This window comes from Microtus pennsylvanicus, chromosome 7 (assembly GCF_037038515.1).
Source record: "Microtus pennsylvanicus isolate mMicPen1 chromosome 7, mMicPen1.hap1, whole genome shotgun sequence".
Lineage (NCBI taxonomy): Eukaryota > Metazoa > Chordata > Mammalia > Rodentia > Cricetidae > Microtus > Microtus pennsylvanicus.
The window spans coordinates 119,864,809-120,005,620 of NC_134585.1; the positions used below are offsets into that span (position 1 = coordinate 119,864,809).

A 140,812-nucleotide genomic window follows, 5' to 3' on the forward strand; every position below is an offset into this window, starting at 1 on the left:
GGCCAGTCTGGTCTAAAGAATGAGTTCCAGGACAGCCAGGGCTACACAAAGAGATCCTGTCCCCCAAAACTGAGAGATAGATAGATAAGATATAGAGAAATATAAGATAGATAGATATAGATATGTAGGTAGGTAGATAGATAGGTATAGATAGATAGGTACAGACAGGTATAGAGAAATAGATATTGATTGAACGCCTCACCTTAGGGAAACCAGAGAGCTTAGCCAGCACTGTACCATGTGCAGGCTGGGAATGGAAAGAGGAGAGTTGGGTGTGGAAGCCGGGGACACAGGACTGAGGAGAGCAGGGTTATACCATCTGTAACTAGTAAGTCAGCAAGTAGCCTTCCTCCACGGTTTCTGCTTGAGTTACTCCCGACCTCCCTCAAAGATAGACTGTTTGCTGCATAAGCCATTTCCTCCCTGACGTTGCCTTTGGTCGGCAACAGGGAGGGAACTAGAAGAGCATGCCAGAGAACACCACCAATGGTTATACTCCCTTAGGGAAGCCCTAAGACATCTTTTAAAAATAGATTTTATTCTTGTGTGCATTGCTGTTTTGCCCACATGTGCGTCAGTGTGAAGGTGCCAGAGTCACTGGAATTGGAGCTGCCGTGTGGGTGCTGGGAATTGAACCCAGGTCCTCTGGAAGAGCAGCCAGTGCTCTTAACCGCTGAGCGTTCTCTCCAGCCCCCCCAAAGACATCTTTACTGGTGTGATAAATGTCTCTCCATTTAGGTTTTGAGACCTTTGACTGACATCCTATAGTTTTCCTTTGTGTGTGCATATGTGCATGCGGGTACATGTTCGTGTGTGTGTGTGTACACGCAGAACCACAGGTCAGTGTGGTTCTTTGCCTCATTGATTCTCTACCTTATTTTTTGATCAGGGTTTCTGACCGAATCTAGGATTCACCTGTCAGCGAGACTGGTTGGCCAGTAACCCTGGGAATCTACAGGTTTGCATTTAGATAGTTTTCCCATACAGCCCAGAAGCACCTGCCCAGAGAATGGTGCTGCCCAGAGAGGGCTAGACCCTCCTGCATCCACTAGCAACCAAGACAATGCCCACAGGCCAAGCTGACCCAACAATCCCTCAACCGAGATCCCCTTCTCAGAAGACTCTAGGCTGTGTTGACAATTAAAGCTAATAGTACATATGCCCACATTTATTTGTTTAGTTATTGAGCAGGGTTTCTCTGTGTAGCCCTGGCTGTCCTGGAACTCACTTTGTAGACCAGGCTGGCCTCAAACTTGGAGATCCACCTGATATTCGCCTGCCTCTGCCTACTGAGTGCTAGGATCAAAGGCATACGGCACCATGCTCGGCCCTTTCCTTTTTGGAGAGAGCCTCAATATGTAGCCTAGGCTATTCTCAAACTTCCAACCCTCCTGCCCTAGTCTCCTGAATATTAAGCTTACAGACATCCACCGCAGCTAGCCCACTTCCCTCAGAAGTCCTACCATTTCCATGACACTTAATGTGAGTGCTGGCTTTCCTCACGCTTCCCAGAGCCGTCCCATAGAAAATAACACCAAGTGGGACCCATTTGCCTTCTGGAGACCCTGGAAAGATAGTGTGTAATTCAGGGAGGCTTCGGCTTAGGCTCAGGAGAGCTGACAGTGTAGCTTTCAGTTCAACAGACACACAGGGAAGCCTCGGCTCAAGCAGGTGGGAAGCCAAATGGAAAACATTTCTTTTCCCGCCGGCTTTATTAAGGTCAGTTTTTCCACCAGCGGGTAGAAGGTGGGTTGGTTTACTTTGCTCCTCCCACACTGGCTTTACTGGGTTGCCTGTTTCTGCTTCAGAATTTCAGAAATTCTGTGGCAAGGTCACTTGAAGACGTTTTAAAAGTTTTGGGCAATTTTATACACGGATACCATGAATTTTGATTGTATTTAATCCCCCTTACCATTTTGTCTCTCTCCCACTACTAACCCCTTATTTCCCCCAACCAATCATGTCTACTTCCATGTCTTTTATTTTTAAGAAAATAACCATGCAAAGTGTTTTGCTTACATGTATGTATGGGCATCATATGCATGCCTTGTGTGACCAGAGACAGAAGAGGGCATCGGATCCCCTGAAGCTGGAGCTATGGGTGGTTGTGAGCTGCCATGTGGGTGCTGGGAACTGAACCTGGGTCCTCTGCAAGAACAAGTGCTCTAACCAGTAAGCCACCTCCCAGCCCCGTCTTTTAAAAAATGCTGCCATGTAGAGGTGCCTACAGGCGCCTGCAGTGCCTGGAAGGCAGAAAAGGGCAGTGCAGGAGCAGCACTCTCAGCTGCTGAGCCACCTCTCCAGCCCTTCATGCTTTCTTGCTGTTTTGAGACATGGTCTAACTGTACAGCCCTGGCTGACCCGCAACTGCTTCCGTAGACCAAGCTGGCTCCAAAGTCAGCGAGATCTCCTGCCTCTGCCTCGGGTGCTGGGGTTAAACGTGTGTGCAGGTTTTGTGCAGGTAACAGGAGTCACTGCTACTCACTACAGCTATGCCATGTCTGTAGTTTCTAGCACTCCTCCCGCCCACCTGCTCCCAGTCTTACAATCATCCTGTCTTATTCCTTGATATTCCCTAGTCTTACATGAAGTGATAGGAATACCCGATTCAGGGATGAGCATTCAACAGTCATTTCACACTTAAAACAAGTATTTTTTTTTTTTTGGTGTCTGATTTTTTAAAAAGGATTTGTTCATTTTTATGTGCATTGGTGTTTTGCCTATATGCATGTCTGTGTGAGGGTGTCAGATATCCTGGAGCTGGAGTTAGACTGTTGTGAGCCACCATGTGGTTGCTGGGCATTTAACTCAGGACCTCTGGAAGAGCAGCCAGTGCTCTTAAGATCGCCAAGCCATCTCTCCAGCCCCTCACAATTACGTTTAAGTCCTTAAACTCATGCTGCTCTGAGCTTTGGACAGGCAAACTTTTTGTCGTGGGCAAAGGTTAATGCAGAGACTAGTAACTGAAAATAAGTGCTTTTAAAAAACGTGTGTGGGGCTGGGTGGTGGCGCAGGCCTTTAATGCCAGCACTGAAGAGACAGAGGCAGAGGCAGGCAGATCTCTGAGTTCAAGGCCAGCCTGGTCTAGACAACGAGCTCTAAGACAGTTCTACACAGAGAAACCCTGTCCAAACCAAACCAAACCAAACCAAACCATAATTGCGCACTTGGGGGGCAGAAGCAGGTGGGCTCTATTATTGAGTGACCTTAGGCTTATCTTTGGTCTGGAAGTCAGGGCTTCTTTATGAAATGTCAGAAGCTGGTTAAGAAATTTATACAGAAGTTCTTTCTTCTTTTAAGCTTCTTTAATCCAACTCCACTTTCCCCACCAACCATCCTTAGGCCTGATTCAGATCTTCATGAAATTCACTGCCTCACTCACACGGAGACAGAAAGTTCTAAGAGCAAACATGATTGGCTACGGCAGTCTGCTCAGGGCAACCACAGGACACAGTGACCGCGCTTTCCTCCATGGTGCAGGACACCTCACCTGGATATCCTGCTCACACCAACTCAAGTCCAGTTAAACGACTCTTTATTTCTGCATGAGACACAGTCTGGATGAGAACACAGCCATTTTAGGCACAATGGCTCAGCCCTTCACTGGTTCCCAAAGACTCTCCAACGGAAGGAAGGGCAAAGAAGACTGTTGCAGTTCACTGATACTCATTTATGACATCTACTGCCTGCAGAGATGGCCGTGGTGACCGCCGACGGCAGAGGTGACAAGCACAGCGAGCCTTACATGTCCAGTCTGCTGAGTCCACGTTCTCTAGGATCCATGCTTGCTCAGGGCTGGGACAGCCTCATGTGCTGGCCTGCTTCGCTCCAATGCTCCTCTGACTGCTTCATCTTGGAGGCAGAGGACATTCAGGCTGCCTGGGAGCTGGTGGTGGCCACGCTCTTGGCAGCCTGCTGGGCTAACCACCGCTTGTATCTTTTGGTTTTGGGCTTCTGAAAGAGCACTACGGACATAGGAACCCTTACAGTGTCGAGTCCATTTACCTGAACACACATTAAAAAGAGGAATAGCCAGAGATCAGTCAGGCAGAATCGACACCACCCGATCAGCTTCTCATGCTGACTCTTCTCCCAACCAAAAGAAGAGAATCCCTGAAACTCACGGTCACGTCACACCAGTACTCGCCCCACCGCGTGATAGGCTCCTCGGGTAACTTCAGAGCATGCGGGGCAACCACAACACCAAGCTGGAAAACAGAACAACCACCAGATAAACCAGCGGTTCTCAACCTTCCTAATGCTGCGACCTTCTAATAAAGTCCCTCACATTGCGGTGACCCCAACCATAACATTATTCTGTTGCTATTCATAGCTGTAATTTTGCTACTGTTATGAATCGTAATGTAAATATTTGATATGCAGGGTATCCTCTGGAGGTCACGACTCTCAGGCTGAGAACCGCTGAGATAAACCCTTCAACTTCAGCCTTCAGGTAACCTGCACAGTTCCCCACATCTGGGGAAATGATTCTGGCTGACCTTGGGAGGGAACAAAAGCCCACAGATGAAGATGACAGCAGACAGGCTCAGTCTTTCTCAGCAAAGGTGGCAAGTTTATAAACATTACAAACAGAACAGGTCTTGAGACTAACACTGCTTTCTACACAAAAGTAACAATTCTTGCCGGGCGGTGGTGGCACACGCCTTTAATCCCAGCACTCGGGAGGCAGAGGCAGGCGGATCTCTGTGAGTTCGAGACCAGCCTGGTCTACAAGAGCTAGTTCCAAGACAGGCTCCAAAACCACAGAGAAACCCTGTCTCGAAAAACCAAAAAAAAAAAGAAAAAAAAAGTAACAATTCTCTAGTAAGTCACATATCCCCAGGCTCCTCCTAGCTAGAGATAAAATAAATTGCTTTTTCCTATTAGTCTTTAAATCTGTAACTACTTTACTTCCTAGCTACATTCCTCTTTTCTCCCTGCAAATCAACCAAGAGTAATGAATTCCTAACTCTAGCTGGGAAAACCATTTTATAGGAAAGGGTTCAATTCTGGGTCTGTCTAGGGGTGGCTCTGACCCAAGGGGACACTGAAGTTTGGGAGCACTCACATTCTTGAAGAAATGGCGGGCAACTATCTCAGGGTTCAGTTCCCATTTGACGTTGTTCTTCATTCCCACCTCTAGATGACAGCTTCTCAGAAATTTCACTGTCTAAAAAGAATCATAAATCAGGGCTGTGTCAGCAGAAGTCAGAGCCAGAGTCACAGCTCTGGGACTTCAGGAAAAGCTCATCATTTCTGCCCTGCAGCTAGGACAGGTGAAAACAAATAAACAAACCCGGAACATCCTTTTTTCTCAACTCTGATATAGAAAAAAGATATCTTCCAAGACTTCATAGGGGATTTCATCCATACCTTGCTGTTTTTAGGCAAAGAGAAATAGTCTGCATTAAACTAGGGCTTAGGGCTGGCAAAATGGCTCGGAGGGTAAAGGTGCCTGCTGCCAAGGACCATGACCTGAGTCTGACCCCAGGGTCCACACAGAGGAAGGAGAGAACTGACTCATGAGAGCTGTCCCCTGGACTGCACATGTGCCCTGACCCCACACACATGAACATAATAACCTTAGGGTCATCTAGGAAGGCTCCTGGTATATTTTGGTATGCAGTGACTTTTAACTTGACATTTATGGAATTTCAAGTCTTTCACACTCCATCACTGCTTTTCCTAATTATAAAATGATTATTTGTATAAACTACTTCAAGAGTCAAGCTATTTTTGTACATCTTGTCCCAACCCTCTTTCCAGTTATATATTTTCTAATATTACACTATACATATTTCTACTTCAGGCAGACTGTGCTATCCTCATTTAAAAATACACCCTAGAGCTCTTGATAGATGTGTGCCTAACATACATAGGCCCGAGTTTGATCCCAGCATCCATTTGTGGTACACGTCTGTGTAGGTGGAGTTTCTCTGTGTCCCAGCAGCTACCCAAATAACCACCCAGAGACATTACTAATGATAAATGTAAGCCCCAGTGAGCTCTTACAATTTAAACGAACCATCTCTATTAATCTGTGTGCTGCCCCAGGCTCATTTACCTCACTGTGAGCTTCCCATGCTGCTGCTTCTTTATCTGGCTCGCAAACTCCACCCTTATTCCCAGCATTCTCTCTGCCCTGAAAATCCTGCCTAGCTATCAGCCAATCAGCTTTTTATTAACCCAGTCACAAGCACACATCTGTAGCCTACCAACTGAAGGGAAGAGGAAGGAGGATTAGGTCAGGCTGCCCTTGGTCATACACAGAATTCAAGGCCAGTTTGTCTCCCACCCCAACAAATGCACCTTAAAAATTCACATATTTCCTAGTTTGTCCAAAACCTAATTTGAAAAGGCCTAATTTAATATTATGTATGGAAAAAAAAGTTTCCCTCCCCCCAGTAACTCCAGTCCCCCTAGAATCCACTTGCTGCCTGCTTTAAAGCCTGTAGTTTACGGTTTACCTTCTCATGCATCTATATTCTCTTGTCTGTACGTGCTCCCAAAAGGCCGAGTCCTCACCTTATACTTTCCCACAGATCCTGATTCCCAGACTGGTGATTCCCTCAAAAGCTACTGCACTTTTGGCAAAAAAAAAAAAAAAAAAAAAAAAAATATATATATATATATATATATATATATATATATATATATATAAAATCCCAGGACAAAGATGTCTTCAAATGTTGTACTTCTAATGCAAGAAATTAACAAATTAAAAATTTGGCACATTTTTCTAAAAAAAAAAAGAAAAGAAAAAAAAGCCTTTAATCCCAGCACTCAGGAGGGGGAGGCAGGCAGATATGAGTTTGGGGCCAGTCTGGCCTATAGAGTGAGTTCCAGGACGGCCAGGACACTCTTGCTCTCATCCCGTGTGGAACAGTGAGGAGGCTCTCAGGAGGTTGGCGACGGCTGTAAGGGCCAGTAACAACTCCCTACTCACTGCCTCTCCTGCCTTCGTCTGGATCTTCTCCAGTTTGCCTTCTTGTCGCAGCTACAAAAGACAAAACCAAGTAGAAGAAATGAGCCCACATTGAGCAGTAACAGTCCGACTATACCGGGCTTACTCCAGTTCCCCACTGGAAGAAGACATCCCCAGCAAGAACCTTCAAGTTTTATTCCTCCAAATCCTTTGAGCTCACCAATTTCTCCTCTTCAAACAACTTCTTGTTTTCAGGGGATGCATACACAGCCAGTCCCTGAGAAAGGAGTTTATTGCGACCCACAGACTTCTTCACCAAGACTAGATCACCCCGCACTCCAATTTCTGCCAATGAGAACAGGAACAGATAAAAGGTCTGCAGGAGTTCCTAGTCACACAGAGGACCTGAGTTTGGACATGGTCCGTAACCTTAGTACCAAGGGGAGGCAATGGCTCTAGCGTCTGGCCTATGCACACGCTCACACCATACATTTATTAGGAACTACACTTGTCACAAGTCTAGTTTAAAAACTGGTGTAGACTGAGTTGTTCAAAGGATTTCATTATTTGTGATGCAAACTGTTGGGTTCTCCCTTCACAGTCAACAGTGTTGGACACACGTTTTAATTTTCCGTGCTGGAGGTCACTATTTAAGTCACAGTACTTTCGTTACCCTCCCCCCCCCACCACCGGAGCCACTAAGTAGTAAACACAAGGCAAACAAACGAGAGGCGGGAAGAGCTAACGTTATACTGCAGCAATCCCGTGGGTCAGCATCCGGGTCCAGGCTTACCGTCCACGGACTGCGTGAGGATGAGCTCCAGGGGGTCTTTGGGCCGGTGTTTGGTGTCCTCCAGCAGCTTATACACGCGGTGCCGCCGGTGCAGGAGCGGCTTCCGGCCCTCCCCGGCCAGCGGCACCTTCCACCAGCGCTCCACGATGACCGTGCTCTGGCGGCCGGGGGCTGGGGTGAGCGAGCGTCCAGGAACACCCGCCACCCCGCCACCCGCATCCCAAGGAGAGCCCTCCAGCCACCCCACGGAGCGGCCCTTGCCGCTCTCAATCCGTCCCCAAGCCCCAGTCGGCCCTCACCCGGTAATGAGACAGACTGAAGTCACGTCCCGGGGTGCCCCCTTCCATTCGCGCCCGGAGTAGCTCCCCGACGCCTCGCTGCCGCAGCCAAGCAGCGCCAGCCCACAGCAGGGCCCGACCCCGGCTAGCCACGGAGGCGGCCATGACTCCGGCGCGGAGACGGGGGAAGGGCCCCGCGCAAGCGCAGTCGGGGCCTCTGGGCTGCCCGCGGCGCGCCTGAGCTGCAGGGCTGGAGGCTCTGCTGAGACCCGGGAACCCGGAATGGGACGGCGACAGGAGAGTCGGGAAACCTGCTGTTTATTTTCGTCACCTCTCTCCACAGATAATGCAATGAGCATTAAGCGGACTGACAAAAGAAAGCACCTTTTCTTGAGCTTCACCTAAAAAAGAGGCATAGGGGGCGCGGTGGTGCCTGCCTGTAATCTTCCTACAGGATAGTTTCCAGGCTAACCTGATTTACACCGAACTCTGGGCCAGCGAGATTAACAAAAATAATTTAATAATAATAATAATAATTAACGATAACAATAAGAATGGATTTAGTTCTACTTGCTGAGATCATTTGTAATTTTGACGTTATAATTTCTGAATACTAAAAGAATATGGATGCCCCTATCAATTTTCCTTTGAGTATCTAAAGGGTGGGATCATCTAAAAGCTCTGCTGACTCTCCCTAATATTGTTACATTATAGTATTTCAGCTAATATTGCAGGAGACATAAACTACAGAGAAAAAGAAACTACTGTAAGGCACACACAATTCCTTCTGTGGAGTCTTTGTTCTGGATAGATTATAAAAACGGGACGAAAGAGGGTCTATAGTCTGTGGAAAGAGACACTATGCTTCATTGCATGTACCCTTAAGCAGACTGACCTACATGCATCTCCTTGGTTTCCAGGGCAACAATCTCCCCCTCCACACACACTAAGTGTATGGTAGCACTCTTCTAAGTATCCGCTCTCTTGACGTCCCTGGTTCATCTTATGGCTGTTAATTATATATCAGTGAAGTTTAAATTTCTATCCTAGACTGCCTACGAATTTCACATAGGAATGATACCCAGCATCTTCTTACTCTCTTAGATGTCAAACAGACTTTTGTTTTGTTTTTTGAGACAAGGTTTCTCTGTAGCTTTGGAGCCTGTTCTAGAACTAGCTCTTGTAGACAAGGCTGGTCTGCCTGTCTCTGCCTCCCGAGTGCTGGGATTAAAGGCATGCGCCACCACCACCAGACTCAAACAGACATTTTAGAGTTAAGCAGTTTATACCCTTTTCTTCCCAAGCTACCCTACAGGCAGACTTTCCATTTCAGTCAATAACGCCATTTTGTTGTTTGCTTTGTTTTTCCACACATATTTTTTAGTACTGTAATGATTGTGTTGTCTCTTTAAGAGACAAGCCACGCCCACTCCCTCCTCCATCCGCTGAGGCAGACTGATTTTTAGCTTCCAGCCTGAGCTTGCTCTCTTCTGTCTTCCTCTTGGAGAGGCAGCTTCGCTTCTGCCTCTCTTCCCACTTCTCCCCTTCCCCCTTTTCTGTCTCTCTCCACTCCCCTCCCCTTCCTCCCTCCCCTCCCCTCTCCTTCCTTCTTCCCTCCTCTCCCCTCCCCTCCCCTCCCCTCTCTCCTCTCCTCCCCTCTCCCCTCTCCCCTTTCTCCTCTCTCGTCTCTCTCTCTCAGCTCTTCTCCCCTTCTCCCACCATAACCCCCCAATAAATATTCAACCTCATTCTGCATATCGTGCCTATTCATGTCTCTGTCTCCTGCCAACCTGCCGTGTGTCTCCCTGCCTGGGACCAGATACTGCTCGGGCAGCCATCTCTGCCTGGTACTGGCTGCTCTCAGGGCCCGCTGCCTGCCGCCACATGGCCCGCTACCACCATTTGGGGACCTACAGCATTTCTGCTGCCTGCTGCTGCCGGGGATCCTGCAGCATTTTTAATTTTTTCATAACATTTGGTGCTAACGGTTACATTCACCTTACTGTTTTGAGACGGTGTCGTTTCTCCCTTCTCTTCCTCCTTCTGACCCCCTCCCATGTATCTTTCCTTGCTCTTGCTTTCTCAAATTCAAGGCTTCTTTCCCCTCGTTTGTTGTTATTTATATGTGTGTGTTTATATATGTAAGTGCAGCCTTCTCAGTCTGTATAATGTTACTTGTATGTGTATGTTTTCAGAGCTGGCCATTTGGTTCTGGCTAACAACTGGTGTGCCCTTCCCCGGGGAAGACTTTCTTGTTCTTCGCCTAGGGCTGAGGCCTTGCGAGCCTTCTCCTTTCTCATGGGCACGGAAACCTTCTTCAGGTCTTGTTTAGGCAGTCCCATCAGTGAGACTTCGCGGATGGAGCTTCCCTGACATTTCTAGGAGACACTATTTTATAGCAAACTTCTTGTTCCTTTGGCTCTTATTATTTCTGCCTCTTCTTCTACAACAGAGGTTCTCAACCTCCTAATGCTGCGCTCCTTTAATACAGTTCCTCATATTGTGTGACCCCCAATCATAAAATTATTTCTTTACTGTTACGGGAGGTCCTCCCACTCCTCCAGCCTATCGCCGCTGAGATACCAGCCCCTTGGGGCGTGGTCTCTCTCCCTTTAAAAAAGCAGCCACTTCCCTCTCCTCTCTCTCTTCACTTCCTGCTCCGCCGGTGACTTGACTTCCTTCCTGGTTACGCAGAGGGCTGACAGTGATCTGTAAGTTTTTTCCCCTTTAAATAAATACCACCCTATTAATCATAATTCCAAACTGGTGTGGCATTGTTTATGACTTACGTCTTCAATTGGCACCCAACGTTTGGTTTTAGAACCTCTCCTTTCCCCGCTCGGCTGCCGGCCGCGGCTTGGCGGGAGCCCTCCCTTCCTCAGCCACCGCCTGTGCCTTGCGGCTGCGGCCTTGGCCTCCCCACGTGGGATTTAAACTCCATAGGCCCGCGTAGTCTCTGCCCGCCTGGTTTGCTCTTTTCTGAGTCGTTTTTAAATCTCCCTTGCAAGCACAGCTCTTAAGTGGCGCGAACCAGAGCACGCGGTTGCTGAAAGCTGCAACCCCTCAGGGTGACTCTGTCACGTGGAGGCATAAGCGGCTTCCAGGTTGCTCTTCTCTAACCCTGGATTCTGGTTTCTGGTTCCATCTCTGGAATTGATTTAATTACATTTACTTTGTTGAGCAACTTACATTTTCCAGTTTTTAACAAATACTAGGCGGACTCTGAAACAGGACCGTGTTTTTGTAGAGACTTGGCAACAGCGCCACCTGCTGGATAATAGGTAATATGGCAGTTCTCGTTTCCAACGCGAATTTTACTGTTCTGGTTACCAATACAATGGATTATATCATGCAAGGTTTATATGACTATGGGGATAACTTAATTTACTGGTTACTAGGTTTCAGTATTCTTTTGCATATTCTATCATTTAGGAAGATCATGGCACTCCTAAGAACCATACAATCTTTACTAGAAACTCATGCAGGTCAGGAGATTAAGGATTCAAAAGAGACAATAATAAAAAGACTTGAAATGATTGAAGAAATGATTGGAGCTGGTGAACAGAGTAATAAGGCACAAGGACAGGATACAATGCCAACACCAGCTTACCAAAGGTTTTAGCAGCATACCCTATACTTAATTCTGACAAAGCGTCAACTTCTAAAGGCTCAAAGGGAGTCAGAGAAGCTAGATGGACGCCAATAGCAATGAATGATCTAAAAGAAATTAAGCAAGCTATTGTTAATTTTGGCTTGCACTCTGCATACGTAAAGGAAATGATAAGGACTTGGGCTTCTAATGCTAGAGCTACCCCCCATGATTTCCATCAGTTAGTGTCTGCAGTTTTAGATAATGGACCTTCCTTGATGTTTGGAATTTATTTCAGAGAAGAATCCAAACATATGGAACAGCAAGGAAGAGCAAAAGGTATTGAGGTATCCCAAGATCAAATTCTTGGTGCAGGAGAATATGCTGATCCACAGGTCCAAGCTCTTTATGATGATGAAGTACTGTGTCTATGTCACCAAGCAGCTTTAAATGCTTGGAATAGGATACAAGATCCAGCAAAAAGGGTTGAATCATATACCAGAATTAGGCAGGGACAGAGAGAACCCTTTATTGACTTTTTGCAAAGATTAATTAAGGCTCTGGACATAGGGGTAACAGACCCAGAAGCTAGACGAATACTTCTTGAATCTCTAGCTTTTGAGAATGCAAACATAGAATGCAAAAAGATAATTGGGCCTTTAAAGTCTAGATCAGCACCTATGGATGAATGGATTCAGCATACGATGAATGTTGAGACGTTTAGCTATAACGATGAATCTTGGGTAGGAGAAGCGATTTCCACAGCAATGAGGAGACATCAAACTGCCAGGTGTTTTAATTGTGGTAAATTAGGATATCTGAAAAGGGATTGCAGGCACAGAATTTCTAGGAATATTATCTCCTCTGGGAATGACAAAAATAGGAGACCTAGGCCTTCAGGTATATGTAGGAGATGCGGTAAAGGCCGACATTGGTCCAATGAATGCAGGTCAACAACAGACAAACAAGGCAACCCGATACCGTCGGGAAACTCCTTGAGGGGCCTCTCGCAGGCCCCCAAGCCAACAGTGGCCCAGTCATTCCCAGTCACAGTGGAGAACGTGCCTCACCAAGAAAATTAAAAGCTCCAATTTCTGCTGTAAAAAGTAATACTGGTCTAAATGATGAAATCCATGTGGAGGATGAGTCAAAAAACCCAGTTGGACAGAGTAAACGTATATTTTGGCAGACTTCTATTAATGATCAAAGACCAAAGCTAAGAGTCTGTATAAATGGCACTTTTATTGAAGGCTTATTAGACACAGGTGCGGATGTAAGTATCCTTACCCCAGAATTTTGGCATCCGAATTGGCCTCTTCAAGAGGTAGATGTTCAGTTCCTGGGAATTGGAACCCTATCTCGTGTAAAACAAAGCACAAGATGGGTTGAATGCATAGGGCCCGAAGGGCAAATAGGAAGACTAAGGCCATATATAGCCAATATTGCCATAAATTTATGGGGCCGTGACCTGCTACAGCAATGGAATACCCAGATTAACATTCCTGTAGTTCCAGGAACTCATAATTCTGGGAAGTATATGATGAGGTATTATGGAAAAAGGTCACCAGCCATTCAGGCTGTACAAGAACATACAGCAAATACCAAACCTTTAGAGGTACCAACAGCCCTACCTTTAAAATGGCTAACTGAGAAGCCAATATGGATCAAACAGTGGCCTCTAGCTGAAGATAAACTACAGGCATTGGAACAGCTGGTGCAGGAGCAACTAGATGCTCACCACATTGAAGAATCAACCAGCCCTTGGAATTCTCCTGTGTTTGTTGTAAAAAAGAGATCTGGTAAATGGAGAATGGTGACAGATCTAAGAGCGGTCAACAAAGTAATTCAACCTATGGGCTCACTACAATCTGGAATTCCTTTGCCTTCTCTGTTACCAAAAGGATGGCCTCTTATAGTTATTGATTTGAAAGATTGTTTTTTCACTATACCGTTACAAGAAAAGGATAGAGAAAAATTTGCCTTCACAGTGCCTACTTATAATAATTCTCAGCCCAATAGGAGATATCAATGGACTGTCCTCCCACAGGGTATGCTCAATAGTCCTACACTGTGCCAATATTTTGTAAGTAAGCCATTGGAAATAATTCGTAAACAATTCCCCAAGTCCATTATTTATCATTACATGGATGACATCTTGTTATCTGATTCAAATAAAGATACTTTAGAAAGGATGTTTGAAGAAGTAAAGAAAGTCTTGCCTAGGTGGGGATTACAAATTGCCCCTGAAAAGATTCAAAGAGGAAATTCTATTAATTACCTAGGTTACAGAATAGGGTTAGAGAAAATTAAAACGCAAAAGGCACAAATTAGGAGAGACCGGTTAAAGACTCTTAATGACTTCCAAAGATTGTTAGGAGACATTTCCAGTCTACGACCAGCTGTTGGGATAACACCTGATCTAATAGTCCATTTAAACAAAACCTTAGATGGTGATAAAGATTTGAATAGTCCAAGAAAACTGACAGCTGAAGCAGAAAAGGAACTGACAATGATTGAGGAAAAATTACAGGAGGCACATGTGGATAGGGTGAACCCAAATCTTAGCTGCATCCTAGTCATATTGCCTTCCAGAATTTCTCCTACAGGGATTCTAATGCAGAGGGAAGATATTATTTTAGAGTGGATATTTATACCTAATAAACCAAGTAAAAAATTAAAAACTTATGTGGAAAAAGTCTCTGAATTAATTATAAAAGGTAAGCTGAGACTTCGTCAACTAGCAGGTATAGACCCAGTAGAAATTATAGTGCCTTTTACTACTGAAGAAATAAAAAAGTTATGGGAAGACAATGAACCGTGGCAAAGAGCTTGTGCTAATTTTTTGGGAGAAATTAATAGCAACTATCCCAAAAGTGGTAGACTTAACCTCATAAAAAGAACTTCTTGGATTCTTCCTAGAATTGTACGTGATGCTCCAATAACTGGAGCCCGTACGTTCTATACTGATGCAAATAAATCAGGGAAAGCAGGTTACAAGTCAGATGAATTGAGTAAGGTGGAACAAAGCCCTTATAATTCTGTCCAGAAGGCAGAATTATATGCCATTCTTATGGTGCTAAGGGATTTTAAAGAACCTCTTAATATAGTTACAGATTCACAATATGCAGAAAGAGTTATCTTGCATATTGAAACCGCTGAATTTATACCAGATGACACAGAGTTGACTTCATTGTTTATCCAGGTACAAGACATAATCAGGAACAGGCTTTGTCCGATGTACATAACACACATCCGTTCCCATACAGGTCTGCCTGGTCCTCTAGCCCAAGGCAACGCTGAGATTGATCAATTATTGATTGGAAGTGTGTTGCAGGCCTCAGAATTTCATAAGAAGCATCATGTCAATAGTAAAGGCCTAAAGAAAGAATTTTCCATTACTTGGCAACAAGCTAAGGACATTATAAAGAGATGTCCTACTTGTTCTTTCTATAATCAAACACCGTTGCCTGCAGGGAGTAACCCAAAGGGCACTAAGAGAAATGAAATCTGGCAGATGGATGTGTTCCACTTTATAGAATTTGGTAAATTAAAATATGTACACCACACCATAGACACGTATTCAGGTTTTCAATGGGCTACTGCCCTGAGCTCAGAAAAGGCTGATTCAGTAATCACACATTTATTGGAAGTTATGGCCATCATGGGTATACCTGCGCAAATAAAGACAGATAATGGTCCAGCATATGTATCTAAGAAAATGAAACGCTTTTTTGATTATTATAATATAAAACACATTACAGGTATACCGAATAATCCTACAGGTCAGGCAGTTATAGAAAGATCAAATCGTACTATAAAGGATATGCTGAACAAACAGAAAGGGACCGAAAATACCCCCAGAAATAGATTACATAATGCTTTATTAACCTTGAATTTTCTTAACGCTAATGAGAAAGGAACGACAGCAGCAGAAAGACATTGGATAATGGAAAAGTCTGCTGAACTAAATCAACTGATTTATTTCAAAGATGTGCTGACCTCTCAGTGGAAGCCAGGAGATGTGCTACGTTGGGGAAGGGGTTTTGCTCTTGTTTCCACAGGAGAAGAAAAATTGTGGATACCATCAAAATTAATAAAGTTTCGATTTGAAGAGGAGAAACCTCTTGGAAAGGAGAAATGACAACTCATCCACAATGATGATATTCATACAGGTGGTAAGAAAAACATATAGAATGGGGGCAGGGTTCTGTTCTTATCTCCACAGGAAAACACTCATCTTTGAGAAATTCAAGGGACCCTGGATGTTTGGATACTGACAGATGGAAAAATACCTGCCCGATAGGAAATATCAAGAAAACTGAATGGGTTGTGTAAGTAATATTAAACCATATTTCTAAATTTATAAAGCTGGTTTTGAAGTTGGACTCTGGCTCAGTCCCTCTCCAATTCCAAGCCTGTTAGTAAGAGAAAAACCCAGAGTTTCTGGAGTTTCTGTCTCATGTCAAGAGCCATGATGTGGGACAGAAAGAAATATGAGTTTAGAAAACATCTTTGCTTTTCTTCATATCTATCATACTTTTCATTGAATATATCTATCATGTCTTTCATTGAATATATATATATATATATGTCTATATGATTAATGCTTAAGTTTTTCATAATGAACAATGAGTTTTTCCTGAAGTGACATTTGAAGTTTCCAGGAAGAAGATGGGGCCCCATAACAACAACTCCACCTGGTTGATATGACGTCATGATACTGATAGCGCTACAACAAGACCTGCTTTGGGTACCAGCTGCACAAGACAGTTCCAACTTGGTTAGCTGAAATGGTGCACATCTTATACAACATTTTGGCCAGACCTGCACAAAATACTCAGAGACTATTGGCAATTTTAAAAGACATTGATCTTGAAATTTAACCATCATTTTACTTTCACAGGATCCCCCAGAAAGAACGTCGCCCCCATGACAGCTGGAAGTAATTCTAGAGGACGACGTCCCCTCTCCCAGTAAAGTTTGCCCTTGGGTTTAGGGACATCATTTAGGGGTTGATTATAATTAGTATACGATTGAGGGTTGGGGGAGGAATTTTATAAGCTTAGGGATCATTTTGAAAAAAAAAGAGGGATGATGGGATAATAGATTTGTAATTGTGAGTTACTGTTTTTAGACAAATATATTGGTATAGATTCTTGTATATTGATACAAAGTTAAATTATATTGACTATTGTATGCATGCATGTTTCTACCTTGTTTAAAACATTTTTATGTATTGACATATATTGTATTGTATATATTTACCATATTGCTGTGTACATTTCTACCTCTGATTAAGATACTTATATAATGTTTGTGTATTGATATATATTTACCTACTGCAATGTATATTTGTACATTGTTTATATTTGGAGGTCATTGTCCTCATTTGTTTCACAGTTGTTTATTGTCTTAATCTTTAAGTTAGATAGATATTGAGAATTATATAGACTAATAGTCATCTAAGTTTGTCATTTATAATTAGACTAATCAGGTTCTTTAGATATATAGAGATTATACTCATTATAGATAGATAATCTTCAACTTCTTCAAAGAGCTGTAGAAAATGGCCTTTAATCTAACTCAGAGTTTTGTGGTAGTGAGACACAATTGCTCCTGGCAACACCACTCTATTCCCGAGAGAATGTTGAGCACCAAAGACACTCCACCTGGAGCCTTTCTTTTTAGCAGAACTGGCCTTTGGGCAAAGAAATGCCCGTACCTCAACCACCGACAAAGATACAGAGCATGCATCAATGGCTAAAACAGGACTGTCTTATCCTGCCAAGACAGGGTAAGATAGTTTTGAAAAGTTGCTTGCCTTTGAAAATGGTGTGTCAGTTATGTTAGGCCTTAGCCAAAGTTGGTTGCTTCAACGCTGCTAATGTGACTTTGGGTGATTGCCTAGGTAGCTAGTTGTCTCTGTGATTTGTTGCATGTTTTGGAAGTTGTTTTATTGAACTTCCTAATTAACCAGGTAACATTATTTCCCTTCTCAGATCTTTGATGGGGTTGAAGACTATATAGATGTAGTTACTTTTCTCTCATGACTTGGCCAAGTTATTTATTATACAAGACCTAAGCTAGTTAGAATAGGATATTTGTACTTATTGTATATAATTTCATAGTAGGTTTAGAACTCTCTTATTTAAACAAAAGGGGGAGGTGTTACGGGAGGTCCTCCCACTCCTCCAGCCTATCGCCGCTGAGATACCAGCCCCTTGGGGCGTGGTCTCTCTCCCTTTAAAAAAGCGGCCACTTCCCTCTCCTCTCTCTCTTCACTTCCTGCTCCAACGGTGACTTGACTTCCTTCCTGGTTACGCAGAGGGCTGACAGTGATCTGTAAGTTTTTTCCCCTTTAAATAAATACCACCCTATTAATCATAATTCCAAACTGGTGTGGCATTGTTTATGACTTACGTCTTCACTTTACTACTGTAATGAATTGTTATGGAAATATGGTATGTGACCCTTGTGAAATGGTCATTTGACTCTGAAGGAGTTGTGACCCCTGCTCCTTCCAGGTTGAGAACTTCTACAGCACTTCTTAAACTTTAGGTGAAGTTATGTTATAGATGGATCGGTTGGAACTGGGCTTTGCATTTTGATGGTTGTGGTTTTCTGGAATGATGTCTACCTGTTACAGAGATCCTTGATGAGAACCAAGAATTACACTTCTCTGTGGATGTGAGAATAAAGTAGAATTAGAACGTAGCTAGAGATTGTGCTGATTTAGTAAGGAGGAGGATACAGGTTCTCCAAGATTCACGACCTCACTAGCCCTGGGAAGGCTGGGTTTCAGTACCAGGTATGATTTCCCTCTTGTTGAGAAGACCTTAAGTATGATTAGAGAGTTGTTGGTTACCTTCAACATATGACACGTTGGGCACTGTTATGATTCGTAGGTATCACAGTGGGTAGAATTATCAGTTATCTCCCTCCTTTGGAAGCTTGCGTGGCACCTTCCCGTACCATGAAACCTAGGAGGAGGCTTTCATTTCAGATCCACCTCTGGTCCTCTGAGTCCTGAGAACAGGGTTTTTCTTTTATGATCTCACAGGCCATCAGGAAACCCCATGTATTCTACCTTTTCTTTTATTACCCGGAGAGCCTCTTGGGAAAGGTGCTGACACATAGGCTGGCTTCCTGCTTGAGTGAGAGCTGGAGGAGAGGCTGTCATGGCTGGAACCACGCAAGCCATGGCCTCACTGACATGTCAGCGTGTTTCTTTTCCTTTGTGCTCTCTGCAGAGAAGCACATCGTTTATCTATGAAAAGCTAAAGGCAGATAGGAAGTTATGTTTTCAGTTATTAAAATCCAGGAGTAGCAGAGCCATCTCCTCCCCCAATCCATGAGAGCAATTATCAAAGCCCCACCACCACTACCTTGGTCAGCTCCTGTAATAATGTTCCATTCTGAAACCCAGACAGAAATGAGACCAAAGAAAAGGTGAGCGGAAAAAGAGAGAGGAAAAAAAGGCAAAAGGAAAGAAGAAAAGGTTTTAAAAATCTAAGTGGCAGAGCTGGAAAGGCGAGTTAGTAGGAAAGCACTGTGCCACCCTGACAGCCCAGGTTAGAGTCCCACAACACACAAAACCCAGGAGAGCTAGATGGAAGTGGGCTGTTTGTAATCCCAGCCGCAGCATTCCTATGCTGAAATGAGAGGGAGAGACAGAACTGACCAGAAGCTCAAGTTCATAGTGTGGCGGCAGAAATAACACGAGAGAGATTGTTTCAAAAGCAAGATGAAAGAAGAGACTCCTGGAAAAGCTGTGACTTCCACACACCCAGACATACACATAATTGAAAACAATCCAAGTGGTGGACCAGATGTGGTGGCACACGCCTTTAATCACACACTCGGAAGGCAGAGCGGGAGGAGCTCTGTGAGTCCCAGGGCAGCCAAGCCAGAGCTACATAGTATATAGTGAAACCATTTGAAATAAATAAATAAATAGAATTCAAGTGGTAACACATTTTGGTTTCACTTCAGGGAACAAAAAGTATTGGAATGAGGTAGGAGAGTCTATGTCTTTATATCTGTATTCTGCTTCAAAATCGTACTGAATTGGTTTGGTTGACTGTGAGCCTGTTTCAAGCCTGGCTAGGACGGTGCCCATCACACCCACTTCTTTCTCTCCTTTGCTGTCCCGGTGAAACAGCTGAGGCCTTCCTGCCACAGCTACCTGTTCCTCACCAGCCCAACAAGGGAGGAGGCCGAAGGGTGATGGCTGTCTGCCAGCGACCATACACAGCCACAGGCAGACCAGAAAGGGACTGGAGCATGTATGAGGGAGATTTGCATCAGTGAGACAGACGAGGATTCATTCTCTTCCCTTCTGGTTGGGGTTACCGAGTATGTTATTAGGGAGGGGTTGCTCTAGAGTCCCAGTGTTTCCAGGGTTTTTTTTGCATTTTGTTCAAAGAATAAAAAAAGCACAAAAACCTTATTCAGAGGTAAAGTAAAAGCCCAGATTAGCAATACTACAAGGAGCTAGGTCCTGAGCAAGAAGACAGCTCAAGAGTGCCAGTGACTGTTTAGGGCTTTCTTTCATGGGTTTCAAGAGGAAGAGCAGTTGGTTATTAAAGGGAAAAGGACTTTTTTTCTTAAGTGTGTGTGTGTGCATGCATGTATGTGAGAGGAGGGAGGGGGAGAGAGAGGGAAAGGGAGGAGAGAGTGGGAAGGTGAGAGAGAAGAGAGGAGAGAGAGAGGGGAGGAGGAGAGAAAAAGGGAGGGAGAGAGCTCACTCGCTCGCTCACTTGTGCACATACTGAATTGATTTGGTTGACTGTGAGTCTGTTTCTGTGTGAAGAGGCCGAAAGAGGAGTTCAGGCGTCCTTCTCTGCTGTATTCCCTGGAAGCAGGGTCTCCCAGGGAACCGGAAGCTGGTTGGTATTGGCAAGCCCTGCTACCTTCTATCTCTACTCCACAGCACTGCAGTTCTAGGCATGTGACCAGCTCCAGCTTTTCAAACTCAGGCCCTTACACATGTGCAGCAAGTGTCCCTACACACTGAGTCATCTGTCTGCCTCTGCCTCCTGAGTTCTGGGACTAAAGATGTGCCCCACCATGTTTGATTGCTTAACAATGTTAACTCCATCCATCTTTGATTAATCATCTTTTTTTTAAAGTATTTATTTATTTTATATGCATTGGTGTTTTGCCTGCATGTATGTCTGTGTGAGGGTGTCAGATCTTGGAGTTACAGACAGTTGTAAGCTGCCATATGGGTGCTGGGAATTGAACCTGGGTCCTTTGGAAGAGCAGCCAGTACAGTATTCTTAACCGCTGAGCCACCTCTCCAGCCCCTAATCATCTTTTTAGTGAGGCCTACTTGAACCACCTGTTCTGAAACGTTGCTGCATAGTCAATACTCCCAATTTTTTTTTTTTGGATAGGGTCTCAGAGCATAGCTGTGATTGGGAACTCAAAAGATCCTGCCCACTTCTGCTTCCCAAGTGCTGAGACTAAAGGTGTGCCAGCACACCTGGCTTGATCCTCTTGACGTTTTAAATTAGCACCTAGTCTGTGTTCTGGCACAGTAACTTAGTGCTGAGTCATGTTGGTGTGAGCTTTCTACCATTTTAATATCTACTCTGTAACTTCACCAGTTTCCATCGGCTGTGTCTCTGTGTGTGTTTGAAACAGGGTGTATGTAGCTCTGTCCAGTCAGAACGTTGCTACTGCAAACCAGGCTGATCCCAGATGTTGAGCAATCCTACCATCTCTGCCTCTTGATTGCCAGGATTAAGGATAAGCATTTGCTGGGTGGTGGTACATGCCTTTAATCCCAGAACTTGGGAGGCAGAGGCAGATCTCTGAGTTTGAGGTCAGCCTGGTCTACAAAGTCAGTTCCAGGACAGCCAGGGCTGTTACACAGGGAAACTCTTCTCAAAAAACCACCACCACCACCACCACCAACAACAAAAGGATATGTAGCATTACAGTTCCATAGAGGTATTTAATTTGGGATTCCTAACCTATAAAGACAACAGAGAAAGTTCTGCAATTTGTAGTTTTTCTGTGCTACGGAGAGTGATAATAAGAAAAAGAAAGACTTTCAAAACAACCACTACTGAGGCGAGTGTGGGAGCAGGGTCTTGGAAGCGTACTGTGGCATCAGACACCAACTCTGTAGTTGCTGAATTTAGAAATGGTCCATAGGGGGGGTCAGGGTGGAGGGAACCAGGGCTCAGGCAGGGTTATGTGTCAATTAGGACGTAAGTTTGAAAGCCTCTTTAACTCCCTATACAGCTGTCAAGTGTCCAGCATCTGAACACGAGCCCTGGCTGATGGGACAGGGCGGGCTGAAACTGAGATGACATAAGCACCGGCCTCTTGTCTATGTCATAGTGCCTGCCAGGTCACAATGACAGGGCTGCCTTAAGTCCTGCCCCTCGCCCTCTGACCCTCACTTTGCCGCAGGGAGGCACTGAACAGTGAAACTGCCTTGTAACAGGTCCCGCCCCTCTCTCTACTCCCTTTCTTATATCAAGAGGGGAAAAACACGGAACTACCTCTATCCCTTCTGGTCACCATACGCCTATTACCTCTACTGCTACAAATACCGAGTCACCCTCCGGGAGAAGATGCTGCCTTGGTGTTACAGAAGGTACTTGTTTCCATCTGTCACTGTGGTTTACATACAGTGTAAGGAAAAGAAAACAAGTCGAGAGATTCTTATAAAAGGCAGGGTAGAAGCCTCAAATGGACTTGTACAATTTTTCTTTTTGGTTGGCCTGGAAAAATAAGATGTTCCATAGGTGATCCAGGAGACAGTGTGGAAGGCTGGTCCTGTATAGCTGAAGTCAGGAAGTTACCTTCTCAGTTTATGTCTTCACCTCAGGCTCTGAGGTAAACTAATTTGGGTCTCTCTTTCCCAAACAAGCATCACTTACAAAGAACATGAGGACCTGACGCTTCGGCCCCATTACTGCCTCCAGTGCTCCTGAGTCCTTAGGAGGCCTCCAGGTGGGCAGAAGCGCTGAGCAGGAAAAAAACCACAGCCAGCTTAAAGAACTGTATTCAGTAAGTACAGTGCACCGGTGATGTGATCGCTGTAATGGCTTTGTTGAGGAGGGAACACTGATAGTCATGAAAACTAGACGTAGGTAGACCCCTGAGCACACTGTAAAATCTACTTCTTTCTAGATGGATTCCTATAGCTGGGAGCCAAGAGCAGGATGGGAAAAGAAGCAGGAACAAATGTATAGCAGATTATAGTGAGCCTTGGGACATGAAGTAGTTTAGAGAGAGGCCTGGCAGTGAAAGCTAAAATCCCAGCTTCTTGAAAGGGCTGCAGAGGACACAGAGTGAGTACAAGGCTAGCTTCAGTGACTCAGCAAGATCTTATTCCCCAACCTTACAAAAAAAAGTAAGTAAATAAAAGTGGGGCTGGAGATACAGCATGAGCAAGACAACACCCTAGATGTGACTTGAAGACTCAGTGAGCAGATTGTTACTTCAGTCTCATTTCTTTTCCAGGCTGGGAACCTGACAGTGCTATCAACTGAGCCCCTGCTTCACCAAGACCCAGTTCAGTTAGACTTCCACTTCCGCCTCACCCCCCATTCCTCTGCTCACTGGCACGGCCTTCTGTGTGACCACCGACTCTTCCTGGATATCCCACATCAGGCTTTGGATCAAGGCAACCGAGAAAGGTGAGGAACTGGATGGGTGTGGGGAAGGGATGGGGTACTCTGTTCCACCGTTCATCATGTCACAATGAGTTAGGAGCTGGATCAGACACACAGCACACAGATAAGATCTTGGGGTTTAAGGAATAATTTTAGGTTGAGGGATGGTTGCTGGACTCAGCCTCAGGAACATTAAAGTAGGATTCAAATAGTTGAATAATTTTGCTATTCAGCAGTCCTTTCCTTCATGACCCCCTTCTGTATTGGAATCCCTTGGCTTCAGAGAAAAGCCAAACTCCTTCAGCAACTTTTCCTTTTCTAGTTTCAGTAGGTAGAGAAATCCTCTTCTGCTGACTTCCCAGATAAAGTTAGCCAAGTATTAACTTTCTTTCTGGCCTCTAGCTTGACAGCAACATTGGAGTATGTGGAGGAGAAGACCAATGTGGACTCTGTGTTTGTGAACTTCCACAATGATCGAAAGGACAGAGGTGTGTTTAGGCGTCTTTGGATGAGTCTGGCGTTTCAGCACCCCCTGTCCCCACTTCTATTGCAAAGGAAATTAAGTCACACAACATTCTATTCTGTCCCATCACAAACGGACTAATAAGAAGTCCCTGGGGGTGGTATCAGGCACGAGCCTGGGAGCACTGGAGAAATTATACAGAATCCATTTAAGGAATGCGGTAGACTGACAAAGGAGGTCAAGAAAATGTTTCGAGCCTTCACAGTAGGACAGGAACATATTTAAGCAGATGTAATATATCACTGCGCATCTTTCAGAGAATTTATACTCTGTTGGGTATAAGACAAGATGGAACAAGCCTGTGATCCTAGTATTTGGAAATCTAGGACAGGAGAATTCCACATTCAAGGTCAGATTGGTTAAATGGTGAGATCTTAAAACAAAGCCAAAAACAAAACAAAAAAAGCTGTTTGCTGCCGATTGCAAGCAACAATAGTCACCATTTTAGAGCTTAGAATGCCATCATTGCACTAAGTGCTTGATAATCACATTTTAAATCTTTGAAGGTTCTCATTCCCAGTTTACAAACGGGTAAACTGGAGATCTGCAAGGTTAACTCAAATGTTAAAGTGAATACTAAGGCAGGGTAGGCCTGCATCTGTATCATGCCCAAGCACACCCAAGCCTGCACTACACTACTTTCCATGGGCTGAGCCTCAGTGGATGTTCTAATATCTTGTTCTCTTCTCTTCTACAGGTGCCCTCCTGCGAGCCTTTAGCTACATGGGCTTTGAGGTGGTCAGACCAGATCATCCTGCCCTCCCTCCCTGGGATAATGTCATCTTTATGGTGTATCCCCTTGAAAGGGACCTTGGCCAGCCTGGCTAGTGAGCCTCCCTGAAAACATGTTCATACCATCTCTGTGAGAGGCCGGAAACATCAACACACGGGACTCTGGGGCCCAGGATGTGATTTGAGACACTTCCATCCTAGGAAATAAAGGGTAGTGCAATCAAAGTGTTCGCTGTTTCTTGAGAGGGGGGATGCTGTAATGGAATATGAGCCTGATAGAAATATTCATTGTAGGACATATTTAATGACTAAAAAGATCAGTGACCTGAGTCAGACAGGGGAGGGCTCCTTTTGCTTTTTCCTTATCCCTCAACCATTTTTCCGTTCCCATTTACCGAGCACCTGCCAAGATCAATGACCAGTCAACTAGAATGTTCAGAAAGACTAAGCCTTGCTAGGATGCTTCATATATTTCAATTCAAACTAGAGACATGTGCTAATTCCCTCTTTGGATGTAGAGAAAACCAGAGAAAAGTATGTACATCCTAAGGAATAGTTATTACAACAGATAATAAGAGAACATTCTAGACAACAAGTACTATGATATACTGCAAAAATGGCAGGGGACACTCAAAACATAATGAGCACAAGAAAGGGGATATACTTTTTTTTTGAGACAATGTCTCATGCAGCCTAGGTTGGCCTATATAGTGTGGTACCTCACGTTGATCTCCAAGTGCTGAGGTGTCTGTTTGCCACAATTGTTTGATTTTTCTTTATGTGCCTGAATGTTTTGTCTACATGTATACATATATACAGTATGCATGCCTGGTGCCCACAGGGTTTAGAAAAGATCACTAGATCGCCTGGGACTGGAATTACAGGATGGTTGTGAGGCACCTGTGGGTGCTGGGAGCTGGACCTGGGTTTTCTGCAAGAAAAGCCAGTTGGTTTTGATGAGCTTTAATATGAACTGCAAGTCATGACCTCCGACCTTGAGGGAATGCAGCACTGCAGAAAACAGAAGTGAATGGGTCAGAGCCTGCTGTATAGGAATCCCACTGTCAGATCAGTGCTCTACCAGTCGGAACCTGTTTAGGTTCCTCTAGGACTCTAAAACGTGCTCAAACTTCTCCTTAATGTCTTTCTGCTACTTGGGTCCAAAAAATTTGAAGCAACAAGAGACACTAGGAGACAGGGCTCAGCAAGTTTACAATGAAGACCTATTCCTAGATCCCCGGTTTCTATAGTCCTGATCCAGGGCAGGTGGGCTTTGTGTGACTTGTGAAGTAACAGCAAGGATTATGAATGTTTGTATGGGAAGGATACATCTTTCAAGATGGGCCTCTGTATGAGGCAGCAGGCAATTACTATCAAGATTTACTCAGAAGAGACTTTACTCAGAGGCATACAAGTTGTGACGAGTATATGGTTTTAGATAATTTTATAAAGAACTTTATTTGGCAAACAATCCCAAATTATTTAAGCAGAACTACACCTTTCTCTAGGTGGCCGTACACAGAAACATGCTAGAAATTTACAGCATTTCCTGCTACCTCTCCATTTCTTCTACCTGTATTTTAAAGTTCAAAAAGAAATAGCTGAAGGACTATTTCAAAAGAACTATCTCCAGTCACCTCAGCACTGAGAGTGAGAGGTAGTACTCTCTGCGAGGCTTTTAAACATACCAATTTCCATTTGTTTCCTGACGACTCCAGTCTTGAGTCCAAACACTTCCTACTACTATAGTCACCTGGGAAGGTGAGTCAGAAATGAGGCTGGGAATTCACAGCAGCATTCAAACACGGAAAGATGGAGAGGAGCCAGGAGCGAAGGAGAAATCTATTTGTCTCCATCTATCACTTTGTGGTAGGTCCAATGGAACAGAAAACGTATTTGATCCAGAGCAAGCCACACCATTTGAAATAAAGGACTTCATGGATCTGTCACAGATTCCTCTCCTGGCACCAAATCCTGCCAAAGACAGAGAAAAAAAAGGGCTTTGAGAGCAAGTTAAGCTGCATCAAAGATGTTTCAGAGAAATACAGAGAACATAGGGAGGAGGGATTGAAGGCCCGTGTGTCCCCCTCATTACTTTCCCGCTGCTACAGCACCACTTACAGTAAAAAGCAGATGGCTGGTCCAACAGCTGCGGCCCAGACTTAATACCAGATTATGTCATCAAGGATATCAGACGACATAGAGCCTTCGCCTTCTAGTGAGGAGAAATGAGAAACGTGAGATTGTTTCCAGCAGGCATGGCCAGTGAAGCTCAGCAGAAAAATAGGTGGTTGGTGTTCAATGTCCTAAGCCATGTGTTTTTAGACATGGTTGCATGCAGTGCGGACTGGAGTTGACCCTGCTCCTCCCTCCACTTACCAATACTAGAATTGGTCTGATGCAGTCCTGGGGATCTAACCCAGGACTTTGCGCATGTCAGTCAAGTACTCTACCAGTCCCAAATCAAGCTGCAAGTAACCTCCCTGATCTGGACCCACACAGATGTGATATTAAAGTATAGCTGTACCTGTTACGTTGAGGATGGTCAGGGTATCTGCTATCTCTACTGGGCTACTTTTGGTCTCATCATCTGTTTCTGCGGCCTTATGGAAAAAGAAAAACAAAGTGCTTTGGCAATTGGAAAGGGAGAAGCCTGTCATTCTGATCACAGGTTTGGTTAAGGCAGTTGCTCAAGTTGACTAAGAGAGACACAATTTTTTTTTAAATATTTATTTATTATGTATACAATATTCTGTCTGTGTGTATGCCTGCAGGCCAGAAGAGGGCACCAGACCCCATTACAGATGGTTGTGAGCCACCATGTTGTTGCTGGGAATTGAACTCAGGACCTTTGGAAGAGCAGGCAATGCTCTTAACCTCTGAGCTATCTCTCCAGCCCCAGACACAATGTTTTTGATTGCATTTTCATTCATCCTGGAAAATATAGTCTAAAGGTTCTCATGAGGGCATAAGCTTCATCTCATTAAGTTGAAGTGGGGCTAGAGGTGACTCAGCAGTTAAGAGCACATATAACTTTTCTGGAGGGCCCAAGTCAGATTCCCAGCACCCACGTTATTAGATGGCTCACAACTTCCTGTTACTTCAGCAGATCCAATGTCTCTTTCCTTTTTGGGCATTCACACATTTAGTATGCATTATAAAGATACAAACACAAGATTAAAAAACAACTGCTATAGAGATGGCAGAGGTTAAGAGCAATGGCTGTTCTTCCAGATGACCCAGGTTCTGTGCCCAGCATGCACATGGCAGCTCACAAGTGTCTCTAAGTCCAGTTCCAGGGACACCAACACCCTCTCTTCTGGCTTCCTCATCAGGTACTACATGCATATGGTATAAAGATAAAACATGTAGGCAAAACACACATATGAAAAAAATCATTAAAATCTTAATAAAATTGGGATAAGTGTTTATGACTAGATGCCTTCATTGTGCCTCTAAGCACTCAATTTTCCTGGAAGCACCTTAAATGACTATAGTGACTCACCATGTCCTTCAACATATCTGGGGCAGTTCTGTTTTCTTCTTTGTCTTCAGGAAGTTCTATTGCATATCCTTTACGAACTAATTCTAGCCCAATATCAAGTTTCTAAAAAAGAAAAACAAGAAAGCAATAATGTTCTGTTAAGGGAGAGCAGATTTGCAATGGGGTGAGATGGTCAGCCAGATCTTTCAGAGTGACTGCAAGCAATGTATGAACCTCACCCTTACCTTCCCATTGCTGGTATCATATAAATAGATTTGTGGCCAAGTTGAGATTCCAGTCTGGGCATCGCTGGAGAGCTTGGCCACGAGAGGCTTCCAGCCAGCACAGTGAGTGAGTCTTTCAAACTCATCTAGCGCTGCCTCTTCCCACTGCTCACCTGGAAGATCATAAGGGAAAACAAGGGTGTGAGCCTCGGAGCTGTAAGAGGTGGGATACATTCTACCCCAGTATGTATGCTAGGAATGTACTACTCATATTCTTATTTGGTGTGTCTGGATCTGACTGCCAAGTAAGTTTCTGTCTTGCTTTCTAGTGCTAATAAGGAAAAGGTACCTAAGTCTCCAAAACTCAGAAAGCTTGGGAATGGGCAATTCCTTATATGTTGTATGAAAGTTACTGTTTGGAGGTAAAGTCAATAGGTGGTATAACTGGTTTACCTGAGGGGGCAATCCGTGCTAGACTGCACTCTATTGCTTGAAACGGAAGGCTTAGAAAGTCACTCCTAAAATTAGAGATTAATTTTAATGAAATTAGAATCCCAGGTATACACATTTCCTTCTAAATCTCCTTGATGATATCTGCCAATAGCTCCCCAGTTTTTTTTTATCGGCAGATATGAGCCAACAGCTCGGATCCTAACATGTCTCTGTACTCACCTGAGAGTTCTGAGAGACTCCACTGGGGAATCTCCATTATCTCCAAAGTCAACAAAGTAGAGGTCCAAATTCCCACTTTCCAAGGTACCAAGAATCTGGGCTCGATACCAGCAGCCATCTAGATTTAAATGTGCTGCTACAATGTCTCCTACATGCAGAATCAAGTCTTCAGGCTAAACGTGGGGATGGAAAGTCAGGAGAGGTTATTTCCAAGTGATAGCTAAAAGAGTATGGAAAGAAAGGAACATCTGACATTGAGAAAGGTAAGCCCCAGCCTAGCCTTCCCTCCAGCAACTCACCAGAGTACTGTTATAATGCCGGGTCATCTCACTGATAAGTTTATCCAACTGGAGGCTGTAGGAGTCAATGATTTGGATCCAGAAGTGGTTGGGGTGTTCAGAAGCAGAAACATATACTTCGCGGTACTCATCAGAACTGAAGTCAGGAACTAAACACAGGGGTAAGGATGGTGACCACATGTATGCGTGTACTCACGTGAATTACCCCCACCCCATCCCTGCATGAATACATACATACAAGCACGCACTCATACACAAAATGTGTAAAGAAACTATAATAAAAATGTAATTATTACTTAGATCTGTTTTTGTCAACATATTTCTATCTTATTTTTCTTCATTAGCTGTACTTGGAAAATTATTAATGTTTGGTATTACTCCAAGTAAATAAAATATTAGTCAAAAGGCAGTATGATAGAGATGGAAATCACAAAAACAGAATTTTCCTATTTTAGGATGGTTAATCTAATAGGCTCCTCTTCATTACATACTTTCAAACATGGACGTTTCTGGATTGCTCAGGGCATCAGAATACTGAAAGTTTTCATCGTTTGGTTTCTCCCAGGAAGCTTCTTTTGGTCCAGTAACAGCCATATCACCACCTCCTTTGCAGAGAGGAGCCTCCAGGGGTGCCGCTGGCTCCACGCTAGAGTCGGTATTCTTCCATAAAGCTGCTTCGCCAGCTCCACCTGGCTCTGCCACTTCCTCTCTTCGCACACTGATCGGCTGCTTTCGTGGGACTCTGGTTTCTGCAGAATGGGCAATTCTTTTCCGAAGCTCTTCATCCTCTGAAACTTTCTCCAGTATCAGATGCTGTGGGAATGAGAGGGGTCATTCCTGCGTAGCCAGATAATGACAGGATGGGCAGAAGGGCCACCCTCATTCTTGTATACTTGCCTTGGCTGCTGCCACTTCCTTCTGTGTTCCTGAGATTTTTATAAGTCTTGAAAGTAGTAAGGTTCCCTCCGATTCTTTGTCACAAGTGATTTTGGCTCCAGAGGCCTTACAGATAGAGCGAATAGTCTCGCCACCTCTCCCTACATTAATACAGAAGAAAAAGCTGTCCTGACCAATATCCACTATAGAGAAATCACTATTTTTTTTACATGTTACAAAAGAAATCAGTTCTCGTAATTAATTTGAATAGAATGTAAGATAGTAAATAAGGAGCTACCGAAGTGACTACTGTAGGAAAGAATATAGAACTCTATTTGAACTACTTTATCTGGAGGATTAACTTCAGGACATTTCCACTTTTCAGCTACACAGCAGCTGTACTTTACATTTCCACTGTGAGACTCATGGTCCAGAGTGTGTCAGAACCCTAAGCTGAAAACTGGACACTTCTCTCCTCTAGTGGCAGCACTAAGGAATGATCTAGGGAAAAGCTTGACAGGTAATCTCTGGATTACTGCCTTCTTCAAAGCTCTAGGACACTATGGACATCTCTAGCATCCCTGTAAAAAATTTTATTCTAAAAAATGTAAGTCTTTACTTATTGTGTGTGTACACGTGCGGTCTGTGTGGACCCGGTGTGCCACAGCACCTGTGTGGAGGTCAGAGGGCAGCTTGGTTCTTTCCCTCCACCATGTGAGGCCTGGGATGGAACTCAAGTAGTCAGGCTTGGCAGCAGTTTATCCACTGAGCCATCTTGCTGGTTCACAGAAACCTATTTGAAAGGCATCCTTATTTTTAAAATAGCAGGTCTGAAGAAAAAAAGTAAAGTCTGAATGAGGTGTGTTTTCCCTAGGGGAAGGCAGGAAAACCCTCGAGAATGTGGGAAAGACAGGCAGAGAATAAAGAAGAGGAAGCTGTCCAGTTGTACCTATGATTCTGCCCACAGATCTCTGGGGCACCGAGAGTTGCTCGGACACTGGGGTGTTCTCTGTCAGGATCTGATGGATTGCTGCCTTGGCCTTGCACACCTGCACAGGAAACCCGCTGATCAGCAGCACTCGCTCATCACCTACATCCTCTGTGTCCACATCAATCCGAGCGCCTGTCTGCTTCCGCAGCTGCAGAGAGAAGGAAGAACACTTCAATTTGGTCCTAGCTAAGGACCTCTATCAAACCCTGGAAGCAGGTAGAGTCATATGCCTCAGTTAAATTGAGAAATTACCAATAGCCCTCATTTACTTATATTCCATACAAGAAAATCAATGACAAAGGTAATCCACATAGTAGCTAATTTAAAATCATTTCTCTGTGGTTACAACCCATGTTCTTTGGCTTTGTTTGGATTTGCAATTAAGGATTCTTTTTCTGCTAGGGAGCAAACCCAGATCCTTCCTAGTGCTAGTAAACTTTACTAATACTCACATCCCCAGCAAAGATTTTGCTTTCTGGACATTTAAGCTAAACAATGATGAAAGATGGAATAGTCAGGTAGCAATTCTTTGTCATTTAATGGGAGCTCATTAACTACTCAATAAAAATATTCATGCTATCAAGTTGAGAACCACCCCAATCAAATACTATTTCAAGCTTAATCATCTACCATCTGAGGAGAAGTACTAAATTTTGGAAGGAAAACAGTGCAGTTAGTTTAATGTTCCTGTAGTTTTTCTTTTAAAAATACGTGCGGCATGGATGTTTTGTGTAATGTGGTTAGAGGAAGGAAACGAGTCAGTAGAATCGATGCCTGCTCACACTTACCTGTTTAATATTGGCTCCTTGTCGACCAATGATGAGCTTCACAGCCTCCTGGGGAACTCGCATCTCTATCTCGATGTCATCTTCTCCAACAAATGTAAATCGCTCTTCTATGTAGACCATGACAGATCAGAATTAAATACACTAAAGCTCAACTGTCCCTCCCCTGAATCAGGCTATAAGAGACATAAATCCAAGAGACAAAATGTGGATCTCAACCACATGCAATACATAGAACCTGAATAGAAATTAGAAGATCCCAGAATACCAGAGCTGGGGCTGGGTTTATAGCTGAGATAAGGGTGTCGTGTATACAAAAGGGCAAGTTTAACCCCCAGCACTCTACCTGCCCTCCTCCAAGGACCACTTGGCATTTTCTGTGGGATACTATTTCAGATGCTAAAATGGGAAAGGCAGATTCAAGAAATTGTGAGTTTTTGGGATGCTACTCTAAGACATGATTCTCGTAGAGCAATAAAGGCTAGAGTTGTCTGAGGCATTCATTAGCTGAAACATTCCTCTGGGATCTGTACTCCAGGTCCAGCTGTGTCTACTTTCGACAGCTGGAGAGAAGTAGCAGAATGAACATATATTTTCAAATCCCACGGTTGGTTTGCTAAAGGGAAGAGTCAATGACATAAGGTCCCTTCATAAATTAGCTTTCCAAGAACAAATGAAGTGACATTCTCAAACCCTTCTCACAGAAAATGTATTTTAACAGTATTGGTGTGGTGAGGACAGCTTTCAATTTAACAATAAAATATTATTGCAAGTGCACATGGGTTCACACACCTCTGCTTTCCCTATATCGGCGGTATAGGATGTAGGCGACTGTTGCACTTGCTGGGATCCCAAGGCCCAGGGCTATTTTTTGAATAGTGGACAGGCTTGTCCATGAAGTTTGTTCAGTGGCCATTTTCTGCTGCACTCTGACTTAACGTCCTGAAACAGATCAACAAGTGGTTCTCTGCCACCACTTGTCTGGTTGGCAGAGAGGCGTGAGAAAACACTGTATTCAAAACACAAAAACCCACTATCCAGCCAGACAGCTGATACATGCCTTTAAATCTGGCATTCAGGAGGCAGAGGCAGGAGGATTTCTGAGTTCAAAATCAGTCTGGTTTTCAGAGCAAGTTCCAGGAATACACAGAAAAACTGTCTCCAAAAAAACCTTACTAGCTTTGCTATGAATCTCTGATATTGTATCTTCACTTTTCTGTCAAGCAAATAACATTTCCCTCATTGTAATTCTTATTCCACATGTTTTTTTTTTAAAGATTTATTTATTTATTTATTATGTATACAATATTCTGTCTGCATGTCTGAAGGCCAGAAGAGGGCACCAGACCTCATTACAGATGGTTGTGAGCCACCATGTGGTTGCCGGGAATTGAACTCAGAACCTTGGGAAGAGCAGGCAATGCTCTTAACCACTGAGCCATCTCTCCAGCCCTCCACATGTTTTTAATTTTTATTTATTTATTTTGTTTCAAGACAGGGTTTCACTGTAGTTTTGGAGCCTGGCCTGGAACTAGCTCTTGTAGACCAGGCTGGCCTTGAACTCAAGAGATCCGCCTGCCTCTGCCTCCCGAGTGCTGGGATTAAAGGTGTGTACCACCACTGCCCAGCAAGACCACTCCCACAGGGTATCTATTCTGTCCCCCTCTCCCCCAGTAAACAGACAGGTGGTTTTCTGGTCTTTCCTGTTTCCTCTCTTGGTTAGGTGGTGGGCTGGAAAATCATCCAGGAGTGTTTTATCCATTAAACCTGGGCTTTTTCTAATTCAGTTTGACTTGGTCTGATTTGGATTGCTGCATTGGCAGAGAGAATTGGGGGTGCAGAAACTTTTCAATATCCCTGCATTTGCCATCCCTTCAGCTTATCCTAAAAAGTTGGAAAACTTCAAGTAATGTTTTCTCTCAAAACATCCCAGGTTTTTCACTATGATTAAAAGCCAACTTAATCTCTCATGTAAATTCTGGGGTTTGGGGATTTAGCTCAGTCGTAGAGCACTTGCCTAGCAAGCACAAGGCCCTGGGTTCAATCCTCAACTTGGGCGGGGGGGGGGGTGAGAGACAAAATAATAAAAGTCAAAAACGTAAATTCCAGAGGAAAGGGAGTAGAAACTGGGATTGGTACGTAAAATGAGAAGGTAGTTTGAAAAAAATATATAAATTCCTCAAGAGTACAAATTATTATTTTTTCTTCAGTGTTTAGCATACACTTAACATCTGATCAATAGTACTTTGTTGAATGAATACAATTTCTCTTTATTTTTTTAAATGAGGCTCTCAGCTGCTTACATGTAAATTCCTTAATAGGATGAAAGATACTTTGTGTCTGATTTTTGCCTGCCATTTTCACAGCCTCATTTTTGTTTTATATTTGCTAGGGGACTAGGATCTATTTACAGATCTTCCTCTGACACACATCACCTGTGTCTTTATCAAGTTCTATTCTTTCAAGTTTCATCTTTAATACTATCTTTTCTGAAGCCTCAGGGATTCCTAATGCTGACTGATGTGGGTCATGATACTCTACCACAGTACTTGTTTGTTATCCTGCATCCTCTGACCTACTGGCTTTGTTCCTGCAGTTAAAGCACATTAAACACTTCTATGTGCTAGATACAACCATGGCAGTGGAAACACAAAGATAAAAAAAAAATGCCAAGAAGCTACTATCTCGCCACTTTATATGCACTGATTATTCAATATTCACACAACCCTGTAAAGTAGGAAGAAACCATTTCATTTTATAGAGGTACACATATACCTGAAAAGTTTGTTTACCCTATCACTCAGAATTTGAATTATTATTTGTTTATGAAAAGTCTTGTTAAGTGATTTTACAAGTTTCTCTTAACTTTCCTTATTTAAACTTTCAGGGTAACAATGTTACAATTCTTTATTTTGATCAACTTCAATTCAAAAATAAACACTGGTAGAAAACATAGATGATAAAAACATATACAATGTTATTACATTATGATATAGTAGCACCAGATAATAAAATGCTGGATTGGGGCAATGCTACATGCTTGATGTATATAATAAGCCCAAGGCCCAGAATCTGGATCCCCAGGACCCATGTAAACTCAGGCACTGTGGCTATTTTTATTTCTAGCACTTGAAAGGCAGACACTAGATCCATGGAGTTAACTGGATAGCAAGACTAGCCCAAACTGGGGAGCTCGAGTGAGGTACCTTTTCTCAGTAAATAAAATAGAAAGCAACTGAAGAAGACACTTGGTGTCAACTTTAAGCTTCCATATGCACAAGTATCTACATGTACACACAAGTCCATGAACATACAGGTATGCATACAGGTATGCACACATAAAATTAGATTATCTTTATCTCAAAAACATTAGTTTTATTCTAGTGAAGCTAAAAACATATCAATGTAGAAAACCTACTTTGGAGTAAACCTTGTTTTAAGTATGCTCTCCCTGGAAGCCTAGAAGGAAAATTAAGACACTGGTGTGGAAACCTCACACCCAGGAGCAGTATCCTGGCAAAGAGATCAGAATTGCATCTGGTATATAGTCTGGGTGTAGCCTAATGGTATAGTTCCCATGCCTGTGTCTCAAAGGTCCCAAACTACAGCACCAAACAGCCACAAAAGCTTGCTTGTATAACCACTGGCCCTGGTAAGCTTTACTGACCAGGACAGAGTAAAATTCTTAAAGAATCTATCAGAGGTTTACCAAATCTTTTTTCCTAGTCAGTCGTGTTTTTTTGAATTCTCTCTGTAGATCAGGCTGCCTTAAACTTACAAGATAACTGCCTGCCTCTGCCTTGGATTAAAGACATGTGCTGCTACCACCACTTGATCCACGTCAGTAGTTTTAAATAAATTTAATCTTGACCAGATTACAGTCTGAGGAAAAAACCAAAACCTTTTATTGCCTTAGGCATTCAGGCGTCTTGTCAATTTGGGAGAGTTACTTGGTAGATTCTGTATACCACCCACCTACACTCAGTTTAAGAATGGGTAACCATGGAAGCATTCACTACTGACCTATACCTTTCTTCCCTGTGTCCCGTTTCTGGAACGGCTTAAATTGCCCAGGCTGGTCAATTACACAAACACCTTGTTTTTTTTTTTTTTTTTAAAAAAAAGAAAGACAGGGTTTCTATGTAGCTCTGGCTGTCCTGGAACTTGCTCTTGTAGACCAGGCTGGCCTCGAACTCAGAGATCCGCTTGCCTCTGCCTCCCGAGTGCTGGAATTAAAGTTCATACAAACTTTCACAGTATCCCAAACACATTTTCATAGCACATGCCAGGCTGGCCTTGAACACAGAGAACAGCCTCTGCCTCCCAAGTGCTGCAATTAAAGGTGTGCACCACCACTGCCCAGCCTGGAACTAGCTCTTGTAGAACAGGCTAGGCTGGCCTCAAACTCAGAGATCCACCTGCTTCTACCTCCCCGAGTGCTGGGATTAAAGGGGTGCACCACCACCGCCGTCCACAACAAGTTCAAGGCCACCCTGGGTGATGTGAAATCCTCTCTAGTGAGAGGTGGTGGTGAGGAAGCCAGGTGTCTAGTCCCCAGAATATCAGGACCTGAAAGGTGGAGGATAAGGTTGGCTACTGGGCAAGTTCTCGGCCAGTCCGGGTAGACCACAAGAGACTGTCTCAAAAACACAAAAACAGAAGAAACAAAAGCAAAGAGAGAAAAGAAGACGACCAGAAAAACAATCCAAAGCAGAGTGCTGTGGCGCTTGCCCGTACTTCCAACTCTCTAGAGGCAAAGGCTGGAGGAGCTTGAGTTCCAAGCCATCTTGACACAGGCCCTGTCACTAGATAAATAATGAAGCATCCCAAAAGCTGCAACTAGATGCCGGACTAACTTGGGGAGGTAAAAGGCAAATTAAACAAAAGGCCCCTCGTTTCACCAGGAGCCAGCCTAGGAGCGCAAGCACAGCTGTGGCGAGTTTCCTGCAGTTAGTAGCTCTCCGCACAACCACCCCAAACGGCGACCCGGCCCCACGTGCCCCACGCCTCCCGACGCTCAGACCGGCACTTCTGCCCCCCAGATGCCGGGCTGCCCACCGCCCAGCCTCTCCCAAGCCCCAAACTCCTCTCCCGGGCCCCGCCTTTACCGCTTCTCCAAGACACGCGCTGCACGCTTCGCCTCGCACCTCACCCGCGCCGGCGCCTCGTCGCTCCCGTCGGCGAAGTCGCCCAGCGCGCGGCTTTTCAGCAGTCTTCTGCCCCACCCGCGGCGCTCCCGCACCAATCAACGCTCGCCTTGGAGTCCGACCAATCGCGCTTCCCCGTGGCAGCCAATCCTGCCGCGGGCTGCCGTGAGTGACGGGCGCCGCTGCGCGCTGCAGTACAATTACCCGGATGGAAAGTCCAAGCCCGCCCGCCTCGCTAGCCAGTTGGAGCGGCGGGAAGGCGGCGGGAAGCAGAAGCTGGTGATGGAGCGTGCAGCTGCTGAGCGTTCCCGAGCCACTTGCAGGCTCCTGCAGTCCCGGGTCCTTCTCCGAGAGGAGGAGGTCGCGCGGCCTCAGTCCGCGAGGGACTGCAGTGCTCCGCGGCTCCGGAGGCTGGAGTCACTCCTGGGTATCCCCGGCTCTACTGAATCACCTCTGCGGCCTTGGGGCAAGCCGCCTCGAGATGGGCGGTGCGGCGGCACTGATCTGTTAAGAATTTCTCCCTGGATCGTTCCCCACCCCCTTCATGGGCTGCTAATCTGTTAAAGCAACTATGGTAAAGGAGTGACATGGGGCGGACGCTTCACCACGGCGGCCGAGCCCCGGACACTCCATGTGGACAGAAAGTGACCACCCGGGGAAAGGGGCTGCGGGTGGAGCGTGGCCCCCCTGCCCCGACTCCGGCTCCGGCTCCGGCTCCGGCTCCGGCTCCGGCCCCGGCCCCGCAGAAGGGGAGGCTTTGGTAGGCAGCAGTTTGCTTGGAAAACTGAATTCCAGACGCCGCCTGGGTAGTTCCCGTACCGTTAGGAACGGTTGGTCCTGCCACCGCCTTCGCACTGTGGCGAGGGCTTAGTTGCTCCGAGTCTCCGAAAGATGGTTTGTGCTATCACCTGGCATGCCTGGAGCGTGATGAGCACTCAATAAACAATAGCTGAGTGGATACAAAATTGTGTCTGGTCATTCATAAGTCGTTGGGTCAGTTTCCCCGTTATTGTTATCACTGTTATTTTAGAGATCGGTGCTTGGTATGTTGCCCAGGTTGTCCTCAAATTCTGTTTGTTCAGGTTCTTGAGTAGCTGGGGCTTAGACGTGCTCGACCTCTAGTCATACAAAAAATATATATTTGGATAAATAATACATTCACCTAGAAGAGTCACAAATAACAGTTATTGGAGAAAATGTTTCTTCAGAGGTAACCAATGCAACCAGTTTCTTGGGAAAGTTTTCATAAGACAGGCCATAGTTAAAACACATATAAATGTTGAAAACATGCTGCACATATAAATTAGTAAATTTTGGGGGGGGGTGTTTGTCTTTTTGTTTTTGTTTTTTGAGACAGGGTTTCTCAGTAGCTTTGGAGCCTGTCTTGGAACTTGTTCTGTAGACCAGGCTGGCCTCAAACTCACAGAGATCCATCTGCCTCTGCCTCCCCAGTGCTGGGATTAAAGACATGAGCCACCACTGCCTGGTTTAGAAAGCTTTTCATAGCAACATACCTCTCTGCCTCATAGTTAAATCTCCAGATATGACATGGATGTAAAACATGTATTTAGCCAGAACTTTAACACGTTTTTTTTCAAGCATACTTCACTTTGTACTTTTAATATGTTTTATTTTTAAGACAAGGCATCTTTTAGGCAGTGGTGGGCCACGCCTTTAATCCCAGCACTAGGGAGGCAGAGGCAGGTAGATCTCTGTGAGTTCAAGTTCAACCTGATCTACAGATCTAGTTCCAGGACAGGCTCCAAAGCTACTGGGAAACCCTGTCTCAAAAAAATAAAAACCAAAAACAATGAAAAAAGACAAGGTATCTCTATGCAGTCCTTGCTGACTTGGAACTCCCTACGTAGACCAGTTTTCTTTCTTTCTTTCTTTCTTTCTTTCTTTCTTTCTTTCTTTCTTTCTTTCTTTCTTTCTTTCTTTTTTTTGGTTTTGGACTACATCTCCCTGGACATACCAGCTCAAAGAAGTGTGCCTTGTCATTTCATTTGGATGTACAAAGCTTTGCAAAGATTTTTCTGTTCAGATTTTTCCAAATTTTGAAAAGGATTTGACTTAGTATTGCCAGAGTGCCTTCCACAGAAGTTAAAAAGTTCTTGCACCTATCAGGCATCTATGAAAAGGACCTATTCGATAGCATACTTAAGCTGTATGTGGTCACACACCTTAATTGTTTAGACAATCTGACATTGGAAATTATCATTGCATTGCAATTTTTCATTTTCTTTATTGTAAGTAGGGTTGTATGTAATATGTTTACATGCACTGTATTTTCATTTTCTTTATTGTAAGTAGGGTTGTATGTAATATGCTTACGTGCACTGTATTTTTTGTAAATTGTTTGCATGCCTTGTTAATATTTTATTCGTTATTGAAGCTTAATATTTGTTCATTGTCCATTAAATTTGAAATACTTTCCCCTTCTCCGGTTTATTCTCTTTTGTTTTTATTTAAATCATTTTTATGTTTATGATTATGAGTGTTTTGCCTGCATGCATGTCTGTGCACCATGTGTGCCTGGTGCCCATGGAGGCCAGAAGAAGGCTTTGGATTCCCCAGAACTGATGACAGGTGGTTGTGAACTGCCATGTAGGTGCTGGGAACTGAACCAGGGTCCCCTGGAAGAACAGCCAGTGCTCCTAACTGATAAGCAATCTCTCCAGCGCCTAATCTATGTAATTCAAACTGTTTATGGTTTTGCTGTACTATAGCTATTTGTGTGTAGGTGTGATATTTGTGTGGGGTGCATATGTGTCTGCGCAGGTGCACCACACTTTTGTGGGTGGGGCAGAGGTCAGACACAGAATCCAGACGTCTTCCTCACCCATTTCCCGCCTTTTTCTTTTCTTTTTTCTTTTTTTTAAAGACAGTGTTTCACCTGTTTCACCCTGAACCTGGAGTTGGTGTTTAGGGTAGGCTAGCTGGTCAGCAAGGTGCAGAGACCAAGCTGTCCCTTAGCTTCCCAGATTCATTACTACATCCTGCTTTTTCTGTGGGTGCTGGGGACCCCTACCTTAGAGCCTAATGCTTTCAGAGCACTGTCAGGGGCCAGCCTCGACACAAATACCTTTCTCCAGAGTAGAGGCATGGGAATAGAAATATAGTAAAGAATATGAAGACGTGAACGAAAATAATAAAATGCAGAAACATATAGGATAGTATCGGGAGGGAATTTTCCAGTGAGTACTGAAAATTCGCCCATGTTTAATTTCCAACTGGTTAATATACCGCTGGCCTCAAAAGGTGGGAGTAAAACATAAGACTGCACTGACACAAATTGAAAGTCACGGGGCTCCATTCATCATTCTCACTTCTTTTTTTTTTGTTTGTTTGTTTGATTTTTGTTTTTCGAGACAGGGTTTCTCTGTGGCTTTGGAGCCTGTCCTGGAACTAGCTCTTGTAGACCAGGCTGGTCTCGAACTCACAGAGATCTGCCTGCCTCTGCCTCCCAAGTGCTGGGATTAAAGGCGTGCACCACCACCACCCGGCCTTTGTTTGTTTGATTTTTTGAGACAGGGTTTCTCTGTAGTTTTGGGGCCTGTCCAGGAATTACCTCCAGTAGACCAGGCTGGTTTTGAACTCACGGAGATCCAAGATCTGCCTGGCTCTGCCTCCAGAGTGTAGGGATTAGAGGCGTTCGCCACTATTGCCTGATTTCACCATTCTCACTTCTTAGACTCACGCTCCAGACCAAACAATCTGTAAGCAAAGCACTCCCTGTGTATAATCCCAAATTACTTTCATAAAGGGAATTGGAATTTAGTTGAATCCTTAGACTTTTGTTTTAGGTGGTAACCAACTTCTTCCCTATTTCAGGAGCACAAGGGCTGGCAACTAGCCACACCTGTTAACAATAGCCTTGCGCGATCAAACTCTCTGGTTTACAACTAGGTGGAACCTTTGTCTAACATAGAAGCGCAAGAATCTTGAATGAGAATGACCTAGAAACAAGCCCCAAACTTTGACCTTTGGCTTATTTGGGCCTCCACAGAGCAGGCCTTTACCTGACTGAACCGTTTCTACAGTCCCAGTAATTTTGTGTAGTTGAATTTATTAATATATTTTTATAACTTTTGGGTTTCATGTTGCATCTAGAAAAGTCTCTCACTAGTTAAAATTATTTTTAAAAACTCTTGTTTTCCTTAAAAAGGTATTTTGTATCTTTGAATGTATAAAATTCTGGAATTTATTATGGCATAAAGTTGTGAGATAGAGATACAGCTTGGTTTGTCCAACTGCATTTTCTGTATTGTTTCTTGAATATTGCTTTTATAATCCCAAACATCTTTTTTTTTAATTTTTTTGATTGTTTTTTTTTAAAGATTTATTTATTTATTATGTACACAGTGTTCAGCCTCCATGTATGCCTGAAGGCCAGAAGAGGGCGCCAGGTCTCATTACAGATGGTTGTGAGCCACCACGTGGGTTGCTGGGAATTGAACTCAGGACCTTCAGAAGAGCAGTCAGTGCTCTTAACCATTGAGCCATCTCTCCAGCCCCCAATTCCAAACATCTTTGAATCTTATGTGTCTTGAACTCAGGACCTTCAGAAGAGCAGTCAGTGCTCTTAACCATTGAGCCATCTCTCCAGCCCCCAATTCCAAACATCTTTGAATCACCCTCAAGAGTTCTTTGAATCTTATGTGTATGGGTGTTTTATCTTCATGTATGTCTGTGCACCACACGCATGCCTGGTGTCTGAAGAGGCCAGAAGAAGGTGTCAGGTCTACAGAACTGAAGTTACAGATGGTTGTGAGCCACCATGTGGGTGCTAGGAATCAAGCCCAGCTCTCAAGAGATAGCAAGTGCTCTTAATAGCTGGACCACCTCTCCATCCCTCTCTTTAAGCTCCTTTTCCCCCATTGATCTATCCTATTTTAATACCACACTATTTTAAGAATTGATACATGCTATGTATTTTTGACATAGTTTTAAAAATTGATGCATAGTACATATAGAAGTGACAAATGCACACTTTGTTGGTCCATGACAGGATCTTGTTCTGTATCCAGGCTGGCCTTAAACTCAAGGTAATCCTCCAGTCTCACCCTCAAGAGTTCTGAGGCTGCAAGCATGAGTTGCCATACCTGGCCATTAAATATATATCTTGATGAAGTTTAAAAAAATGGAATTTTTTTGGTAACAAGCACTAAATCCAAATCAAGAGGCAACATTCCCAGTGCCCCCAAAACCACTCATGATCCCTTCCTGGCATCACTCCTTCTTGAAGGAGTGTCTGACTTCCTCTGTTCTCATTATTTCAACGAGATGCAGCCTTTTTATATATAAATTTTGTTCATTCTCCTTGCTGTGTCATATTACAATGTGAGAATTTTCCATAACTTACTTTTCCCTTTTATTGCTAATATTGTTTTTAATTGAAATCACCTTTTTTTTTTTTTTTTTTTTTTTTTTTTTTTTTGGGTTTTTCGAGACAGGGTTTCTCTGTGGCTTTGGAGCCTGTCCTGGAACTAGCTCTTGTAGACCAGGCTGGCCTCGAACTCACAGAGATCCGCCTGCCTCTGCCTCCCGAGTGCTGGGATTAAAGGCGTGCGCCACCACCGCCCGGCTCACCTTTTTTTTTTGAGACAGCAGGGTTTCTCTGTGTACCAGCCCTGGCTGTCCTGGAACTCACTCTGTAGACCAGGCTGATCTCGAACTCACAGGGATCTGCCTGCCTCTGCCTCCCGATAGCGGGGATAAAAGTCGTGTGCCACCAGCACTGCCCAGCAGAATCACCTACTTTTAGAGCAAAGGAGCATTGCTGTCTTTATGATAGAGAATCTTCCTGCCCTATTGCTGTATTCTAAAGTTCTCATCGTGCAGAATCTACATGTGTCCTAGACATTTGAATGCCTGATATATACTATAGCAGTTTGAATGTATTTTATATATTTTCATGTGTAGTAGGTATGCTCATATGAATTTGGGCAGCTGTGGAGGCCTGAACTGGAGCTACAGGCAGTTGTGAGCCGCCTGACGTGAGTCCTAGGGTCTGAATTCAGCTTCTCTGCAAGTGCAGCAAACACTTCAGGCTCTCTCTCTAGTTTCCCTTTTACATTTTCATTTGATTAAATAATTAAGTGGTTTGTTTATAGTGAAGTTGTGTGTACGTGCACACCATGTGTGACCACGCCGGTCAGAAAGTGTGTTTTCTTGAATGACTGTGTGGCCGTTAGAGAAGAACTTTTGAATGTTCTCCCTCCCGCCATATAGGTCCAGGGGATCAAATCAGGTTTCCGGTTGGCGGCAATCTCCGTCATCTGCTAAATCATCTAGTTAGTTATTTTTTAATTTAAAAAGGTGGAATATTTAAATCCAAGGAACGATGCTCAGCATTGCTATCAAGAGCACATGATTCCTTTACAGGCCTCTCCTCTTGCAGCTCCAGTGCCGGGGAGGGAAGATCAAGAAAAGAAATGAAATAGACGTTCAAAGGAGGGATTAAAAACCCAAATCACAACAACGGAAGTATTTTTAAAACATATTTTAAAATTTATTTAATAACTGCGTGTGTGTGGTCATGCTCTTGCTAGGGTACGTGTGTCGGGGGTCCACCTTGTGGGCTCCACGGATTGAACTCAGGTCACATCAGGCTTCACTTGCTGAGCTGTCTCACCAGCCCTGGGAGGATTCCTTAATCAGGGGAATAAAGATTCAGGTGTTACTACTTTTCAAGGGGTTTCTGTCTGACTGTCTGGTAGGGAGTTTGGGAAGCAGAAGGAATACAGGAAATGGCTTCAGACTCTCCCAAGTCACTGACTTTTGGGTCTGTCATCTCCTTTCCCTCAGGTGCACAAGTCAGGACTGAAGTTGCCAGGTGCTGGGTGGGATAGACTGTCATTTCTTTCCTTTCTAGCTCCTAAAAGGCTGCTCTTTCCTTGAAGGGCTTCTAAACAGGCTTCAGGAGGCTGTAAGTACAATGAGCCCAAGCCGGCGCTGCCTGGAGGATTCAGTGGACAGGTGTTTCTACTCAGTAAGCCAAAGCAGAAAATGGGCTTTAGGGCATGGGGGTTGGCTCATCAGTTAAGAGTCTATACTGCTATTCTTGAGCAGTTCCCAGCACCCATTCCGGACCACACACAACCATCTGTAACTCCAGTTGCACATGCCCACACAGTGACATGAATATAATTAAAAAAAAGAAGATAGCACGGGATTCTCAGACAAGGTACCTGGTTCCAGAGCTCCAGCGCCCCCTCCCGCCCCCCATGTGAAATGGCCTTTCAACTAAGGCTGTGTTGTGTAAGCCTAAACAGCAGTATCCCCCGCCCACCCCCCTGCGGGAGTTACAGCTTCCTCCCGCGCCAGTCAAATCGCCACCAGAAACTAGTAATAGCTACCAGGACGCTGGTGCTGTGGTCCTGTCTTTACATCAGATTGATCAGGTGGCCCCAGAGAGTCTCAGTCTCCTCTACCACAACACTCTAAGGCTTCCATCTTGGTTTCCTTTACAAAGTGGTTTAAAGGAACAGGATTTGTGGGCTGCCATTATTGTCCAGCCTGAGTTGTCCTTCTTAGACCAGGAGTCCCACCTAGAGGTCCCCACCTAACCCTGAGAGACGAGTACTGGTAGAGGAAGGAGACAGGGACGACCATAGCACCTGCTGTAGCATTTCTGTTACACTGTAACCCTTTTATCTTTGTTTTGAGGGGGTGGGGGGTGGGGAGCAAAGGCAGCCTGAGCCCTCACCTCAGCTTGACCCCTGCAAACAGGCTCCCAAGACCCGAGACCTGAACCTGCACTCGTGAGGTCTGGGATGGCTTTGGGTGCCTGAATAACGGGAAACATTTACCATCATAGTTTACACCAGACAGTCTCACGACAAGTCTGTGACTCTAAGCTGAGGGTGTTGTTTTGCAGGATTTTCATCCTTGAACAGGATCTAGAGCAGCAAAGGAAAGGCGGAAGTCAGGACTTAGAGGGACCGATCTTTCAGGGACCTATATGGGGGAGAGCTGAAATGGCCCCAGAGGGCTTTGCCCGTTCTGTTGGTCCTTACAGCCTAGGAACTTTGGTGGTGTTCCTATGAAACAACAACAACAAAAAAGTCAATGTGGTCTACATATCGAGTTCCAGGCCAGCCAGTAAGACTTTGTCTTGAAAAAGGGTGTATGGTGGGGGAGGAGGGGGAGAGTTGGGAGGGAGACTGGAGAGAGGGCTCAATGGTTAAGAGCACTTGCTGCTTTTGTAGAGGACCTGGGTTTGGTTTTCAGTACCCAGACGTTGGCTCATAACCATTTGTAACTCCAGTTCCAGGGATCTAATGTCCTCTTCTAGCTTCTGTGGGCACCGAGTACACACATGGTGCATATACATGCATGCAGGCACTCATACATCCACATAAAATAAAAAAGATAAATCTCAGAATAGGGGGAGTGGGGAGCAATCCACAGGCATCTCCCAGGTGGCAACCTGATGAGCCGCTGGTAGATGAGGGAGAGAAGGAGGTTGCAGAATTGCTCTTTGGACCGCGAGGGCATGGAGGAGGTTGGGGTTTCAGGAATGTCCTCTTCTCCAGCCTTGATCTATAAACACCTAAACTCTTACAGCCACTTGTGTGCTTGGGTCCTCTCAGTCCAGCTTTGCTGGCTCAGGGCCGCCAGCTGCACTCCCCGGCCAGGGACAGCTTGAGATAGGAATCTTGCAGCAAGTGGCGTCTCCTCCTAGCAAGGGCAACAGCAGCCACTAGAAAGCACATGGTGTTTTGTGAGGTGGGCAGGGACTCAGCAAGGAGGAAGGAAACTAAGGACATTGGATAGAAGCTGCAGCCAAGAGAAAAAGGCTCCCTGGGGCTGCATGACTCCATTTGTCAGTCTTTCCTCCCCTTCTCCCTGCCTCCTTTCTCCTCCTCCCTTCCTGATGCTGTCAATGTCTAGAGCTCCCAGCATCTCTGTGCTTTGGGGCTCTGTCCTCTGTTGGAAGCGCACTGTGCGCAGTCAGCAATTCTACCTCTCACTCCGCTTGCTCTTTGAGGTGACATTTATCCACATTTATCCAGGGACAGGTTCCCACCAGGGCCACACTAAATCCAGCCGAGGGAGCCAAGGCTGGTGGGATGCATCCAGGCAGCTGCTGCCCTCTTCCCTGCTTACAGGGCTCCCCGTCCTTGCTCCCAGATGCATTCTGTGTCTGTTGGCCGTCCCCTAGGAGTTCCCTTCTGGCTTTCCCCTTGCCAGGCACGCTTGGGATCAGCAACACCAGGAAGACTGAAGATGTGAAACAGGAGATTGCTGCATAGGGATCCCTTCAAAGGTGGGGGAATCTTGCCTTCTTTGGCTCTAGAGAGACGGGGAAAGGGGAAAGGTAGCAAAACGAGAGCAGCAAGGGGGGCTGACCTCTGCAGGCCTTTGGGCCCCCTCACCCTTTGTGCCAGGCTTGGTTAGGTGGAGCCAGATGACCGCTAACTGAACAGGGAGGGAAGCTGGGAGGGGAAGAAGTAGATAGAAGTAAATAAAGTCCCAGAGATCATGTCACCGTGGTGGCTTTTGACAGTCAGGGAGGTGGCCAAGGCTCCTGCAGGCAGAATGCCAGAAATAGGCCATAGTCCCAGGCATCTGCTGAATCTTTGACTCTACTTCATTGCACCCAGGGGCGCTGACTGAATTTGGCACTGGGTAGCAGAAAAGAAAGGGAAAATGCCTGCATGATGAGCAGACTCTAAGCCGTTTGTGGTACTTCCCGGCTCCACTTCTGAGATAATCTCACGGTTGTGTTTAGCAGCTGGTCCTGTAAATGTGTGAGTGTGTAAGTGTGTGTGTAAGTGTGACTGTGCAAGCTGGTGTGTGAGTGTGTGTGTGAGTCTGTGAGTATGTAAGTGTGTGAAGAGCAGACTGGAGCCTTGTGTTCCTTTCCTGCCTGGTGTGGGGGTGCCAAATGGGGGCTGTCTTGGCGATAAGGTGAAAAGGTGACCATGCTGTCCTCAGCTAGAGCAGCTCTTGGAATGCAGGCCACAGGTGTGGGAGGCTGTGTTGTTTGACAGGAAGCTATAGTTCAAGAGACTTTAGTTTGCCTTTCCCTTTGGCTTCTTAAGTGGACTCGGGGAGTTTTCAGTATGGAAGAAAAGATCAGAATAACTTGGCAGTGACCCGGTTACCCCCAGAGTTCTTATCCCCAGAAGGCCGAGGTGCCACAAAATCAAAAGTCACGTGGTGCTTGACCCGGCCCTTGCCTTTACTCCAAAGGGCAATTAGACCGAAGCAGAGGGTCACTGAGGTGAGGAAGGGGAGAAAACCCACTGCCAGCACCATAACCACACCCCTGCTGTCCAGAAAGAAAGGCCCTGGGATTCCTGGCATGGTGATGTTGGGGTCAGAGACAGTGCCATTTGGTGGTTCGACTTGGATAACTTCCAGCCAGGTCCTCAGGGAGTCATTCCCAGCGACATTGCTGACTACACAGACATAGGCTCCCCTGTCCCGCAGCTGCACGGAGCGAATCTCCAGTGTACCATCCTCTAGGACCCTTACTCTCCCGGCCCTTCCCAGCCAAGCTCCCTGAGGCCTCATCCAGGAGACCGTGGGGGCTGGATCTCCGTCTCCAGAGCAGGAGAAAACAGCATGGCCCCCCTCCTCTGCAATGACCCACCGAGGCCCCGACTTTCTGATCAGGGCTGGTTTGCAAGTGAAGTGGCCTGGAGGGAGGATGTCTGAAAACTCCCTTAGGCTTTTCCCTTGGACGTGTTGGGGGCCAGCACAAGCAGGGGGGGACGCGCCAAAGTCCAGGCGGCGCCGGAGGCGGAGCAGCCAGAGGAGGCGGCAATCGCAGGTTAGGGGGTTACCAGAAAGCCTCAGGGTGACCAGTTTGTCTGGAGAAGGAAAGGCTGTTTCCTCTAGGGTCTGAAGAGCGTTGTCTGCTACATCCAGCAAATGGAAGGCGGTCAGGCCGTGGAAAGCATGCGCAGCGATGGAGGTGAGGCAGGCCCCTGACAGCCTGAACTCCTGGAGCCTGACCAGGGGGCTGAGCCTTCTGGCTGGGATGGCTGAGATAGGATTCTGAGACAGATCCAAGACCCTGAGGAAGCTCAGATGGTGCAGTGCCTGGAAGGGTACTGAGCTCAGATTGCAGCGGGTGATGGCCAGGGTGCTCAGATTGAGCCCAAGCAGGCTCCCTGGGTCCAGGGCCTCCAGAGATGGCCAGTGGTGGATCTCCAGCTCCTTTAGCTGCCCTAGCCCTCGAAGCGCCCCCGCTGGCAGTCTCTCAATATCCAGTTCTCGAAGCCTGAGAGTCACTAGTGCTGGGAGCTGGGCAAGGGCTAGGCCAGGCACTGTGCTGAGGTTGCAGCGTTCCAGGGTGAGGGTACTTAGCTTGGCCAGCCCTGCAAAGGCCCCGGGAGCCACAAACACCAGGTGATTGTCTCCTACCTCCAGTTGCTGGAGGCTGCCCAGCTCACCAAAGGCTCCATCTAGGAAGAGCACAATCTGATTGAGGCGGAGGTCCAGCAGTGTGAGAGTAGATAGCCCTGAGAAGATCCCAGGACCCACAATTCTCAGTCGGTTGCCCTGGAGCCTCAGGGTGAGTAGATTTTGTAAGCCATGGAAGGCCCCAGGCTCAAGGGTAGAGAGCTGGTTGTAGCTGAGGTCCAGTTCTTGGAGCTGGCCCAGTCGGGAGAGCATGCCCCGCTGAAGTCCCCACAGGCGGTTTCTGCTCAAGTCCAGGAGCTCTGTGTCCAGTGGAAGCCCTCCAGGGACAGCGTCCAGTCGCCTGTGGGCACAGAGTACTGCCCGGGTTTGGGAGGTGCAGTCACACACAGTAGGGCAGCTACCGTTGCTGCCTCCAGGTAGGAGGAGCAGGAAAAGGAGTGGGGGCCACGGAAGCCAGGCTTGCTTCGGAGCTGTGGCTGCGTCCATCCCCCGAGGCCTGGAATAGACGATGACATGGCCTTTTTTGCAAAGTGGCTTCAGAAGACGATGACCCTGCACTCCCCTGAGCCTCCTTAAGGGGAGGAAAAGTGACCTGTTGACTCCATCTTGTGTCACACAACCAGGGAAACCTGGGAAACCTGTACTGCCTCCCTGGGGCTTCTTAAGGTTCCTCTTATGGGGAAATGTCTCCCTTGCAGCCCTGGATAACCAGCCATGAACTTCCCATGCATGGGTCCCTAGTCCAGCTGGTTTCTGTGGTGGAAGGCTTAAGGGACTGAGTAGTAGGGAAAGAACTTTCCCTGCATCTCCCTTATATCCATGAGACCAGGAATACCTTAGGTCCTGTTGCTGTGACATCTGTTCTCAGCAATCAGAACTCTGTTCTGTTCCTCTCATCCCCACCCACCCCTTTTGGCTTGCTTGTTTGTTTGTTTTTGAGACAGGGTTTCTCTGTGTCACAGCTCTGGCTGTCCCAGAACTTAATTTGTGCACCAGTCTGGCCTTGAATTCACAGAGATCCCCAGACTCTGCCTCCCGAGCACTGGGATTAAAGGTGTGTGTCTCATTCTTCTTCTCCTGTATTTTGTGCATACAACTTTACCTAAGTCTCAGGGAGATCCCATCCAGACCAGAAAGAGGTCCTCACCTTGACAGTCATCAGAAGCAAAGGGACATACATACAAGTTTCAGCTCTGCTCCAGTTTCTGCCCTCTTCCAGCCTGGCCCTGGGCCCAGGCTCTGGACTAGCCAAGCTGGTGTACTCAGAATGTGTGTGGATGACAAGCCTGGCTGTGTATTAGCTACGGAAAAGAGTGCAGCGGCACTGGACAATGAGATTGGGGATCCCTTACAAGAGCACCTCTTCCTTCATAGAGGGATTGGGATGTGGAAACTATCCAAAGGGTACTGAGGTTTTGCTTTGGGCTTCTCTTCTGTCCTCCCTTACTGGAGTTTTGAATCTGTGCTTCTGCAGGAGAGCTTAGACCTCTTTCTGCCTGAGCTGCCTGACAAGACACTAGAAATGTGATCCAAGGAAGCATGGAGAAAGAGGGAGAGACAGCAATGACCAGGTGCCATGGGTGGGAGGAAGGGAACCACTGGCTAGCATAGCAGACACCTGGATATAAGCAATGCACAGCACCCATCTGTATACAGTGGGTCTCTGGGTACCAGAAGCCTGGGCAGTATCGGCAGGTGGTGACCATGATGACAAAGGCATCTTAAATGCTGCGTGCTTCTGCTTGCCTTGCTGATGCACAGGGACCTCAGAGAGAGGAATATGAGAGTTAGGAAGACATGGCCAAGGGACAGAAGTGAGACAAGCCGACATTCCTGCAGGCCACCTGCTGTGTTCCCCTGGCTGCAGGTCCTGCACCTCCGGACTTTGGGGCTTCAGGTTCTCTGGGTCCTGTGGAGTCAGCTTTCTGCTGCATGTCCTACTTTCTTCCATGTGGAACACAGGAGGAGCTGTGGCTTCCCTTTCCTTCCTATACTCTGGAGAGTCTCCTCCAGCCACTTCAGAGGATCGTAGCAACTGGGCAATGCCAAGTTCAATCCTCAGTATGGAGGCTAGCAGAAAGAGCAGGGGATGAGGGGTGCGGGAAACTGTTGTGGGGTGATTTGGGGAGGGGAAAGAGTGGCAAGGGGCAACGACTGCTAAATCTGCGCCCGACCCTTTCACGGTTATCTCTGGCCTCTCCTCTCCCTGGGCCTGTTCTGGGAAGTCCACCTGACAGCTAGCTTGTCATTTCTGTTGCTGCAGTTCTTGCTCATCCTTTGCTCTGCATTCAGCAAAAGTGCAGTGAAGCATGTGTGCCAGCTCCCTTCCTTCCTGCCTCCATGCGTCTCCTCCTGGTCCCCAAAGCCTGCTGGCCCAGTGGCTGAGGGCTTCTGGCCAACATCATCTATTTCTAAGGTTGCTAACTGAACCCTAGTCTCCCTTATCCTCTGTGGCTGCAGGACTGGCCTCTGGTCACTCTGTCTCTCCCTCTGGAGTCTGGGGCATTGTTCCCTCAGGGACACAGAGCTTGTCTCTTGTCTCTATGTGACCGTCAGACCCATATGGACACATACCCACTTTAAAGTACACTTGGCTGAGGCGTAGGGACCTGCATGGAGAGGGGCCACTTAGGAGGAACACCCACACTGACTGTAGGGGGAAAACCCTTTGTAGGGGTAGAAGGAACACTAGGGAGAAGGAGGGGTGGTCTCCTTGGAGTCCTCCCCAACAGGGTTGCCTGGGACATTTTAGTTTTCCAATCACAGTCCTGTGGGGCAGGGTGAATGGTTGGCCGGGGGTGGGGGGTGCAAGCTCCCTTTTCTTTACAGGCACAGTTAGCCTGGCCTTGTCTTTGAGAATGCTGTGGGAAAGGGCAGCTGGGACTTCCGCAAAGAGGGCAGGGGCACTTACCGGAGAAGCTGGAGGGTGGCACCAAGTTGGGCGCTGTATCTCTCCGAGGCTGGGGCCTGTCCCATCCGAGTTGCACCTTGGCCCCTCCAGCTCCCCTGTGCGTATGACTCCCCACTCCCCAGCAGCCTGCAGCATCAGCCCGCTGGCGGGACTGCTGTGGCTGCTGCCGCCGCCTCTACTGTTACTGCGGCCGCGCCGCCAAGACCAGGAGAGAGAAAGGAGCCAGAAAGCATTTCTTCTCTCTCTCTCTTTCTGTCTCTCGCTCTCTGTCTCTCACTCTCTGTCTCTCTCTCTAGTCTCTCTCTCCTCTTCTCTCGTTTTAAACCAGGCGAGAATGAGTCTGCAGCAACCCTGTTGGTGCAAAATAAATAAATAAAGCGACCAGGGAGGGCTGCAGCAAGCGCCACTACGGGATGACGGAATGGGGTGACGGGAGGGGGGGGGTCGGGGGGGGGGGTCGGGGGTGGGGAGGAAATGAAGAGGGGACTCTGGGGCTGGGGCAGGGTCTGTCACTGAGACTTCCTGGGAAGCTTGAAAGAGTTCTGACATCCCGATTCCTCCTGGGGAGCTAGAGAGCTCCCGGGACGCCGCTTCCACAGTTTCTAGTCTCTTAGACGCAGGGCAATTCTGTGCAATCTCTATATCTAAATGGGCCTGTGGGTATCGTTTGTCGGAAGTTCTCAGTCCAGAATATCTTCCTGCAGCTTAGTTTGTCATTCCTCCAGCGCTGGGTACCTGAGCATCAGTTTCCAAGTCTCCCCGAGGGACTGCTTGGTTTGGGGAAGAATCTGGGGGGCTAAAATTCCTATAAAACAGATGGATTACTGACTTGACACGGCAACAAGACTTCAGAGCAAGTGTGTATCCTGGGTAGTCGCATTTAGGTCTCCCACCACCCAACTCATGTGCCCTGCACCTTTGCACAAGTGTGCACACATGCGCGCGTGCACACACACACAAACACACATACAAATTCCAGCCTTTAAAATAATTTTATAAAGAATGCACAAGTAGGGTTTTATGCTTATCTAGTTAAACCCTTCCCTGAGAGGAAAAAAAAAATCTCCCTCCCTCTCTGCTGCTGCTTCCACCTCCTAGGAGAGTAGGCAGCTTTACAAAGCTGAGAGAACTTCTGAGCAAGATTGTGGAAGAGAAACAGGTCCCTGCCCTGTTCCTAGTCATCCCCCCATGCTGGAGTCAGCGGCCCACAGGCACAGAGCAGGGGACAGCATTGCCCTCTTTCCTCAGAGAGAGAGCAGGATAGAGGCTGAGGGCAAGGGCATCCTCCCAGTGCCGGCAGGTCCTTGGGTGTCTCTGGCTGATCAGCGTCCAATCCTCTGCTTCTCTTAGGGATCGCTCTTGGGGCAGAAGACAGCTGGAGCTGGGAAAGTATGCTCTGACATCCTGTAGACCTAAGACCCCTCACCTCCCAGCCTCTCTGAGCTGTGACCTCAAGGGAGAGATTGTACCATTGGAAAAGTGTCTACAAAGGTGTGTCACTTCAGGCAGAGTCGCTCTGTGCTCCATCTGTGTGTGTGTATGTGTCTCTGGTTAGAGTGTGCTAACAAAGCCGACTTTCAAAGTGCACACAGAGGTTCGCATTCTAATTCTGTCAACGATACTCTCGGCTTCCACTGTGGCCTCTCTCCACACCCGGTATCCTGGCCCCTCATTTCTACCCCATCATTACTCTTTACATATCCAGGTCCCAGAAAAGGGGCAGGGTGGCGAACGACTTCTTTACTGGACTAAGAAGGAGGAAGGCAGAAAAATCTCAAGGATCTGGATACTTGTTATATACACGTCTTTCTGGCTGCTTGCCACCACCAGTCTGAGCTAGATCCATCTCCTCCAGCTGGAGTCCAAGGGGAAGTACAATGAGGTATTCAAAGGACTATGTTAGCTTTCAAGCTCAGAATTGAGTTCTCTTCATCCTGGGTGTCTGGATTTATCCCCCTGTTCGTTTGACTTGGTCATCCTACAGGCCTCTATGTCCCATCTACCCCACACCTTCCGGAAGCCAGGGTGGAACTTCTGGGAAATCAAACATAACAAGCCTTTTCACGGTCATCTGCTACTGTTTTTCTGCCAGGCAAGCCTGGGGGCAGAAAACCAGGCTTAGCATTTGCTCACTCCTAGGGAGACCACCCCCCAGAGAGTGCAAGAAGGGGGAGGCTGAGGGAACGGAGTCCAGGGAGACAGGGCCATCTGTCTGCTGAAGGAAGCAGACAGTTGTCTGTCCTGGGGTCTCTTGGTTAGCCCCTCGGGGGCTCAAAGTCAGCGCTGAAGAGCTCCTTGTAGAGAGGAGGGAAGGCAGCTTGGACTACGATGGGGTGGAGGCGCTGGAAGAGCTGCAGCTTCTCCACGTGTTGGCTGCACAGGCTCCGGAGTTTCCCTTTGGGTGGCAGCTGGAGATGGGTTAGGAGGGATTGAGAGTCAGGGTTTGCCAGAGCAAAAATGTCTTCCTGCTGTTGTTGAACTGGGTACCCCTCCCTGCTGCTCCTTCCACCCCAGCAGCTGGTCTCACTGGTTAGATGTACATGCATCTGGATTAGGTTTTGAAAGTCATATCTGCACCCTCAGCACCGTGCCTGGCTTAGCAAGGCCATGCTGGGCTGATGGCATACATGGCTCTTTGCCTTGGTTCATATTATTTCCTTTTTTGTTTTTTTTTTTTTTTTTGGTTTTTTGAGATGGTTTTCTCTGTAGCTTTGGAGCCTGTCCTGGAACTACCTCTTGTAGGCCAGGATGATCTCGAACTCACAGAGATCTGCCTGCCTCTGCCTCCCAAGTGCTGGGATTAAAGGCGTGTGCCACCACCACCCGGCTTATTTTTCTCATTTGGAATACCTTCCTAAATCTCCTTTGCTTCAAGTGTTATCTCCTCTGAGACCACCTTGCTTCCCTGCCCCCCCATCCCTTGCTGGGATAAAGCCCTTCTTCCTCAGGCTTCCTTCTGTGTAGTACTTGCCACACTGTGGGAAAGGATCAATCTGTCTGCCTTCTGCTCCACATTTACTTAGGTCCATCTGTCTGTCCCCACTAGGTCTCTTCCGTTCCTATAACAATGCTGGCACAAATGCCCGACAACTGCTTGTTTGAACTAAACAGAGTTTTGAAGCAGGTACCCAACATAGCAAACATAAATCAGTCTAGTCAGTCAACCCCCGAAGGAAGGCATAGAAGCCCCTGGGACAGAGGCAGCGAGAAAGGCCGAGACACCATCATTCCTATGCAACTTCCAGCACAACCAAGCGAGACCTAAAACCACCTCTTTATTGCCATCTCCCCTTCTTGCTTAACTCCCTAGAAAAGTGCCGGCCAGAGGAAAGCAGCGGGTGACTCCCCCACATAGCTCGAATTTATTATCTTTTTGTGTTTTAGTGCTTTTGAGTTTGCCTGGGTTACTACAGTAATTTCTTTTATTCATTCAAAAGATATTTGTTGAGAAACTTGACAAATTTAGATGGAGCACTGTCAGGAGCTCCGATGTAACATCAGTGAATAGAAACTGTAGTTTTATAAGCTCTATACAGCATCCGGGGATCCCTAAATACAGCTATATGCTGCCTAACAACTTTTTGAGGAGTTATGAACCTTTAACTACAGTGGTTCTGTAGGGCTACAGGGGTAGAGGCAGTGTAGCTGTGTGTTTTTGTGAGTTCATCCTGTGGTCCCCCACAATGTGGAGCTGTGTTCTTAGAACATATTCCTGTATCTACAGGAATACCGCTGTATTTACAGCATACAGCTGTATTTATTAGTATTGAAGCAGGATGAGGGATGGAGTCCTTCTCCTGTTGGGTAATCGTTTAGGGAAAAACCTTTCCTGAATGAAGGCTTGAAGAAAAACATTTGGAAACTCAGAGGGAATCCTACAGGAGACAGCGGCAGGTACGAATGCCCCGAGAGATGGGACCAGCCATGGTCTGCTGAAGGACTAGCAAAGAAAGTGTGGTCAGAGTATGGGAGCCCAAAGAGTGGTACAAAGTCAGGTAGGAAGAAAGTAGGGGTGACGTGATGGTCCCTTTGACCATAACACAGACTCTAGAGTTGAATTTTTGGCAACACAGGGGGGTAGGAAGCAAAAGAGGCCGGTGATGGTCTTGCCTCCTTAAAGGGGCCAGCGTGGATACTGAGTGAGTGTTCTGTGGCTCTGACATGGCAGACAAAGGTAGGGTGGGAAGTTGAGTTAGGAGTTTAATAGTCTAGTGGTGGCTGATAGCTGGAATGTGTGAATTTTTTTTTTTTTTTTTTTGTATTTTGAGACAGGGTTTCTCTGTAGCTTTGGTGTCTGTCCTGGAACTAGCTCTTGTAGACTAGGCTGGCTTCGAACTCAGAGATCCACCTGCCTCTGCCTCCCAAGTGCTGGGATTAAAGATGTGCACCACCACTGCCTGGCTTTTTTGTTGTTGTTTTGTTTTGTTTTTCAAGACAGGGTTTCTCTGTATCTTTGGAGCCTGTCCTGGAGCTAGCTTGCTGGCCTCAAACTCACCGAGATCCCCCTGCCTCTGCCTCCCGAGTGCTGGGATTAAAGGCGTGTGCCACCACTTCCCGGCTGTGTGATGTGTTTTTATTTTTTTATTCAATATTTATCTATTTATTTATTATGCATACACTATTCTGTCTGCGTGTATCCCTGCAGGCCAGAAGAGGGCACCAGACCTCATTACAGATGGTTGTGAGCCACCATGTGGTTGCTGGAAACTGAACTCAGGACCTTTGGAAGAGCAGGCAATGCTCTTAACCGCTGAGCCATCTCTCCAGCCCATGATGTGTTTTTAAAGTGATCCTTCTGGGCGTGGTGGTACATGCCTGTGATCTTAGCACTTGTGAATGTGGACGTAGGAGGATCATTAGTTTAAGACCAACCTTGGCTACGTGAGACCCTGTCTCAAAAAATAATACAAAAGCCGGGTGGTGGTGGCGCACGCCTTTAATCCCAGCACTTGGGAGGCAGAGGCAGGCGGATCTCTGTGAGTTCGAGACCAGCCTGGTCTACAAGAGCTAGTTCCAGGACAGGCTCCAAAACCACAGAGAAACCCTGTCTGGAAAAACCAAAAAAAAAAAAAAAAAAAATACAAAACACACCAAAGTGGATTCAACCACATTTGCATTCCAATGGCTTTCCTAGGCCCAGTCTCTTCTTTAGGTCTATTTTGCTGTAGATTGGAGGTTACATTTCTTAGGGAGAGATTGTTTGGATAACTTCTGTATCTCAGCACTAGCACGATCGTGTGCCACTAGGGCCTAAGAGAATGACTACATAGGTGGGTCCTTTACAAAGTAAATTTCCTAATGACAGATCTGAATACGGCATGGCTCCAGTCACTGGGGCTCCCCATTGCATGGTTCTAGTTGTTGGAGCTTTAGTCGTCGGGGCTCCCCATGCATGGCTCTAGTTGTCGGGGCTCCCCATTGCATGGTTCTAGTCGTCGGGGCTCCCCATTGCATGGTTCTAGTTGTCGGGGCTCCCCATTGCATGGTTCTAGTTGTTGGGGCTCCCCATTGCATGGCTCTAGTTGTAGGGGCTCCCCATGCATGGCTCTAGTTGTCGGGGCTCCCCATTGCCTAGAAGCAAAACCTTCACTTTTCCTTGGCACTGAGAGTCGTCGCAGTTCCTGTTCCTCACAGTTTTCAAGCCTACCTTCTGTTCTCTCCAGTCTACCCCAGCTTCTGGCCTCACATTTACCGAAAAGTACCATGAGAGCTGGGGAGACAGCTCAGTCAATAAAGTGCAGGCCTTCGAGCATGAGGACCTGAAAGTTTCCAGAACCCACAGAAAGGAAACCGGGCGAAAGCTGGGTGTGGAGGTACACTTCTTTAATCCCAGTACTGGGGAGGCTGAGGAGGGCTGATCTGTGAGTTTGAGGCCAGCCTGGTCTATGAAGCAAGTTCCAGGGCAGCCAGGGCAATGCAGAAAAACTTGTTGTGAAACAAACAAACACAAAAACAAAAAAACAGGGCTGGAGAGATGGCTCAGTGGTTAAGAGCACTAACTGCTCTTTCAGAGGTCCTGAGTTCAATTCCCAGTAACCACATGGTGGCTCACAACCATCTATAATGAGACCTGGGACCTGGCGCCCCCTTCTGGCATGCGGGCACACATGGAAGGAATGCTGTACACATAGTAAATAAATAAATCTTTAAAAAAAAAACAAAAAGGAAAAGAGAAAGAAAAAGAAAGGGGGGAAAAGAAAGATGGGCAAGGTAGTTCATGCTTGTAATCTCCACATTTGAGAGAAAGAGACAGCAGATCTCTGGGGCCTCTCAGCAGTCCTAGGTCAACCACAGAGTAGGCCAGTGAGAGACCCTGCCTCAAAATGAGTAACTGAATAAGTAAATGAATGAATGAATGAATGAATGAAAACCATAGGTGGCACCAACGAGGAGGCCAGCCGAGGTTATCTCTACAGGCATACATACACATCCTCTTCCGCATGGGTACCACGTGCACATGGTCACACACACACACACGCACGCACGGAAATACGTGCCATGACCCATCCTCCCTCTACATACTATTTGACCTCCTTAGAGTTCCATTCACCTCCGTTCCTAAACCTAGATCCCTGCTCTGTCCTCATGGATGTTTGTTCAAACCTGTATCTTTCATGCTTGATTCGCCTTTTTAAGGTAGTACTTAGGTTCTACTCGCTTTACCCTCATGTTGTGGAGAAGTTTTACATTTTTCATTTATGTGTGTCAGAGATCAACTTGCAGGCATTAAGAATTTCGTTTTCATCATGTGGGTCCCAGGGATCAAACTCAGGCCATCATAGGCTTTGTGGCAAGTGTCTTTATCCATCAGGCCATCTCACCAGTCTCTTGAATTGTTTTAAACTCCTGTACACACTATAATTTTTTCCAGAAGTTCTCCCATTTTTACAGGGGAGTTTCATGTAGTCCAGGCAGGCCTCAAACTCTTTATAACTGAGGATGACCTTGAATTCCTGTTTCTCTTGCTTCCTTGGTCCTCGTGAGTGCTGCTTTACAGGCACACACCACCAATGCTGTGCTTTCAAGAGTTTTTATAATATTGAATTAGGGGCTCCAGGGAAATCGTCGAAAAAGCACTGCGGTTAAGATTCGTGTTATCAATTAATATAAGCCACTGAAATCACTTTATTGTTACAGGAAGATTTTAACACCTGCCTATTTATAACTGGGTTGCCTTAAGGGTAAGAGACCTATCATCAAAAGCACTTTTTAATCTCATTATGAAATACCACACATTCTACTTCATATTAGAGTTATTTCAGAAGGCATGGCATCTCTTTATACCCGACTGAAATACCTTAGTGAGGCAGCATCTCTGTATCTTTCCACAGTGCTCTGTGGCTCTGTGTAAGCAGGTGCTGGGGAAATGTGGGCTATATTAAACCCAATTGTTCCCTGGAGGTCTCTCACAACTCCACGCTAACTTTCCGCCTCTTTGCACCTGGAACCAGTTGTTCCCACAGTCCCGCTGCTATTGCAAACTCTGCCTTAACACAGCACCTCAGCACTCCCTCCTCTGCTCCTGAAGACCCTGGCCCCGAGGGCACAGAACTGGCACTGGGTCTGGTCTCTTCTCTCCTAGGGACCTTTCCTACCTTGGCTAGGAGGCCTTGGCGATGGGTCTTGCAGAGATGATGATGGAAGGCCAGCTCCAGACTGTATTGCAGATGCTCCACTCTCCTTTTCTCTTGGAGCCCAGGCCGGTCTGAAGGAGGGGATGGGACCAGAGTGAAACAGAAAAATCACACACAGTCCTGCCCAGCAAAATGGTGTCACGTATCTTTTTGGAGAGGCCCTCCCAGGTGAGTGCGTGTGTGTGCGCGTTTGTGCCTGTGTGTATGTGTTGGTTTGATAGCAGCAGAGATGAGACGCTGGGCCTGTCTAGTTAACTACTAGGGAACCTTTGGTGATGAAATGGGTGGGGACTGTTAGTCTTCCAACTCCAAGCTACCTCTTCCCTGGTAACCCGCTCTTTCACCTGCTCAATGTCAGGCACTAGGTTTCTGTCACGGAGGTAAAATGTTGGAAGGGAGCTTTCCCATTCCTACGAGAGTGGCTCAGCTGACCTCCTGAAGTTGTCCAGGTGGCCACCAAGGCCTCTAAAGTTGCTCTCTTTCAACTCCTAAGAGACCTCTGGCTTTGTTTCCTCAAATATCCTGAAGTCATCTATAAAGTTTTGCTCCTGGTTTGAGGCCGTTGGCAGAACTGGAAGACTGCACTGCTATTTAACAAGCACAGAGCGGCAGGCCCACTTTCCTAGGTTTTCTGGATAGCCACACCCAAAGGCCTAGGCTTTCCACTCACTGCTGTGTCCTAGCCACCAGAGTGTTTTCCCCCGGGCCCAGCCACACTCACTGGCATTGATGAGAACCAGGGCTGTGTAGAGGGCAATCTCATCCTCAGAGAAACGCAAGGCACTGAGGAAGTGGGAAAAGTCGAATATGGAACTGATGAGCTCGCTGCAGCCTGCCGGGGTGGAGATGGAGAGAGAGTAAGCATGGAAGCTGGTTCTCAAGGGCACCACCCTTTGGGCATTTAGAGCAGAGGGAGCCTCAGCCCTGTAGAGGGGCTTTAGAGAGGACTGGCGTCAGGAACTTCTCATTTCCCCCTGCCCCTCACCCAAGGCTCGGAACAGCTCCACGCCGCCATATTTGCCTTCAAAGAAGACTGTGTGGTTGTCAGCGTTGTAGGCCCTGCACATCCTCACGAGCACGACTTCCATCGCTCCTGGAAGGGGGGTGGTGGGAGGGCAGAGTCACGCAAAGCCAGGAAAGCCAGAACTGATTCTCCAGTATCTGGTTTGTTTTTTTTTTTGGCCACCCCTGGCTTCATCTCCCAGGCTCATTCTGCTTCCATCCCCAGCCCATACTCTCCCCCCATCCCTGCGCCCGCCCATCCCTGGGCACCTGCTTTCAGTAGTATGATCTGGTCATTCTGGCAGAGCTCCATGAAGCCCGAGAGCCGCTTGGCAAACTCCACCACATACTGAATGGCCTCAGTGAGGTGGTGGGCACAACGCTCCCACATCTCCCACATGGACTGCAGGGACAGAGGAGGTGACCTGGTATTGTCAGAGTGGCGCAGAAGGGACAGCAGATACTGGAGAGCCCTCGGATTGGAGCTTGACTGGTTCTATCTCTTTGTGACCCTGAGCGCCTCTACCTTAGTGTAAACACTATTCTCAGAGGCCAGCTGACAGAAGGGCTGAGGATGATCTCCCTGGTATGTCTAACCTTTGGCACAGCGATATGATATGGCTAGCTACAAAGTTCACACCTGGGAATCAAGTTTTTAAAAATCTCATGTTTTTTTAAAGCCAGGTATGGCACACACCTTTAGTCCTAGCACTCGGGAGGTAGAAGCAGGCGGAGTTCAAGACCAGTCTGGTCTACAAAGTGAGTTCCAGGACAGCCAGGGCTACTCAGAAAAATCTTGACTCAGAAAAAAACAAAAAACAAAAACAAAGACAAAAAAAAAAACCCAAGCAAACAAAAACCCCTGATGATTGTGCATTGGACCACATTAATCACTATCTTTGGACACATGCAGCTCACAGCTACAGGTTGGACGTCCTTTATCAAAGCTTCTGTTACACTGACTAGAAGGAAGGCTATTCAATAAATGGCCCTTAGGTACTTATTAGTGTCAGTTGCTGGTGGAGCACGGAAGGCAGTGTGGCAAGGTCTGGATGGAAGAGGAGGCGGGTTGCTAGCTGGGTAAATTTTCCATAAGCAGGAGCTAGGGAAACCCTCTCATTTAGCTGCTAGGGAATAGAGGACACACCTGTGGGCCAGCCTGTCTGTGATACTCTACTGCTCCCATACCTGTGCAAGTAGCCATCTCTGGGCTCTCCCAGTGGTGGTGGGGGTGATGCCCTCCCTTCCCTCGTGTCTCCTGCCCTCACCTTCCTCTGGTAGCTGGTCACCTCCTCCCTGGAGAAGAGGTTGGTGCGTTGCCGTATCAGGTCCTCCAGCCGCAGCTGGCATGTCTCTCGGTAGGACTTGCAGACATTCTGTACCAGGTACTCTGGGGGCCGGAAGAGGAAGGCACGGCTAGATCTCAGCCAGTTCCCACCCCGACTCTCACGAAGAGGCTCTCCCTGGTCCACCTGCTCTAGCTCCTCCCTTGACTCTTGGTCCAGAATCCCCCAGTTCCTTAGGACTAATGTTTGGTTACAAGGGCGCTAGGGGAAGTTCTTCCCTCATCTTTACCGCCCATTTCCCTTCCCCGATGCTCACCTATGTCTGTCAGAGAGGCGTACGGTGCCTCTGGGGCGCTGCAGAAACTGGGACTGCAGTGGCTGTCTGGACCCTGTTCTGGTTCCCCAAGCTTGGGATGCCTGGCTTCCTCGAAATGATGTCCACGTCTTCCAGAAGTAAGCTGGCTGTCTGTGCTGTAGACGCTGTTTCTGCCTTCAGCTTTGCCTTGCTCTGGGCTATACTCAAGGTGGCAGGAGGCTCCTTGGACCTCTGTTTTGGCCAAGTTGTTGGAATATGGGGGCCCAGAGCCTGAGGCTCTCAGGAGGCCAGGGGGACAAGCAGAGGCCTCAGGCAGGTCAGGTGAGGCGCCCAGTGGTAGCTGTCCATCTGGGAGCCCCAAAGTATATGTAAGGGTATCTGCTCCATGGCCCTCTGCTGGAGGAGTCTTGGCCACTTGTTCCTGTTGTTGCTGTTGCTGCTGCTGCAGCTGTTTCTGCACTTCTGCATGGAGACTGTCCCTCTGCTTCTTGGACATTCGGCCAAACTTAACAGCTGAAGAAGGTTCAGAATCAGTACAGGTGGCAGGCAGGGGAACACAGTACAGGGCAGGGTCAACAGGCACACAAATTGGACCCTAAGTCAATTCTCCCGCCAGTCTGTGAACTTTCTCTTTGGGAGCTTAGGCTCCAGGCTCCTCCCACAACTGGTTCTGTTCCAGTTAGGATCTGCCCCACTGGCATTTCCATTTCCCTAGGAAAATCATTTGAGCCCTAAACTAAATGCTCATAGTGACAGAAACCCAGCAATGAGCTTGGGCTTGGGATTCTGGTCTCTGGAGACTGGGGCTGAGGTGGGGGTTGAATAGGGGGCCTCAGGCTGTATTGGGGTCAGCATGCCTGTCTGGGAGGGCTGGAGGAAGAGAAGGGCTGTGAACACAGGTCTCCCTGTGGTCAGGCCTGCAGGCTCCCTGGTGACCTAGATACTCACCACAGCCCAACCCAGGCTCCGCGGCTTCTTCTGAACATCCTCTTCTCTCTCTCTTTCCTGCCTTTTCGCTCCCCCAACCCCTCCCAGGTGTGGGGGCATAGCCCTTGGCCCCGCCTGCCCCTCTGCACCCCTGCATGTTTCCTTTCGCTTTGTTATTTTGAGCACTGAAAAGTGCTGACATGTTCCTTCTAGCTCCTCCTCACCTCATGCCACCCCCCCCCTCCACCCAGGGCTCCTTCTGCGGTGAGGATGGTGGGTGAGGAGGGTGGATAAGACCCTAGGAACACCACACTCCACTCCCACCTTCTGGGTCATTCTCAGGCTAACTCTGATGGTGTTCCCAGTCACAGGGTTCAGGAGGGAGCTGGAGCTAAACTCAGGTGACAGGGCAAGAGACGACAACGTAGAAAGTGGATGGGAACTAGGCTAGGAGAGGGCAGAACGAAGAGAATTCATTAGAGGAAGAAGAGACACGAGTGATAGGCCACTGGTAAAGGGTTTCTGGTGCAGAGCCTGGAGCTGAGACTCTGAAGAGCCTCGAGGATGTTCAAAAAGATGGGACAAAGGGCTAAGGGTGGAAGAACAGTGAGAGACCCCAGGCAGGATGTTTTCGCAAGCCAACTCTGTCTGACAAGGATGCCTCTGAAGAGTGCAGGGACTCTTGCCCCCCCCCCCCCCCCCGCTGCATCCTCACCATCTCGGGACATGCCCAGAGCCAGGCACTTCTGCAGGCGGCAGTGTTGGCATCGGTTGCGGCTGGTGCGGTCAATGGGGCAGTTCTGCTGACGGGTGCAGGAGTAGGCCACATTGCACTGTTGGCTGCGGCGAAAGAAGCCCTGGGGAACAGAGGTTGCTTATCTCATCCAGGTCAAGGTCAAGGTGGTCCTGGGACCTCTAACTCCCGTGCACCGGCCTCAGCCTCATGACTTTCCACATCTAGAAACCCACCAAAGGTCCCACAACCCCGACTGTAGAGTTGTGATTGACGCTGTGGTCACTTTCTCACACCAAGACAAGGTCCTCTTGCTTCCTCACGTTCAGGACCCTCACCAAGTGTGCATCTGCAGACCGCTGCCTGCGACTCACCTTGCACCCCTCACAGGTGATGACCCCGTAGTGGATCCCAGATGACTTATCCCCACAGATCTTGCAAGGTATTACTTCAATTTGTGCTGGGAGAGAGGGAGAGAGATGTTAGCCCGGGATATTTTTCTGGATTCCACTACCATGAGCCTGGGGTACTGACGCAGGTGTCTGGTGCTTCCCCATTTCTCCAGGGAGCCCCACCATGCCCTCTTGCATTAGAGAAGGGGAAGCGAAGTGCTAAAAGCAAAGGGTCTGAGGAGGCTGGGTTTTGTTCACAAAGCATCTGGGAGTTGTATAAGCTTTTACTGAGGCGGTAAGCAGCTGCAAAGAGGCCACCTGCTTATCCCTTCAAGTTGAATATCCCCAGTGTCCCCCACCCCCATCCTGTAGAGAGCCAGAGGAGTCCTTACAGCTTTGTAACACCTGCTTCCCGCCCAAGGGGCTGCCTTTGTGCCCACTCCCTCTTCTGAGGTTTCACTCCCATGAACAGAGGATGGGGCATAGCAGGAAGATGAGGTACACCAGTCACTGGGCACTAGACAGAGATGTCAGTCACTCTTGGAAGAGAGGGAAGGCCACACAGGAACAGGAACTGAGGGGGACCAATGCAGTGGGGGTACAGAGAGACTAGGAAGAAGCAGGGATGGAGCCTGGAGAAGCTCAACCCAGCTTTACTGATTGTCCAAGAGCCCAAATAAGGTTTCCAGGCTGTTGGCCCCAGAACCAACATGATGTAGTATTTGGTATACAAGCATGTAAGAGGATGAAGGAATGCATCTGTGTCCATCTGTGTGAGCACAGACCATGACTGTTAAAACTGGCTGAGATTAAAAGCACCTCATCCACCCGTTCCCTTCACAGATGAACAACTAGTTTGCTCAGGCTCACACAGCTAGTTTGCTTGAGTGGCATGTCTACAATCCCACCCTCCTGAACTGTTCACATGTGTTGACATGTTTGAAGGCACACTTGTGTGTGTACACAGATGAAAAGCATCTGTGGCTTGTTGGTCGTGATGGCAAATGCCTTAGATTCCAGCACTAGGGAGGCAGAGGCAGGGGGAGCTTTGTGAGTTCAAGGCCAGCCTGGTCTACATATCAAGATCCAGGGTAGCCTTGGCTACATAGTGAGACCTTATCTCAAGAAAAAAAGAAAGAAAGAAAAAAGAAAAGAAAAGAAAGGAAAGGAAAGTGTACGTGACCTGTAGATCCAAACACTCTGTACCAGTGCACATGTGCACATTTGTTAGGCAGATGTTGCTTACTGGACACTAAAACCCAAGTTTTTTTCCCAGGTGATGGTGGTGCACGCTGGCATTTGGGAGGCAGAGGAAACAGATCTTTTGAGTTTGAGGCCAACCTGGTCTACAGAGCTAGTTCCAGGACAGCCAAGACTACACAGAGAAACACTGTTTTGAAAAATCAGGAGAGAGAGAGAGAGAGAGAGAGAGAGAGAGAGAAGCCCTGTTTTGAGAAACCAAAAACAAACAAAACCCAAAACCCAAACCAAACCAAAAAGCCAAGTTTTCCCTCCCACCGAAGTCATTCTAAGCTCTGCTGGTCACCCTCTGCGTGGCTGCTCCTCCCAGGCGGATTTCCTTTGCCCTGTCACTGCCTGTGCCTACAGTTTTCTGCAGCATTTTAAAGGACATCAAGAGGCTGTCTTCCAGTGTGGGGGCACACACCTTTAATACCAGCACTAGGGAGGCAGAGGCAAGGGGATCTTTGTGAGTTCAAGGCCAGCCTGGTCTACAAAGGGAGTTCCAGGACTTCCAGGGCTGTTACACAGAGAAACCCTGTCTGGAAAAACAAACAAACAAACAAACAAACAAAAACAGACCAAACCAAACCAAAGAGCTAGAAAGGCTGGGACTTAACTCTGTGGTATAGCAACATACATGAAGCCCACATTCAATCTGCAACTTTTGGGGGGGATGGGGAGAGAAGGGACAGCAACTGGGTGAAGCTTGGAGCCCCAGCCATTCCAGATATTTCCAGAAGCTAAGAACTCAGTGGGTGGGTGAGTTGGTGATCTCTGGTTTTCCCCAAATGGAGAGGCTAGAGCTGGAGCAGGCCAGAAAAATGGTCTACAGTAAAGCCCCTTCTCGTCTGTGACACATCCCCCACTCTATGGACAGAGGGAGGACCTTACAGGGAACAAATTCACCCCTATGTGAACTCATAGCCTGGGCCTGGTGCTTGATCACGTGTGAGCCTGCTAATCGGGTGGTGTTGCACATCCCTGTAATCCCAGCACTTAAGAGATGGAGGCCCAGAGGATCAGGAGCTCTAAATTATCCTTGGATAGACAGTGAGTTCCAGGGTAGCCTGGACTATGCAAGACTCGTTTCAAAAAACAAAACCACACATAGGCCTGCTGATGCGAGAGAAGGAGGTAGACCGTGATGTGCCCACCACTTCCCAAAATATTCCATCATCCTTAAATCATGATCTTCTCAAACCAGCCGAGAGCTGGGTCAGATTAAGCAGCTGAAAGGGCCACATGAGTGTCTGACTCAGTTCTTTGTCCCACCCCTAGACAAACTTGCCACCCGCCAACTGCACAGTAAGCTGCGGCCACCAGACGGCAAAGCTCACTTTTCAGATTGTTTCCTGTAAGTTACAAGCTGGTTTTAATGCTTGGGGGGAAAGAGAGAGCAGGAGGGAACCTGGGTGCCTGGAAGAGGGGTGGAAAGTGTGGGGGCACACACTTCCAGTCACTAACAGCACTCTCAGACTCGGTTCCCTTGGCAGCAAGTGAGGGCGAAAGTAACATGGCCTGTCATGTAGGTCGTACAGTTCTAGGGGACACCGTGGAGGGGCAGAACGGTTGCTGGTTATTGCTGTCTGATATAAAGCAAGTCCATGGGCATGGCAGGCTGGCCGAAGCACTCTGGCCCACAGGCTTTGCTCCCGCCCAACACCTTCTCCTCTATGTACTGTGGTATGTCTTTCTTTAGTGGCCCTAAGACCAGAGAGGGGGGGAAACCAACATAGGTCACCTAGAAAAGCAAGTGGTAGGGAGATTAGGCCAAGCCACAGTGGGAACTCAGGCCCTGGCCCAGCAGGCAACCACAGTCCTCCCTACCTCTTCCCTTCTCCAAGAGCCACATCCGTGTGCGTGTGTGCACTGACCGCATGGATGACCCCGGTCACACCTCCCTGTCCCATACCTGACCCACTGTTGGTCCTAATCTAGGAACCTTACTTACCACAGTGTGACTAAGACCCTGCCTGTCTTCAGAGATTTGGATGGTTAAGGGAGATTTGGGAGCTGTGGGAGTCCTGGACCCCCGCTACTAGCCCATCCCCTCTTCTGTCTTCCTCAAGGCAGTGGTCCACAGTGAGACAAGCACATAGAGTCAGAGCTCTCTGTGTGAGACCCTCTAGCCAAAAGAGCTAGAAGGACTGCGAGGTTCAAGACTGGGGGAAAAATAGTCAGTTATAGCAGTGGAGAGACAACAGAAAGAGAGGGAAACCCCTGTTGTGTCCTAGCCCTGTGCCAAACCCTCCACATGACCAGGCTTCTGGTCTTTCTCTGGTACTCCTTCCCCTGTACCTCCCCTCCTTTCAGTACCATCTACCCTAAACACTTAAATATCAAAAAAAGTACCAGCATTGTGTGTGCGTGCGTGGGGTGTGTGTGTGTGTGTGTGTGTGATCTGGGGAAGGAAGGAGGGGAAGGGCTGGTAGGGAGCTGGTGGGAGGAGCTGAGAAACACCTTCCACAACTAACAACTAACCCTTTAAGACTCACAGGGTGAGCCAGTCTCTGAACAGCAAGCCATGGGAACCCAGTTTGGGGAGGGGGAGCTGAGTAATCACAAGATTACTCAAACTGTTGCCTGGGAGTCTAGTCTGCCAGGAACTTACCATCTCAGGGCCCAGTGGTGCCAGGAACTGGAGCCAATCAAAGGTCAGGAACCTGCAGGCCAGCTCCTGCACCATGGCTCTCACCGCAACCAAACACCGCTTAGCTGTTTTCTTAGGCTTTCTGTGTATTACCGGCTGCTTCTTATTGCACCCTTCTCCTGAAGGTTATCAAATGAAAACCTTCAAGTTGGGAAACCTCAGCTGTCAGAGAGGCTGGGGCAGGAGGGTTACCATGCCTTTTAGGCCAGCCTGGGGTTTAGTTTGGGACCCTGTTTCAAAAATGACAACAAAACCCTCTGAGTTCCATTCTCACAAAAGCGAAAATGGCTGGTGCAGGCTAGTGATGACCGAGCAGCCTAGAGGTCCTGTTGAAATGTGGGACTGGGCTGCAGATGGAACTCTGTAGTGAACTAGCCTCGTATTCGTGATGTTCTGAGTGCTATAGCCCGTACACGAAACAAAAGTGCATCTTTGTTCAAGCAGCCCGAGGCGGGGCTCAGGAGAGTCTGTACTTTAACAAGCTGCTGGGTGGTTGCTTCTTTGCCTTCATACTATACTTGAAACAGCAAGATTTAGGTTCCCTTGGAGGCTGTTCTTCCCAAGGGGTCAAGGTCAGTTTGATGATCTTCCCAAGCCCATTCTTTATACAGGCCAATTCACCAGGTTTTCCCCTGTGTCTGCCCTACTAAGGTAATGTGAGAACTATAATTATGATGCAGCCCTGGAAAGCAAAGGTGACTCTCCTTTAGACTGCTTTAGCCCTGGGAGCACCCCCAGGGAGCACCCCCCAGGGAGCATCTTAGAACCTCTTATAAGGAGAAACAAGGCAGAGGCAAGGACCTCTGCCTCCCACCTCCTCTAATCTCACCCTGCTCACAGCTGCAAGATTCACTGATAGTGCTTTCTGACTTCATCCAGAGCTGGGCCCTGGGTCCTGACCAGGTGCCTAGCCACAGAGAGGAAGTGGTAGGAACAGAGAGGGGCTGCAACCCAGGGGGTTCTCACTCCAGAAGCCCCAGTTGCAGGGAAGGAATGGTTCAGGCAGAGGCATGCTACGGTTCTCTTTTCTGTTCTTCTCTTCCTGTTGTCCAATTGATACTGAGTAAGGAGGAATAATAACGAAAGACGTAAGCACTATCGGAATTCTTAGTGTATGCCAGGCTTGTGTGTGCTTGTGTGTGTGTGTGTGTGTGTGTGTGCGGTGCTGGGGACAGTACCCAAGGTGTCATGCATGTAAAACAAGCACTTTATGAACTGGTCTATTTTCCTAGACTTGTTTTTTAAAAAATTATTTTATTATTTTTAAAAATTATTTATTTATTATTTGTACAGTGTTTGGTCTACATACCAGAAGAGGGAATCAGATTAAATTACAGATGGTTGTGAGCCACCATGGGGTGCTGGGGATTGAACTCAGGACCTCTGGAAGAGCAGCCTGTGCTCTTAACCTCTGAGCCATCCCTCCAGTCCCCCTTTTAAAATGATTATTACATTTATTTATCGGTTGTGCATGAACATGGGCCACACGCCACAGTGAATGTGTGGAGGTCAGAGGAGAGCTTATAGGGGTTGGTGCTTTCCTTCCGCCATGTGGGGCCTGGGGGCTGAACTCAGGTTATCAGACTTGGCAGCAAGACCCTTTATCCCTTGAGCAGCCTCACTGCTTTCCTCTCCCATCTAGGCGGGGTTTCACTGTGTGCTCAGGCTGGCCTGGAATGCAGGATTCCCCTTCCACCCTCCTGAGTACTGGGGCTATAGATGCGAACCATCACACTCACTTTCTTTTCAAAACGTCTTCATGGATTACTACACTGCATGCGTGCACGCTACCTATACATGTGGGCACACATGCTACAACTTACACCTGGCCGTCAGAGGACAGCTCTGTGGTGTTGGTTCTTTCCTTTCACCTTCGCGTGGCTTCTAGAGACTGAACTCCAGCTGCCAAGATCTCACGGCAAGATTCTCTAGTGGCTGAACCACCACACCGTCCTTGGGATTCTTTACGTATACTTTTAGTGGTCACAACAATTCTGTAAAGCAGGGTCTACTAATAGTGTCCCCAACTACAGCTCAAAAAACCAAGGAATAGCTGGGCGGTGGTGGCGCACGCCTTTAATCCCAGCACTCAGGAGGCAGAGGCAGGCAGATCTCTGTGAGTTCGAGACCAGCCTGGTCTACAGAGCTAGTTCCAGGACAGGCTCCAAAGCCACAGATAAACCCTGTCTCGGAAAACCAAAAAAAAAAAAAAAAAAAACAACAACAACAAAAAAAACCCCACCAAGGAATAGGAGTGACCAGACCAAGCCTATACAGGCAAAGGGCAATCAAGGAGTTTACAGTTGGGTCTTGGTAACTGGAGACAGAGTCCTCAATCATTAAGCTGTATCCGCTTGGAGGATGAGATGCCCAAGTATACCAGGAGAGGGGGATGGACCAAGGTCACTGGCTGCAAGGTGAACAAGTGTGAAATGAGGGTGATGATGGGGTAGGTGAGGAGCAAGGACTCATGCCTGGTATAAAAATAGAGAGGTAGAGAGATAGATGATAGATAGATAGATAGATAGATAGATAGATAGATAGATAGATAGATAGAGGATAGATAGAGGATGGATGGATAGATTAATGGATGGATGGATGGATGAATGGATGGATGGATGGATGGATGAATGGATGGATGAATGGATGAATGGATGGATGGATGGATGGATGAGACCATTCCCTGGGCCCAACTTTCATCAGTGGTCTTGGCTGGCTCCTGTACCCTTTATCTGCTTCTTTAGAACCAAAGTCAGAAAGCTTGTGCACCCGGACAGAGCTCATGGCCCAGCGCCTCTGGAAGTCCACAGCTCATTTAGGGTATGAATCAGGTTATTTCTTGTTGGACCTTTCTTTGCAGAAATGAATGAATGGCTGGGTGAGAAAGAGGAATGCTTCTCTTCGCTTAGGCCCCTTCTCTCTCTCCACGGAGACCACAGCTCCAGCCAGCGGTCCCCTGTGTACCGCAGCCTGTCATCAGCCTCCCTCCTTTCTTAGCTCTCAGTTCCTCTAGTTTCTGCTGGAAACCAAGGTGGTGGTTGCCACCACAGGGCCAGGAACCACTGATCTACCTGGTGGGCATACCCCCAGCCCGGGCAAGCCCTCATGAGAATTTTTTACTGACATACCTGATCCCAGAACTGAAAAACTAGTGACGCTAAGACTCAGGTGGGCGAGGGAGAGACGGGTTTTTGCAAAGCCATGAAAGCTAGCCAGCCACTCGAAACCCCTTCTTGCTGCCCCCGCCACCCCCACAGTCTGGGACAGGAGAAAGGAGGGGAAATAAAAGAACTCAAAGAAAACAAGCCGCGAATGGGGGAGGGGATGAATCACCAGGAGGAAGCTCTGAGGACTGGGAACCATACTCAGTATCTCCCCCTGTCTCCTGGGCAGTAGCTCTTCCCCTGGGCACCTCTGCTGCCTCTGGGAGGCAGCAGACCCAGAAGCATTTGGCTGGGGCACCCACACCCCTCTTTATTACTGTTCTGCCCCCAAATAGAAATCTCCTATCTCCGTTCTTTGAGCCTTGAAGTCTCAGGGAAGAGGCCTTGTTGTCACACTAGCAGGAGTGAAATTAGACCTCAGGAAATATTCATGGGGACAGGAGTGAGACCCCAGGCTGTCTTCCTTAGAGAGCACTCAGCTGGGGGAAAGTCCCTGGCCCTGTTGCTTTGAGTCAGCAGCACAGAACAGGGGAGGAGTGAGTGAGCCCCAGGTAGGGACAACAGTTGATACACATTTTCGTTGTGATGGGGCAGATGGGAGTTCTTTCCAGTCTTGAGCCTGAGGCAGGTGGGATTTGGGCTAGGAAAGGAGAAGGGTGCAGGAACGGTATGAGGAAGGAGCAAGGCTCACAGGATACCCCTATAATCCTAGCACTTGGAAAACAGAGGTAGGCAGGTCAGAAGTTCACGGTCATCCTCAGCTATATGGTGTTGGTCCCAAGACCAACCTGAGCTATGAGACTTGGTCACAAACAAGCACACAAACTCATAAAACCAAACAGAGCCATGAGATGGCTCAGTGGGTAAAAGCATTAGCCACAAAAGTCCGACGACGTGAGTTCGATCCCCAGAACTTTAGGGGAAGGAATCAACTACCAAACGTTGTCCTATGCCCACCACACGCACTCTGTGGCACCTGTTATTCACACCACACACACACACACACACACCCACACGCACATACGCCCGCACGCACGCACGCATGCGCGTTGGGGACTTGGAGTTCTTTATGACCCACAGCTCTGCATTATCATGACTGGATTCAAGGAAGGTGACAGACATGTGACCTCCCGCTTAGACCTCCTGATTACTCACTCCACAGTGACCAGCTCCTAACAGTAAGGAGCTAGGCTATTCACCCCTGGCTGGTGGTGGTGGCAGTGGATCTGTTTGGTTATGAGACACCCTCCAGTTTCTTTACCACCTCCCTCGTGTCTGTACCTTATAACCTGTGCCCAGTGGTCTCTGGACATCTTACTCTATGGCAATCCTGATATTCCTCCACCTGGATATCAGCCAACCTGATCTTTAATCCATCACTCATTTCCTGGGTTCCTTCTGCTCCTCGTTTCTCTGACCTTACTCTTTGGTGTGTGATGGTCCCAAGGCCTCTCTTCTCTGACTTTCCCAAGCTGGTGGTAATTGGCACTCCATAGGGTCAGAAAGCTTAGGTATATTTGTGTGATTGTGCATGTGTGTGTGTGTCCGTGTGTGTGTGTGTGTGATGCAGAGTTGCCCAAGTGTCTCTCTCAGCCACTGTTGGGGACTTCTGTCCCCAGCTTGGGCATGAAGTATGCAGAAACATGACATCCCAGGGCCCATCTGGCATGTTGGGGCTGTCTCTTTGAGGTCCGCTCTGCCAGCTTTTGCAGTTGAGGGGAAGAAGCCAGAATGAAACCTGCAGCTTCTACTCCTGTTGTTAGGACTCTCCAAGTCCTCCTGTCTCACCAAGGCTCCAGCCCCCAACTGTAGTCCCACCCTGCACATGCAAGTAGTGATATCAACTCGATCTGTTTTCCTTGTATACCATGGGGGGGGGGGGATAGATTCTCTTTTACCCTTAGGGTGCCTCTTTTGGGGACAAGGGGTCTCTTTGGTCCTGAGCTCTTAGAACTGGGAGACTCTCTACGTTCGGCTTCACTGTGAAGTTGGTTTTGTGGCTGGAGACCGGAGCCCAGTGGCTTGCCTCAGGTGAGCTGGAACCTGCTCACTAGACTTTCAGTCCCTGGGTCTTTCCAAGACCCAGAATGGCCTCCTTTCTGTGGCTTGTGGAAAGACCCCAGGCTGAAGTTGGGGCTGCCTGAGTCCTCAGGTTATGGCCTCAAGGCCACTGGCTTCCCTTTTCCTCATTTACCCTGGACTCTGAGAGGTCTTCTGGCTTCCCTTACGTGAACGTGGAGGGTGGTCTCACTGCCCAAACTGCTTGGCTGGAAGACAAATGGGCCCCAGACATCTGCCCAGCAGCTGTCAGCCCGTGGTTCCAAACAGGGATGGGAGAGAGACCAGGAGCTTTCTGCTTCCATCTCTACTGTAGCTGGAGGCACATGCAAGTGCATACAAACACACACAAGCACACACAGAGCACACACTCCCTGGCTGAATTGTACTTAGCCTTCATGTCCAGTGTCTGTGTGTGTGTGTGTGTGTGTGTGTGTGTGGGCAGTCAGGCAGATTGGCGTTTCTGAGGCCTGATGGTAATTTCTGACTCCCCACTGCCTGCTGACCTCAGTTTACTGTGACTCCCGCTTCAGGGCACAGCAGCGCCTGTGTTTGGAGGCACAAAAAGAAACTCTTCACCAGGAAGAGCTAGGAATTAAGTTGAGTCTCAATGACTACCAACCTCCACCAGCTCCCAGGTTCCGACACTGAGCTCTTGGGTGATGCACTCCCTCCTTTGGTCTTGGTCTCTCTTGTGAATCAAGGGGCCCCAGACACTCTGGGCATGCTCAGTCTTCCCAGAAGTTATGGCAGGAACTCCTCAACAACTCATTTACCACTGCTGCCAAGGAAGCTGCCTAGGGAGAGAAACTCCCTGGGGACTCCAATCACCCCTCAGCACATCCTGACCTTGACTGGGACACACCCTGCCAAGGAGGCAGTTTCCAAGACAACCCTCCTATTCAGTAGGACCCAGGCTTCCCCGTGGCCAGGTGGCCCCATTCACTTACTTCTCATGACTGAGCCTAGGCTCTCCGGTCTTGGCTCCCTGTCCTCCTCAGTAGAGTAGACCAGAACAGACACAGCTGGCAGTGGAGGTGGGGTGAAGCCCTCTCAGAGGTGCCTCAGCCCGCAGATCTCAACAAAGCTCTCCGCAGTGTTTCTGGGCAGGGGGTGTTTAAGCTCTGCACCACACAGGTGGCCAAGTGACAGCCCCCCAGCCCCCAGAGGTGCACTGTGTATGATGACAGGCACCCCACGTGGCCAATCTGGGTCTGGGACAGGGTGTGAGGGGCGGGGCGGCCAATCACAGGGGGCGTTGGAAAATTCCAAAACCACAGCCACAGTGGTGGTAAAAGCTGTTTCCACTCGCCAGGGCAGTTCTAGCTGGGGAGCTTCGTGGAGCTCATGGGCTGAGGCCAGGCTCGAAATCCCCTCTTCCTGAGTACCCCAGGCCCTCTTCACCAGGTGACACCAGGGGTAGGGATGTCCCAGAGGTAAGTCACAGAATATCTGTCTTGGGTAGTGTCACGTGGCACTGAGACCCTGTGGACTGTCAACAGCCATGCCCAGTGCAGTGTAATCAGGAGACTACTGACCCTCAGCACACCCACCCACCACCTCCACATGACGGGCTGAGGATATGACAGTGGCAGTACCATTAGGCAAATACCCAAGACTGTATGATGGATTGGCCCTTCAGAAAGGACCTTTAGGAGCAAGACTGCTAGACTGGAACACAGAGAGTGCCACCATCTTCATCCTCTTAACAATATGCTTAACTCAGAGTGGGGGGAATTGACTCAGTTCTGGGTGGATTATGTAATCCCCAAACATACTTTGTGTGACGGCTACCATTTCAAAGGCAAGTGAGGGGGGGACACAGAGAGGTTAAATAACCCGCTCAAGGCCACGCAGGTCGAGAGTGGTAGAGTGGACAGGCAGAGTGACTTCAGATCCACTGAGGAACATGGGGGTGTTTCTGGTTCAAGTTTGCTTTTGAGTATGTCTCAGGCTGGCCTGGCTCTGGCACTTGAGTTTCTCTGTAGGTTTTGCTGATGTGAGGTTTGTTACTGATGGGTCCCTTCATTTTCCAGTCTGCTCTGTGGGGTACATCAGCCTTGAAGGTTCTTCTTCTGACCCCTTAGTTGCTAGACTCCCTCTTGGTCTGTGTGTGCCCCCTAAGTTTCTCATCCTAGACCCTTTTTTTTGAGGTTATTTCATTGGGGGAATCATTTTTATTTTCTTGACCTGGGGTCTGGGAGTAGATCTCAACATCTGGACCAACCCCCTTGAGAGAGCTTCAATCTTGCTGGGACCCCCAGCTCTTCAATTAATACAAGCCTCTCTCTGCTAGCTTAGGAGCTGCGCTTTGGGTTGGTGAGGATGGACAGCCTGGATCCTCATGGGGATATTCATAGTGGGGACTCAAAGACAGAAGCCAGGGCTGGAGGCTTGGCTTGGCCTTTCCTAGTTCCCACTGCTCCAAAAGCCCCCCACCCCCGTGTGGTCCCCGATCCCCTCCCCCAGCTAGCCTTAGTCATTCTCACTCGCTTTCCTCCCAGGGCGCTGCTCAGCGTTTCCGTGGGGCCCTGTGGCTAGTGAGTGGCTCAGGAAGCTGATCAGGATTATGCTGAGCCAAGCAGCCCCGACCCCCCAGGAAGATGGAGCATCCTAGGTCAGGGAGGAGGGATGCTGGAACACAAGGCCGCAGATGGCTTTGGCAGTGAGAGGAACTGGGGGACAAACAAAGAGCATGTTCTGGAGGTGTGGAGGGTCCCTCCTCTGATGAGGACACCACACTTCTGTAACGACCACACTTGTGTAAGTCTTTTCTAGAGTGCTCCCAGGTTGCTGGGCAGGATTTGGAAGAGTGGCTGCCCTTGGTGTTGGAATAGCCTGTCTCTCTGTGGCTGGACTTGGGGTGCTGAAATGGCCCTAGAGAAGATGCTTACTCGCCAGTATCCATTGGGGTGTCCTTCTGGACAGGCTCCTGCTCATAGACTTCAGTCTCAGGATTTCAGGACACCCAAGAAACAGTGCCCCCGACCATTCTTTCTTACAGAGGCCAGACAGCCTGCTCTCTAGTTCTGCAGAGTCTCGATCCAGGCTTGCTCACACCTCAGAATGTGTTAACCACAGAGATGAACACACCAAACCTGGCTCTGCCACCACAAAGCCTTGGGCACGCTCCTAGGCCTCCCATTGTGGCTGCTGAGTTCCGAGGCTGGGGCGACCTTAAACCTCCTCCCTGCCCTGGCCCAGCGACCTGCGCCTCTGTCCAGCACACTGCCCTCCTCTTTCACGGTTCCCCTTTTCTTTACATTGCTTGTTACTTGACACTCTTTGGGCTTCTTTTTTTGTTCCTTGCTATCTTGGCCCATAGGTCTTTTCCTTTGGCCTTTGTCTCTTGGGTCTTGTAGTCTCGCCTGCCTCTTTCACTTCTGTTCAGACCTGGGCCTTTCTCTCACTCAAGCCTTCTGAACTGTTTCACCATGCCCAGTACCACCTTCTTGGCTCAAACCCTTACTCACAAGTATGAGTCTTCTTTGCAGCCAGAAGTTCTGTTAAGAGAAGAAAAGGAAGGGTCAGTCAGCAGTTGACAAGGCGGTGAGCCACGGGCTTCCCCAGTTTCTGGTTCCCACCCTGCCCCATTTTTTCCCCTAGTACTGCCTGGCCTTTGAGGAGAAGCTGGGCCCCCTTAGCAATGCCATGTCTTTGCCCTTTGGCCACGCTGGCTCTTTTCCAGGTCCTGAAAGTGCCCAGCTCCTCTCAGCCTCCAGGACTTCCCCATGCCACTCTGCCTTCCTCCCACCCCTTCATCTAGCTGGGTCTCAGACGTCTCTCTTCCTCTGCAGCAGCTGCCATGCCCTCTCCTGCCTTGGGGTTTATTCAGTCAGCAACGTGCGTTGTTTCCTGGCACTTGACGTAAGAGCCAGCTGCCCTAGGTGTGCCATGGGCCCTTCTTCATTGTAAGGCCGTCTTGAAGCAGAGCCACTATCTGTCTTGATCAGCTTGGTATTTTGGGGACACCCAGAACCTCTAGCATCTGGCGCAGTTGAAGTACACAAATATTCTGCACCCAGACTTAAATGCCTGTGGGAATGCAATCTTTTGGTTGCTTGGCTGTGCTAGACAACATGAAGGAGTTGCAGAGGTGTGGGACTGGGTGGTTGAAGAGTAACAGGCTCTCTCCGGCCACCTCTGGGCTTCACTGGTCTACAAGCCAGCAGAGGAAAGAGCCCCTTTCCTGGCTGTTCTTCTTTGCGTCCAGGTCTGGGTGGAAATCAGGCAGTAGGAGACCCAGGGTGGTTTATAGAGGTTTGTAGAAATGCTGTTTCTACAAACAGGGAACAGCTGATTGGGGGGATAGCCTTGGCTACTGCAGAGTTACAGGTTCATTCATGCATGCAGCCATTATTTGGGAAACACCTAGAGAGGGAGTCATTGGCAAAGAGGCTTTTTAAAAAATATTGCCAGACCTCCATCCCATTCCTATATCCACACAGTGCCCATGGCCAGTCTTTTGTTCCAGAAAGCCCATTAGCCCTGCCTGTAATGTCCCTAACCTTTGACTCAGTTCTGTTACTTTTTGCCTTCTGTGGACCAAGACTGACTCTCTGCCAGGAGGTGCCCCCTGCAGCCAGGCTTCCTACTTTTCGTTGCCCCAGTGGTCAATGGGGCCCAGTGGCCTGGCTCCCTGGGGTGGGGGAGGGGAAGGTCTGCACCCCTGTCAAGCCTTTGGCTTTGCATTTCTGGACAGTCTTGTATGGGGGAGGGGGAGGGAGGCATGGGGCACTCCCTGTGTTGGCCACAGGGACCTTCTCTAGGTGGCCCTGGAAGCTGGAAGCTGTCACTCACTCTCCCTAGACTGCCAGCTGACAAGCACGGTGGGGTTCCTCCCTCCTGTGCTCCACAGGTGCCTCACACTCTGCAGAGATAAAACGCCCGAACAGGTTGGGAGGAAAGTGTGGGGCTGCTGGGCTGGAGCAGCTGGAAATCGTACCTCACCCCCTCCCCTCCGCACCTGCCCTGCCCTCAGGCCCCCCTCCCCCCTTACAGTGAAGGGTACTTCACTGGAGCCGGCTGCCCCCTGAGTCAGTACTGCTCAGGGTCCTGTGACAGGGAGGGGCCTGCTCATACCTGGGAGCCAGCCTCATTCCCATCTTTCCTCTGAATCTAGCCTCCCTAACACAGCTCCTCCCTCCTGACCCCACTCCAACCTGGCTCTTCCTTCTTGCCTTCTCTATCTTCCCAAGTCTCCTCCTGCAGGAACCTGAACCCTTCTTTCTGTTTCCTTTGCTATGAAGATTTGTCCTATCCCCCCTTTCTCCTCTCCTCTGCCAATGCGACTCTCTTCCCCAATTCCTTCCCTGTCTCTTCCCATCCCTCCTCTGCTCTGAGCCTCCTGGTGGTCCCTTCCACCTGCCCGCAGGACTTTGGGGTCTCTTACCCCGAGATGTTCGGTGGTGTCTCTGTGGGGCCCTGTCCATGGGGTAGCTCCCTTGGTGCCGTCCTTGCTGCCCTGGCTGCCCAGGAGGGCAGGGAGCAGGGCCCAGGGGAGGGAGGAGGGAAGAGGGAGGGAGCACCTGGCCCGTCAGCAGGCAGGGGAAAGGAGTGGCTGGCAGAGTGTCCTGGCACTAGGAGGGGACTCAGGGAGAGAGCAGTGCACCAGGGTCTGGCGTCTTGAGGAGAAATGGCTAGGTGAAAGGGAATTAGCATTTATTGATTCCCTACTGTGTGCTGAGTCTTTTGCCAGGCCTTGTAGGTAAATCGGGATTGTGGTTTTCACAAATGCGTATGATAGCCTCTGCAGGAAAGTGTGATTATTCAGAATCATGAATCCATTGTTGCTCAGAATAGAGAAGACTTGCCAGGGACTTCACAAGGGCAATTCGTGATTGAGCTGAGATTTGAACCCAGGTCTTCGTGACTTTTGACCAGACTAGAACAGATAACAGAACAGCAAGAAGGGGAAGAGTGAAGAGAACGGGCAGCATGTGTGTGTCTGTGGGGGTGGATGTGTGTGTGTAGAACGTGTGTATGTGTGTTGGGGGTGGAGTGGATGTGTGTATGTGTGTGTTGTGGGGGTGGGGTGGATGTGTGTGTTGGGTGGATGTGTGTGTGTTGGGGGTGGGGTGGATGTGTGTATGTGTGTGTGGTGGGGGTGGGGTGGATGTGTGTGTGATGTGTATGTGTGTGTGTGGTGGGGGTGCGGTGGATGTGTGTGTGTGATGATGTGTGTATGTGTGTGGGGGGCGGCGGGGGATGGACTGTAATCTCCACGCTAGGTCAGGTGTACTTTTCTCCGTGTTGGATTCCTGGAGCACGTGCCTACTTTGTCTCTAACCCCATGCTGCCCTCCTCTGGATTTCCCTGGCTTCTAGGTGCTTGTCGTACTCCTGGAGGGGTGGAGGGTGGGGGAGTGTGTGTGTGAGGAGGAGCAAAGTAGAGAGCCCCGGGAAGAGAGAGGAGGGAGAGCATAAGATAGGAATAGCAGCCAGCTGACAAACTGGGAGGAGGGGAACCCCTCACCCCCACCCCCTTCCCGGACTATGACTGCTCATGTTACTCCTGTACTGGAGTCTGAGGAGGGCCTGAGTCGAGGCTTCTGTGGATATTGGATGCCACAGTTCGGCGTGGCCTCCACCCAGGGTTTGATTAGCTGGGCCTGACTTTTCTGCTTACCCAACAGCCACTGGCGAGGGGCCAGGCTGCAATCAGGAGGCTCCCAGCCCCTCCTCCCGCTCTCTCCAGCTGGTAAACAGCGGGGCAGGAGTCAGCCACGCCAGGGCCTCGTGACTGGCCCGCTCCCTCCATCTGGTGCACGTGGCACCTGGCGTGGAAAGGGCAGGCAGCCGCCCCTCTCTCCCAGCAGCCTGTTCTCCACTCCTGCCTGTCCGGGAGTGTCTGCTACCATCAGCACCTAGGTCTCTGCGGAGCTGGAGCTGGGTGTCCTAAGCCTCGGGAGCAAAGATTAGGATAAAGAGTTTTTCTGACTCCTAGGGAGATGGATAAAGGCTTGGGGAATGAAATGACTTTTGAGGGCCTTTGAGGCACTGCCTATTTCCATGAATGTGTACATGTTCACGTGGGTGTGCACATACGTGGGTTTGTGTACATGTGTGAGTGTGCACGCCTGTGGAGGCGAGAGGCTGACATCTGGGCATCTCGTGTCTTCCTCAGTTACTCTCCACCTTTTTTTCTTTTTGAGACAGGGTCTCTCATGGAGCCTGGAGCTCACCATTTTGGCTAGACTAGCTGGCTGATGAGCCCTTTGGAGCTGTCTGCACCACCCCATTGTTGAGTGCCTACCTATCACTGTACCCCTGTTTTGTTATGTGGGTTCTGGGGGATTGAACTTAGGTTTCATGCTCTTGTGGCAATACTTCACTGACTAGATCATCGCCCCAGACTCCACGGCCTTTGATAAACATGGGCCCATGGATACTTCTCTGCTCAGAACATCAAGTCAGTCTGGAGAACTTAGGTAAGAGGCAAAGATCTGGTGGTGGGACCCCAGCTAGGACCCCACCTAGGACCCCCACCTATGACCAGAGCCAGAAAGAGGCAGCAGGAAAGGCTGGGTGTTCAGGGGATGGGGACCTTGCTTGCCCACCCCTACCCCAGAATTCTCCCCTCCTGCCCTTCTCTGTGCTCTCACAGGATCGCCCTTCCCTGTCTACTCCTCAGTTTCCCGCTCCTTACCCCTCCCATCTCCCCTGCTTTTTGTTCTTGTTTCTTATTTTTAGTTAATTTTAATTTTTTTTGGGTGCATGAGTATTTTGCCTGCATGATTGTCTGGTACACTCCAGGGGACAGAAGATGTCAGAAGCCCTGGAACCAGTGTCGTAATTGGTTGTGATGTGGGTGCTGGGAATCAAACCTGGGTCCTTCTAGAAGAGCAGCCAGTGCTCTTAACTGCTGAGCGATCTCTCCAGCTGCTGTAAAATAGTGCAAGAGAGACCTTGATGGGCCGATGGGCAATGGGGCCACTTGGTGGGAGAGAGCCAAAGGCCTCACCGCAGGCGGGAGACAAATATGCCATGCAGGCAGAGCTTAAGTGAGAATTTATTGAGAGAAGGGCAAAGGAGAGGGAAGAGGGAAAGAGAAGTACAGGGACAAAGAGGAAGAAGAGGCAAGGGCCAGACTACCTCTTCAGAAGAGTAGCGAGAAAGAGCGGGAACTTAAAGGGACCTTTATACCTGTGTAGTGACAGCAGCTATAGGACCCTGGGCTAGCTAGGGTACTGCCTGGGTTCATCAGCCCCTTCACTTTTTTTTAAGTGGGCTCTTCTAGGCTAGCCTCCAACTCATTACCCTGTCTTGGCATCGGGTGTGTTGGGGTTGCTGGCCTGCATCACTGGCCACACCCTTTTCTCTTTTGATTCCTCTTGGGGATTCTGGGTCAAGGCCTTCCAAGTCAGAGGCACAGGGTGGAGGGCCCCAGGAAGGCTTGCAGATGGCACACAGCACGGTAGTGGCAGACACGGCCAGAATGGCTGCTTCTACCACGGTACCACTTCATGCTCCTGTGTGGGGGCTCAGGAAGCCACTGTGGGTTGGGAAGATGGGTCCTGTCCTGGCTCTAGGTCTGGAGAGCCATATGCTTCCTTGGCATTCATTGCTTCGTAGTTGTTGAGACAGGGTCTCCCTCTGTAGTTCGAGATGGCCTTGAACATTCATGAAGAGTCATTCCCTCAGCTTTATGAGTGCTGGGATTACAGGCATGAGCCACCACGCCCAGTTTTTGGTCACTACCTCCAGTGTGTGTGTGTGTGTGTGTGTAATGCTTACGTCCCTTCTCCTACCGAGACTGACACCATGACCAGATAATTCTCCATGCTGCTCACAACCACTAGGAGATGGAGACCACAGGGGCAACTGCCCCAACAGCTTCAACCATTTGTTCCTCCCACGGCAGCCACAGGGGAGTGAATGTACTGTTATCCGGTGTGACCTGCCTGGCCTTACTCAGCTGGTGAAGAGAGCAGAGTAGGTTCTGGGATTAGCCTCTTTGAGATGTCCATGGCCACCCCCCCCTTTCTGTAGGAATCCATGTTTTCTAAGCGGGGGCAGCAGTTATTTCCTCCTCAAATACATTCTTATGCAAGGAGGCTGATAGAGATCAGAGAATCCTCCTACCCCCACGTGCCCAGTGCCCTTATCAGGCCCAGGAATCTCAAGCAGGGGGCAAACAACCTGGGGGTGGTGGTGGCCTGGAAATGGGGAGCAGCCACCAACTCTTCTTTCCCTTCCTCCCCACCCCTTAAACCGCAGAAACCACTTAAAGCTCAGCACAGGCCTGTCCTTCCAGGGAGGACCTGAGGCAGTAGGTAGAGAGGAAACCTGTGGGGTTTGGGCAGCCTGATGCCATTCTCAGCCTGGCTTGGCCCAAAGAGGGCCATCTCCCTCTGGAGCCTGATGCCGGGCTTTAGGAACCACCTTTCTTTGAGTCTTAGGGGCTTCATGCCTGGGGAGACTTCTACCCCCCAGAATGACTTTGAGAGAAGATGGTGTCTTGGCCATAAGAAAACCAACCAACCAAACAACCCCCCCAAAACCAAATCAATCAAACAAACAAAAAAAGACAATGCAAGATCTTTGGAACATCTGTGGTTTCTGCCTCTCAGTCCCTCACCTTCCCAAAGTACCAGTGGAGGAGGAATGGGAAGGGTTGACCCTAGTCTGAGCCTGGAGCTCTATATGGTGACCCTACCTTGAGCTCTCATTTCCCAGTTAACACTGAGTTGGGCTTGGAGACAGGGAGGGTTGAAAATCAGAAACCGGGGCTGGAGATGGAGCCCTAGATTTAACCCCAGCACCTCATAACCTGTCAGGGTAGTGCTCACCTGTGTTCCCAATTCTTGGGAGATGAGGCAGGAAGATCAGGAGTTCACTGTCATCCTAGGTTGCTAGGGAGCTTTAGGCTAGCCTGGGTTACATTGGAGCTTGCCTAAAAACAATTACAAAGAACAAAATTGGGATCTCTGATTTTGGGGATAAGGAAGACTTTAACAATGTGGTCTACTGGATAACAGCCACAAACCCTGAATTCTGTTCACAGCCTTCAGCCAAAGGGTGGATAGGTGGGTACCATGGGTACTGACTGGCCTGTGTTGATGAAGGACGCCAGAGCCTGAGCTGCTTGAATACTGGCTAGGTTCTTAGGGTTCATTTGCCCCCAGGGTATACATCTGTGGTTGGAACTGGATGTTCCTGTCATGAGCCATGAAGAAATGCGCTAGAACTTCTTCTGGGGGACTTTGTACCTCATAGACTCCCCAAACCCTTGGGCTGGGCTGTGGCAGGGGATGTTTGTTTAGTTGCTGTCAGGCATCTTCCTTACAGCCAAAGGCAAGTTTATTTAACCTCGCTGATCTCCTGTCTGCCTCTGTGACCCAGGAATAATAATGCCTCCCTTACCCAGTGGTGAGGAGATAAGACCAATGGGTAAAGTACAGGACCTGGTACAAAGTACTGCAGCTAAAAAAGGAGAGTTTCAGTCCCTCGCTGTCCCTTCCAGTCCTGGAATCGTGCCTCTCTTTCTCTTACTTGACTTCTCTCCGTGTCCCACCACCAACTCATTCTTTACTCTTGTCCATTTTATAACTCATGTGATTCCTGTGTTTATTTTGATCATGGCTGTCTCCGGTGCCTAGCACCCCCTAGACCCTCCCTAGCATTGTCGGAGAAATGGATGAATGAAAGTGATCTGACCTCTACACATCTTTCCAGAGACTTTCAAATCTGGCTGCTCACTAAGGGTTGTTAGGAGAGGTGCGGTTCAGCCCAGTAGAGACAGAACGAGGTGTGGGGGTGGACTTCCTAGAGTTCATAGGTGTGCGTCCAAAGGGCCAGGATGAGAACCGGTTGAAGAACTATCATCTGGTGGAAAAGCCACCTTTCAGCCTTTCAATACACAGTTTAAAAATTATATCTACTTACATGCATGTGAGTTGACTCGCTCCTTCTACCGCGTGGGTCTCTAGGATTAAACTCAGGCTTGGTGACAAGTACCTTGAGTCATGCCAACTAGTTTTATTCTTTATTATCTGACTAAGGCCCAAGGTCACATTGAATCACAACCGTACGCTCACTTTATGGCAGTTGCCAGGAGGAACAAGTGTTTGAAGCCGTTGAACAATTCCTCCTATGGGGGTTCAGGCTGCTGTCAGCAGGGAGAATTGTTTGGTCAATGCCACCACCTGGTGGATACCACGAGCAAGGGATTGGTGGTGGGAACCTAATCAGTGGAGGGAGAAGGAGCTGGGGACTTAGGAAGGAAGGGTGCGCGCTCTCTCTCTTTCCCCCTCTCCCTCCGTGTGTGTGTGTGTGGTGTTGTGTGTGCAGCTGCTGCTGAGACTTTTGTTGGTAACAGCAGGTTTAGCCTCTGTACGGGAGTGGGGGATGAGGGGGTTGGGGGGCACAACTGGCGCCGTGGAATGTGAGAAAAGGCCCTGGGGCGGGGGTAGGGGGAGGAAGAAGCTGGATCATTGTAGGGTCTGTTATCTATCTTCCTTCCCACCCCACCCCCACCCTCTCTTCCAAGTCTGGCTTGAGGCAGGAGGAACCAGTTCCCGTGGAGAGGGAGAGAGAAGGTCACTGCTGACGTCAAAGGGCTTCAGGTAGGAGGTAAACGCGGCCTGACCCACTTTTATTCCACTGTCTTTCACCCTCCTCTTCTCCTGGCTGGAGCAGCCCTTTCTGGCATCCCTGATCACACTCCCTGATAGCACCCTCTTTCCTAGATAGATCCCAGTCCCCACTACCCCAAGTACTGCTGGGTACCCAGGTGCTACTCTGTAGGTCCCTCCTCTCCACACAGGGTTCCTCTGTAGCCCCGACTGTCCTGTCTCTGCGCTGGTATTAAAGGGGTTTGCCACTATGCCCAGCTGGTTTACTCTGGCTCTTGGCTCCTTCCCTTCCTCCAGCTCCTGCAGCACAGGTGTACAGCGTGGATGGGACAGGCCAGAGGGAGGCAGTGCAGGTGTACAGTGTGGATGGGACAGGCCAGAGGGAGGCAGGCAGTGCAGGTGTACAGTGTGGATGGGACAGGCCAGAGGGAGGCAGGCAGTGCAGGTGTACAGTGTGGATGGGACAGGCCAGAGGGAGGCAGGCAGCGCAGGTGTACAGTGTGGATGGGATGGGCCAGAGGGAGGCAGGTTTAAGGGGCACTGTGTGTTAGTCTGTGCTCCCCTGACTCACTCTTAGGGGTCACAGATTTCATTTGTTATTTAGGACACACATTGGTCTAAGGGGTAGAAGGACCAGCTTCCTTTGTGCAGACCCAAGGAACCTTTATCAGGCGAGGGGGACTTTGCGCTCTGGTTCTGTTCCTCGAGCTCTTGCTGGGGTGACTCGGTGACTCAGGAGCTCTCGGAGGGTGCAGGATTTTGTTGAACTCTAGGAACCTGCCACAGTTAGTTTCAATTGTCAACTTGACAGTTTAGAATCTCCTGGGAAGAGAACTGTCTCCTTCATGCTGGCCTGTGGGTAGGTCAGTGGGGGATTATCTTGATTACAATTAATTAATGTGGACAATCTACCCATGTTGTGAAATAAGATATTTGTTTAATATGTAAAGATGTGTTACATTTGTTTATGCTGCATTTGTTTAACTATGTAAAGATGTGTTTCTGTTTCGTCTTTCCTGCTTAAGGTATCTGATGGGTCTAAAAAAAGCAGAACAGTCAGCCGGCCTCGGGAGGCAGAGGCAGGTGGATCTCTGTGAGTTTGAGGCCAGCCTGGTCTATAAGAGCTAGTTTCAGAACAGGCTCCAAAGCTACAGAGAAACAAACAAACAAACAAAACCAAAACCGCTGAACAGCCAATAGCTAGGCAGAGGAGGGATGGGGGTAGGGAAGCCAGCCAGAAATGGAGGAAACAGAAAAACTGGACGAATAGTGTATATGAGCTCAGTGAGCCTCGGGATAGCACACAGATGAATAGAAATGGGATAATTTAAGTTAAAAAAAAAAAACAAGCTGGAAACAAGCCTGGGCCAGGGCCAAGTATTCGTGGGTCTCCATGTCTTTATCTGGGAGCTGGTTGGCATCCCCAAAAGCCTATATATACACACACATATATTCATATATAAATGTATGTGAATGTGTGTGTGTGTGTACGCTTTTCTTGTGCGTCCAACTGTGTAGCCCTAGCTGGCTTGAAATTTGCTTTGTAGATGAGGCTGGCTTCAAACTTACAGAGATCCAACTGCCCCTGCCTTCCAAGTGCTGCGATTAAAGGCGTGAACCATCATTCTCTGCTTTATTTTTTATATGTATATGTGTGTGTGTTTATTAAGAGGCCAGAAGAGGGCGCTGGAACCAGTCTCACAGGCAGCGCTCTTAACCACTGAACCTCTCCAGCTTGCTCTCTTTCTCTTTCTGACTGTGGATGTGGCTAGCTGCTTCAAGTCCTGGCCTTGATTTCTCCACAGTGATGGTTTATCACCTGGAATTGTAAATTCAGCAATGGAAATAAAACTAAGGCAGGACCACAGGGCCTACTCCGTCTAGCCCTCTTGAAGTAGCATGTCTCGGGGATAGATCCTAGGTCCTGCATGTTTAGCAAGCACTTCCAGGGTTTCTGACGGCTGTGTATTGTGGATCTCTTGAACCACCGTTTAAGGTCTATTCCTTCTTAGAGGAATGGACTGGGCCTAAAGGAAGGAATAGATTTGCTGCAAAGCCTAGAGTTTTTGGTGGCCACTAGGGAGCATGAAGCTAGAGACAAACTGATGCTTTATTACAAAAATAAATCCACGTTGGGCAGATGGCAGCAAGAATAAGGGCTGCAGACACAGCGGAGACCTCCCAAGGAAGCTGTGGTGTCCGTCTACAGGCTGAGATGCCCAGGTGCCAGGGAGGACCCTGGGCCTAGACCCCCAGCCAGGGGGGGCAGCAGGGCGATGAGGGGCGTCTCACACTCCCCCAGCAGCACGTCCCTGCGCAACCCCGCACCCCTATCCAGCACCTTGGCCCTCAGACTGCGGGAGGCCAGATCTGGAGGGCCCAGCCCTTCGAAGAAGAAGTCTTCATTGAAGATGGGGTTGGAGCTGCCCTGGACCACGCGGCTCCTCTGAGCTCGCGGCCTAACGCGTGGCTGCAGCCGCAACACCACGCAGCAGCCGCCGCCACCGCTCCCGGGCCGGGCCCGCGGCCGAGGCAGCCCCTCGGCGCTCACCAGGCGCAGCCGCAGCCGCCCGGGCCCTGCCTGGTACTCGGTGGACAGGCGCAGCTGCCCGCCGCGGGGCCCCAGGCGCAGGACGCTGTCCTTGGTCGGCCGCAGCTGGCAGCAGAGGAAGTCCAGGTGGAAGAGCGGCGGCGCGCGGCGCGGCGCGAACGGACTGGTGTCGGCTGAGCTCGCCTCGTCGGGGGACAGGGAGTGCGGCCTAGGCGCGCACGGGGAGCCGCAGGGAGACGAGTCGGGAGACGAGGCCGTGTCGCTGTCCGGGGCCCGGCAGAGGCGGAGGTCCGGGGCCGAGCCGTGCAGCCGCGACTGCGCCGGGGCCAGGCCTGCAGCCAGGCCGCGCGGCACGTGGAACAGGGACTCGCGGCGGCGCGTGTGCGGGCTCTCGGGCAGGAAGGCCCAGCCCTCGCGGCCCGCCAGGTGCGGCAGCGAGCAGACGACCGGGAGGTTCCGGCCGCTCGGGTTGCGGTCCACCCTGGCCTCGCCGCCGCCGGGGTCCCGGAGCCGAGGCGGAATGAAGAACGGCGGGATGCGGTCGGGGGTGAGGACGTTGGGGTTGCAGCGCGAGGGCGAGCCTGCAGCCTGGCGCTTGGGGACCAGGCTGGAGTGTGCCTGCCTTGACCCGGTCTCTGCGGTCCTCACCCTATAGCCGGCTTTCTCCAAGAGCCACATGCAGTGGGTGGGGATAATGAAGCACCAAGGCGGAGAAGTCCCCAGTCTAGCCTCCCGGTTGGGAGCCCTGGACAGAGGACACGCTGAGAGAAGAGAAGGGGGGTGCGAAGGTCGGTGATGCTGCTGAGAGCCAACACTTGGAGGTCGGTCTGCCACCGTGGCTTTGTCCCCAAACTCATGGACCACAAGGCGGGTATTTAGCAGGTAAAAGAAAGGGTGAAGTCTAGACACTGGAGAAATCAGGAAGATTTTCAGATGGAAGGTCTGGAGATGGTTCAGTGGTTAGGAGCACTTGCTGCTCTTGCAGAGAGGATCTGGCTTTGGTTCCCACCACCCACATGGTGATTCGCAGTCATCCATAGCTGCAGTATCAAGGGATCCAATATCCTCTTCTGACCTCTGCAGGCATCAAGCACACACGTAGTGCGCATACGTACATGCAGGCAAAACACTCGTACACAAAAGAATAAATACATCTTCGCAAATTTTTAAAATGATTTTCAGATGGAGGCCTTGTATACTCTACCCACTTCGGGGTTATGGGGCATTAACACCCATATCGCCCAAAGATCTGTAGTCACAGTCACGGACCCATCCTGCTCATGTGTACTCTAGCTCCATAAGGTCACCGCGGCCCTCGATAGGCTGACTCCCTAGTCCTACACCCACGATCTGGTCATGGCTCCTCAAGGCTCCTTCCCTGCTTCTCTGGATTAACCTATCCTTGAGCTCGAGCCCCATCTGACTTTTGTCTTCTCCCGCAAACCACCCTTCACCTACTCAAGTTGCTTCTGAAAGAGACTCACTTCTGTACCTAGCAGCTGGGAGCACGTCTGGCTGCTGATCCGTAGACACGCAGGGCCAGGGCTAGTCCAGGGAGAGTCACATCTTTCGGTGTATCACGGAACCCTCTCCCTTCCTGTTTACGCCCAGCTTCTCAGTTCTGCTGCATCCCGAGGCTGGAAGGCGGAGCTGGACCGTTGAGTGGTTCCTCCCACTGTCCACTCTTTCTCCTTAGGAACCTCAGAGCACAAAGGCACCATTGATTCTCCACCACCCCCAGTGCGTGCCCAGGAAGACTTCTTTGCGGCGGGCTCAGTGCGCCCCTGCATCAAGTCACCAGAAGCTATGAAAGCACCAGTAGTTTGCCAGGGACTCTGAGTCCATGTCCGGCTCTGTCGTGTGCCCCGAGTGTGGACCTTACTTGTGGGCAGCGGCTGGATACCAGCTTCTGGCTTCCGGCCCCACTGTGCAGAGCCTTAGGGGATCGACTTTCTCTCTAGCTTGCTCCCGCCCAAGTTTTTCCGGGAGGAGCTGGCAGGGGCCTGTGCTGCCTACTTACTTACGTCTGTCTTCTTTTCCTGGATAAACATAGGTCTGTCTCTCTGGTCTTCAACCGGACTTTCTTAACTCCTTCCTCTAGTCAGAGCCAGCTTTCCAGCCGCAGACCTGGCCTGCTAGACCTGAGCCTGTGCTGCCAAGGTTGGGAGGATGGCAGAGAAGAGGGTCACTGCCATCAGTGGCCAGTGGCTAGCTGTTGTCCCAGCCCTCTCAGGCAAAGCCATTAGCCATCTTCACACACAGCTTGTCCTCTGTAAAACCCCCTTTGCTGGGATCCTGTCGTGGCCCCTAACTATGGGCTCTGAAGCCAGCCAGTAACTCCTTAGCATTGTGGCTTCAGTGACCAGTTCTCCGATTTATATCCACACACCCTTAGCAGAAATCCTGCTAGACTCTGGATTTCTGGATGTAAAGACATGGAGGACAGCTGGTTCCAACAGTGAGGACCAGCAGACTTATGTCCTCCATCTTTGGCAGACTCTAGGAAGCACAGGTGGCCACTGGGAAGATGAGATTATCAGTTGTACAGGCACATCTCCCACCTCATTCCCTCAAAGACAGAAGCTTACTTCTTCCTTAGCTGGGCTAGTTCCCTCTTTACTTTCCCTTACCGACAACTTTCTTCTTCTTCTTCTTCTTCTTCTTCTTCTTCTTCTTCTTCTTCTTCTTCTTCTTCTTCTTCTTCTTCTTCTTCTTCTTCTTCTTCTTCTCTTCAAAAATTATTTATTTATTATGTATACAGTATTCTCAGTATTCTATCTGCATGTATGCCTTCAGGCCAGAAGAGGCGCAAGACCTCATTACAGATGGCTGAGCAGCGCCACCATGTGGTTGCTGGGAATTGAACTCAGGACCTTTAGAAGAGCAGGCAATGCTCTTAACCACTGAACCATCTCTCCAGCCCCACAACTTTTCTTCTTAATTAGAGATGTCTCCTTTCCTATTTCGCAGCACTTCATCTTTTATGACATTAGTTAGTGTAAGTCCCAAGTCCCAGCCTCTGGCCTCCATCTTTGTAGGCCCCGTCCCTGTGCCTGCATAGCCTTGACTCCTCCCTGAAGGAGTGTGAAGACAGCCTGCCAAAATCTTGACCACTCCTCAGTCTATTTAAACCGTTTTCTCAGAAAGTTCCTGCATGGTCTCTTTCCTCCCCTCCCCTCCCCGTGGTTACACTTGGCGCCACCGGAGAGTGCAGGGATCCCATTAAACCTGGATATTTTTAATTTGGCTTGTTGTGATTTGGCTTGATTCAGATTTTTGCATTGGCAGAGAGCTCATGTTAGGAAAATTCCTAACAGTTAGTTTTTTTTCTACTTATATATTTATTCTTTCTTGTAGGTCAGAGTGAGTGAGCTGGAATTTCCTGCATAGCCCAGGATAATCTGCCTGATCCAGGACCCCAAAGCAGGACTAGCAGTGTAAACCATTATGTGGTTATTTTTTAATGTCTGCCCCTGTCAGGAGCCATCTCCCCCTAAAAAGCATTACAGGAACTATTGTCCTAAGGAATTTGCAGAGAACCCCACTTCCCAATTGTATTGAGAATTGTTTTATTGACAGAGCCTACCCCACACCCAATTATCTGTTAATAGAGAGCTATCTGTTAGTGGAACCCGCCCCACATTCTAACTATCCAGAGAACTAGGTGTGTCAACTTGCGACTTCCTGACCGAGGAATCGGGACCTGACCGATCGTAACCTCCTGGCCAAGGACCTCGCGACCGGCTGGAACCACCGCTGCAAGATTCCTTCCTGCCCATGCCCCTGCCCCCAAAATTCCTCATCCTATATAAGCTGTAACCATGACTCTAATAAATGGAGGCTTTGACAAATCTGCTTGGCCTCCTTCCTGTCTTCCACCCATATCTTCCAGATAGTGCCTCTCCGGGACCCTGGAATTACTGACCTGCCAGGCGGGTTACAACCCTAGACTGAATGACCTGCTGAGGTGGCTACATGCCCCCATGTTAGGATGTAAAATATTTGATATGTATGGACATTTAGTCTGCATGTATGTTTGTGCATGATGTGTATGCCTGGTGTCCTCAGAAGCCAGAAGAGGGCATCAAATCTCCTGTAGTTGGAGTTACAGACAACTGTGAGTCACCACCTGGGTGCTGGGTATCCAACCTGGACCCTCTAGAAGAACAGCAAGTGCCCTTAACTGATGAATCATTCCCTCCAGGTCTTCACTCAGGATTTTAAGGTGTAAATGGATGCTATTAAACAGAATTATACTTGAAACAGATTGTCCATATGTTCACTGAGAATCTAAATTGTACCAGTTGCCGTTCTGAGTACACAGAGCAGGGAGCTAAGAGAAAGACAAAGAACAAGGCTGCAGCAAGCGCTGCCCCAAAACAAACTGAAATGCAGGGTTATGGAATAAACCAGGAAAGCAGTGATTATTTTGTCATCTGATGATACTTGAGGATCACATGTTTCTTTTGTTCTCCTGGTAACCTCTGACCTTGTTGCAATAGGAAATATTTCCACACTAGCCCAGAATGGAGTATAATAAAGGTTTCTTTATTAGGGGGTAAACTCACAGAACTGGTAGCAATCCACAGTCCTCTGTGTGCAGTAGGAGCCAGAACTGAATCCAGCTACCTAGGGGCCTGTGCATGACTTTTGTCTGCATATATGGTATATGAGATCACACCCAAAGTGGGTCAGTATCTTAAAGGCTATTGACTGAAGAAATTCCCACAACACCTCCCCCTTTTGTCTAAATAAGAGAGTTCTAAGCCTGATACAAATGATATACAATAAGAACAAATATCAAGTATAAAAATTGGAATTACAACCAGCATGAACAACATCAAGCAAGAAACATATGCTAAATGTTTCAATAATTATCCTATCCTAAGGGGTCTAAGTCTGATATTAGAAATGGCTTGGCTAAGTCATGAGAGGAAAGTAACTATGACTATCTAGTCCCCAACCCCATCAAAGATCTGAGAATGGAAATAATATTACTTTAGTAAACAGGAAGTGCAATCAAGCGACTTCCAAAATGTGTAAGAAATGGCAGAGACAACCAGCTACCTGGGCAATCACCCAAAGCCTCATTTGCAATGTTGGGACAACCAACTTTGGCTAAGGCCTAGCATAACTAAACTACTGTTTATTAGGGAGGGTTGGGCTGTCACAGTCTGGGCAACAATCAGACAGGCTGAGGGTGCTGGCTTTGGGATGTCAACTTCATGACTTCTCTCATTTCGTAGGTTAGGAATGTCCCTGACTCTCAGAGTTGTGAGGATTATACATGGGCATTAGTTAGGCTGCCTCCTGCTACACACACACACACACACACACACACACACACACACACACACACACACACGCACGCACACACACACACACACAGAAAACCCAACTTTATATAGAGTGATGAGGACGTTAAAAAGGATTTATTTTTATGTGAATAGATGTTTTGTCTTCATGTATGTTTATGTACAAAGTAGTTGCAATGCCAGAGGAGGCCAGAAGAGGGCATTGAACCATCTGGAACCAGAGTTATAGGTAGCTGTGAGCTGCCATATGGGTACTGGAAACCAAACCAGGGTCTTCTGCAAGAACAGCTAGTGCTCTAAACTGTTGAGCCATTTCTCCTGCCCTGAGTTTTGACTTGTAAAATAAGTAAGAAATAGAGTAGGATATGTGGGAACTTGATCTTGGGGGGCTTCATTGATCCATAGTTATTGAGTATCTGCTCTGTTCAAGACTCTGAGAAAAGAGCAACAAGAACACCAGTTTCCTTGGCCAGATGTAGTTGATACTTTCTTGGGGGAGGGCAGGCAAATGCATTGGTGACAAATGCATTGGTTAAGCAGTGAGGAGGAGTGTCTCCTGTGTTAAAGGGACCTGGTGTCTGTTGAGGATGGAATAAGGGGGTAAGGGTTGTAGAGAGAGAAAGGTCACCACTGCAGTAATGTCACGTGAGATGACGGGTGCATGAACCACGGCTGTGGTAGTCTGTTTCTGATGTATTCTGAAGAGGATTTCCAGATGCACTCATTCCCATCCAGAGATTTTTGGCCTGAGCATCTGAAATAATGGAGTTACCATTTTATTAAGAGGAGAAATATCAGGTTCTTGGTTTCGTATCTATTAAGTTTGGACCCTTTAATGTTAGATATTTAAGTGGGGATATGGAGTTGACTTTTGGATATATGAATCTTGTGCCCAGAAACGAGGCACAGATTACCTCAGAGGCACCAGGAGAAATGAAGATGGAATCTAAAGTCATGAGACTTGGTGAAATGTCAACCATAAGGACCCAAGAACTGTGGGTGCCCCCACATTGGATCCTAGTGGGGGAGGAGTGTGCTGTGCTATAGTATGCTGAGGTGAGATGAAGCTGAGGATTATTAGCAAACAGAAGTGTTGATGGCTATGCCAAGAGTAGTCTTGGTAGAGTAGTGGGCAAATGCCTCAGCAGAGTGGACTCAAGCAAGAGGGATGAAGGACTGGAGAGATGACCTGTGGGTGACAGTATGTACTGTTCTTCTGAAGTTTGATAGCACCCATATTAGGCAACTCACAATGGCCTATAACTCATTTCCAGTGTCTGATGCCTCTAGCCTCTGTGGGAGAGCACCCACATTCAACAAAGAGTAGTAATCTTAGGCCCTGGTCTGTCTGGTCAGTTATTATTGAAGAGAGAAGGGTGAAATAAAGTTCAGGTTCCTAAGCCCTAGGAGAGCTGAGAACCTCCAATGGCTGACCAACCTCCTCCCTAAACCATAGAGATAGTAGTTATGCATCTTTAGTTTTCTAGAATCATTTTGGCTGTTCCCAACACCAGAAGGAACAAATGAATCTGATTGGTTGGACTAAAAAGCTTGCATTGTATACTGGTTGACAATGATGGAACATTCAAGGAAGTCCCTAATCTCTAAATCTGATGTGGGAATGCCCTCTGTATGCTGTGACTGTTTTATTGCCATTGGTTTATAAAGAAACTGCTTTTGGCCAATGGCTTAACAGAATAAAGCCAGGAGAAAAATCCAAACAGAGATGTAGAGAGAGAGTAGGTGGAGTCAGGGAGACAACATGTAACTGCTGAAGGAAACAGACGCTGGAACTTTACCCAGTAAGCCACAGCCTTGTGGCGATACACAGATTAATAGAAATGGGTTAATTTAAGATATAAGGGTTAGCCAGGAGTATGCTTAAGTTATTGGCCAAGCAGTGTTGTAGTTAATGCAATTTCTGTGTGATTATTTGGGTCTGGGTGGTCAGGAAGTGAACAAGCAATCTCTGCATACATAAATCCTAACTGGTGAAAATTGTAACTGTAAAAAACTTGGCAAAAAATGTGTGTGATTTTTGCGCTTATAAGCCCTGCTTCTGCCCCTGCTCAGGGCTGTTAGGAGGAAAAAGGCTCCCAAGTCCTAGTCCCGCAGCTCTGATCAATCATTCAGTGATCCGCTTATGTGGTGAATTATTAAAATCTTTGGAACTCATAAGTGTTGTCTCTTCCTCATGGAGCACATTGGACTAGGTGTAACAATTATCTTAAGTTTAATCTTCAGGATTCTTTTTTTTAAACTTTTTTTATTTTATGTGCATTGGTGTGAAGTGTCAGATCCCCTGGAACTGGATCTTCAGACAGTTGTGAGCTGCCATGTGGGTGCTGGGAATTGAACCTGGGTCCTCTGGAAGAGCAGCCAGTGCTCTTAACCACTGAGCCATCTTTCCAGCCCCAATCTTCAGGATTCTTATGCCAACAGCAAAATCTTTATTTCTTAGAGTAGAGTGTTGTAAAATATTATTTTAAGATGTGTTACTTTTGTTTATGTTGCATTTGTTTAACTCTGAAACTGTGTTACTGTGCCTGTCTGAAACACCCGATGATCTACTAAAGAGCTGAATGACCAATAGCGAGACAGGAGAAAGAAATAGGTGGGACTGGCAGGCAGAGAGGAGGACTAGAAGATATCTGGAGAAGGGGAAGAAGAGAACAAGGAGAGGGAGATGTCAGGGGTCAGCTTCCCAGGCATCCAACCAGCCATGAAGTAAGAGCAAAAGTAAGACATACAGAAGTAAATAAATAGGAGAGGAAATAAACCCAGAGGCAAATGGAAGTCAGGATAATTTAAGAAAAGCTGGAAAGAAACAAGCCAAGCTAAGGCCAGGCATTTATAAGAAAGAATAAGATTCTGTGTGTGATTTATTTGGGTGCTGGGTGGTGGCCACCCAAAGAGTAAGAACAAAGAATAAAAAAACAACCAACAGCATAGAGTTCTACTTCCAATTACAGGGTACAAGCCTTCAGGATACACACACACACACACACACACACACACACACACACACACACACAGATGGACATATGATGCGGGATTTCCCTCTGTATGCTGTGATTACCATTGGTTAATAAACTGTCTTGGGCCTGTGCAGGGAACAGAGCTAGGTGGGGAAGACTAAACGCAATGGTGGGAGGAAGAAGGCAAAGTCAGAGAGAAGCCATGTAGCCCACTGGAGACAGACTCTGGGAACTTTAGCTGGTAAGCCACAGCCACATGGCAATATGCAGATTACTAGAAATGGGTTAAATTAAGAAGCTTGAGCTAATGTTACCAAGCAGTGATTTAACTAATACAGTTTCTGTGTGATTATTTTGGGTCTAAGCTAGCAGGGTGCCCGGGAACCAACAAGCAGCCTCCCACTACACACACACACACACACACACACACACACACACACACACACACAATTAAAATAAACCAAATCTTTTTGAAAAAGGTAGAAGAAAGCAAAGGCAATTTTGTTGAAGAGAGTTGGCTAAAGGGAAATGGGGCATGGCTAGGAGGGGAAAAGGAGAATCAAGAGAGAATGTGTTGTTTTGAGACAGGCTGCCCTCGAATTATTTTGAAATCTCCTTGTAGAAGATGATCTTGAACTCTCGGTCCTTCTGCCTTCACCTCCCAAGTGCTGGGATTCCAGAGTGCACTCTCACACCCAGTTCATGCAGTGGTGGGGATGGAACCTACGGCCTTCTGCATGCAAGTTAAGTAATCCAAATTGAGCCATATACATATGTTTTAAGAATTTGTTTATTTATTTAAATATTTATTTATTTATTATGTATACAGCATTCTGCCTCCATGTATGCCTGCACACCAGAAGAGGGCACCAGATTTCATCATAGATGGTTGTGAGCCACCATGTGGTTGCTGGGAATTGAACTCAGGACCTCTGGAAGAGCAGCCAGTGCTCTTAACCACTGAACCATCTCTCCAGCCCAGGATTTATTTTTTATTGTGTGTCTTGGAGTGGGGCAAGAATACTCATGGAAGTCAAGAGAGGACATCTGATACCCTGGAGCTAAAGTTATAGGCTATTGAGAGCTGCTTGATGTGGGTGCTGGGACTCAAACTTGGGTCTTTTGGAAGAGCAGGAAGTGCTCTTAATTAAGAACCTTCTTTCTATTCTTCTGTTATCGATGTTAGTGTGTGTTTAGCTTTTCTTGATACACACACACACATACATATGGAGGTGAAATATATATAAAATATATAAAACACACACACACACACATTTATTTATTTGGTTGGAACCTCCAGCTCACTCCTGTATGATCCAGAAAGCTCCATTCCTGTCTCTCTTTCCAAACCCCGCCCATTCGGAGAATCTTTTAAAGGGAGGGCACCAAAAAGTCCCGTTCTGCATTCTTGATGGCTAGGGTAGGCAGCTTCCTCCTCTGAAGTTGCCAACTGCCCACGTCCCCACGTAAAACATTCAGCCTTTGGTCATACTTGGGCACAAACCCAGCCTGTGGTGGACACATCATCACAGCTTGTGTACACCCACATCCTATAAAGTTCTGCTTTTGTTTGTGGATACAGCTTCTCTGGGACTGGAGAACCTGCCTGGAAGTTACTTTACTCAAATAAACCTGTTGTTATACTTTTTCAGTTTGACTTGCTGTGTTAGTGGAGAAACCTACTATGTGAGGGGAGGGAGAAAACCTATGTATACATACATACATATACACACACATGCACATGTGTCTATATGTTTCATAAGTTCTGTGACTCTCGAGAACCTTGACTAATACACTGAATCACTGTGAACCCTTAGCTAACAGACTTCTGAGTGCCATGATCCCTCAACCCAAAGTGAGTTAACACGAAAGGGGATATTGGTCATTCACTTCCCTGTCAACTGCCTGGAATCAGGGAGCCTGGCTGGAGGCTCTTGTGTGTACCCATCCACAGAAGGAATGGAAACACTCTCCTGCCAGGGGGGCTCTGAGTCCTCTCTTCAGAAACCCTGCCATGTTGTCGCTTCTGTCTCTCCGTGGTGTTGACCACCTTCCTAATAAATCCCTTCCCCTCAGTAATCCTCCTCGGTGCCCCCTTGAAGCACCTCCACCAGAAACCATTCAGTGAGCTGGCACAACAGGCAAAGGCACTTGGCACTCCTGCTGTTCTTGAAAATGTCTCAGTCCAGTTCCACTGCCATAGCAAAGTTCTGGAGACTTGCTGATTCACAGAATAATTTGTTTTGGCTCAAGTTTTTGGAGACTGGAAAATCCCAGAGCTTGGAGCTGGCCTCTATGAAGGGCTTGGGAATAGCCTTCCCAAGTGGGAGCTATAACAACCCACTTTCACAAGAATAAACTCATGAAAGAAAGGGATTGAGCCCTCTGAACAAATGGGTTAGCAAGATAGTCCAGTGGATAAAAGTGCCTGCTGCCAGGGCTGATGACCTGAGTTGGATCTCTGGTGTAAGGATTTGAGTTGTTGTTGTAAAACACACACCTCTCATCTTAAAGGGAATAAGAGATTGTTTATTCTGGAGCCATGTTGAGTAACTATGTCTAGGAACACAGATTTAGTTTGCAGCCCTCTCCCACCAAATTCCATGTTCCAATGTGGAATCAATATCAAAGAACTTTTATAGTTTAATGGGACAGAGATTCATAAATCAAGGCAAGTTCATAATATATTGGTGGGTGGTTGGGGACCCTTCCCCAACCTCCTCGGTTATGGATGACCCTGGGTAGTGCCACAGAAATCAGGACACAGGGGATGCAGAGTAGGAGATACAGCTGCATCCTTTATTGCAAAACCCGTGCTCTTTTATAATACTCAAATCACAATCCAAGCTAGGTTCCCATAATACTTGGAAATAGTTACATAAACTAATAACTTTGTTACAAATTATTTCAAGAGCTTTGTACTCTTGTTAATCTAAACAAGAAGCCTATTGCTATGGAGGATAACTTTTGCTGTTATATAATATGTAAAAACACTTCATCAGAAGGCAAATCAGAGTCTTTAAACTACAGTGTACATCTGTGTTTTCAAGGACTGACTATTGACAGGGCGCTCTACTGATAGAAGAGGTTTGCCTCCTCCTAACTTGGCCTGACAAGCATGTCAGCGAGAATGCTACCTCAAGTCACCTTTGCACAGAGTTTCTACATGTTCAAAACTGGCCCTCCACAGGAGGGTACATCAGACAGGTACTTGGAGATGGTGGAAACTTTCCTATAGGCTCAAGCTGCAATCTGATGGTGTTCTTAGCTTTTGGATTGATAGAAGTTAATAGAAGTTGTTTTTTTTCTTCCGAGACAGGGTTTCTTTGTAGCTTTGGAGTCTGTCCTGGAACTTACTTTGTACACGAGACTGGCCTCAAACTCAGAGATCTGCCTGCCTATGCCTCCCGAGTGCTGGTATTAAAGGTGTGTGCCACCACCTGGCTCCTGTTCAGGAATTTTCATTCACAGCCAGATGCAACTTTTAAGATTTTTTTTTGTGCACAGAGTTTAAGAGTTGGGTATGGTATTGCATGCTTATAATCCCAGCACTCAGGAGGTAGAGGCAATTATATCTCTGTGAGTTCAAGGCCTGCCTGATCCAGAACAGCCAGAGCTACAGAGAGAGTCTTTGGAGAAGGAGGAGGAGAATGAATGAAGAAAGAAAAAAAAAAACCAAAGATTTTTTTTTCTTTGAAATAGGCTTTCTCTGTGTAGCCCTAGCTGTCCTGGAAATCACTCTGTAAATCAGGCTGGCCTTGGACCTGCCTCCCAAGTGCTGGGATTAAAGGTGTGCAGCCACCACAAAGGAAAGAAATTGAGTATATGGGATGAAATAAAGAATGAGAACTCAGGTTGACCTAAACCCTGCAGTTTTTGAAATTGAGAATAGGGAGAGAGTGGGGTATGGCCAGACCCAGAAACTGCTTTTCTGGAAAAATTGCTATTTTTTTTGTGAGAATTGTGTCCCCCACCCAGTTCCCCCAAACCAACCAACCAACCAATGAACCAACCTATCAACCAACCAAAGAAAAAACTCTACAGAATGAGAGAGAGAAGTCAGATTGCCCATTTCTGCAATGTTCTGGGTCCAGGGCATTTGGATACTCTCTGAAATTCCATGGGTGGCAGCTTTCCTGGTGCTTTAGGCCTGTAGTATAGTCCTAGTTTTGGGAATTTTCTTTACCTAGGACCTACATGATGGAAAGAAAGAGAAAAGACTTCTGCAGATTGTATACACACACACACACACACACACACACACACACACACACACACACACGCCATAATAACGTAATGTAATAAGAAGACTCTTCTAATGGCCTATCACCTCTTAAAGGCTACACTTCGCAGCAGCCATCTAATGGCAATCAAATTTCATCATGAATTTTTAGAGGAGACAGGGCATATTACAAGCCATAGAGATTTCCCAGGTGTCCTGATTTTCTTGCTCTTGCTGGTACCAGTGTAGAACACTCAGAACCAGAGTGAGCCAGTGCAGAGTGCTTTCCTGGGTCCAAGCCAGATGAGAGATGCCGAGTGGGGCAGGTCTTTGTTTCTAGGTCAGCAGGGAACTGCTGCAAGGCCCTCTATAAACAACAACAACAACAACAAACCCTGATTTTGAGTATCGCTCCATGTCTTGATGGCTTGTGTGGTGTCCTCAGGCAGCATGAATTGGCTGCTAATGCTCATTGGTGATAAACTGTGTCTTACAGTCTGACTTATTATCACCCAGGACCTTTAATTATTGGCCTAATTCAGCAGTCTCAGTTCTAAGAAGGCTCTTTCTTTCTTTTTTTAAAAAAATATTTATTTTTATTTTATGTGCATTAGGGTTTTGCCATAGATGTTGGGCCCCTTAAACTAGAGTTACAGACAGTTGTGAGCTGCCATGTGGGTCCTGGGAATTGAACCTGGGTACTCTGGAAGAGCAGCCAGTGCTCTTAACCACTGAGCCATCTCTCCAGCAAGGTTCTTTCTTGTTTTTGTTTTTTTTTTTTTTGTTTTTCGAGACAGGGTTTCTCTGTAGCTTTGGAGCCTGTCCTGGAACTAGCTCTGTAGACCAGGCTGGTCTCGAACTCACAGAGATCCACCTACCTCTGCCTCCCGAGTGCTGGCAGCAAGGTTCTTTCTTAAGAAGCTTATATGAGGGGCTGATGTCTCCTGCTTTCTTGGATGGCTAGATCTTGTGTGTAATGGTGTGGTGGTTTGAAATAAAAAGTCCCCCAAAGGGAGAGGCATTATTAGGAAGTGTGGCTTTTTTGGATCAGTGTGGTCTTGTTGCAGGAAGTGTGTCCCTATGGAGTCAGGCTTTGAGGTCTCATATATGCTAAATCCATGCCCAATGAGACAGTTCACTTCCTGTTGCCTACACAAGATGTAGAACTCTCAGCTACTTCTCCAGCACAACGCCTGTATGCATGCTGCCGTGTCCCACCATGATTATAGTGGACTGAACGTCTGAACTCTAAGCCACCCAATTAAATGTTTTTCTTTATAAGTTGCCATGGTCATGGCTTCTCTTCACAGCAATAGACACTCTAAGACAAATGGCTACTGACTTTTTGGTTTTTTTGTTTGTTTGTTTCTGATTCAGGCATCTGGAAACACACATATCCTTTGCTTCAAGGAGAATAAACTGTCACTTTTGTCTGGATGGTTGTCTTAGTCACTGTTCTATTGCTGTGAAGAGACACCATGACCAAGGCAACTCTTAGAAAAGAAAGTACTTAATTACAGGCTTGCTTATAGCTTTAGAGATTTAGTTCATTATCATAATTGTGTATGAACACCACTGGATCAGTAGCTGAGAGCTACATCCTGATCCATAGACCTTGCTTGGGTTCTTGAAAACTCAAACCCCACTCCCAATGACACACTTCCTCTAAGAAGACCATGCCCACCCCAACAAGGCCACACCTCCTAATTCTTCTCAAATAGTACCACTCCCTAATGACTAAGTGCTCAAATATATGAGCCTATAAGGGTCATTTTTATTTAAACCACCACAACGTTCTTCCTCTGTAGTAGCTGTGTTCTGGATGTACAGGAGGGAATAGGTTTGCAAATGAAGAGGCATCATTTCCCATTGTTCCACTAGATGGCTGTAAATTTTCCCTCTGACAGGCCTCCACTCAAAGCACTAGACACTACAGAAGTGTCCTGGTTCTGCTGACCCCTGTGTACTAAGCTGGTCTTGCCAGATCATGCCTGGCCATGGAGCTGTACCTGAGAGGCTCCCAACTCTGTGGATTTCCACAGTATGAAAAGTACCCAGGATGTAACCAACCTATTTAATATGCAACTCATAACTGTCTCTCTCTACCCTTTATTTCTTTTTAACTGTTAAGCATACCTCTGAAGGAGGGATGAAATATATTCCCCCTCTTCTGGGAGTGTTTGGATAAATAATAGACTCACCTTGATAATGAAATGAAAAACCTGTTTTTCAATATATTTAGATTCTGGGTCTAACAGACTATCAAAGGCAACTATGAAAGCACAAAGGAGAACAGGTTTTCATAAAAGTGTGTGCGGGGGGACTGTGTTGGCCATCACAAAATATCTCTGTCTCCATGTTTTGGGAGGCATTGGGTCAAGGCCCTTCAAATCTGTGTCTACCTATCATTTGGCAGTTACTGGAGAACAGTTACTGGAGACTGGCTGCCTAGAAGCGGGTTGTCTAGTCACTGAAAAGATCCATCCCCCTCACCACGGCTGCTCAGACTGTGAACAACTCCATGGTGCACCTGGAAAGGGTTTCATTCTCTCTGGCCTCCTGAGTTGCCAGTCCAAGTCACAGATCTGGAACCCCAGTTCAGGTCTGAAACCAAATCCTTCACTTGCTAGTGTAAGGTCTTGAGCATAGACCTTCCCACTGACTCCTCTCAGCAGAGGCGGGGCTACTGTCAGCATACTCATCAAACCCTTTGTTTTTTTAAATTAAAATACAATTACACCATCCTCTCTCCTCCCTCTATTCCTTTATCTTTTAAATTTTTAGTATTGTTTATTATCACCATTTTTAAATGTGTGTGGGTGTTTTGCATGCGTGCATGTCTATGAACCACTTTCATGCCTGATGCCCATGAAGACCAGAAGAGGGCATCAGATTCCTGGAACTGAAGTCATGTGTAGTTTTGATCTATCATGTGGCTGCTGAGAATTGAACTTGGGTTTTCTGGAAGAGCAGCCAGAGCTCTTAACCATCAAGGCATCTTTCCAATTCTTTTCATCTTTTTAAACAAGACAAAATTGGAATTGGAGTTTTTTTTTTTCAAAAGGTTTTAAGATTTAAGTGGCTAGATGGATAGCCAGGAATAGAAACAGTGCTAAGAAGGGCAGTGTACACCCATAAACCCTGGATGCAGGGTTCTCACGAGAGAATTGCTCCGTTTCTGCCTCTCCCTCCTCCTCTGCATCCCCCTCCTCTTCTTTTTCTTCTTTTTGTACTTTGAGACAGGGCTTCTCTGTGCAGCCCTGGCTATAGACCAGGCTACCTAGATCTCAGAGATCTTCCTTGAATAACTTTGATGCCAGACTACCTAATCCCACCAGTGTAGATTTTCTCACTTTTATCTGGCCACCGAAAGCCAACATCCAGTATAACTTTGGCAGTCACGTGTTGAGTATGGAAGAAATTCTGTCAGCCAAGAATGACTCCTGGACACCACCGTCTAGAGTGAGAAGCACCTTGTGTTGACGGTATGAGTGAAACCGCAGAGACTTTAAAGCATTTCACCTTGCCATATCTCATAAGAACATTCTTTGTGATATGGCCTTCTGAAACTTTCTTAATTTTGACTTTTTCCCAAACATCATCTCTGCCCACTGACTGTAATGCATTAATGACTGCCCCAAGAGAGGAGCCATTTTATCTTGTGGCCTGCCATGTAGAAACCCCTCTCTCCCCAGGTTCCAAGGAAACACATACTTCTCCTCTGTTCCTCTGTTCTCCATCCTAAGCATTTTCCTTTAGCTATGTGAACAAGTCCATTGCCTTCTTTCTTTCTTCACCAATGTGATGGGGTGTTGGGTCCCCCGAGGACAGGCCTTTGCACCCCCACTTGATCTGTTTTGCACTCTTGTGGTTGGTTGGAAACAGGAACAAAAACAAGAACAATCTGTTGTTTTCAGCAATGTTTCCAAAGATGTTTATCCCTAAGCCATGTGAGTTATGGTGATGAGCTTCCTGCTTTTGCTGGCTTGGCCTCCCCTGCTGAGGGCTATATATACTGTGTGAGAAAGTGGAATAAAGGCTTGTCTGCAGAACCCGAAGTTGTGTTGCGTGTTAATCCCGATGTCCCTCGCTCAGAACTACAGTTGCTGTGCTGGCGTGGCAAAGTGGAGGTTCCCACTGAGATCTGAGAAAGAAGGGGTAGCGGATGGGGTCATCCTAGGCTGGTAGGGATGGATTGGGGTAAAATGGGATCCATAAGCAGTAAGAAAGACCTGATATGTCAGATAGCTAAATTGTTGGAGAAACAAGGAACAAAAAAAAAAAAAAAGGAACCATGGTCGAACAGAGAACTATAGCGGATTTTCTTAAGAACATAGCCCCAGCAAGCCCATGGTTTTTGACAAGTGGAGGCTTGAACATCCCGGACTGGGAACAGGTTAAAAGAGACTTGCAGAAACAGGTTAAAAGAAACTTTGCAAAAAGAGGGTGCCAATAGCTTCCCTATATCTAACCTTTTGCTATGGTGCCTGGTCCGCAATGCCCTGCTTACTGATAAAGTGAAAGTGAGATCAGAGGTCACCATGGCTAAAGAAATACTTGAAGAAATACAGGAGAAGGAGACTCGCTGGACCATAGGATTGGTTGAGGGGTCACATAGGGACCAAAAGGAAATGTCAGAAAATGGGGAAGACAGCCTCAGCTCTAGTGCAGAGAATATTTTATCTGATGAGGAAGAACAGCTAGTGCAGGAAATTAAGGTACTTCGGAAAAGGCTGAAGCGCTGTAAGGCGAAGGATTCCTTATGTGTGAGGATTGGGGAAGGGGGGAGTCCCATTGGGGACTGGGAGATGAGTGGCAGGCCGAAGAGGGCTCAGGAAGAAGAGGGGGTGTCTGTTTTCAGCCCTGGCACACAGTTGCTCCGGTCATAGAGGTTTCTGATCCAAACAATCCAGGACAGATGCTGAGACAACATGTGGCCTTGAGATTTAAGGAGATGAAGCAATTGAAAGAGGTCATGGTGGCATACGGTGCTCAGGCCCCCTTTACTCTAGCCATAATCTTTTGTGGCATTGAATCTTACATCTAGCGATTGGCAGCAGCTATGCCGTGTGGTACTATCAGGAGGAGATTACTTATTGTGGAGGGGAGAATATCAAGAAAATTGTTTACAAGCAGCTAGGTTAAATGCTCAAGCCTGACAGGCATAGCACAATATAGACATGCTAACTGGAGCAGGAGCTTATGCTGACTTGGCCAATCAAATTGTGCTCGATCCTGCCGTATATCTCCAAATGGTTGCTGTGGCTACCAAAGCTTGGAAAACCCTGCCAAACAAGGCTTCTGGGCATCAGCTGTCAAAAGTTTTACAAGGGCCTTCAGAACCATTTCAGGACTATGTGGATAGGATATTGCAGTTGGCAGGGAGATTGTTTGGTGATGTGACCACAGCTATTCCCATTGTTAAGAAGCTGGCATTTGAGAATGCAAATAAATACTGTAAGGAAGCCTTGCGGTCACATAAGGTAAAAAGCTTAAATGAATACATCCGGATCTGCTGGGATATTGACGGGCACTTCATTCAGGGCCAGGTTATTGCCACTACCATCAGGCCGGGGCGAGGACCCTGGACAACTGGGGATAAAACCTGCTTTAACTGTGGTGCCCCTGGACATTAAAAAAAATGATTGTCCACAGCTCCTTCAGGGAGCTACTGCCAGACCAGGAAAGTGCCCACAATGTAAAAGGGGGGCCCATTGGGCTGCCTGGGCCATTGTCATCAGGTAATGATTTAGCTGATAAATATACATGTGTTTGCTTTACTTCTGACTGCACCCAAGAAATACATGATAAATTTCACCTTAGTGCACGCTCCCTTCAGCATCATACTCAATGCACACGAGAAGTAGCACAAGCCATTACATCATCCTGTTCTCAGTGTGCTCCTTTCCTAAGCAGCCCCAATTTAGGAGTTAACCCACGAGGATTACGACCAAATCAGTTATTGAAGATGGATGTTACACACCTGCCTGCTGCAGGGAAGCTTAAGTTTGTCCATGTATCAGTAGACACCTTTTCAGGAGTAATTTTCGCATCCTTGCATTCGGGAGAAGGGGCAAAAGATGCCATTGCACACTGCCTATCGGCTTTTGCCTATATGGTCATTAAGACAGATAATGGCTCAGCATATGTCAGCAATAATTTTTTATCCTTTTGTTCATCCTATGAAATTTCCCATAAAATAGGCATCACAAATAACCCAATGGGTCAAGCAGTTGTGGAAAGAGCCAATCAGACCCTCAAGCAATATTTTCAAAAAATAAAAAGGGGGAGTTCATATTTTCCCCAGCAACTCAATTATCCCCCATTCTCTTTATTTAAATTTTTGACTGTGGATGCTGAAGGGCACTCGCCTATGGAGCCCCATACACAAGTTAGGGCTCAGAGCCTAGGATGGGTTTGTTGGAAAGATCTGCAAACAGGAAGATGGATGGAACCAACCCCCTTGTTAGCAAAGGTGAGGGGGGCTGTATGTGTTTCAATTTCTCCAGGAATTGATAAACCAATTTGGGTATCAGAGTGGTGCGTAAGGCCAGTGACCCAGGATGAAGACCTTGATGCTCCTTCTGCTTCAGGTGACGACTCTGGTAACAACAGAATCACTGGTGATGGGGAGTCTGGTGAGAAACCCCCCACTTTTAATGCCAGTTAGTAAAAATAGCCCCCTCTTTCCCTCACTTTTTGCTAACCTGTCATTGGTGAAGGAGTCCTCCTTTCATCATGGATGTTTATCACTGCATAATGCTTCTATTAATCATATTCATAGAAGGGTGATAGGACTTAGAAATATACTGCATCTCATCCTGAAAAAGGATTTGACCTATGGTCCCAAGCCTGCTCCCCTGTGTTGGGATGCTGATAGAGATGTTAATCTCCACCCCACAGTTATATGGGGAGAATGTATCACTCAAGAGCCTGATTTGGTAAAAGGTAGGAAAGACATGTGGGGGTATGGCCATAGGCCTGCGATGAAAAATTTCACCTTTCCCAGGTATAAATAAACCTCTCTAAAGATAAATTATACTTCTGGGTGCAACATGACTATTTGATCCTCTGCTTGCATTCTTGCCCCATTTTTCTTTGTATTGTGGAATGGCACTTTGGGGGGCGATATTCTTTTTTTATTATTTATTTATTTATTAAAGATTTCTGTCTCCTCCCCCCCCACTGCCTCCCATTTCCCTCCCCCCTCCCCCAATCAACTCCCCCTCTCTCGTCAGCTCGAAGAGCAGTCAGGGTTCCCTGCCCTGTGGGGAGTCCAAGGACCTCCAACTTCCTTCCAGGTCTAGTAAGGTGAACATCCAAACAGCCTAGGCTCCCACAAAGCCAGTACGTGCAGTAGGATCAAAACCCAGTGCCATTGTTCGATATTCTTAATTGTTCTTCCAGGATCTGCAAGCTGAGTAATTGCTGGGATGGTTCTGATGGATCCTTGATCGTTTGAGTGCCTGCTGTGATTCCTCTGCCAGTGCTGGTGTCTCAAGAACGTCAGGGGATTATCCTTTATTGACAGTGGGCAAGACTTTGGGCTAACAGCTGCAGTTGTTGCTGCTATTGCTGTCACTGCCACTGCGGCTACGGTTGCTGGAGTTGCCATTTCACAGACGGCTGTGACTGCGGAGACTGTGCTGTCTGGGGAGGTTGGCGGGGCCCTGCGGACACGGAGTGCTCTGGACTCTCATATTTGATTTGAACTTTTGAGTTTGGATTGACGGACTGTGCTTTTGCAGGAGCGGGTGGATTCCCTTTGGCTCCTAAGGCGGGTGTCTCGTTCTCATTCTTGTGGTGCAGCTTGCGTTGCACCTGCTGATGTTGTGGGTGCTTCTGATGTGGTTGAACAGTTGAATGCATGTTTGGATGGCCATAGGAATTCCTCCTTTTTGAATTTGACCCTGCAGACAGCTCATCATATTGTTAGTATTAATAGCACGTGGGTCCCTGCTGGGTCTGGAACCAGTCAGTGGAATGCCATGGCCCAGCTTGGGGGCTGGGTCCAGTGATTGTTTGGACCGCTCTCACTTTTGCTGATATTGCTATTGGGGTTAGGAATCTGTTTTTGGATTCTCTGCTGCTTTATGCGGCAATCCCACGTACAGCACACTGTCACTTGACAAGTGTTGCTCTGGCTGTGTTACAGTAATCAGGAAGTGCCCCAAGTCTGGCTGCAGATGCTGCAGAAGTCATAGGGATCCCTACGAAGGGCAACCGTCCTGGTATAGAGAGCTCGCCTAAGACAGGGATTAAGGTCTCCTGTAGATGGGTAAGAGCCTCTATCCGGGAGAGTCCTAAGACAGGGGCTCTCAAGCTTTTAAAATAAAAAAGAGGGAATTGTTGGGTCCCCTGAGGACAGGTCTTCACACCCCCACTTGCTCTGTTTTGTACTCTTGTGGTTGGTTGTTCTGAAAACAAGAACAAAAACAATCTGTTGTTTTCAGCAATGTTTCTAAAGATGTTTACCCCTATGGTAATGAGCTTCCTGCTTGAGGGCTATATATACTTGTAAGAAAGTGTAATAAAGGCTTGTCTGCAGAACCTGAAGTTGTGCTGTGTGTTAATCCTGACGTCCCTTGCTCAGAGAACTACAGTTGCGGTGCTGGTGCGGCAATGGGGTCTTACGTGTACTTGACCAACTTGGTTTCCTGATGTCACAGAGGCTTTCCGAATCCTAGTCCAGTCTTTTTTCCCACCTAAGGCCATCCTCTGATACCACGGATGAAGCTGAGGTGTTCTGGTGTACATCCCCTCAATCCCTTTGCTATTCTGTGTCCCTGTTTCCCGACTTTGGGTCTCAGAGTCAATCTGATGCTGTTCTGTGACCCCTGTCTCCAACTGTGTTCATGATCCGTTTCAAAGACCCATTCTGAACCAGTTTATACAGTTAAATTTCTTTCCTTACAGAACAGTAATAACAACAAAATTCCCAGAAATAAAAATATGCATTCATTCCCTCATTGTCCAGACATTTGTTTATCTATTTGCCTCCCCTGCCTCCTTCCTTAAGGCCACGCCCCGAAGTCTCTATTATGTCTAGTATCGCTCTTCTTCACCTACTCCTCTTCCCAGTCTCTTTAGTAGGTCATTGGTCTTCCGCCAGATTTTAAGCTGTAGTGTGGGCCCAGGGCCATTTTTTTGACCTTCCTCTGTTCTTCCCTCCGCACTTCACTGTCGTTCCTCTTGATTCTGTCCTTCCAGTCCACATTAGCCACGTTTAGGCGGCTCTCCCTGCTCAGTAGCCTGGTTCTTGCTGGTGTTTCCCTGAGCACTTCATACCCAGTGCAGAATACATCGAGTGCCACGCCACCTCTGTTCATAGCTCTCTTCTTCCCAGGAATGCCACTTGGGAACCCCCAGCCAGCCAGCTCCCCTTCACAGATACAGTCTACGAAATGATATGCAGCGCAAGGTGGGACTGTGGTTCCCAGGATGGGGGGACGAACACACCATCAGACAGAGCTTACATGGGAAGGAAGTTTATTGGGGAAGGGGGGGAGTGGTGGGAGAGAGAGACGGAGATAGAGACCTGCCTCAGAAAAAAACTGCAGAAAGAGGAAGAGAGTGGGCGGAGCTTGTCTCTTAAAGGGAGCTTTGCACCTGCGTACAGAGTCAGGGTACTACCCTCCGTGTGTGTGGGAGTGGTCACTCTGCCTCTGCCAAGGGGCGGGGCCGGGTTTGCATTTGCCTGGATGATAACACACTGTACAATTGGTGTACGTAGGACTTCTTTTATTCCCCAAAGGTCTCCTATCTGTGGATCTGACCCGTGCAGCCCCTACTGTCGCCAGCTCAGAGCCTTGCAGGGCTCTCCTATCCAATTCTCTGCCTTTGGTCTTCTTGACTCTTTCCTGCTCCGAGTGTCATCTTTACAAAAAACAGAACGTTATACCTCCCCACCCCGCACCAGACCCTTTAAGGCTCCTGTTGCATACAAGGCAAAGTTCATGCTCTGGGGTGAGGATTCTGAATTTAGGGCCTGTACCGGCTCCGCTGCAGTCTCTTTCCTCTGTCTCTTGCTCTTCAGTCCTTTGGGGTCCTTAAGATCCCCTGCGCTCTTTCACACCACCGTGCCTCTCTGTTCTTAGACTTCCCTCTGCTTGGAAGATCTCACCTTCCTTCCTACCAGCTGGTCCCACTTAACTTTTTATTTTTTGCAGTGCTGGTCCTTGAACCCAGGTCTGTGTCAAGGACCAGGGTAGGGGTGTGGGAAATTAGAAATATAAAAAAAGGATATGCAGATACATAAAAAATAATAAGACAGAAACCGTAGAAGGGAGGGCATTCCAGTGATAACTGAAAATTGCCCTTGTTTATTTTCCATGGCTTTTATACCCAATGTAAATGTGTGTGTGTGTTGGGGAGAGAAGGTAACAAAGGATTTTATTAACATGATACAAAGGAGAACTCAAACAGTCAACCACTCTAACACTGAGACATCACATCATTAGCATTTTGTTGTCTAGGTAGTGAAGCTACTCTAGATCACACATCCTGAAGACTGCCCCTCCCCAGGTGACCTCATAGTTACAGAGGGGGAGCAGAAGTACATTTGTATAATCTTCTGACAGGAGCCAGGGGAAGGTGAGATAATCCCGAAATGGTGTTCTGGGCTGCATCTCCAGGTCAGTGACCCTGTCTTGCAATGCAGCGGACCAGACACCTCACTTAGTGCCTGGCACTTGGCAGGAGCTCCAGGTGCTCTGTGGGTGCTGGTGGGAGGTGGGCACTGGAAGATTGAAAAATCAATTTGACAAAACAACTTTAAAAAATTAATTTATTTTATGTGTATGGGTGCTTGGTCTGCATGTAAGGTACCATATGCATGCCTGGTACTCTAAGGACATCAGATCCCCTGGGAGAGGATATACAGATGGTTGTGGGTCACCATGTCAGTGCTGGCAGTAAAGAGCAGCCAGAGTTCTTAAGTGCTGAGCCATCTCTGACCCGTCGACAATTTTGATTCCAACTATAGAATTATGATTATGGGATGCTAAGAGTGACTTCTTCTGCATCTGCCACCTGATTGTCGGGGACCCTGCTATGTGGAAGTCCCAGGCAGGCCAGTCCTCACCATTGACTTTGCTGAAGGCATAGTCATTGCTGCTGGGGTGGCTCTTCCTCCAGCTGCAGCTGAAGGAAAACACCTGCAAGAAAAAAGTGAGCTGAGTGCTGAGAGTCAGGACCAGGGCGGCAGGAGTGTGCTGAGGGCATGGGTCATCTGCCTCAGATTGCCCATCGCCTGAAACTGTCCTACGGTGCAGGTCGTGTAACCCTCACTTAGGAAAACAATTCCATTTTTTTCTCTTTCTCTTTATCCACGTCTCTAGCAGGTACCCAGTCCCACCCCTCACAGGGCTAGACCCCAGCTTGGGACCAGACCATTAGCTCTCCTCTTCCCTCCCCTTCCCAGCCTGAGGATGAGGATGTCGGTACCAGAGGACTTGGCATAGACTGTCTGCTTGTCTCTGCTCTGGGCGATGCAGGACATGTACAGCTTCTGGTCTTCAATCTTTTCTACTTGAATGTCCAGGACAGCCAGAGAGCCCACGGGGATCAAGCTGGAAGAGGGGGCAACTGAGTTCATTTCTGTACCTGCTCCCAACTTTGGCTTCTCTCCCTTACCCTGCTTCCAGGACTCACAAGCAACCCTAGGTTCAGGGGCTGTTTTGTTGGTTCCTGGTGTTGAATGGCAGAGGTTGATTTCTGGCCCAGGACTAGAGAAAAGCTTGGCTGGCAGATGTTGCGGAGCTTACACAACCCCATGATAAAACAGAGCCCTGACCTCGGCCATGGCCTGAGGGAGTCACACTTACTTTTTAAACCTGATGTTGAGACTTAGTGTGAATAGTCCTTCTCCAGCCAGATAGGCAGTTTTAGAAAATGTCTCATCCATCATGGCCGCCAGTGACCCTCCATGGGCAAACCTGGAGATCGGGATGGGGAATAAGATTGGGGTTAGGGCTACTAGAAAGATCCCCTCTTTGGGATGCTTTTCCCAAAAACCTCCCAAGCTTTTCTCTTTCCCCTGAGTCCCCCAAATGTGAATCTTCAATCTCAGGCAGCTAAACAAGAAAGACACACAGAGATCACCCCAGGGGCTTCAGTAGGTCCTTCCTCTGCATCACTGATACAGCTATTTTACCGCACCGAGAGAATTTCTTTCCTCACAAGATTAATAGAGACGATTTTTTTTTCTGACTCATCACCTAATTGCTGACTGCAGCTGCCACATTTCAGAAGGCTATGTACATTCAAAGGAGAGGGAAAAAACCCTGAACCTTTGGATTAGTCTTTTATTGTTTTGCTTTTTGAGATATGATCTCACTTGAAATCCTAGTCTAGACTTGAACTCGTGACAATCCTGCTTCAGTCTCCTGAGCTCTGGGATGGGAGGTCTGAACTACCATGTTTAGCTTGATTTAGTGTCTGAAACATGAGCTTGGGCCGTCTCTTGCCCTACCAGCCACTCAGCCGATGCTGGGCCTGCAGTTTCAAGGCAGGCTAGTTAGCTTATGACTCGTTAAAGAGCCAGCAAGGTAGGCTTCTGAGCAGTCCTGCCTGGAAAACACCAGAGCCCAGTTTGTTTGGTGTGACAGTGCAGACATTTGTTCTACTTCAACTTTGTGAAAACTTCATTGTCATTTATACAAATTGTACTTCATGACAAGGCTTTGTCACTGCTGGTTAAGATAGGGGAGAATACCAAGGCACCCTCAGATAATGTGCAAATGACATAGACAGATCTGGGCTTTGAAAGAAAGTGCAGCTCATCATGAACTCAGGCCAGCTGCTCTCGCTGTTCTGCTGAAGCTGCAGGGGGATCCTCAGGCTCTCCTCCCTGCTTTAGGGGCATCATACCGCCTGGCTGGACTCCTGGTTCTGCCATGTGTGCTAGGCCAGCTTGCAAAAACACTCTCAGCCTTCATTTCCCCACCAGGTACTGGGAATAGAAAGAACTACTATCTCATCTATTGAGTTCCCTACTCAGACAAAGGATTCACTGGCAAAATGCTGGTTCTGCAGAGCGGCTCTTAGCCAGTGGGCAATTCCTTCCCACTTGCATTGCCTGGGATCCAGTGGATATTAATCTCTTCTCTGTACTCTCAGCCCACTCAGTGTTGGATCATCCACTCTGCCTTTTCTTATAGCTCAGCACCCCTGAACGGAACGCATCCATATTCCCTCCACCCCATCTCCTAGGGGATTTCACTTTCAGAAGGGAAGAGGTTCTTGGCCTCTTAGGACTTTTATTTCTGGAACATTCTGAAGCTTCAATAAGGGCATTCTTTATACATGCATAGTGGAGCCTGGGGAAGCTAACTCAGATTGTCCTCACAGGCCTAGCATTGAGAAGAAGTTCCTTGCACCCCATTTTAGGTCTTTAAGGACTCCAGGGCCTGGTGGGTGCTGGACCCACTTTGCTGAGCTGAACCTGTGAGGAATTTGTCCTGGCCTGTCTGAGGCCTTACCCTGGTGGCCCCTCCAGGTAGGGGCCTGGCTGGAAGAGACAGACTGACTTCTTCTCAGATGGGTGGAAAAAGATGACGTATTCATAGCCTTGTCCTTCCAGCAGGATGCATCTGGTAAAGATGCGCCAGTCCTGTTTGTCTGGGGAGAGAGGAGACTTTGAAACAGAGATACCTCAGAGTGTGGGGACCTGTCAGGGCACAGCACTGTGAATTCAACAAGAGCAAGGGGAGAGAACCGGACACCCCACCCCTGTTGCTAAGAAGCCTTTCTACAGGGGAGGAGGGGACAAAACAAGTTCCTTGTCCGTTGTCTTCAGAGAGCCTGGGTCCTGGGGAGATAAACACTCATAAAGTGCAGGTCTAGGCAAGCATTCTGCCAACCGAGCCATTTCCTCAGCCCGGAGAAAAAATTTTTTTCCATTTCAAGACAGGTTTCTCTGTGTAGCCCTGGATGTCTTGAAACTAACCCTGTAGACCAGACTGGCCTCGAACTTAAAAGATCCACCTGCCTCTGCTGGGACCTGGCTTGGTGCCTCTACTTGGCTGGTACCATGGGTCCAAAGGTCACCTACTAGTTATGTCATTCATTCATTACAGAGAGGCACCCACATTCATGAATGAAAAAGAAAGAAAACATAGGAAGACAGACAGACACACACACCTACACAGACAGAGACAGAGAGCAGGGCAGGGTAAAGGTGGCAGCTCTGTCAATCAAATTCATTGTATGTCTCCAGGTACCATTCTGCCTAGCTGAGCAGAGGTGGCGAGCTGAGACCTGTAGTAGGTTGGAGAAGCCCAAGGGATTTTACAAGGATGGGAGGGAGGGGCTGGGACAAAGCTAGCTGAGGGAAGAGCCATTGGTGAGATGCCAGAAAGAGCAGAACCCTGTACTGGCAATGCTCCAGCTGGGCTTCAGCTGGAAGCAAAGCTGCCACTCGGGTGTGCTCCCTTTACACCAACTAAAGGAGCCAGGCAGAGAGACCAGTGCGGGGAGGCTTCCCATCCACAGCCAGTCTGCAGAGGGAGGAGGAGGAGACCAGGAGAGCAGCCCCCGGTCTGCGGGCTCATGAATTTCCTTCCTGAATGTCTCAACATTTTTTATTGTACTGATCCTTGGCGAATGTCATACAATTTATTTTGATAATATTTTCCCCCTTCCCTTTGGAGGAAAATTCTTCCTATGTAGTCCTGGGTGGCTTTGTAGCCCAGGTTGGCCTCGAATTCTCACATTCACCAGCCTCTGCCTTCTGAGTGCTGGAATTTGTGTGCCACCATGACTAGTCTTCCTGAATGTTTTCAAACCAGAGAAAGGCGGCAAGTTGAACTCACTGAGGGTTTCAGGCAAGGTCCCCCATTGTGGGTAGAGAAGTGTGTGTGTGTGTGTGTGTGTAGGTATGTGTATGGAGGCGTGTTTGTGTATGTGGAGGTGTGTAAGTGTGAGATGGGCAGAGGTGTATGGGGGATGATGGAGGTGTGGTTGGGTGTGTGTGTATGTGTAGGTATGTGTATGGAGGGGTGTTTGTGTATGTGGAGGTGTGTATGTGTGAGATGGGCAGAGGTGTATGGGGGATGATGGAGGTGTGGTTGGGTGTGTGTGTATGTGTAGGTATGTGTATGTGAGCAGAGGTATATGTGTATGGAGGGGTGTTTGTGTGGGGCTGGCAGAGGTGTGTGTGGGATGATGGAGGTGTGGATGGGTGGGTGAAGGTGTGTATGTATGTGTGCTTCTGAACCCTTTCAGAACTGGTCTTACCTGAGTCAGTTACCAGCCCTAATGGGAGCTTAAGCCCATGGATATGGTCTCTGTTGGACTTGAAGGAGGGCATTTTAATCCACCCGCCTGACTTGGTTTTCTCCAGAAATTCTTGGTACAGGTTCAGCATATCTGGACACCAGCTGGAGTTGGGAAGGGCATAATCCTTTAAATCTGTTTTCTCTGGACAGAATCTTGCAACCTAGGCAAGAAAAATCAGAGTGGTATGATGACATCTTGGAAGGTGGGGGACTGTTCTTGGGCCATGGGACCATCATTTAGTCTGTGTCTGGGTTTGGGGCATTTGAGTCCTGTCTGATGGAGTGTTACCCGAAGAAAGAGTCCATCTTCCTTGTAGGGGTTTGGAGATACCTAGGGGTGTTAAAAAAGTGGGGATGTTGGGATGGGGATGAGAGCTGGCCATTCCAGCCACACGGGGCAGAGGAGTGGCTAGTTGCTTATGGGCTTGTTTGGCAGCTTCTTTGAAATGCTTTCAGGCCCCAAGGAAGTGTACTATTACGGCCAGGGACAGGGGCTATGTGGCCATCTGCCATATGTCTTTCATTAGTCTCTTCTGTGGGTAATAAGCAAGCCGACAGGCTTTTGTCTGGGGATACCCTACTTATCTGCGGCAGTGTGAACCCTATAAGAGATTTGCTGGTGGGTATACAGGATTTGGGCCAGGGTTTGTCCTACTAGATTTATTCTGAGATATGGCTTAGTAAGTACTCCAAAGCATTTTCCCTTTGCTAAACCGAACAGCTCTGTATCAGCCCAGAAATAAGGCAGGCAAAGAGAATCGAGGGTGTTCGAGCTCTACACCCTTAAAGAGGAAGGGCGCTCGTCTGACTCCTTGAGAACTTACCAGGGAGTCTGTGGATGATGCGAATGCTGAGGCCTGGTGGAGTCTGGGCAGGAGATGGGTTCTCAGGAGAGCTCTGTGGTGGGCAAGTCTTGCCACCCTCTGGAAGCCGCTCCTCATCATGGCTGAGTGTCAGGATCCCGGCTTTGCCTGGATAGATATAGAGGCCGATTCCCGAAGACAAGTGAGTACCAGGCAGCTGTGCCTGGCCGATGGTGAAATCACCTCTCACCAGGTGCTTCTGACGCAAGCAGGCTTTCTTCTAGCACAGAGAGCCCACTGGAGAGAGGATGATTGCACAAGAAAGGCAGGACTGGTCCAACACCCACAAGCTTGGGGCCTTTAGCTGGTCCCGGAGCCCTGCCCAAAGCTGGGGAAGGGAAGATGCTTCTGGAGCATGAACGGGCAGGAGGACTGGGTGTGCTCCAACAAGTAGTGCGGGGAACTCGGGGCCCCAGAGAGCTGCCCTACCTTGTTGGGAGCAGAAATCAAGAAAATTTCCAGAAGGATCACAGTCCATTATGTTAGAATCCAGATTGGACGGCAGCACAAGCTACAATCCCTGCAGTAGCCCCTCTCCACCTACATGTACTGACAGGTACCGTATTGAGAATACCGTGACTCTCTAGCACTGCGGGAAATCTGCAGGCCCCAGTCATCCAAAGGTTACGGATGGCCACAGACCCTGCTCCCCGTTCTCCTTCCCTGATGTCCGTAGGGAAATAAGAGAATCTGGCTACTGCCTCATGCTGAGAATGCTTCTTCCAAAGAGCCCTGAGGAAGGGACCCCACTTCTGTCTCCTGGACTCAATTGTACTTCTAGAAGAATCTGCCACACTGTCCCTGAACTCTCCTCAGAGCTCCTACCATTCTGTTACCGTCAGTCTGTCCATGGCAAATAATGCTTCTAATAAACTCCATGCTCCCAACAACCCGTCTCATTGTTCCTCTTGGATCCTACTTCTGAGACCTTTCACGTCTGTCCCTCAGTGGGAGAGTGTTGATGGAGTGTTTGTAGGATGTGCTCTGTGGCATGATTTTGAAAGCTCTGGCATGATCTGGGGACTCAAAAAACAAAGAAACAAACAAAACCAAACAATAACCAACAAACTTAGTTCACAGCCTTAGACACGTGCCTCTTGTGTCCCAGACAAGAATTAGCACAGTGGGGACCTCTACTTGCTGGCTCTTGGCTAGTGATAGGAGTCAGGGAGGGTAAGAGGGTCCAGGAGATCACTGAGAGGACCTTGTGAGCACTGAAACTCCAGGGAAGGGTTGAAGGCAGCAGACAGCGCTTGGAATGAGGTAAGACAGGCAGTGGAGGCCTTGCCAGGTACAAGCACTACAGGAGCCTAACAGAGATGACCACTCAGTCTCTATTCCAGCTGGCTGGGCCTACACAGGTATTTAGGGACCCAAGCGCGGCCTCAAACATTTACACCAAGGGGCTATTAAAGGTCAAGACCACATCCTGGTATCTTTCTCAGCACTTGCAGGGGGAGGTTTGCACAAGCAAGCGATTTAAGTTATCTTAAGCTAAGTTAAGTTATCTGAGACTTCTTGGCCTTGGGTCCTAGAATGGAGTTGAGCAGTTTTTCATGGGGGATTCTCCATCAAGGAGCTCAAATTCTTGATAAACCTGAAATAACCTCAGCAAAAATGCAAGATGGTGAATCCTCTCTGCTTTGTCTTGCCCTGCCACACAAGCAGGGCTAGAAACTCTGGCACGTCATATGAGTTTGAGAGACTAGGGATTAGACTCCCTGGTAGACAGACAGATAAGGAGAGGGCCCCTGCCTAGGTTATAAAGGTGATGAATTTCCAAGATGGCTGGCATCTTCCTGACTTGGGATGAAAGTCTGGCAGCTTAAATGAAAGGCCTTGTGGGTCTCTGTTTTCCACCAATTCCTGCTGGTGAGCTGGTTCGAGGAGTTCGAGGCTGGGACTGGACATGTCACAGCTGCAGACCAAGCAACCATCCTATCTGTCTTCAAACTGACCCCCCCTAGACTGAAGGAGCAAAGCTCTCAGAGGCTTCCAACTGCCAGCCCATAAGAAGCTTCTGCTTTCTTTCTACTCCTACTTTCCCTTTTCGGGATGAGAATGTCTTCTATGTGCCTGCTCCATCTATCTATCTATCTATCTATCTATCTATCTATCTATCTATCTATCTATCTATCTATCTATCCATCCATCCATCTATCCATCCATCACCTGGATTTTGAATTTTACAGGGGCTCACAGTCTTTGATCTGCTTTGCAGAGGGTCTTTTTCTCTGTATGTCTGCTGTGTAGGTGTTTATTCAGCACCCCATAATCACTTTTTCTACTGCTGATTTTGTTCACTGTTTAAACACCTGCTTTTGTCTCAGGTGTTTAAGATTTCTCTGTTGCCACATCTTGTGCCCCATCCAGATTTTTCCTGATTTTTAATTCTTTAACTGGAAGAGAAAATGAACCCTAGCAAGACCCCTAGACTGTATCAAGTGTTCAAACAATACCTGCAAGGTTGTGAATTTTTTTTGTGGTGCTGTGTTTTCTATTGAATTAAAACCCCTTTCTTCTCTTCTCCTTCTCTTCCTCCCTCCCTCCCTCCCTCCCTTCCTTCCTTCCCCCCTCTTTCTTTCATTCTTGAGACAGGATATTGCTATATATCCCAGGTTGTCTTTGAAATCACGATCCTCCTGCTATAGCTTCCCGAGAGGTAGGATTATGAGTCTGTACTAACAAACCCAGCAAAGCTTCCAGCTTTCAGCAAAAAGCTCTGGTTTTAAACTTCTTAAAACAAAGCATGTTCTAAAAACCAGAACTGTTCAAAGACAGGGTAATGGCGATGATATTTTGCCAGCTCCTGAAAGATCAAAGTGATTTAGTATGGATGGTGAAGGTTTGTCTCATTACCAAACTGATGTGGGAGTGTCATATATCAATCTGTTGATTTCATTGGTTAAGCAATAAAGAAACTGCTTGGCCCTGATAGCTTAGAACATAGGTGGGTGGAGTAAACAGAACAGAATACTGGGAGGAAGAGGAAGTGAGCTCAGAGACGCCATGCTCCCCTCTCCTGGACAGAGCGATAGCTCTGCTCCCGGGCAGACAGACACGATGGAGCAAGCCACCAGGTCAGACATGCTGAATCCTTCCCAGTAAGACTGGTGCTACACAAGATTATTAGAGATGGGTTGATTGGGATATGAGAAATAGCCTGTAAGGGCTAGAGTTAATGGGCCAAGCAGTGTTTAAAAGAATACAATTTGTGTGTTGTTATTTCGGGGCATAAGCTAGCAGGCGGCCGGGGTGCTGGGGACGCAGCCCCGCTGCTCCTATTACTACAGAACCGGGGTGCTGGTGACGCAGCCCCACCGCTCTTATTACTACACCAAACAGTGCCATTTTGTCAGCCACACAAAACACCAACCATGGAGAAAATGGGTTCAAGAAAGAGTTTACTTGGATGTATGCTTGCCCTGTTGGATTTGTCTTGCTTTAGTCCAATCCCTCTTGCTACTCCTATTTTTCCTTTTGAATGGGAATGTTCACTATGTGGCTATTGCACCATTGTATGTTCAAAGTACAGAGGTTTGTGTTTTAATTTTACATGGGTTTGCAGCTCAGAGTTTGTCTTGAGTCTTAGAAAAAATGTTGGACTTGAATGTTGAGCAATGTTGGGACTACTAAGACTTTGGGGACTCTTATAAAGCCTTTAAACAAATTTTGCATTGTCAAATGAGCCTTTGGGAGCCAAGAACGAAATGTCATAGTTTGAGTCTGAAATGCTCAAGCATTGAAGGTTTGGTCCCATTGCAGCAACGTTTAATGGTGGTGCTTTTTGGAAAGGGATTGGATCTGTGCATTAATTGACAAGTGGATTCATAATTTGAGAAGAATTGGAAGGAAATGGCACTTAGGAGGCGAAACCTAATTATAGGAAGTCCTTGTTACTATGTCCTGAGGACCATGTCTTGTTCCTGGCCTCTTGAGTTTTCTTTTTCTGTTCCAAGGTGCATGAGGAAAGCAGGCTGGCCCCCTCACACGGTTGCCTTTCCACAGATCTATAAACAATGGAACTAGACGACCGTGATGTAAAATTTCTGAACCAGAATAGATCTTCCCTCCTGTAAGCTGATTTTCTGTGGCGATTTGTCAGCGATAAAAGTCTGGTTAAATAAAATTTCAGATATTTGCATAATTATGCTTATGTAACTTTGTTCTTTGCCTTGCCACATACCTAGTGCTATTCCCTTCCTTGTGTAACTTTTGTTTTTCTTGAGTTTATAATTACTAAGGTTTGGCAGGCCATGTGCTGCAGGGAGCCAAGGAGCTGAGGTGACCAACCTCGATTTCCTAGCTAGGAAGGAAGAATATTCAGGATGGAGAAAATAAAGCCTCTGATAACACCTGAGCTATTTGAAAAGCAGATTTAGTGTACTTGAGGACATGCACAATGGAGATAACCAGGGCGGTGTCTGGAGAGAAGAGACTCTGAATTAGAAGGCTGGAGAGGAGAGCTGAGGAAGGCTATCTTGGAGGAGAGAGAATGGGCCACAGGAAGCCACCTTCACACTTTCCATCGTTGTTTCTGTCTACAGTTACACACATCTGAATGCTTTCTGAAAAGTGGGGCCCTTCCTGGGGCTTGTGGTCGGCTGTCCAGGGAGGTACCTCACATGGTTCAGACCCTTCTCCTACACACACACACACACACACACACACACCCACACACCCCAAAACCTCAGTTCAGAGTAAAGAAAGCCTGAACCTTGACCTCTTTGGAAAAGCAAGCAGGAAAAGTGAAACCAGTGACGGGTTGACTCAACTGTAAACTTCCATCTAATTCAGATTTAGTTTGTTATCCTGCCTGGTTTATTCCCAGTTCGGGACTCAAACGTGAGTTTTGTGACTTTTTTTCACAAGCACATGCTGGACCTGGTACTTCTAAGATAGCAGCAGTAGGCTGTTTAATGATCTGCTTTGGAATTAGGGATAAGGTGGTAGTGATGGCGAAGTCAGATTTGTAGAATTTGCCAATTTCTGTGGTGCAAAAGTTCCCTCATGGCTGATTTGAAGTCACTGTCCTGACTGTGCTTTTGGACAACTGTGTGAATAGTCGGTTCTGAGGAGCGGTAAGAGCTTGCTGTTGCTGGGCACGGTGTGAGTGATGAACAGACAGTAGTGTGCACAGTCAACTCTGGGGAGCGGTAGGAGCTTGCTGTTTCAGGTCATGGTGGAAATGAAGCAACTGCATTGATCAAGGTCTCATCAGGTTCAGATTAATCTTTGCCCTAGATCTAAACTCACTTCCACTTTAGTATGCTTTGGATTCTTGTCTCTCCAGAGATGACTAGAGGTTAGGCCTATCCATTTTGTTGCTCCTCAAACAAACGTTTATTCACTAAGAATAAATAAAAAAAATCAACATTTCTGAAAATCTTACCAAGTATACTTCATCGTGGGTGGCTGGGGAAGCCCCTCTCAGATAAATCTGAACACAGGACAATGTTCCCATGATGTGGGCTGGCTCTGTGCTGTGATGTGGAATTCCCAGCACTTTGGAGAGATTTGTCTGCGATGGCTCCCACCTAGCCTTTCTGGATGAGGAATGAACTTTCCAGACATCATTCCTAAGCAAACACTCTATCCACTGAGCTTCACTCCCAGCCTGGACTCCAGTGCTGAGATCAAAATCCCACTGAATGTGTGTTCCTGAAGTCTTATCACGAGGCATCTTGTAAGGGTCTGGGATGGCTCATTCTCTCAGTTTATAGTTGGTTCCCATGCGCCTGCCAAGGCTGGCACACTCTTACCTGATATTATACTTTCTTCTGAGCTATGGATCCGAAGCCAGCTGGGTTGGAGTCGTTGTGCGTTATAAAATTGGGGGCTCCCACAGGCACTGAAAAGGGACCACTGTGTCCCAGTTCCTCGGATATCAGTTCTGCGAGTTTTTAAAGAACACTTGACCAGAGCCTTTCAGCTCTGGCTCAGGGTCTGGCTGCTTGCTCATGTTGACGTAAAATGTGAAAAAAGGACTCATTTATGGTTTTGGCCCAAACTGAAGAGAGAGCCATTTTCAGTCTTCTCGCTTCTGCCTGGTACTCTCAGAATTTATAGAAGGGATAGAAGAGAGCTTAGGAAACATTTTCTGTAGACTGAGCTTTGTCTCAGTGAAATGAGCTGGGAGATGAGCTACAATTAAACTTTTTGTTTGTTTTTCTAGTTGCATCCTTCTGGTACCAGGGGCTCAGTGGTATTACGGGAAATGCTCAGGGGTTGGCACAATGCCATCTATGTCACAGAATGTTTTGGTGATGGGTAAGATCGCTGAAGACCCACCTCTGATCATTCTAAGAACATGCCAGTGGGAATTCGGCAACTATGGAATACCAAAACAAGACAAAACCAACACCAACACAGGCGAATATGGCAGGAAAAGACCCCTTGTTTGAACGGATCATTTCTGCTAACGAGCAATTGAAACGGACAGTGTGACGAGGAGGCACAGCCCAGCTCTGTAGAGTCTACCATAGTCTACAGTCATGCTCTGGGAGACACTACCTTTCTCATCCTGGGGAAGTCCTGTGGTCTGTCTGCTCTGTATCCTTCTGACTCAAGATCTTGAAGATCGTGGCAGCTTGCGCTGCTTACCAAGCCTGAGGCTAAGAAGGAGGGGCTGAGGAAGAGGGCGGACTGCTCCTACCTGCCACACCTGTGCCAGCTCTTATTCCCTCATAAAACCACCAGGCATTTTAACTGCAGAAGGAGATTCTTTTTTACTTTTCAAGACAGCGTATCTCTGTGTATCCCTGGCTGTTCTGGAACTGACTCTGTAGGCCAGGTTGGCCTAGCTCTGACTGCCTCTGCCTCCTGAGTGCTAGCATTAAAGGCATGAGTTACCATGACCCAGTGGAGATTCTTATACTAGAAACAAATAAATCCATTTTTAAACTTAATTTTAAACTCTACTTAACTGTGTTTTTTTTTTTTTTTTTTTTTTTTTTTTTTTTTTTTTGGTTTTTCGAGACAGGGTTTCTCTGTGGCTTTGGAGCCTGTCCTGGAACTAGCTCTTGTAGACCAGGCTGGTCTCGAACTCACAGAGATCCGCCTGCCTCTGCCTCCCGAGTGCTGGGATTAAAGGCGTGCGCCACCACCGCCCGGCTCTACTTAACTGTTAAGCCTTATAAATTGCATCTTTTGAGCAATGAGGAACATATAAATATCCATTGCGAAGAAACCCAAGAGTGTCTCTCTTTCCAGTGGTGCAGTGGTTTGAATGAGAATGGCCCCCATAGGCTCATATGTTTGCATGCTTGGTCCCCAGGTAGTGGAACTGCTTGGGAAGTATTAGGAGGTGTGGTCTTGTTGAAGGGGGCATATCACTGGGGATGGACTTTGAGATTTTAAAAGCCTAAGCCAGGTTCGGTGTCTCTCTCACCCTTTTGCTTGCTACTTGCAGATCAGGATGTAAAGCTCTCAGCTACTGTCTGCTTCCCACCATGATGATCATGGACTAACTCTCCAAAATTGTAAGCAAGTCTCGAATTAAATGCTTTCTTTTATGGGAGTTGCCTTGGTCATGATGCCTCTTCACAGCAATAGAACAGTAATTAAGACAAATGCTCACACTGCAGTGTAAAGTCTAAAGTGTAAACTTTTTCTTATCTTTGAATTTAAAGATTATAAATTTATATATGCTATGATTGTTAACTTGGTGTTCTTGTGGGACTCCCAACAGTGGGAGCGTGGGTGTCTCTGACTCTTTTGCCTGCTCTTGGAACCCTTTTCTGTCCGTCTGGGTGGCCTCATTCAGCTTGATATGAGGGTTTGTACCTCGTTTTATTGTAACTTGTTATGCTTTGTTGAGTTGATATCCCTGGGAGGTCTGCTCTTTTCTGGAAGGAAACAGAGGAGGAGTGGATCTAGGGAGAGGAGTGGTGGGGGTGGGAATGGGAGGAGTGGAGAGAGGAAACTTTGATTGGCATGTATTGAATGAGAGAATAATAATAATATCACATTGGAATGTTATTAAAATTCATTGGTGGCAAGGGCGCCCAGGTCTCATGCAATTGGTGAAAGGGTTTGATAAGGTCAAAGCACTGTTAGGTGCCAGGGTTGGCTAGATAGACACTGAGGCATAGCCAGGCCCATTACTCTGAGGGAAAAGGAAGACAACATGATCTTTCTTTGTGAGTTAGCTCAAGCGGCTGGACTTTTAAGAACAATTTTTTAAAAATATTTATTTATTATGTATCCAATATTCTGTCTGTGTGCATGCCTGCATGCCAGAAGAGGGCACCAGACCTCATTGCAGATGGTTGTGAGCCACCATGTGGTTGCTGAGAATTGAACTCAGGACCTTTGGAAGAGCAGGCAATGCTCTTAACCTCTGAGCCATCTCTCCAGCCCCAACAATTTTTTTTTTTAGTGATAGCAAGATGTGAAATAAGTTTTCATTGAAGAGAAAGAAGTTTATGGAAGTTTTTCTATCAAGATTTATGTTTAGTTAGGATTACCATTTATACGAGAAACACCATCACCAAAGCAAGTTGGGAGGAAGAGGCAGTTTACAATTCCTCATCACTGTTCATCACCGAAGGCCAGGAAGACAGGAACTCAAGCAGGGCAGGAACTGGAGGCAGGAGCTGATGCAGAGGCCGTGGAAGGCTGCTGCTTACTGGCTTGTTCGGTATTGTTGGAAGCAGAGGTGCTTGTATTCACAGAGAAGTACTAATCAATGGAGGAGCTAACATTCAACTACCTGCATTCCATTCAGAAAGCTGAGAGTGCATTTTAATGACCTGGTGACCTTTCTGCTTTGTGGAGGCAGACCTCAGCCACCTTTTGCTATAGAGGCAGACCTTACCCAAATTCCCCAGAATAATTATCCCAGACTCTTCCCTCCCTAGACCGTAGCCCATCCTTAGGGGAGATGTCGTGTGTACTTTATGACCTGCGGATCTCTGCGCTATTGGTCAGAGACCACACTAGATTCATGTACTTTGTAGAGTTTCTAGGTAGTCAGTCACACCTTAAACTTCATTGTACACCTGGAACTGGACTGGTTGGACTGACTGTTGCCTGGAAATCTTTTCCCAAATTGTAGTGTGTTTTAAATATGCTGACAGTGAACGACCTGGAATTAGATTCCCCAAGGTCTGATCCACATAGACAGCGTCAACCCACATTTTCATTCTCCTCTCTTCACGTGGTATGACACCTTCAGGGATCCCCTCCCCCCATGGCTTGCTCAGCCTGCTTTCTTGTAGAACCCATGAACACCAGTCCAGGGGTGGCACCACCTACAACAGACTGGGACGTCCCCCATCCTTTTCCATCCTCCCCCTAATTAAGAAGACGCCCTGCAGGTCTGTCTGCAGCCCAGCTTTATGGAGGTGGTTTCTCAGTTGAGGCTCCCTCCTCTCCAGTGACTCTAGCTTGGATCGGGTTGACATAAAACTAGCCAGTACAGTCCTACTAACTCTTCACAGCCCACGCCCACCTTCCCACCCTCCCCCTACAGTGAAACTGGTCTGCTCACCCAGAAAATGCAACCTTGTACTTTGTAGCCGACTAGCAAGTTCTAGGCACTCTTCAGTAGCCCTATTGTCTGCACACCCAGCACATATTTTTGTCTATTATACATCAGTTTGAAAGTCAATGCATCTCCAAAGTGACTATTTTTCCCAGACTTAATTCAAGGGTGAATCTTCAGCTAGTTTCTTAAAAAAACAAGCCCGAGAGTTGTTGGCTATGGAAGACTGACTTGTGAATCATTCTATATATTACACTGATTGCATTTTTTTTTAGCACTGAGAGTACAGAATAAAACTTTCCTACTCTACTCTTACATAACATACCATATCAAATACTTAGATTTCTAATTGAAAAGAATTTATCTTCCTAAATTGAGACTTTTTATAGCGGTTTTTCCATGAAAGGAGATATTTGTCTGTTATAAGTGCTTGAAAATGAGGGATTTTTCTAGAGGCATTCAAAGATCTTTAGTGTTTAGAATGACATTCACAGGTTGTGGATCAGAAGTGATTAGACTAGTAAATGTTTATGGATGCTGGGTGGGTGTTGACCACTGTGAGGTCATGGGCTGGGTAGTAAAGTAAATGTATAATGGTAGTTGAATTTAGCAAAGAAATAGAGATGGGCAGGATTATATCTGTATTTTTACAAGAAGATGTATTTACTAGAATATGCATCTACAGGAACAATAATGGTTACCAACTGGCTGTCCTGAAACTCGCTCTGTAGACCAGGCTGGTCTCAAACTCAGAGATCTGATTGCCTCTGCCTCCTGGGATTAAAGGTGTGAGGCACCATACCTGGTCAAAGAAGATGTGTAGGAGCAAAATAAGCTTGAATTAAGACTTCACTAAAGCTGTGCAGCAAGAGTTGGTCATGGGCTACAGTGGCACCAGCTGGCACCTCTCCTTTATAAACTCACCAACTTCGTTTCAGGCTTTCAAGTCTTCTAGCACGTTCTGTCACGCTTTTCATTTCCAACTTTACCTCAGCACAAATCCTGCTGTATTGGTGTTCAAGGCTGAACACAAGACTGAGAAAGGCTCCCAGTGATGATGGCTTGAGCCCTTCATAAGACTTACTTACACGTCAGTCTAAATCATCAGATCTAAATCCTGACCTGTCAGAACCTCTCCTGCCTCACAAAGATCATGACCTACAATAGGCCCCAGAAAAGCCATTAAAGTTCTTGTACCAGTCCTGAGGATGCAGCTAAAATTATTTTATCTTTAAAGATTTAGTTATTTTGTTTTTTTGAATACTTTGTTTTTCTTATATATTTTCTGATCAACTATCTTTATAAAATTTTTATTGACTTTTTTAGCAACACATTTTTCTCTGCTCCCCTCCTATCCTCCGCCCTCGTCTTTTTTTTTATTGAGAAAAGGAAGAAAAAAAACCCAAGTTTCCACCTCCTCCCAGCCTCCCATTTCCCTCCCCCTCCTCCCACCCTTCTCCCCCTCCTCCCACCCTTCTCCCCCTCCCCCCACTCCTTTCCCCCTCCCTCTCCAGTCCAAAGAGCAGTCAGGGTTCCCTGCCCTGTGGTAAGTCCTAGGTCCTCCCCGCTCCGTCCATATCTAGGAAGGTGAACATCCAAACTGGCTAGGCTCCCACAAAACCAGCACATTACGTAGGATCAAAACCCCGTGCCATTGTCTTTGGCGTCTCATCAACCCTCATTGTTCGCCATGTTCAGAGAGTCCAGTTTTATCCCATGCTTTTTCAAGGGGAGGATGGGGGGGAACTTGGGGAAAAAGGAGGATTGGGATAAAGGAAGGTTGGATAGGGGAGCACGGAAGCACAATTCTTAGTTAAGAGAGTCACCTTAGGGTTGGCAAGAGACTTGAACCTAGAGTGGCTCCCAGGTGCCCAAGCCGAGGTCCCCAGTTAGTTCCTTGGGCAGCTGAGGATAGGGAACCTGAAATGACCCTAGCCTATAGCAATGCTGACGAATATCTTGCATATCATCATAGAACCTTCATCTGGTGATGGATGGAGATAGAGACAGAGACCCACACTGGAGCACTGGACTGAGCTCCCAAGGTCCCAATGAGGAGCAGAAGGAGGGAGAACATGAGCAAAGAAGTCGGGACCACGAGGGGTGCACCCACCCAAGGAGACAGTGGGGCTGATCTATTGGGAGCTCACCAAGGCCAGCTAGTTATTTTGTTTTATGTGTATGGATATTTTGCCACATGCATGGAGTGCCAGAAGAGACCAGAAGAGGGTGCTGGATCCTCTGAAATTGGAGTTATAGACAGTTGTGAGTTGCTGTGTGGGTTTGCTGGGAAGCAAACCTGGATTCTTTGCACAGCCATGCTCTTAACCACTAAGTCTCCTCTCCAGTCCCCTTTTTTGAATAATTTATTTATTTTTATTTTATGTGCATTGATGTTTTGCCTGCATTGTATGTGAAAGTGTCAGGTCTTATTGTGTTACAGACAGTTGTGAGCCACCATGTGGGTGCTGGGAATTGAATCCAGGTCCTCTGGAAGAGCAGTCAGTGACCTTAACCACTGAGCCGTCTCTCCAGCCCCCTACCTCCAACTTCTTTCTTAATTCTTTTATGAGCACAGTCCCATCCATCCTGGAGAGCTACATACTATCCCTCGCAGGCCAGTCCTTCCTCTATTGTCTTCTAGTTATTGATAATGATAGGAACCTGGATTTCCAATTGTGTGTGTGTGTGTGTGTTGGGGGGGAGGGATCTGCAAACACCATGGCCAACAGAGCGTCCATCTGTGAGAGGTAGGAAGGAAATTCATTTCAACACGATTCGCTTTGAGTCTGGCACCAGGGAGTTTATTTCAGGCGTATTTAAGTATAACACAATTCTGAAGAGTTCCCTGGCGATGAGTAACTCAGCCCTGTGTGCATAAGAAAGCTGACTCTTGTGACAAGTACAAGTGACATCTTCCGTAAAGACAGGTTCTAGAGATTAAACGGGCTCAGGAGAAAAAGCTCATGATAGGGCTGGGGAAGGGTAATACTGTAGATTGGGTGAGATAAACAATTTCAAGATAAGGGGCTGGTGGAGCCAGAATGGCCTGACCATACACATAGGGCAGAGGTCACCATGTTATTAACCACGTCCCAGTCTTCTGGGCAGAAAACAGGCTATACATCTATCTCTCCCTTTGAAGAGACAGCTAGCTCTGTGTGTTTAGCATTCCTGGTTTCCCTGGTGGTAATTTGTGAGCACAAGTACCTACATGCCTCCTCCATCCATCAACCATGTGTTCCTATTGGCCATATAAACTAGTCTATTATGGAATTATTTTCCTCACATTGTCTCAGATTATATATTGTCTCAGTTAGGGTTTCTATTGCTGTGAAGAGGCGCCATGACCACGGCAACTTATAAAGGAAAACATTTAATTGAGACTGGCTTACAGTTCAGAGGTTTAGTCCATTATCATCATGGTGGGAAGCATGGTGGCACGCAGGCAGACATGGTGCTGGAGACGTAGCTGAGAGTCCTACATCCAGACCAGCAGTCATCAGGAGGATGTGATAAATGATATGGCTTATGTAGCAATGCAGCTTGTCACAGCACCTGGGAAGCACAGAAATGCTCAAGACACTTGCTTTAGAAATGTCCCTGAGCCGGGCGGTGGTGGCGCACGCCTTTAATCCCAGCACTCGGGAGGCAGAGGCAGGCGGATCTCTGTGAGTTCGAGACCAGCCTGGTCTACAAGAGCTAGTTCCAGGACAGGAACCAAAAGCTACGGAGAAACCCTGTCTCGAAAAATCAAAAAAAAAAAAAAATAGAAATGTCCCTGATTGCAGCAGTTTCTGCTGTGTTCCACAAGAGGATGTTCCTAATGGCCTTGCCTTTGGGCATGCACTGGGCATGGCTTGGACAGTGAATTGGCTGCACATAACCATGGCTGGCTTTGGCACAACTCTTACTTACTCTTTTTCTGTAATTTTGAAGACAGGACCAAAAGCAAAATTTGTTTTAAAAAAGACTTTATTTACTTTATTTGTACAAATGCAAATGCTTGCATGTGTGTATGTGCACCATGTTGGATTCCCTGAAACTGGGGTTATAGATGGCTATAAGCTAAGAGCAGCAACTGCTCTTAACTGCTGTACCTTCTCTCCAGACCAGAAACTTACTTTTAATAGTTATTTTTAAAATACACCTGAAATTTAAGAGGCCACACATTTACAGCCTATTTTTTGTTTGTTTGTTTTGGTTTATTGAGATGGGCTTTCTCTGTAGCATTGGAGTCTGTCCTGGAACTAGCTCTTGTAGACCAGGCTGACCTCAAACTCACAGAGATCCGTCTGCCTCTACCTTCCGAGTGCTGGGATTAAAGGCGTGCGCCACCACCACTAGATTTTTACAGCCACTTCTTTGTCACTATCCTACTGGTTACTGACATGATTTCATTTTGCCCCCTCTGTCTTTATTTATTTTTCTCTTTAAGTTTGTTCTCTTGAGCCATTCCTGAAGTTGCCTTGAAGTCCAGGAACAACAGGTATAAATGGAAGTTTCTTTTCCACAGAGTCCCACAACTGTTTGGTTCCAAAGAAACACACAGAGGCTTATATTAATTATAAACAATTTGGTCTATTAGCTAAGGCTTATTATTAACTAGCTTTTACAACTTAAATTAACCCATAATTCTTATCAATGTTTAGCCATGTGACTTGGTACGTTTCTCAGTGCAACATTTTCATCTTGCTTCCTCTGTGTCTGGGTGGCTACTTCAGACTGAGTCCTTCCTCTTTCCAAAATTCTCCTAGTCTGGATGCCCTGCCTATACTTCCTGCCTGGCTACTCGCCAATCAGTGTATTATTAAACCAATACAAGAGAAAAATCTTTTACAGGGTACAAGAGCATTCTCCCAGAGCAAACAGGAGTGATTCATAGCCATCTTTATACACAGTGAGGCATCATTTTCTTTGCAGATGGCATCAGTGTCAGATAACTTCTTGGTCAGGTGGGATCCTTTCTGGCTTGAATGGGAGTAGTTGGCCAACAAAGTGAATTTGATAGTAGTTTTTAGATGTTTTGTCTCATAGTGCTTTGTTTGTGCATTTTTGTTTTAGTCTTCCCAATTTTGTCTTATTGGATCACATGTATGCACACACACAAAAGTAAATATTTGTGTGTATTTTTTTTTTAACGAGACAAAAGTGCATGGAATTGGATGTTTGGGAAGGTGGGGAGGATCTGGATGGAAGTAGTTGGGGGAGGGGAAAGCATGGTCAGAATACAGTGTATAAAATATTTTTCCTCAATAAATAAAATACATCTTTATGACAAGGGTCTGATACCACTCCCAAGCAACAGTGAGCCTTTCAGGGAAGATCACCTCTCAGATGAGGATGATCATCTATGATGCCGAAGCTGCCCAGAGGAGCAGGAATTTCATGGGAATTAGACTGCTTTCAGGTGATAACAGGGGTTACAACTTCTCTGAGCCACCTTGCAGAACCAGAACTGAGATAATGATCAACCACACCTGTGGAACAGACATTTAAAAGAAATCCCACACTAGCTCAGAATTGAGAAATAGATGGTTATTTATTTATAGGTAAACTCACAAATCAGAAATCTCTGCTTGAATGGAGAACAGCAATCCAGCAATCCAAAAGAGCAGCTGGGTAAGAAGGGGCAGGACGCAGGCTCTGCATCAGCATATACAGTCTAAGAGGCCACGCCCCAGTAGGTGGGTAACCACTGGCTGTAAGACTTCCTACAGCACCTTGCCTTTTTGTTTAAATAAGAGAGTTCTAAGCCTAATACAAAATCATATACAATAAGAACAAATATATTCAATAATTATCCTATTTTAACTTGTTTAAGTCTTGTATAATAAATAACTTGGCCAAGTCATGAGAGGAAAGTAACTACAACTATCTAGTCTTCAACCCCATTGAAGTTCTGAGAAGGAAAATAATATTACTCAGTAAGCAGGAAGTGCAATCAAGCAACTTCCAAATGTGCAACAAATGATAGAGACAACTGGCTACCTGGGCAAACACCCAAAGACTCGTTTGCAACATTGAAGCAACCAACTTTGGCTAAGGCCTAGAGTAACTGACAGACCATTTTCAAAGGCAGGAAAATTTTCAATACTGTCTTACCTTATCTTGGCAAGATTTGACAGTCCTGCTTATCCATTTCCGAATATTATCTTGTCAGTGGTTGAGGCATGGGCATTTCTTTGCCCAAAGGCCAATTTGCCAAGAAGAAAACAAGCTCCAAGTGGAGTGTCTTTGGTGTTCAACTTCTCTTGGGAATAGATCAGTGCTGGCAGAAGCAATTGTGTCTCACTTCAACAGAACACTAAATTATTTAAATGGCAAATTCTTCAGTTCGTTGAAGTGGTTGAACATTAACTATCTATGCATAATATAATGTCTAAGTATCTAAAGAACCTGATTAGTCTAACTATAAGTATGACAAACATAGGATGACTATTGATCTATAATCCTTAATACCTATATAACTTAAAGACTAAGACTTCATATTATACAATAAACAACTGTACAACAAATGAGGACAATGACCTCAAAATGTAAACAATGTATAAGTATCTTGATCAGAGGTAGAAATGTACATTGCAATATGAGAAATATATATCAATATATTAAAAATGTTTTAAGTAGAAGTAGAATACAATATTCAATATAATTTAACTTTGTAACAATATACAAGAATCTATACTAACGTAATTGTCTATAAATAACTCACAAGAATTCACTCTATTACTCACTACTATTATTAGTGTGAGTAAGTTCATACCAGTCTATTATCTCATCCAGTTTTCCCTTTTTTTAAAAGAGATCCCTGAGCCTATAAAATTTCCCCCCAACTCCAACCCTATACTAATTATAACCAACCCCTAAATGATGTTCCTAACTCTAAGGACAAACCTTGTTGGGAGAGGGGATGTCATCTTCTAGAATTATTTCCAGCTGTCATGGAGGCAATGTTCTTTCTATGGGATCCTGTGATAGTAAAATGACAGTTAAGTTCCAAGATTAATGTCTGGTATAATTGCAAATAGCATCTGAGTATTTGGTGAAGGTCAGGCCAGAACATTGTAAAATGTGCACCATTTCAGCTAACTAAGTTGGAACCATCTTGTGTGCTGGTACCCAAAACAGGTCTTGTAGTAGTGCTATCAGCATCATGACGTCGTATCAACCAGGCAGAGTTGTTGTGGGGCCCCATCTTCTTCCTGGAAACTTCAAAGATTACTGCAGGAAAGTTCATTGTTCATTGTGGAAACTTAAACATTATTTATATAGACATACACAGCCATATATATTCAATGAAAGGTATGATAAAGACAAAAATAGATATGAAGAAAAGTAATTTTTTTCTAAATTCTTTTTTCTTCTTGTCTCATACCAGATAGCTCTTGACATGAGACATAAACTCTGGATTTTTCTTTGAACAACATGCTTGGATTTAAAGAAGGACAGAGCCATTGTCTAACTTCAAACCAGCACTATATATCAATAAATATGTATATATACATACACATATAAATGTATATATTTTATCATCTGTCCTTACAAGTCATATTTGTTTTTCTTGATGATCCTTATTGGATAGTTATTTTTCCTTCCTGGTAAGTGATCTGGTAAACTGCAATCTTTATTGTCCAGCAGATGTTGTGATTGCAGAGTTGCGATTAGAAGCAACGCAACCGGTGGCGACAGGAATGGTCCTGGCGGCTTTAGTTTTCTGCCTTGGTACTGGCTAAATACTGAGAAATATGCTTTGCTTGACAAATTAAAAGCAATTAAATCAATTCCATACATGGAGAAAGAAACCCAGAATTTAGCTGGGCGGTGGCGGCGCACGCCTTTAATCCCAGCACTCGGGAGGCAGAGGCAGGTGGATCTCTGTGAGTTCGAGGCCAGCCTGGTCTACAAGAGCTGGTTCCAGGGAGCAGAAACCAGAAGCTGCACAAGTTGCCACATGGCAAGAAACTGCCCCAGGGAATGAAGGGGTCATGTGTGTGTGTTTGGGAAATATCCAAGTTGCCACATGCAGTAAACTCTGCTGTGACAGGGATTCTACAAAAAGCGCTTAGGTAAAAGCAAGCCACGTGGGCAGGGGTGGGAGAGTGTCTGGGCCATGGAACGGCTAGGCCATTCGACGGTCCAGTAGGCATGGAGTTTGAAACCACGTGGGTGTCAAATGTGGAACGGACACTTAAAAGAAATCCCACACTAGCTCAGAATTGAGAAATAGATGGTTATTTATTTAGAAGTAAACTCACAAATCAGAAATCTCTGCTTGAACGGAGAACAGAGATTGAATTCAGCAGTCTAGCAATCCGAAAGAGCAGCCAGGGAAGAAGCGGCAGCTCGCAGGCTCTGCATTAGCATATACAGTCTAAGAGGCCAAGCCCCAGTAGGTGGGTAACCACAAGCTGTAAGACTTCCCACAGTACACGCCACACTGGTTAGACCTCCTTTTTCCACCACTCATCTCTTTAATTGGCATGCTGGGCTACGTGGCTCAACTTGGTTTGTTGGGAGTCCTAGAACCCCGGTCACACTCTCATCCCCCACCATTATGACTGAGACTGTAACTATCTTGGCAAGCATAATAGTTTTATTTCATGTTATGTGTGGAGGGAGGTGTTTTGCATGTATGTTTAAGCACCTTGTACCTTCTGGCCAAAGGTGTCAGATCCTTGGGTTTGCAGTTCCAACTAGTTGTGAGCCTACCATGCCAATCCTGGGAAAGGCATCAGTGCTTGTAGCTGCCGAGACGTCTCTTCAGCCCTAGGAACGAAGATATTCTAAAGACTCAGTTGTAGCCTAGGCAGTTTGGATGCTCACCTTACTAGACCTGGATGGAGGTGGGTGGTCCTTGGACTTCCCACAGGGCAGGGAACCCTGATCGCTCTTTGGGCTGACGAGGGAGGGGTACTTGATTGGGGGAGAGGGAGGGAAATGGGAGGCGGTGGCGGGGAAGAGACAGAAATCTTTAATAAATAAATAAATGGAAAAAAAAAAAGACTCAGTTGTGCCCTTCCCGTTAGCTTTCAGAACATTGAGATGATGGGCCACAAGAAGTTAGTACTTCCTCAGGAATAGTATGCTGGAAGAAGATGGAGGCTGGAGCCCTAGGGCAAGCCTAAGAGGAACTTTGTCTCCTGGAAAGAGAAACAGTTCTGCCAACTAATGATACTACCTTGAAGGAGAACCTGGAGCTGAGACAGTGGTGGGTCAATGAATAGCAAGATCATACCCCCACCAGGGCTGCTTAGTTATGTGTATTTCCTGCCCTCTGTTTAAACCTAAGCTCTAAGTCAGAGCCTGGAAGATTGACTTGGCCATTATACTTCCTTTTTCCTCTTCCCAATGTGGTTAAATTGAATAAATCTTCTTTTCGGCTTTTCACTATGTCTCAATAAGGATAGAAAGAGTAAAAATCTTAGAGACATGAGAAGAGAAAAGAGCCCATCCCTTGGAATCTAGAAAAAGTCTCTTACCAGCAAAGAAGCAAGAATTGGACTGGTGAGACGGCTCAGCAAGTAATTGTTGGGGAACATTATTTTAAAGTGTTGATTTTGTTTATGCTACTTTTGACTCTGTGAAGCTGTGTTAACTTTGCCTGTCTAAAACACCTGATGGTCTAATAAAGAGCTGAACAGTCAATAGCAAGGCAGAAGCAAAGACAGGCAGGGCTGGCAGGCAGAGAGGAGAAATAGAAGGAGAAACAAGGAAGAAGAGGAGCAGCAAGAGAACAGGGGAGAAGGATGGCAGGTGCCAGTCACCCAACCACCCATGAAGAGGGAAAGTAAGATGTACAAAAGTAAGTAAAGGAGAAAGCCCAGAGCCAAAAATTAGTTGGGAAAATTTAAGAAAAGCTGGAAAGAAACAAGTCAGGTTAAGGCTGGGGCATTAATAATTAAGAATAAGCTTCTGTATGAAGCTTTGGTGAGTTAACAGTCCAGTGAGCTTAACACAGTAAATACACAAGCTGTGGAGCCTACAAACCAAGAACCTACTTGGTGGAAAAAGAGAATCAACCTCTGCCAACATAGTGTGACAAGCATGCTCTCCAATAATGCATCCAAATAGATAAAGATAATACACAAAGAACCAAGAATTTCAGCATAGTAATTGTGAGGACAGGTGAACAGGAGATGGAAACTGGTTGGCAGTTTTAGGGCAGAGATCTTGAAAGAGAGAAATTCTAATTTTTGTCCTTGGGCAGAAGCCCAAAGTAGCCGGATCGACTCATCCACCTCCAAAATTATTTTAAGGTCTTAACTCTTGAGAGGGGAACGTTACAGAGATATCAGGTCTTAGTTGAGGCCCATTAAGGGGGACCTACTTCTTTCAGATTAAAAGAATGGTATCTACCTCAGGCCCTATGTGAACCCTCCTTTCGGATCTGTTACAGAGAAGAGAACATTTCATATTATTTTCTCCTCTCTTAAGAGTTAACCTGGGAACTGAGCAGCTGTGGTGCAAGTCTTTAATCCCAGCACTCGGGAGACAGAGCCCATGAGTTCGAGGACAGCCTTGTCTACAAAGCAAGTTCCAGGACAGCCAGTGCTGTTACATGAGTAAGGGAGTAGAGTACTTGCCCCTGAGGCTTGAGAACCTGAGTTGATCCTCAGAGCACATATAAGGGTATAGGGGGCTCTACTAGAATGCCTTGGAACCACAAATAGTTTCATTCTCTCTCTCTCTCTCTCTCTCTCTCTCTCTCTCTCTCTCTCTCTCTCTCTCCCTCTCTCTCTCTCTCTCTCACACACACACACACACACACACCTCATACACACACACACACCTCATACACACACACACACCTCATACACACATACACACACACACCTCATACACACATACACACACACACACACACACACACACACACACACACACACACACACGCTGGCTTCTTGAACCTCCTTATTCTCCATGGATAGGTGAGTGCGCTATCTGCCCATCCTGTAGCTCCACGATGCAGGACCATCCAGAAACGCAGCCCCATGATGCAGTACAATCACATGCAACAGGGAGCCGAGTCAAAGCAGGAACTCAGTTTATTACTGTGAATGTCAGTTTATATATTAAGTGACGTGGTGTGATGTGGGGGTACTTCCAGCCAATGAAAGGCAGCCAAACCCTCCCTCTGGCTAGAGGGGTGTCTACCTAGTTTTTGCTGTCTCACCCCCACTCTGTCCTACAGGCCTCAAAGTCTGGGCTCTGAACTCGAGCCAGGCTTTTTTCTGTCCTCAAGGTACAGGCCCTGAGATAATTTTGGACACACACACACACACACACACACACACACACACACACACACACACACACATACACACACATACACACACACACTAACCTGTTTCAGAGGGGGAGGAGTTGGCATTTCAGCAGAGTTCTGCCATGTGTGGATGTAGATAATTGAGTAATGGTGAAAAAGCTTCTCTGTAGCCCTAAAAACTGGGACCATAAAATCCACAGAAATTTAAGGACTCCTGAAAACTGCGGTCAGTGCCCTATCAGTTTATCCAAACTGCATTCATCAATGCTAAAACTCCAAACCTCCGAAGTTCCAGTATAATAATAGCATAGAAAGAGGACAGAAGTCTGAAACATCTTACATATTGTAAGGGGGAAGTTACATCTGAAACCTGTTTATTCTTTACTATGAAGTCTGTGAACAAGGCAAACCTGTTAAAGTTTTTTAACAGGAAACTTAACTAATGAACTAATGACCTACCAAGGTGGTTATTGCCTTGGGGGATGGGGCAGAGCTATTAAACTGGTAAGTCTGTCAGTACCCTAGTCATCAAATACTGTCAGAACTGAGAAGGATAAATTTTACCTGAGTAAGCAGAAGTGAGACCGCTTTCTAGCTACCTAGGTATCTATCCTAGGTTTCTCTGTGGTCACTGGGGACAGAAGTCCCAAGGCACATACCAGTCTTCAGCTGCCAAGCCCAGAAGATCTGACAGACTTTCCTGTGGAGTAAGAATTTGGGAATACTGGTCTACCTTGTCTTGTCAATCAGTTCCCCAGTGTCCTGTGCAACTAAACACTTAGTAGCAACTTTAGTCACTGAAGCTAGCTCACAGGGAGGGGACAATTTGGGCCCAGTCTTAGCTTTCTTTCTCCAAATCTGGCAGCTAAAGCATGTAGTCTTTTCAAAAAGCAGTAGGGTCTTATCAATTCTGGGATGCAAACAATGATGGTGGCAATATCCTTTATTGTTTTAGGAGTCTCTAGAATCTCTGGAGCTAAAACTCCTAGGAATGTATGGTGTTTTGAATAAGAATAACCTGTATGAGCTCATAAGTTTGGATGTTTGGTTCTCTGGTTGATGGAACTGTTTAGGAAGGATTAGGATGTGTAGCCTTGTTGGAGAAGGTGTGTCACTGGGGGTAGGCTTAGAGGTTTCAAAAGTCCATGCCAGACCTTGTCTTACACTATATATACCTGTTGACTGTGGATCAGGATGTAAGCTCTCAGCTCCTGCTCCTGCACCATGCCTGGCTGCCAGCTGCCAGCTGCCATTATGCCCCACCATGATAGTTATAGGTTTATCCTCTGAAACAATAAGCAAGCCCCCAATTAAATGCTTTTTTTTATAAGTTACCTTGGCTATTGTATATCTTTACAGCAATACAACTAAGACAGGAGGTAACCTACTACCAATACTGAGATCCCCAGTTAATCAACTCACGTCTTTTGGATCCTTCAGCATTACAGGCACAGGCTAGCTATTGCAGACTTTCCCTAGTCATCATGGTGGGTATCACTTGTACTAACTATAAAGCCCCCAAGAAACCCACAGCCACCTGGCCTTTTCACCCTTTGTAAACTAATTCCTCAGGCTTGCTTTGTCAGGTGCATTCCAATGTCTCTTAACTAAGTCTCCAAATCTGCAAAAACACTCAAAGGTTGGTGTTATGCTATGCAGATGTAACAAAATGTTTATGCAGAGGAGCGGCCCAACTCTGATCATGAACAGTGGGACTATGGAAATAACCCTGGTAAAACCCTTCACCACTCTGTTCCAAGCAAGTGTCTGGTGATCACAGAAGTTCACAACAAAGGAGATACTGATGGCATACATAAGCAAGGTGTAACGCAGCTTGAGATGCTATTACCCATTAACTTCCGTTGTTCCCTCCATAGGTCCATGTTGGGCACAGTATTATAGACAGGAGGCACTAGCTTAACTCTCCACGGTCCTCAGTCATCTCTGAGTCATTCCTCTTCTATACCCTGGCGCTCTTCCATGGAGCCTCCCCATATTTCCCCACCCCTGCTGAGCTTTCTGGGGCTGGTTCTTGCTGCTCATCCCTGCCTAGTGCCAAGGTGGAGTAAGGATTCCCTCTCCCCAGCTGTATCCGCTGCTTCTCTGGGCTAGAGAGGCTCCGGGTTGGCACCTTGTACTGGCCTCAGGATGTGCAGCCTGTGGCTTCAGGGCTGATGGTTACATCTCTCTGTTTCTTTGCTTCTGCAGCACTCAGAGCGAGCCCATCTGCACCCATATCCCACAGCCTCACAAGGCATGTGTGGGAGATTTCTTTGCTTGTAAAGCTTTCTCCTAACTCCAGCAATTCCAGTGCAGAATATTCTTTGGTTACCATGGTCTCTTGTGCAGAATCCCCATCTGCATGAAGGCTTGTGGGTTTTCCCTTTCTTGGTAGCAAAAGGTCAGACTCTTGGGTATCTTTTGTTGCTTTTTGGTCACTCATCAATGCTGGACTCTTCTCATGGGTTCCAGACTTTGGAGTCTCAGAAGGGACTCTGTATTACTGGTCTAATATGGGCCGACTTCTACTTTTGGCTCACCCAAACAATGGCAGCCTAATGCTTCCATTTCTCCTCTTTTAGCCAATTTACTTCTTAAGTTGGAGGCTAGTGCTGAAGACAACGCTCTCATATTTCTTTTGCTACAATTCTTTCTTTATACCTGTTTGATTGGCACTAGGCTTGCCCCTGCATAGTCCCGGAAGTCCCATTTCTATCTCTCTCTCTTCAAACCTCACCCTCCCAGAGAGTATCTGAACAAAGGGAAGGCACCAAAAAGCCCAGTTCCATATCCTTGGCCACCATTGCATCTTCTTCCGTGAAGTTGTTAGCTGCCCAAGTCCCCACCTAAGTGCTCAGCTTTTGACCATACTTGGGCACAAATCCAGCTTGTGGTGGACGCACTATCATCCCATGCCTACAATCTATAAAACTTTTCTGCCCTGGCCTGGGCATATACATTCTCTGGCCTGGATCTCTGGGACCAGAGATCCTGTTTGGGAGTGGCTTTGATCAACAGACCTGTTGTTTAAAATTTTTCAGTTTGGCTTGATCTGGCTTGCTGTATTGGTAGAGAACCTTAGTATGGGGGGCAGGGCAGAAAACCTATTAACACCCTCCTGGCTGAGCCTTGACCTCAGATCTCTTGTTATGCACCACAGTGGCCAGGCTGCTCCAACAACTATTTATTGACACCTCCATTCCTGTGTTATACCCGAGCTTGGAATGTCTGCTCTGGACCTCCAGCAGTCTCCAAAGCACTTCTATATTTCCAGGGTGGTCTCTACCCATCAAATGAGCATGGAAGAAGGCACACCACCTGGAAGAAGACTGCCACCCCAGGGGTTCCCCCACAGACAGCCCCTGCCCAGGTGGCCTGGCCTTAGTTACATACTCCTCTCTGCACTGTCTGTGTCTCTGCCACTGCCCCTCCAAACTCCCCTTTAAGAACAATCTACCATGCTCCCCCCCACACCTTCCATATTGCTTCAGGGACAACACCGTTGTTTAAATCAGGGACAAAACCGTTGGTCTAGTCAGGGCCTCTCAAGGACTACATAGCTTTGCCACACCTCCCAGGCAATTCTCTGTCCCCACATTCCAGACATTCTTAGTATCACAGCCCTGTTGTTTGAAAGTACCCAATTAGGGGCTGGAGAGATGACTCAGTAGTTAAGAGCACTGGCTGCTCTTCTAAAGGCCCCAGAGTGGATTCCAGTACCCACGTGGCAACTCACAACCATCTGTAACTCCAGTTCTAGGGGAATCCGACTCTCCTCACCTCTGAGTGTACCAAGTATGTACATGCAAGTCAAAACAAACGAACAAGCCTACCTATACATATAGATAAAGTAAACTAAATCAACTTATGTTACTAAATATGGGAAGCAAAGTACCTCCCACTCCCGAATCCCGCTGTGGATTCAAGTCCAGCTTCTTGATTCTTTTTGTTTGTTTGTTTGTTTTTTGGTTGTTGTTTATTTTTTGTGTTTTCAAGACAGGGTTTCTCTGTATAGCCCTGACTGTCCTGGAACTTACTTTTCAACCAGGCTGTCCTCAAATTCACAGAGATCCACCTGCCTCTGTCTCCTGAGTGCTGGGATTAAAGGCACACACCAGTGATTTGGGAAGTCTTTCTGTATATGTGTTGCTTTTATTGGTTAATGAATAAAGAAGCTGCTTGGGCCTATGACAGAGCAGAATAGAGATAAGCAGGAAAACTAAACTAAATGCTGGGAAGAAGAAGATGGAGTCAGAGAGACACCAGATGCCCAAAACCTTACCAGTAAACCATGAGCCTCATGGTAAAATACAAAATAATAGGAATGGGCTATTTTAAGATGTAAGAGTTAGTTAATAAGTCGAAGCTATTGGCCAAGTAGTGTTGCAATTAATATAGTTTCTGTATGATTATTTTGGGTCTGGGTGGCCGGGAGTGAATGAGTAGGCTGTAACTATACACCATCACCACCCAGCCAGCCTTTGGATATTAATCTGCTGAGTCTGTATGATGGCATAACAATGCATCTTGGAAAAGAAACTTCAGTGTTCCACTTCCCTGCTCGAAAAGCTTATTACAAAAATGTCCGAATATCTAGTTATACTAACACTACGCAGTCTGAGC

The 140,812-nt window shown here is 47.2% G+C and overlaps 7 protein-coding genes across 9 annotated transcripts; 1 reads left to right on the forward strand and 6 right to left on the reverse strand.

Moving 5' to 3' along the window:
• Positions 1-3,518: 3,518 nt before the first annotated feature.
• Positions 3,519-8,194, reverse strand: Mrpl9 (mitochondrial ribosomal protein L9). The gene is made up of 7 exons (XM_075978265.1): positions 8,018-8,194; positions 7,719-7,875; positions 7,146-7,270; positions 6,947-6,997; positions 5,069-5,170; positions 4,125-4,208; positions 3,519-4,005 (listed from the first exon to the last, which is right to left on the reverse strand). The coding sequence occupies exons 1-7, from the start codon at positions 8,159-8,161 to the stop codon at positions 3,871-3,873; spliced, it is 798 nt and encodes a 265-aa protein (XP_075834380.1). The 5' UTR covers positions 8,162-8,194; the 3' UTR covers positions 3,519-3,870.
• Positions 8,160-24,572, forward strand: Oaz3 (ornithine decarboxylase antizyme 3). Its single transcript, XM_075979191.1, is given in 8 exon segments — positions 8,160-8,227; positions 10,264-10,340; positions 22,026-22,197; positions 22,474-22,534; positions 22,536-22,613; positions 23,070-23,245; positions 23,624-23,709; positions 24,442-24,572. Coding segments are annotated over 8 exon segments (849 nt in total).
• Positions 24,573-25,858: 1,286 nt separating this feature from the next.
• Positions 25,859-36,995, reverse strand: Tdrkh (tudor and KH domain containing). 2 transcript variants are annotated; one of them, XM_075978258.1, is made up of 14 exons: positions 36,916-36,995; positions 32,600-32,788; positions 31,811-31,917; positions 30,981-31,170; positions 30,053-30,192; positions 29,647-29,968; positions 29,156-29,304; positions 28,857-29,029; positions 28,638-28,702; positions 28,206-28,357; positions 27,982-28,083; positions 27,004-27,079; positions 26,598-26,691; positions 25,859-26,450 (listed from the first exon to the last, which is right to left on the reverse strand). In XM_075978258.1, exons 2-13 carry the CDS (start codon positions 32,721-32,723, stop codon positions 26,639-26,641), a joined length of 1,653 nt encoding a protein of 550 aa, XP_075834373.1. In that variant the 5' UTR covers positions 32,724-32,788; positions 36,916-36,995; the 3' UTR covers positions 25,859-26,450; positions 26,598-26,638. The 2 variants fall into 2 exon arrangements, with proteins under 2 accessions (XP_075834373.1, XP_075834374.1); XM_075978259.1 differs by having other exon boundaries at positions 25,913-26,450; positions 32,600-32,749; positions 36,916-36,986.
• A 6,456-nt stretch (positions 36,996-43,451) lies between these two features.
• Positions 43,452-51,657, reverse strand: Lingo4 (leucine rich repeat and Ig domain containing 4). The gene is made up of 2 exons (XM_075978248.1): positions 51,248-51,657; positions 43,452-48,832 (listed from the first exon to the last, which is right to left on the reverse strand). Exons 1-2 carry the CDS (start codon positions 51,310-51,312, stop codon positions 47,041-47,043), a joined length of 1,857 nt encoding a protein of 618 aa, XP_075834363.1. The 5' UTR covers positions 51,313-51,657; the 3' UTR covers positions 43,452-47,040.
• Positions 51,658-52,220: 563 nt separating this feature from the next.
• Positions 52,221-78,141, reverse strand: Rorc (RAR related orphan receptor C). 2 transcript variants are annotated; one of them, XM_075978251.1, is made up of 11 exons: positions 78,044-78,141; positions 76,125-76,154; positions 63,520-63,605; positions 63,128-63,269; positions 61,486-61,998; positions 61,152-61,273; positions 60,154-60,286; positions 59,903-59,974; positions 59,603-59,713; positions 58,843-58,952; positions 52,221-53,655 (listed from the first exon to the last, which is right to left on the reverse strand). In XM_075978251.1, the coding sequence occupies exons 1-11, from the start codon at positions 78,081-78,083 to the stop codon at positions 53,503-53,505; spliced, it is 1,512 nt and encodes a 503-aa protein (XP_075834366.1). In that variant the 5' UTR covers positions 78,084-78,141; the 3' UTR covers positions 52,221-53,502. The 2 variants fall into 2 exon arrangements, with proteins under 2 accessions (XP_075834366.1, XP_075834365.1); XM_075978250.1 differs by having other exon boundaries at positions 59,867-59,974; positions 78,044-78,140.
• An 8,226-nt stretch (positions 78,142-86,367) lies between these two features.
• Positions 86,368-87,455, reverse strand: C2cd4d (C2 calcium dependent domain containing 4D). Its single transcript, XM_075979073.1, has one exon. It carries the CDS (start codon positions 87,453-87,455, stop codon positions 86,430-86,432), a length of 1,026 nt encoding a protein of 341 aa, XP_075835188.1. The 3' UTR covers positions 86,368-86,429.
• Positions 87,456-110,398: 22,943 nt separating this feature from the next.
• On the reverse strand, positions 110,399-115,514 carry Them5 (thioesterase superfamily member 5). The gene is made up of 6 exons (XM_075979074.1): positions 115,395-115,514; positions 114,530-114,731; positions 112,774-112,912; positions 111,118-111,228; positions 110,738-110,862; positions 110,399-110,448 (listed from the first exon to the last, which is right to left on the reverse strand). Exons 1-6 carry the CDS (start codon positions 115,512-115,514, stop codon positions 110,399-110,401), a joined length of 747 nt encoding a protein of 248 aa, XP_075835189.1.
• Between the last annotated feature and the right edge of the window lie 25,298 nt (positions 115,515-140,812).

Excerpts from the sequence above, each read along its gene's own strand:
- C2cd4d (XM_075979073.1), bottom strand. The coding sequence starts at position 87,455 with ATGTGGCTCTTGGAGAAAGCCGGCTATAGGGTGAGGACCGCAGAGACC.
- Tdrkh (XM_075978258.1), bottom strand. The coding sequence starts at position 32,723 with ATGGCCACTGAACAAACTTCATGGACAAGCCTGTCCACTATTCAAAAA. Across the intron at positions 29,030-29,155 it reads GGCATTATAACAGTACTCTG|CCTGAAGACTTGATTCTGCA; the intron begins GTGAGTTGCTGG and ends CCCCACGTTTAG. Across the intron at positions 28,358-28,637 it reads AGCACGGATTGCCCCCTCAG|GTGAGCAGTGGGAAGAGGCA; the intron begins GTAAACCAGTTA and ends ATGATCTTCCAG.
- Mrpl9 (XM_075978265.1), bottom strand. The coding sequence starts at position 8,161 with ATGGCCGCCTCCGTGGCTAGCCGGGGTCGGGCCCTGCTGTGGGCTGGC. Across the intron at positions 7,271-7,718 it reads CCTCACGCAGTCCGTGGACG|AAATTGGAGTGCGGGGTGAT; the intron begins GTAAGCCTGGAC and ends TCTCATTGGCAG. Across the intron at positions 4,209-5,068 it reads CCCGCCATTTCTTCAAGAAT|CTTGGTGTTGTGGTTGCCCC; the intron begins GTGAGTGCTCCC and ends TCTGTTTTCCAG.
- Rorc (XM_075978250.1), bottom strand. The coding sequence starts at position 78,083 with ATGGACAGGGCCCCACAGAGACACCACCGAACATCTCGGG. Across the intron at positions 60,287-61,151 it reads TGACCAGCTACCAGAGGAAG|TCCATGTGGGAGATGTGGGA; the intron begins GTGAGGGCAGGA and ends CTGTCCCTGCAG. Across the intron at positions 58,953-59,602 it reads CCTGGTTCTCATCAATGCCA|ACCGGCCTGGGCTCCAAGAG; the intron begins GTGAGTGTGGCT and ends CCCCTCCTTCAG.
- Lingo4 (XM_075978248.1), bottom strand. The coding sequence starts at position 51,312 with ATGGGACAGGCCCCAGCCTCGGAGAGATACAGCGCCCAACTTGGTGCC. Across the intron at positions 48,833-51,247 it reads GCCACCCTCCAGCTTCTCCG|GCCTCGGGGGATGGACGCAG; the intron begins GTAAGTGCCCCT and ends CGTCTATTCCAG.
- Them5 (XM_075979074.1), bottom strand. The coding sequence starts at position 115,514 with ATGATGAGGAGCGGCTTCCAGAGGGTGGCAAGACTTGCCCACCACAGA. Across the intron at positions 112,913-114,529 it reads AGGGCTGGTAACTGACTCAG|ACAAACAGGACTGGCGCATC; the intron begins GTAAGACCAGTT and ends CTCTCTCCCCAG. Across the intron at positions 111,229-112,773 it reads TACCTGGAGGGGCCACCAGG|GTTTGCCCATGGAGGGTCAC; the intron begins GTAAGGCCTCAG and ends CCCGATCTCCAG.